General features: G+C 41.4%; 7 protein-coding genes across 14 annotated transcripts; 4 read left to right on the top strand and 3 right to left on the bottom strand.

Moving 5' to 3' along the window:
- Positions 1-5321: 5321 nt before the first annotated feature.
- dlx4b (distal-less homeobox 4b) lies at positions 5322-9401 on the bottom strand. Of its 2 annotated transcripts, none has more exons than XM_063892599.1 (3): positions 8799-9401; positions 7864-8057; positions 5322-5871 (listed from the first exon to the last, which is right to left on the bottom strand). In XM_063892599.1, exons 1-3 carry the CDS (start codon positions 9121-9123, stop codon positions 5611-5613), a joined length of 780 nt encoding a protein of 259 aa, XP_063748669.1. In that variant the 5' UTR covers positions 9124-9401; the 3' UTR covers positions 5322-5610. The 2 variants fall into 2 exon arrangements, with proteins under 2 accessions (XP_063748669.1, XP_063748668.1); XM_063892598.1 differs by having other exon boundaries at positions 7864-8060; positions 8799-9399.
- A 62157-nt stretch (positions 9402-71558) lies between these two features.
- On the top strand, positions 71559-73013 carry si:ch211-131k2.2 (uncharacterized). Its single transcript, XM_063893688.1, has 6 exons — positions 71559-71740; positions 71904-71988; positions 72452-72481; positions 72569-72622; positions 72783-72851; positions 72979-73013. The coding sequence occupies exons 1-6, from the start codon at positions 71627-71629 to the stop codon at positions 73011-73013; spliced, it is 387 nt and encodes a 128-aa protein (XP_063749758.1). The 5' UTR covers positions 71559-71626.
- On the bottom strand, positions 72658-78551 carry kat7b (K(lysine) acetyltransferase 7b). Its single transcript, XM_063894069.1, has 14 exons — positions 78361-78551; positions 76948-77098; positions 76601-76849; positions 76413-76495; positions 76012-76095; positions 75761-75859; positions 75539-75649; positions 75224-75415; positions 74932-75021; positions 74670-74810; positions 74475-74568; positions 74202-74348; positions 73968-74074; positions 72658-73623 (listed from the first exon to the last, which is right to left on the bottom strand). Exons 1-14 carry the CDS (start codon positions 78376-78378, stop codon positions 73522-73524), a joined length of 1668 nt encoding a protein of 555 aa, XP_063750139.1. The 5' UTR covers positions 78379-78551; the 3' UTR covers positions 72658-73521.
- An 815-nt stretch (positions 78552-79366) lies between these two features.
- LOC134870580 (alanyl-tRNA editing protein Aarsd1-like) lies at positions 79367-85524 on the top strand. Of its 2 annotated transcripts, XM_063892809.1 has the most exons (17): positions 79367-79558; positions 79662-79775; positions 79964-80030; positions 80137-80235; positions 80795-80884; positions 81031-81093; positions 82514-82642; positions 82800-82959; positions 83319-83376; positions 83456-83612; positions 83764-83880; positions 83977-84107; positions 84190-84256; positions 84369-84460; positions 84988-85042; positions 85121-85215; positions 85302-85524. In XM_063892809.1, the coding sequence occupies exons 1-17, from the start codon at positions 79524-79526 to the stop codon at positions 85426-85428; spliced, it is 1656 nt and encodes a 551-aa protein (XP_063748879.1). In that variant the 5' UTR covers positions 79367-79523; the 3' UTR covers positions 85429-85524. The 2 variants fall into 2 exon arrangements, with proteins under 2 accessions (XP_063748879.1, XP_063748878.1); XM_063892808.1 differs by lacking the exons at positions 82514-82642; positions 82800-82959; positions 83319-83376; ... (6 more) ...; positions 85121-85215; positions 85302-85524 and adding an exon at positions 81196-81392.
- Positions 85525-85592: 68 nt separating this feature from the next.
- On the bottom strand, positions 85593-111502 carry LOC134870579 (myoferlin-like). Its single transcript, XM_063892807.1, is given in 55 exon segments — positions 85593-86203; positions 86287-86434; positions 86643-86752; positions 86984-87177; positions 87272-87371; positions 87455-87596; positions 87796-87891; positions 87985-88073; positions 88156-88295; positions 88708-88731; positions 88734-88855; positions 88937-89107; positions 89197-89288; positions 89381-89536; positions 89850-89978; positions 90085-90183; positions 90286-90297; positions 91454-91527; positions 91604-91769; positions 91852-92013; positions 92102-92203; positions 92453-92611; positions 92869-93050; positions 93151-93228; positions 93319-93406; positions 93580-93750; positions 93942-94084; positions 94342-94444; positions 94909-95023; positions 95814-95977; positions 96059-96190; positions 96470-96625; positions 96716-96908; positions 97329-97438; positions 97594-97718; positions 97816-97993; positions 98104-98217; positions 98506-98630; positions 98929-98967; positions 99100-99182; positions 99649-99692; positions 99788-99856; positions 99945-100048; positions 100329-100455; positions 100588-100703; positions 101454-101484; positions 101585-101635; positions 101717-101779; positions 101911-102039; positions 102388-102557; positions 102636-102729; positions 102824-102932; positions 109973-110064; positions 110431-110486; positions 111294-111502. Coding segments are annotated over 55 exon segments (6168 nt in total). The 5' UTR covers positions 111382-111502; the 3' UTR covers positions 85593-86164.
- Positions 111503-113429: 1927 nt separating this feature from the next.
- On the top strand, positions 113430-127011 carry LOC134870368 (WD repeat-containing protein 49). 6 transcript variants are annotated; one of them, XM_063892512.1, is made up of 18 exons: positions 113435-113652; positions 113741-113850; positions 115162-115408; positions 115496-115759; positions 116430-116552; positions 116633-116804; positions 116883-116929; positions 117011-117148; positions 117579-117767; positions 118504-118695; positions 119070-119537; positions 120174-120323; positions 122114-122298; positions 122789-122928; positions 123811-123965; positions 124042-124253; positions 125779-125906; positions 126499-127009. In XM_063892512.1, exons 2-18 carry the CDS (start codon positions 113780-113782, stop codon positions 126582-126584), a joined length of 2967 nt encoding a protein of 988 aa, XP_063748582.1. In that variant the 5' UTR covers positions 113435-113652; positions 113741-113779; the 3' UTR covers positions 126585-127009. The 6 variants fall into 6 exon arrangements, with proteins under 6 accessions (XP_063748585.1, XP_063748583.1, XP_063748582.1 ...); XM_063892511.1 differs by having other exon boundaries at positions 113738-113850; XM_063892513.1 differs by having other exon boundaries at positions 113434-113850; positions 122189-122298; positions 126499-127011.
- Positions 127012-130935: 3924 nt separating this feature from the next.
- Positions 130936-141350, top strand: fam20a (FAM20A golgi associated secretory pathway pseudokinase). Its single transcript, XM_063893842.1, has 11 exons — positions 130936-131503; positions 133919-134112; positions 134348-134398; positions 135840-135918; positions 136454-136546; positions 138123-138238; positions 138962-139142; positions 139675-139784; positions 139865-139946; positions 140028-140087; positions 140285-141350. The coding sequence occupies exons 1-11, from the start codon at positions 131142-131144 to the stop codon at positions 140553-140555; spliced, it is 1599 nt and encodes a 532-aa protein (XP_063749912.1). The 5' UTR covers positions 130936-131141; the 3' UTR covers positions 140556-141350.
- The last annotated feature ends 1813 nt before the right edge of the window (positions 141351-143163 follow it).

Here is a 143163-nt window from a genome sequence, read left to right as displayed (position 1 = left end):
CACACGAAGAGGGGGGTGTGGTATGGGCGGGGGTTAAGCAAGACCGTTGCCGAAGGGGATCTCGCTCACACGCACGCAAACAGCAGGATGGATAGAAACTCTGCCAAATATCGACGCTGTAAGAAAATACCAGAACCCTCTTTCCTTTCGAGTGCTTTACCTCAGACATTGGGTTTCACTTTTTGCTGGATTTGGCAAAGCAGAGTAGTTAAAAGCGATCTGCTGTTAAACAGGTTTTTTTTTTTTTATACACTTGGGGTCAAGGGTCATTCCCAATATTTAAAGTGTTTTTACAGTAATAAGGAACTGACAAGAAGAGAGGATCAATCTAAAAGGTGCTTCAGGATGATCAAAAGCCTAATTAGAGTGTGTGACACCTTGTGACACCTTGGAATACACTGATATTAATTAGGTGAGGTGTTGGTTAAACAGGACAAGTACACTTTGACAATGAGACAGTCATAGTCTCTTTCAAAAATCACATGCTTCCTTTCCGCACCTCACAACTGTAATGACAGTAGACAATAACCACACATCGGCCCATCAAAGCATGCATTATTAAATATGCTGCACAAACAGTTACATGATGGAGAAAACCGCTAATGGCGATCTTATCCACATGGACCACCAAGGCGCCATTACGCACCGAGAGAAAATGTACCCACGGTTTACTGGCCAACCTTTTCTACTGCTTTTAGTAACTACAAAGGTATGTGGCTGGAGGTGATACTGTGCTGCAGCATTGTGTCACTGCAATAACTGGAGAGTAATAAAAAAACAGGATTTAGATATGTTCATTTATAGCCATCAAAGTTTATAGCATGACCTGCGTTTTATTTTCCACAAATTGGATATTTGTGGGTGTTCTTTTTAAGAAAGACATATGGAGTAATAACCCATACTGATCTACCTATTAACTTGATTTAATACATTTCTTAATAACAATTTGTTCACATTAAAATGAAGTCTTCATGAGTATTCCAAGTTTTTGGTAGACTTGCATGATAAATTAAATTAAAGGAGAAAGATTAAGACAGATATTTAATTGGTTAAATAATTTATGAAGGCAAAACGTTTTTCCCCCTGTGCCTGCCTTGTGCCATTTTATTTTATATGAGCACAGACGACTGAAAAATTCCACCTTTAACCAAGCCAACACACAGTTTAGGAGTTAATGGAAATTATAATACTATAATCCATATCAATTATGTTAATACTTTCTATTGATAAGTTTAATTCAGTTGGACTTAAACTTGTAGCTGCCAAATTTAATTAATGACTAACCTTAAGCTTTATTAAACTGTCATATAAGCTTCCAATAACTAGAGATTCATTTTGGAAAGGACCTTAAGAAACAAATCTTATGTTCTTTTCTGATTTAATATTTTACACCTTTGTTTCTTTGACATATTTATTGTAAGAAGCACTGTACACATTTTCTACTAAACTTCACACACATTCTTTCAACATTTACCAGGAAAAAAATCCCATTTCCCTAACGTCCCTGCTTCACTTTGTTCCCCTGAACTCAACACCAGTTGTCTACAGCATCACTCACCATCTCAGTGCACTGTGCTGATTTGACAAAAGCACCATGAGTACTATTGCCTTTTAATATCAATGAAATCTCATCAAGGGTACATGTGACCTCCCCTCGGAGCCCCCTCAGCGTGTGTGGCCCCTGAGCCGATGTTGTCAGGGGAAACATTTGTGCCGAAGACAAACGTGTGTTCAGGCTGTGCTTGTGTGTGTGTGTGTGTGTGTGGGCTTGTCAGGCGTGTCCATATATGTCATCTCTAAACATTAACAAGTGTAAGTAGCCATCGAGGTGGTGCTGAACTGTTGAACTTGAATGCGATCCTGCATGGCACAACATCACAGCACCCTAAATAGAGCCGGGGCATGGGCCCTCTGTCCTTCTCCCCTGCAACAGTCAACAGAGTGGTGTCGGCACTTGTCTCTGGGGGTGCAGCGATATGGGTTGAGATGGAGGTCGGGAGCTGAAATGCGTCCACAGAAAGACTTGCAGCAGCTGTCCAACACTTAGTCCGTGCCCGAGTCGTGCCTCGGCTGCATTAGGATCACTCACTCTCACCATTTCGATGTAAACTGGAATGAAATGACAGGAGAATGGCATCCTTGACAGCTGTGGACTCGTGAACCTTTGCTGACCTAAGGCCAGGGGCCGTGCTGTGCTGATGCTCCAGGGCCAGTCATCACCTCTTGATAAAACCATCCCTAAAGTTAGGGGTCAGTCACCTTGACCTACAAGGTAAAAATGTTGCATCCAGACATGAGTTTCACCAAGAAAACTGACTTTTGAAACCGTTAACCAGAAACAGAAGGGCGCTCAGGAAGCACAGAGCTCAACCAAGAGTTCCTGGAGGGTAAAAGGGATCCATGAATGACTCAGAGTTCACATTTGTATGGGTTCTAAATGGGATCATGATACAGGGCTCTTGACAAACAGGCAAACAAACACAACTGAAAACAGTACCTCCATGGAGGAGATAATACATAAAAAGAAGGGGACTCCAGAAGCACAGACCTCAACCATTAGATCCATGAGTGAAAAATGATAGTGGGTTCTTCCTTGGACCATAACACCCTTCCACCAACCTATATAAAAATCAGGCCAGTATTTTGTGCTTTCCTCCAAATTCCTGTGTGCCTGATCATCTTAAATCCATTCTCAGTGTTTGTGTGCATGCCTATCTGCTTGCCAAACTGCATCCCATCTTTAATCCCCCCCAGGCTGTGTATGCATCATGCCTCAAACTAAGTCAAGCCTTCCTTCAGATAAAACCAAATCATGCATTCACCCTCTCTAACAGGGAAGCTGCTCACAATTACCCGAGATGTCAGATCACTCGAGTTAATAACAATAATCACCCCAGAGACCTGCTCCGCCATTGGCCAATTCAAGGCAACTGGGATTTAATTACCAGCTATTTTCCCTCTTATTGCTATCCTGGAATTAAACCCCATCAGACACCTCGTATCTGATAACCCTGCCCGACCGCAGCATTGATACAGTCACACTCGCCTTTATCATTACCCCTCACCCATCCCGCAGCCTTGTCTATTACACCAGGAGCCTTTTCACTTTCCCTTCAATCCGCCTGCGTGATAATTGGCCTCCGTTTGAAAGGTCCTACTCTGTCTGTCCAACTCCACAAGCCATTATTCTAATCTGGAGATGTGAAATTGCCTATAATTTTCCCTGATGTCCCGTCACTTGCCTCTTCTTCCCCGAGCCCGCATGTTTAACAAGGCACATAATGATCAGGAATGGGGAAAAAGGGCACGAGGGTGTATGTGTATATAAAGAAGGAGATGTTAATGTAACACAATGCTTGTCGTTATGTGAGAAAACCAGCTCGGAGGAGTGAAAACACACGGCTCTGATATGGCTTTTGTTCTTCAGAGAAACACACAGATGGTGTTGGAGCTCCTGAACAAGGCTGCATCTCTCTGACTAAGGTAAGGCAGAACTGTGTGTGTGTGTGTGTGTGATGCTGTGTGACACATGGGGGTCAAAGCAGATTGCATGTAGTTAGACTTGGGTATGGCATGTTCATTTTGAATGTGAGAATCCAGTGGCTACGTTTTTATCTTAATCAGAACACAATTCCCTGTCTATTTGACTGTCCCTCCTACAAGGATATAAATCCAGCACTTTTTCAGTAAAATGACCTCAATTTATGTGGATTTGTTTTGGCTGGATAGCTACGAAAAAGTTGACTTCAGTAAGTTATCCTTTTTGCAGGTTTTATCTTCAGAGGTTGGGAGAGAAGGCAAACTAGGTTATTTAATACCCTGTGATAAAAAATAAAATAAAAAACCCGGTGTGATTCGGTAATTAAATTACAGGTTTGACCACTGAAAACTGTTTTTCTATGTCTTGTTATCCCGCAAAGGCTGGGTACAAGACACAGAAATAGACATAATTGATTGAAGTTCAAAGTTAAAGTTTGATTATTTTATTTCCATTAAGTTAAAACTGTTTAAGCGTGAGGAGTGAATCACACTCATAGGTTGGATTTCCTCTTAAAATGACATCACACATGTAGAGCTTTACCTGTCATAAAAGTAAACTGTATTTTAATAGATTCTCAGTATTTTAGGTGATTTAATGAGAACATGTCTCCCTAAAAACAGCATGTATGATTGGTTAGTTGTTTTTTTTAATCCCTGTGAGGGTGACATCAGACAGATTGTACCTAATGTCTGCCAGACAGCTAACAGAGCAGAGTGATGAATGAGAAAGACAAAAAGAAGTCACTGGTTGTTTCTTTATCCACTATCCAGCTTCATTAATCACAGCTCTACTCCTCATTCAATCAGTGGTATCAGCCGTGCTACGCGCAGTGTTAGCAGAACTATAAACAGAAAACTCTCCGTGTTTAAACAATGCAAACGCGATAATAGGCAAATCAGCGCAAACGCGGGTAAATCAGGCGCCGTTTATTGGAGGTATAGCGTTCATCATTTGTCATTTAATTATGGCAAAGGGGGATTTTCTCTTTGAGATCACTTGAAAGAAGAGTGGAGGGAAAGTTCGCTAAAATACTGGTTGCACGTATTTTCTCATCTCGCTGCATGTGGTTTTTTTTTTCGGTAAATAGGCTATACGGAAACAAATCAAACTTTAGATATAAAAAATGTTTGTTTGAGATAGAACATGTAATTTAGATATTTAAATATGTTGAAATATCAAACTGTTTTGTTGTTGCACTGACTTTAACATGTCAAAATATAGAAACCACGTGTGGTCATCTGTCCGTCCGTTATACAGCGAACCACTGTGCGTAAAGGTGGCACCCCACATCCCCTTTGGTTCACCATTTTTTCCCCCGCCAATGATAGGCTAGAAATTTCAAGTAATTAAACTAAAACTTGACCATTATGATTGACACTCGATAGGATATAAGCAAAACGTCTTGTTTTTACTTCAAAGGGAAGCATTCAGCCGGTGTTTTGACTAAACGTGACGAAATCCAAGCATTCTTAAAGTTTTCGTCCATCGCGTCAGGAGTGTTAATGGACGAAAGACAGCTGATGTCACAGCTATGAATTATAGCACGAGCCAAGCTGTGGGTGGTTTTAAAAAAACGTTGCTCATTACAGTGAGCCAGTCTCGATGCACTGTATTTATACGGGTTTAAGTCTTGTAGATAAATATTGCTATTAATCTGGATTTTTTTCCCCCACAGTTTGATTAATAAAATCACATCTACTCGTCTTTAGAAGTATTTGATACCACTTTCTTGTTTGGCCATACAGCTGAAAGCCAAAAAAGTAGAACCATGCACACAATATATTTTTTAAAGTCTTTATCCAGAGTCCCATGTTAAACTGCACACACTTAATCCACATGTTAGAGAGTTGTGCAGCAGAAGTTGCAAACCTATAAAATATATATATTTGAATCCTGGTCGAATTTTGCTGTGAATTCCCAAACGCACACGAAATACACAGAATATAAACAAGATCTATTAAAAACACACATTTAAACAAAATCCAGTTCTGATAGGCGTGGGGGGGGGGGCCTCGATATAAAACCAGGAAGTTCATTGTAAGGCCCGCGCGCCACCAAAAACAATCCAATCACATCATCTGAGGCCGGGGCATCGCGTCCTGGTGGGGGTGATGGTGGTGGTTTGGATACCAGTGACCAAAAGTGTTCATGTAGTTGTTGGGGTGCATTTGGGCCCCTTTGTTCGCCATGGAGACCTCCCAGAGCTGGGGGAGGCCAGGGGAGCAGGGGGAGATGGAGCTCGTGCTGTGGAGATGTTCCCCCTCGGATCCACTGCCATGCTTCATGATCTTTTTATACTTGGAGCGTTTATTCTGAAACCATATTTTCACCTAAAAGGAGAGAAAAATGCGCATAATCGTCACTGCGGTGAAGAATCAGAACTTTATATTATATTTATTATACCGCAAATGGCTTTACTAAGATTTTTACCACTCAATTAAACCCATTTGGGCCTTAAGTGGATATTGGGAGGGCTTATTCTGAAACCATATTTTCACCCAGAAGAGGGAAAATGTGCATAATTGTCACTGCGGTAAAACTGCTGCTAAATAACTATAGTCAATAGATATACTCTCGATTATTCACTGTTGATATGAACATCTGTTCTGTTTATTCGTTCATTTGACTCTTTATACATTTGCTTATTAAATGTATTTCTTTTTTAAATTCGCAGTGTTTGTCTATACATGCTGCTGAGGTAAATTAATTTCCCAATAAAACGACATCTTATCTTTATCTCGAGAATCAGCAGTAATGTAAAGGACAAATACCGCACATGTGTTTTTATTAGCCTATTTACCACTCAATTAAACCCTTTTGTGCCTCAAGTGAATATTGGGAACAATAAAAGCCTCATAACTCTCCTCTTCATTGTGCTGTTTTGCCGCAAATCCCAGGCCTGCTCCTGGTGCATTGTTCGCCATTCAGCGTTCATGTTTAAGTGCCATTAAAACTGAGCCCTCTTATTGTTCGCTGCTTTATGACTCCAATGGTGCACGAGCGTGACAGCAACCAGCCGAGACTAAACGGCATTGTGAAATAAAATCGTGCTGTGGTGGGTCGCTAAACATTTCTGCTGATTCCAAAATAAGATGGCTATTTTTACACGAGAACAATGGTGGGAATATTGATATAGTGCGTTAAAAGGGCCAAATAAAAACACCACATAAAGATCTGAGGGGAAAAAAGCATGTGAGATAATTATTGAGTTTGAGAGATTATGGAAAAATATGCAGGAGGCAGTTTAGATGATTGAGCTCATTCGTCGATTATGTCTTATTTTGAAAGTCTAAACAAAGCCAAAAGACATCAAAGGGACTTTTTATGTCCAAGTTTAGAATCAGAAGACAGCGAAACGTGCACCTGTCTCTATAATATGCTCATGCTCCTAAAGTTATTCCTATGATGCCTTTATTAAACATTTTCAGCATTTCCATTTCAAGAAAATGCCGAGTAACGATGCTTTTTTAAAAACAATAACAATTAAAAATAAATAAGTAAAGGTTATGAAGGAGCTGCATTAATTAAAAGGTGACAGCCCGATTTCTGCAGACCTGTAATGGCTGTCGGATTTCTCTTGTAATAATTGTGTAACTGTGGCCTTGCTTCATTCCACGAGAGCATTTCAGGACCAGGGAAATACAGCCACGAAATTAAGCACAGTAAATAAGACCTGCATTAAAGGATCGAGTTACACATCACAACAATTTGGTTTCTCATTTGATCTGCTCAAGCTCCTTGATCCTTAAATAATGCAGCAATAAGAGGTTTCCTTTCCGAGTGTTTCAACATCCACTTTCTCTCAGTCCCATTTGAGTTAAAGTTTGTTTTGAGTTAGATTAGATTAAGTCTAGATATAAAATATTGGCCATTTAGTTCTATTTAATAAGCCACGGAATAGTAAATATTGCAGGCCTGGTACACATGGCAGGATTATAGTGAGAATATTTAACAAACGTATTCATTTTTTATAATAAATATAGGCTAATATTGTTCATATCTTGGACCCCACACACTAGCTGGAACTGCAATACTTAAGGCTGGAAAACTGTACAATATATTATTTTTTTCGGCAATGTATTAATGTCATTAGCTGCTATCTCTTTTGATACGTTCACTTATTTCTGCTATTTTCCGTACCTTTAAATGTCTCCTTTTATTTGTAATTTTTAGGTGAACCTGGCTTTTGATTCATTTCGTTAGCCAACTCCTTTTGATTTTGTAATTGATCTGCATCGTCCTCTCTGCAGGAGCAATGTTAATGTACCCGTGGTGGGACGAATCTAATTTATTCAGGACACCATGGTGAGTTCAAGGCCCACCTGAGTCTGGGTGAGTCCCAGTTTGGCCGCCAGATCCGCACGCTCCGGCAGAGCCAGGTACTGGGTCTGCTGGAAGCGCTGGTGCAGAGCCTGCAGCTGCAGACTGGAGTAGATGGTCCGAGGCTTCCGGATCTTCTTCCCCTTTCCATTCAGACGGATGTCCCTGCCTTCAATCACCGTGGACTTTTCCCGCTCTGCTGAAGGGTCAGTGGAAAAGGGGAGGTTTTATTATTTCTCTTTAGGTCAAAACTGAAGTATGTAACATTTGAGTGAATAATAAGAAAGATAAAAACCTCTGGAACAATATAAGCGCTTCTTTAATTTTACACATTTATTACAAAGAGGGAATATAGTGCCTGACAGGCCCTGCGCTGAATGCTATAAACACATAATTCCGAGGCCTTTAATTCCCCCCCTCCCCCAAAAAATTACTTTGAACTAATTATCATATTAAAGCTTCACAATGCTTTAAATGTAGTTTTATTAAATCACACAGAGATGAAAGGACTGCTGTTTTCTGGAATGCTTTCGACCTTTGCGCCAACAATGAGGCCCAGGATAAATGGAGCCATAATTTAAATTACCCACCAAAAATGATGGTCAATAAAAATTAATGATAGCATGTGGAGCCATTAGATAACATGGAGAGGCAGCACCCTGAGAGGCGGTGGATTGACTGCTAGGCCTTGTTTGGACACTCAATTATGCCTGCCTTGATTTAACTTTTGATACACCGTATTAAATATGACGGGGGGGAATAACTTATTTTGATAATTACAAAAAATCCAAGTGATATTTCTGACAGGGAAAATATTAGGGGGATTTTCACCCTGTGCGTAATTGTGCTTGGTGCCTAAATCAGAGTTGAATAGACAATAATGATACAGTTTAAAACAGAACAGTTTATTTGACTTGCATTTGACTTTCCCACATACCTGTGTGCTCTAATCGGCCGTGGGCCAGGCTGCTGCTGTTGCTGTGGTTGTTGTGCTGGTAGGACATGTACGCAGACGGGGGATGAGAGTTCCCAGCGCCCGGGTAGGCGTATCCCAAAGATCGGCCATAGGACGCGCTGCCAGGAAAAGGACTTTCGTGCTGGGAATGTCCAGTAGCATGAACTCCATGAACGGGGTAAATATGAGAGAGTCCCTGGGAGTGCTGCTGGTGTGCCAGATGTCCGTGGCCAAATTCTAGGAAGGCCGATTTGGAGGGATCTGAGGCATTCAGACTGTCAGGAGGCATGAAACCCATAGACATCATTAGCTAATACGCGAGTCCATAAACCCGTCGCTCTGAAGACTCTCTCATGAGTTCTCTCGGTCAAACTCTGAACAAATACACACTTAAGTCCAACGCTTTGCTGGTGAAAACAGTTTTCCCGCTGTAATAAGTTACAGAGTGCATGTTCACAAGTGTTTTAAGAGGCAAGAATAATCGAATAAAAGCGAAAGCGATCCTTCTTTACATCATTGGAGGAGCTGACATGGTTTTCAAACACCTCCTGCCTGCGGAGCCTCAAACACTCTGCCTCGGTCTCTGATTGGTGCTCAGCAGCCGGCTGTCACTGGAGCTCCTCCATTAACCTCATTATCATGGGACCCTCCTCCTTATACATTAAGAAGATATTTGGCTATAGAAATGTTATTTGGGTTTCTGAAATGTTATCTGGGTTCCATTGTATTAAAAAAAAAAAGTCAGATTTTGTAAAGTCTGTATTTGCTTTAAAACATACCTGCTTCATAAAGATATAAAAATAAAGGCTTATTTTAATTTAATTTCTTACTTGACACGTTTTTTGTTTTTGCATTTGACAAACGGTTTGATAATTTGAGCAATGGTGTTTTATAAATATAATATGAAGGGGGATTAGAGAAGTGAAATGGCTAATATGAGCATCTACAATCTGGATAGAAATGTAACGCAGTAGCCTAATAATAATAATAATAATAATAATAATAATAATAACAACAATAATAATAACAATAATAATAATAACAACAACAACAACAACAACAACAACAACAATAATACTAATAATAATAATAACTGGTGTTAATAACTATTGTTTCGTTTATAACATTCTCCCTCCCTTTGATTCTCGCAGAAAAACACATTTATATTCCCGTTATTTCAATAGTAGTGTTATCTTCGCGATCATTCATTACGTTTTTGGAAACTGGAATTGATTTAAACGAAAACTACAAACAGGTGATTTTTCAGATTTTCAAAATTCGACTTAAAATGATTTTCGGCTGTAAAAGTTTAATGAAAGATTCACGTGGCCTATTATGACGTGATAAAGTCACGGTGACTCTAAAATCTCGCGATCACTGAGAAATCATCTAATAATGTTGTTGTTTTTTTTTGAGCAAGCATTTACGTTTTTCGGGGATTTATGGACATCGCTTGCATACAAAAAAAAATCAAAGGCCCATAAATAAAACGTATTTTACTGCCTATGACACTACATGTCCAGAGACCATTACACATGCTTTGTCAAACACAGGCTTGTTTAACGGGCAATAAATTATACAGCCTATTTTAAACGCTCCTCACTCATGGTCTCGTCATAAATCAGACAACGGTTATGATGCACGGTTACCATCATTAAAAATTACCATTAGTGCTTAAGGGAATAAATGACACAAAAAGTTGGATTTTGTACGCTTTAAAGAGCAGGGAAAGGTTAAAAAGCTCTTCTTCAGTTGATGTACAAGTTAAGATGATCACTGGTTGTTGTTATTCTGTAACTGTGGTTCCCATTGTGGTACCAAAATGTCTTGTCTATGTGCAATGTGTCTTCAACAAACATATATATCTATATATATAGATATATATAAAAATACACAAAAACTGACTGGAAAAAAGCTCTAATGCAAATTGCCTATTTGATTGCTCTAAAAACGAATTAGAGTGAAGATTTGAACTTGAAGGAGACAGAAGAATGACACTCTGAATGCTTGATTTCAGTTTTTAATTAAATAAAAACACTAATTTCAATCTATTTCTTACTAAATGTCAGGCTTCATAAACATAGCAGCAAACATAAGAGAGGACAGTATGTAGCACAGTCAGCAAACACAAGGTGCATGGGAATATACTGCGGGGGAGAAAATGATGACCACAGGCTCAAAGAGCAACCCTGTCTCCATTTTTCACACTGTGTTGACTCACTCTCAAGCAGAGTAAATCCACAACACAGTGGGAGGAGAAAAAGAGTGGACTTCCTGCCTGCAAGGCTATATTTCCAGTGAAGACAGGGACCATGTGTTGCAGTTCGATACAGATTTCTCCCAGCTGAATATGCAAGCTGCAGTGAAATTATAAGAGTGTTTGGGGTTGATGGTGGTGCTTTGCTGCCGTCCAACCCCCTCATTTTGGTCATGTCCTACCCTGCCTGCAACTACTGGGAATCTGAAAAGAAGGCCTTCTGGGGGCTGGACTGCTTCCCGATTCCCCACAGGCCTCAGCCGAAGCAAGCCAGCCAGAACAAAGCCACATATTATTATCATAGTAAAAAATTCAGTCACTGAGAAGAAAGGTTGTGGGGAGGCGAGTTTCATAATGTGGGCGCGAGATTCACACATAGAGCCTCGCAGATGTAGATCATCACTGGGAGATTATATCGTACGGTGGCTATTAGAAAAAGCATTGGCATTATGGTAGCAGTATTTTGCAAACCGTGGCTGACAGCAATAGGAGCCAGTGATGCAGTTAGAGCCTAAAATATATTATTAAGTTGAACTAATACTTATTATTTAAATGTTATCATTGCTTTCAACTAACAAATACAGTGATGTGAAATCTTTTGAAATATTATATTTAATTTAAGTCAATGTTCCAGTTTTTTCAGTGTATGTTACGACAACCTTTAACACAATACCCTACTAGTAATATCTGGTGCTAATAACCAACATAAAGTTACATTTTCTCCTTGGTTCGTTGATAAAAATTGGCACACAAAGCCACATATTCTAGTAAAGATTTCGGCCACAAAGAAGAAAGGTTGCAGTTTCATATTATGGCCGCAAAATACACACACAAAGCCTCGCAGCTGAACATCATCACTGGAAATCGAGGCTATTATAGCAGCATTGGGATTATGGTAGCAGTATTTGGCAAACAGTGACTGACAGCAATAGGAGCAGGTGTTGCATTTAGAGCCTATGTTATGAGTGGGAAAACAACCTTTGTGGGCGTACAGTTCACAGGAGAGTCACACTTTTTGACGGATGAATGGGATCATGGGGGTTCAAATGAAGATAAACACTGAAGCTTTGAACACGCGGAGGCCTATGGGCATTTGTGCACGGCTCCTTGTGAGGCGCTTCAAGCAGCTTAATGCAGAGGGATTTGAATCCTGGATGTGAATATGTGTCGAAACCGAGCAGGGCCAAAGGTGTGGGGACGAGAGGTGGGACGGGGAGAAAGCAAAGTGGGGAGGCTCTTTAAAGGCTTGTAATTATGTCAGTATTGCGGTGGAAGAACAAAGGCGAGCCCTGCAGTCATAGGGCAGGGATGAGTCCTCGCCGTGGCTGTCCTAATACACACGAAGGGATGATGTTTAAAACAGTCATACTCCTGAATGCAGCCCAGACTCACTGGCGTCTACTCTGCTGCACAGTCTCTGCAGAGGTGTGTCTGACAAAGGTGTGTGTTCTGCCTCTCACACACGCAACCCCGTCGAGTTTCTCCATCACGCAATTCTGATGCAGAGTGACAGCATTCTTTGTGTACAAACTGAGAGCACATTCCCAGGCAACTGCTATGCTCTTCTAGACTGACACATCATGTTTTACAAGTAACCCTGTGTCGCATGGACCGTACACTCAGACTGACAGTCCACGACCCCTGCAGGATGCCGGGATTTATCATCACAGCCTCAGCTCGCCACATAATAGATAGGAATGAAGACCCACATGTCATATTTCAGCAGCGCACCACCATAAGGTGTGGTTTTCACACAATTATCCCACCAGAAACGCATCAATGTGTGGCCAAGCTGTAAGAAACATGGAAAAAAATAACCCACAATGAAAACCAGATATAGTTTCAGTCATGTTATATGAATTTCGGATTTGCCTCTATTCCTTTTTCTTGCCTTTCTATCAAAACATCGCATTCTGATTCAAGCTTTTGCCAAATCTGTCATTGCAACACCTTCCTCTGCACACTGTTTCAAATCCTTCTGGTGACATGAAAACAAAAATGATCCAATTTTGCAGATGAGGAAAACCAGATATAGTCATGTATTATGCATTTATGATATGTCCCCAATCCTATTTTTACCTTTTCTATCAAAACATCCCATTCTTATCCAAGCTTGGCCCATCTGTCATTGCAACACCTTCTCCAGCACACTATCTCCCAATCCATCCGCATCAACAAAGCAAACAATACGTTTTCTTTTCTTCCGACTGTTTTCTGCCTCAGGAAAAAGAACACAGCGTAGGAGGAGCCGGAGCAGAGCAGAGGATGAACAGCCTAATCTGTCCTCCAGGCCCCATCACACAGAAACACTAATATCTGCACAGCACGGCCGGCCTCTCATTCCACAAGTGCAGCCATGTTGCTGCCGGTGTGTGTGTGTGTGTGTGTGTGTGTGTGTGTGTGTGTGTGTGTGTGTGTGTGTGTGTGTGTGTGTGTGTGTGTGTGTGTGTGTGCACCCCACAAGGGCCCAGAGAGTTCACCGGTGTTACATGATGAACGTCACTCATGCTTGAAGCTCTTGGCACAGACAGATCAAGTTTGTACACACACTGGATCAGCTGATTAAAAGGGAACACACCTGTTGATTGCGTTCTTTCATGTCGTGTAATTTAGTAATTTAAGTAATGTAATCTCTATTCTATTTCTGAGTTCTGTTTATATGAATGCCATACATTGGATTGACTGGTTTATTGTGTTAAAAGAAAAACAATAATTACCTGCTGTTGATGTGGCCTGATAGCAGTAAGGTAGAGCGGATATATCATCTTAGTTTATTATAAGAGCTCGTTTTAGCCGAGCCTTTTCTTTTTGGATTTCATTTTGAAATACTGGCGATATTACAGTCACAACAAATGCCAAATATAATGAGTGAGTTTCCAATTTCAAGATAAAAATAATGGGAAAATACCTCATTTATTTGAAGTTGTAAGGATTTCATTTTTGGATGAAAATATCCCCATTTCCCAAAGTTTACATTTGATTTAATGAATGAATGTATTAGATGTATGGATTGTATGCTTTGCCATTTATAATAATTCATATTCAGTCCTGTTTGTGTAAATATGTTGTTGTTTTATAATTAAAAACTGTAATATTTCCAATTATCTCGGACCGGTTCAATTCCTTTAAATTGTTTTTTCAACATTTTTCTTCAAACTAAAATTACAAATTGTCAAACGAAAACGAAAAAACGTTCCAAAAGTTTTGTACCTGAAAGCAAACTTAATATATCATTAAAAAAAAAATCTTGCACAATTATTTATTAAATAAACACAGCATTTGTTTGTGCAACTCCAAATAAGGAAATAATAAAAAGTCATGCTTAGTAAATACCTATTTTATTTTTGGCTGATTTAGTTAGTTTGGTTGTATTTAATGAAACGTTGAAACAAGGGGCCCTCTGCAAGCACGTTCACCTTTTTGGGAATATTTTCAAACCGCATTTTATTACTTGTAATTAGAGCCAAAATTACACAAACAAAAACGAGTTAATAAAATTTAAAAAAACAAGGCCTACAAAACAAAATCAATGAGTCCAAAGCACACAGACTATTAACCCTTAAGACTAAAAGTGAAAACCGGTGCGTGGGAAATGGCGGAGTGTGTCTGGTCTTCTGGCTCTGAATTCATCACTGTAGCATAATGGTTCCCAGCCGGCGGGATGACAGCAGCATCGCGCGCTGACTGTTAGACTTAAACTTTTAATTGATTGGTTGAACATCGTCTGGAATCCTTTACCGTAATACGCGTATATAAGCCCCTCTGCTGCAACCCGAGCACCTGATTTAAACGGCTTCATTTGGAGAAAGAGCGCGCTCATATGTCTAAATTATTGTCGATTTTTTTCCCTTTTCTAAGCTTCTTCAGCTGTCTGGTTGAGGCATAAAGGCGCAAGTTGTACCAGTGGGGCGCCGACACACACATACTTTACGCAGTAACATGTCAACATAGATGCAGGGAGAGCCTAGTGATGGACATCTGTATCAGTGGGAGAAGTACTCCCCCCAGATATTTTACTTTAGAAAAAGTGAAATACTTCAGTGTAAAATACTCCATTACAAGTCAAAGTCCTACATTCAAAGTCTTACTCGTACACATTAGCCAAATGTCCTTAGAGTTTAAAAGCAAGTATACTCGTTATGGCTCTTGGAAAACAGTATTATATTATTATTAATATCATTTATACTGTTTTTAACACAAACAAATTCCTGTCATGTGTATTTCAAGAGTGAAAACTGAATTTGCCTAGGGGTAGTTATAAAGTATGTCTTCTGCTCTCGCTTCTCCTAGTATTTAAAACAAGTTAAATGTACCTTAAGTATCAAAAGTAAAGCACTCGTTAAGTATTTTTTTATATTATTAAAGGCAATTTTTGGGGAATTTTATATTATTCTTTTCTGCCTATCACTTATAAATACATTTATGAGCATTTAAGGGATGCGTTTGTCAATATGGAGCCTATTTTGGATACTAAGGAACACCAGATTCCTACAGTGCTATATTACATCAGAATATCATGTATTTTTATTTGTAACAACTCACTATTAAAGTGTTAAACAAGTGTAAAAAATGCAATATTGACCTCTAAAACGTAATGGAGTGGAAGCATTACATGGACATACTTGGGTAAAATGTGCATAAACAGAACCTAAGTACAGGACATTGCACCACTGGACAGTAGTGGCGGTGCGTTGTGCTACAGTACTTGAGTTAGTTGTTCCCCTGCCTGCTCCACATCTGGAACAAAGAAGCAGTCTGGGTCTACCCTTGGTGTTTACAGCTCTGTTGTTTTTTCACACTCCTCGCAAAAATCTTGCCCAAACACACATTCCAGGCTCCCCAGCTCAACATGGGGGGAAAAAATATACTATATTTTTCCACTGTAAATCTTTGCCCCCGGTGCCAGAGGGAAAAGGCGGTTAGAATAAACAAAAGCTGTAAGCTGGCATGGATCAGCGGCGCGACAAGAGGGTGGCACCGGCGGCTGGAGGAGTGGCAGAGAGACAGTTGTCTCCGTGAGAGGATCAAGGGCGTTGGGTTGGCATATGAGATCATCTGGGGTCAAAACCGCTGGGGGAGTGGCAACGAGGGCTGCCATCTGAGGAGGCTTTTGACGTAACATTACTGCAGGATTTTTAAGGGCATGTACTCAGGACATTTGGGAAGAAAATTAGGTTTCAGGCAATACATCTCTTCTAGAAACAATAAAGAAAGATTCTCAACGCCTGCAAAGCCAGTAGAAAGGTCTTTAGGTTCAACAAGCTGGAAAGAAAAGCATTTAAGGATGCACTTTTATAGAGTTCTGCTGTTCTTTTGTTCTCCTGTTAATAGCAGATGAGCTGACATACCGAGGTAGAAATACTGAACATACCGGACAATGATTTGCCCAGGGGAGTCACACACATGCACACCCAATCAAAAACACAATGACACGCAGCCCCAAAGGTTGCCAGGTTTAGACAGTAGGCTGAAGACCGGTTTACCAGGTCCAGGGATTATCCATCTGAAGTTACCTGCCCCTCTGGGTAAATGGAAGCCCCTTTTGTGGTCTGTAGGGCAACAGTGTGCGAGGCAAGCGTCAGTTTGAAATACCAGAAGTTGATGGGGGTTGGTTGGGGGGGGGGACATGCCTCGGAGGATCATGGGACATCTGTCCGGGCTGCAGGTTGGGTCATCCAGGCAGTTCAGTGACAGTAACCACACCATCTTCCACGATTAAATCCAACATGAAAAAGGGATCTGTGAGAATTTAAGGAACGTTGTGACCTACGTGTCAAAACAAGTTTCCAGCACACACCTACAGCAGCTCTCCTTTTATACGTGAATACGCTTTGAAATAATATTTGGCCAGATATAGAGCAGGCACAGCCGTGAGGTCAAAGCCCTTTCTTTATAGCTTTTCAATGGGAACAACTTGACGGGATCAAGTTCAGCCTTGACAACAAGCCCTGGCTCTGTCAAGTGTTAAGTTCCATTGTGACCTACAATAGGACACAATGGCCCTGCAGTACTCAGCCTGCACAACGCTGCCTATCGGATGACAGTGTTTCTCAGAGGAAAACCTGGCAAACTGATATTAAGATATGTTTCTATTGAAGGTATCAGTTGTTTTAGTTTTTTGATGTATCGAAGCATGGGAGAATTCCTCAGTAATTCAATGCAACTGTTTGTAAAAGAAGAATTGCTTGATGGTTTTAGGAGATCTATAATGATCAAGTAACAAGTTTAATGACAGAGTAATCCAAGTGTCTTCATGGGGTTTACACTACCTAATATCAGGTTGTCAGACAATAACTGAAAGTGGATGCTAACAAAACAAACTTAATTAAATCGTATCCCTTTAATCTAAGGTGCTTAACTAATTATACCAGTTTGCCTAGGTTTTTTTTTCCTCATCACTATCCAGACAAACTTGTTTTAGGGAAGTTGGGGAACACATTTAAGAAGTCTGCTTGTGAGTAAGATAACAAAGTTGGCTATTAATCCAGCAGTTATGGAGCAACACAAGCATTATATCCACTTTCTTTTAGCTCCATTTTTCGGCTCCACCATCTCCTAAAATAAAAAATCTGGATCGTTAGCCCAATTCTCTACAATGTTCATTAGTTATTTACTAAATACTGCCATTTGCTGCTGGGAAGATAGCAGACAAGATGTGTTTTAGAGCTTTTACTCTGAAATGAGCTTCCTGTGTGCGTCTCAAAACAGTGCAGACAGAATAAAAAAGGTCAGTGTCGGCCCGAAAACCAAAACAAAAGCGTCAGTAAAGCTGAAGATTCAGAGCATAATGACCTTCAAGCTTTTCACTACAAGCAACAGCATTCACATGGAAGTTCAGCGATACATTTCTGACATATAAATATTGATTATAGCAGCTTTAACTACACCAACATGTTCCTCCCCAAGAATAGGCTAAGTTTAGGAACAAAGTGAAGAGCTGTTATGTAAAACAAGCATGAATAAGTGAGCGGTCGTAGTAAACTACTCAGCCGCGGGGCGTTTAAAGTTTGCTCCCCTGACCCCGGCTTCGTCATGACCATTTTGCTGCATTGCTTCAGGTGTTTAACCTTGTCATATTAAAGCGTTTGTCACTGGAGGGCTAGACGACTGGGGCCAGACTGGGATGGGGATTTTTTTTTCTTCTAAAAAGGCCCAGATCATCAGATTGTCAGTTGCTGTCTGAAGCCTGCCAAGAAACATCAAAGCCTCGGAGAATTGCTCATTTCATCTTTGAACCTCACTAAAACACGCCTTCTTTGTCTCTCTCTCTGATGCATTCTTGCTCTAAATCGCCGGTCCTTTGGTTCATTTAAAAATGTTTAAATGAAAACTGAATCGACAAAATCAAACCGGCTGGAACATTTTTTTGGGGGATTTGTTGTGTAGCTTCCTTGCAGTTGTGTAAAGTAATGAAGTACATCTACTCAAGTACTGGAGTTAAGTACAATTTTGAGAGTTTTACCTTCTAGGTAAATAGCGTACTCTATCATTCTGGAATCGGAAAATCTGCATTAAAAAGTACTTTTACTTTTGGTACTTCAAGTATGTTTTGATGCTGACACTTTTGTACTTGTAGTTGAGTAACATTTTGAATGCAGGACCTTTAATTGTAACAGAGTATTCCTACACTCTGGTACTTTACTTTTTATTGAGTACAAGATCTGAGTACTTCTCCCACCTCTGCTTCTCAGCCTGGTTGTCTGACATGTCATGCCAGTGTTCTGTCAAGACGAGGAGACGGTCTCAGTCTGAGCAAGCCCGGAGTGACGGAGCAGCCTCCCATCAGCTCCTGGCCAAGATTGGTTGCAATGAAAGAGCTACCTGAGGCAGAGATCAAAGTCAGACGGGATACATACGCCTCAGCGTTTTAACCCTTTCATCTCCTGCCTTGTCGTCATGAATCATGACCCTTCACCTGCCTATCTGTTTGACCTCTGGCTGGAAAATAGTATGGGCATTTCTTTAGTGGAGAAAAAAAACAGGTAATTTAAAAACCTCTCCAGAAAATGGTTGAAAAACAGGTGATTTTTTTTTTCTTTTTTTCGACTCTTCCTGACAATAAACAAGACCTTGGTTTCTCAAAGTGGGGCGCTCCTCACGGTGGAGGCCAGTGGTGGAGGGCTATTTGCATTCCAGAAGTGAGAGTGAGGACAATTAAGCCATTTCCCCTCCAATCTATCTCCCTCCAGCCAACCATCCAGGCAGCGCAGTAGATCAATGGAGACTGCAGCTGCACGGCCCATGTGTGCCAGGCTGTGAGACGAGGGGAGAGAAGATTGGGGTTAAAACCCTCGTGGCCCTCAGATTGGCTCCATACCTGAGTCAAAGCACAGACCAACCGACAGCTGTTGCCGGGCAGAACAGAAGAGGGAGAGTTCTCACCCCATCTGTGAAAGCATTACATGGCTTCTGGCTTCAGGTCACTGTTTATTTTCTTAGCAATTTGATGTCTGTATATTGTATTCAGCATCGTTTTGCACCTGAAAGGAGAGTGCTCTACTAGCAGCAGGTTCATTTCATGCATATAGGAAGCACCCCTTCCATCACAGTCCATCCCTGTGCTTTTCTTTCCCCAGGCACTCTAGACTGGCCACTCCAAAATCAATTAGCCAAATCACATCTCACAAAAGTAGCTGAGACCTGCTTTCAGCGGCCAGGCCCCTCAGGTGTCACAGAGTCGGTTTAAAAGGTGTGGGCAGTGAGCCTTGGTTGTGTGGGATTAGGCCAAACAAAGAGCCATAGATATGTAGCCGCACCTGGGCAACTGGCTCCTCAACACCCGCTAATAGGGAGAGTCTTTGGTCCAAATGGCGGGCGCTCAGAACTTAATCTCCAGGCTCTTCGGGCCATAGCAGGTATCTGTTTCCACTGTTCCCGGCAGGAGAAACTGTCCTGAACTTGGACATAATCGCGGAGCCATCATGTAACAAGGACTCCCATCTCCCCTGCCACTGCCAAGTGCAGGTGATCAATCATTTACATGTGTAATTAGGAGCGGGTGTCAAAACAGAAACTGTACACTCACTCTGGGACCCCGGGTGCAGCGGGCTGACATCAGACTTGGCAAGTAGTGGGTAAACAGGACCAGAGAGACAGAGACTGAGAGGGAGGAAGAAAAATTAGATCCTCTGATGTGCAGGTTTTCATCTTCATACCACCCAAGGGGGGAAATGCTCTTCAGTATATCAAGTTATGTAAGAGCATATCATTGGTGACTTCCACAATGGTTTGTGGTACTTACTACATCAACGCTTTCTCCTATAGAATTACGTTCCTGTACCACACAAACTGCCTTCTCCATTTCTTTTTGAGGGCGTTTTTTTTCCCCAGATTGCAGTAGCAGTTTTATATACGTAGTTAAAGGGGTCCTATTGTGCTAATGCTCTGGTTTCATAACTGTATTTAGTATCTCTACTGGGACATGTCTCCATGCTTTAATGTTCAGAAAGCTCTTTATTTTTCTCATCCTGCCTGTGCTGCAGCACCTCTTTTCACCCTCTGTCTGAAACCAGAGCCCAGCCTGCTCTGATAGGTTAGCTGGCTGGCTCTGTTGTGACTGGTCAACCACCTAGATATGTCCCACCCCCTTAGCCTATCACTTACAATGTGTTATATAGTGATGTCATTATGTTCTGGAAGAAAACAAAGGAGTCCCATGGAGGAGTTTTAGGCAACAAAAATACCTCGTCCATCATTATTTGACTTAATATGTTTTTGATGTAATTGAATTTACAGATGTTAATAAAAAATGACTGTGTTTTTTGACCAATCCATTTACTTTGAACTTCTCCATTGATGCATACTTTGATATGGAAAATAAAAATTGTTTGATGTGACAAAACAATTGGAATCCAGAAGAAAATATGCTTCTCGAGACATTATTAACGTTTCTGTTCTGTTGTATGGAAACTTAATTTTGACTGTAATTTTGTTTTGAACTAAAATATGAAAACATGTTTAACCTGATTCTCTATGACAATACCAAAACAAAAATCATGGGGCAGTTTAATCTTGTTTTGTATCAGCAGATCGTCTATCCTGAACAAGTCAAACTACTTGTGCGTGAGTCAAGTGGTTCAATGGTCTCCTGAGTGCCGAGCCAGCCATTCAGCCCATTTGAGCTCATAACAAGGGATTACACTGCAACAACAAACATGTCCCCGTGTAAAGTGATGATTTTACACGTGATAAGAGGACACGGGATGCTATGGAGGTACATAGATCTTTAGCTACGCGATGTATCATAAAAGTTGGCCTCCGCTCAACGTCTGACATATGACAACAACCCAAAAATAACTTCAAGGTAACAATTCCAAATCCGCAAGACAGTGATGTTTTCCCACGGTCTACGGGCGTGCTTGCATCTGGGCAGGAGAATGCACAAATACCAATGCCCAATAATCCACCTGTCACCTGAGGGGGATAGGTGTGGTGCTGCGGGGCTAAGGAGGGGATATGTGCAGGCCGCCGTGACTTATGTGGACCCATCCAGCCACCACCTCAGGGCCCAGGGGGGGAGAGTGGGTGTTTAAAAAGAGCCTGTCTGGGGCCTAAGTTTAGAGTTTCCCGGCCGAGAGTGGCTGAGCTTTGAAGAGGCAGGTCCAGCAATGAATTAGAGTATTGTCTGCTCCGAGGGAGAAGCCTCTGGGTGGGACATCAGATCAAAGGACTTTATTACCGTCGGTTCAGGTATGCAACCGGACAGAGCAGAGGGCAGACACACTGACCCTTAAAGAAGGTCCTCGAGTGACTGTCCTGACAAACATTTTCTTAACGAATGATTTAGCATGCACAGTTCAACTTGGGTTGTATTTGTTGGAATTATCGAGAAAGCAAACATTTTTATATTCAGTATGGCCAAACCTTCTACCCGATTGATTAAAACATCAATAACTGGGTCCCTCTATTTAATGATAAACACCATCAAGAAGTGGTGTGAAGGTTTCTGGAAGCAGCAACAGAAGACTGCAAACAAAAGATGAATCCAAGTGTAACATTTGCTGTTGCTGAGTTGATTAAAAAACTATAAAACAGAAAGTCCAGGCAGCAAGAAGTCACTGTAACCACGTTGTTACTAAATGGCAAGCAGTACACACAGCCTTGTGTACTACAAATGATGTGCTCATGCAAATAGCATCAGTTATGTTCTGAGAGAAACAAATATACTCCTGATGGATGATTTACGACAACATTATCTTCTTTTAACCCAACCCTAACTCTTGATCTTTATCTAAACCAAGTAGTTTTGTGGCGTAAACGTAACAAGGTTCTATTGTTGCCTTATTGCGTGGTTGAGTTTCAATCTACAACTTCCTCCAAATGTAATTGAGAATGCTTTGTTGTAGGGAAGTAACTTTTCAGTATGGTTGAGTACACCATAACAGCCAGAACACTAAGGAAGTTACACACATTTTAGGAAACATTTGACTCTTGCCAAATTTTTGAAAAGAGCATTTATATAATTCTTCAATCATATGGTGGTGACGATCACACAGGTATCCCACATTTTGTAACCCTAACTTTTCACTCATCAATTATTATTTTATGCCTCGGGAACAAGACAACAATTTTGGTCTCATGACATGGCAACAGCTGCTTACTCCCGTGCGACACACACGGCTATAACGCAGACAGGAAACAAGTTCTCGCTCATGTTATTGTCCGAGCATGCGGACGCTCAGCCTCTACAGTGCAGAGACAGGAATGCACTGACCGCTCCTCTCAGGTGGCTCCACATCGTCCTGAGGGCCCGTCCAGCCTCTCGCAGGTCATTCTCCCATGACATGCTCCTCGGTGTGGAGAGGGAACAAACACATCTCCACTTTGATGTCCAAGCGGCCGGGAGGATGAGGCCATGACGCGAGAGACACAAACACCTGGCCGGAGGGGAACTAAACAGGAATGCTGCTTGGATGGTGGAGAAGCAGATGGCATATCTGAAAATGAAATATCAAACATTTTAACACTGTACATTAAATCTGATGCTGGGCGATAGGGAGAAGATCAAATCCAACAATAATCTTTGACAAATGACATCAATATCGATTTTGGGGTGAAATTACAGGCTTGACTATTGGTGCCTTCGAAAAATTCCTTTATCAACGACAATGTTGATTAGTAATCAGCAGTAATGTGGATAAAATAAGTGGGTAAAGGCAAATAAGAGTAACAAATAACAGTCTGGAAGGTTGATAAAATGGCGTCACTTTACTGTAATGCTTCTTTTAAAACCAGATGAAGACCATTATGCTATTAAGTAATATTCAAAACACGATATCTGGCCTCATATCAGAATGTACACGGCCCGGCCAAAAAAACGGTCACAAGCCTGTGGGGGGCAGTGCTATGATCTGGGGTTGCTGCAGTTGCTCTGGTCTAGCAATGTGCCCAAACAATGAGGTCAGCTGACTCCCTGAATATACTGAAGGACCAGGTTATTCCATCAATGGACTTTTTCTTCCCTGATGGCACGGGCATGTTCCAAGGTGACAATGCCAGGATCCATCGGGCTCAAGTTGTGAAAGAGTGGTTCAGGGAGCATGAGACATCATTTTTACACATGGATTGGCCCCCACAGAGTCCAGACCTGAACCCGATTGAGAGTCTTTGGGACGTACTGGAGAAGACTTTGCGCAGTGGTCCGAATCTCCCGTCATCAGTACAAGATCTTGGTGAAAAGTTAATGCAAGACAGAAATAAATGTTGTGACGTTGCAGAAGCTTGTGGAAACGATGCCACAGCGAATGCGTGCCGTAATCAAAGCTAAAGGCGGTCTACGGATATTAGAGTGTGGGACCTTTTTTTTGGCCAGGCAGTGTATATATCAATATATTGCCCGGCACCATCCTAAAGTTGGGTTGGATTATTAGGAATTATTAAGAATGAGCGATTGCCTCAAACACACAAACAAACACGACTGATCTCTGAGCACGGCTACTTATAAATTGGTTTATTCGTGTTACTCTTTAATTCACACAATATATTAACACACATTGTATGAATTACCTCAAAACATGAATGTTCCTCAGAAGATGAATCCCACTAGCTTTGGGGATTTTCAGATTTTTCCTCTAGTATTGTGGTTTGGGGGAAAGTATCTCAAACAAATGGATGAGTTAATTAATGAATTTGGAGCATGCATATTTCAGTGCCATTGTTTTTTTTATCTGGCGCCATCATAAGGTCTCCATTGTCTAATAATTTGTTTTATAACCTACAAAACTAATGATCCCATTCAACCTAAGCTGTACTTGGCATTTAGTGCTCTGTTAAAATGAACAGTTTGACAAGAGAAGTTTGAGAAGTTTGAAGAGTTTGACTGTGGGGGGCAGTGCTATGATCTGGGGTTGCTGCAGTTGGTCTGGTCTAGGTTCAGCAATGTGCCCAAAGAATGAGGTCAGCTGACTCCCTGAACATACTGAAGGACCAGGTTATTCCATCAATGGACTTTTTCTTCCCTGATGGCACGGGCATGTTCCAAGAGGACAATGCCAGGATCCATCGGGCTCAAGTTGTGAAAGAGTGGTTCAGGGAGCATGAGACATCATTTTTACACATGGATTGGCCCCCACAGAGTCCAGACCTGAACCCGATTGAGAGTCTTTGGGACGTACTGGAGAAGACTTTGCGCAGTGGTCCGAATCTCCCGTCATCAATACAAGATCTTGGTGAAAAGTTCATGCAAGACAGAAATAAATGTTGTGACGTTGCAGAAGCTTGTGGAAACGATGCCACAGCGAATGCGTGCCGTAATCAAAGCTAAAGGCGGTCTACGGATATTAGAGTGTGTGACCTTTTTTTTGGCCAGGCAGTGTATATATCAATATATTGCCCGGCACTATCCTAAAGTTGGGTTGGATTATTAGGAATTATTAAGAATGAGCGATTGCCTCAAACAGACAAACAAACACGACTGATCTCTGAGCACGGCTACTTATAAATTGGTTTATTCGTGTTACTCTTTGATTCACACAATATATTAACACACATTGTATGAATTACCTCAAAACATGAATGTTCCTCAGAAGATGAATCCAACTAGCTTTGGGGATTTTCAGATTTTCCCTCTAGTATTGTGGTTTGGGGGAAAGTATCTCAAACAAATGGATGAGTTAATCAATGAATTTGGAGCATGCATATTTCAGTGCCATTGTTTTTTTTATCTGGCGCCATCATAAGGTCTCCATTGTCTAATAATTTGTTTTATAACCTACAAAACTAATGATCCCATTCAACCTAAGCTGTACTTGGCATTTAGTGCTCCGTTAAAATGAAAAGTTTGGATGAATTATTACAAAAATCTGTCAAAGTCATAGTACAGTGTTTATTTTCAAGTGCTACCAGAGACTGCACACAGCCAGGCAGGACAATCCACCCTTAAACATGTGTTTATATTTGTCCTGTCCCTCACTTGTTTCCCCTGATAGAAGTCGAACCTATCAGCTAAATTTACACTTCTCCACATTAAACAAGCTCTGATTGGCTCACACGTCAGGAGGAATAACTTGCCTGCTACTCTAGGGAAGCATTTTCTATGGAGCTATTACCTGCCAGAGTTGGATTTTTCCTGAGGTTGACAACTTAGTCATTTCACAAGTCCTCAACTTTGAGTAACAACCTCTTTAAAAAAAAATCAGTGTTTTAAAAAAAAATAAAGACCCGTACGTTTTGCATGCAGCAAATAGTTTCCGTTGATACACGCAAATGACATTTTCTTTGGGGTAATTATTTCCAACCAGTTACCTAACATAAGTTCTTTAAGTTGGAACTTCCTTAAATACTTTCAGGTTGGACCAAGCAAATTGAATCTGGGGAATTTAGGATCAATGATATTGATTAGTGGCCCATTTTTTTTTTTTTAATAACATACCTTCAAAACTTCGGTCTTGGGGAAGTGGAAATTCAAGTATTCTTTGGTTTCATCTAAAGTCGTTTTCCTCAAGTCCAAAATTCGGCTATTGAGGTAGGAGAACTATTCTATTAAAAATGCACCCTCCCAACACAGATTCAATGTGCTTGGTACAACCTAAGGGCAATTTCATACCATAAGATCCCAATGTTATGTATTCACAAATGGGATAGTTAGATCTTCAATTTATGGGCCTGAATTGGCAGAAAGTGAAACTGTGATACCGTACATCTGGGAATTGAATCTAATGACAGTTTGATTAAATCATTACATCCCCTCCTCCCAACATCCTCTGAAGCAGACTGTATGTCAACATGGCCTCTCTATGTGGTGGATTGCTTTCCTGTGGGAACTGTGGCTCTCTGGTTGCCCAGTCCTGCCCCCTGAGTATCACCAGCTGGGACCGCTGCTCAGCCAGCCAGCCATAATGTCATAATTGTTTTGTTCCTCTGCTCCTCTTCAGCCACCGGGACACAATGGATGGCAGATTAGGGCAGAGTGTGAATAGGGCCCACCAGCTAATTGGGCGGATTTCAGATTATTCCCACACCTGCTGCTCACCTTGGCACCGTCAATGACTGTCCTGGGCCACGGGGAGGGAACCAGGTAACTGTTCTTTAGTTGTGAATCAAATCGGGTAAAAAATAGTCTCAAAACTTTAGGACTTTTTTTGATTGATATCCCCTAAAATCACAGAATTGAAAATGCATGAATTAAAATGATCTTCCTCACCGATAAAGCATCCAATAGGATCAGTGCTGCTCCACAATGCATTTCAAAACCAACGTCAACCTCCCCAGGTCTCAATTGGCCCTGATGACTTGCCAATGGGGAGCTTGTGTTTAAATCAACAACGGAAAGTATTGCTGGGGAGTTATAATAATTGATTCGTGGGGCCCCAAAACCACAACACAATTAGTGATTACTTATTTCTGTTTGTCAGCTTTTGACAACAGGGGTTTCAATAAAGCAGCATGAGGGGAAAACAAAACTGCTCACATGGGACCAGAAATCACACTTGAATAATCAAAATGTCAATCAACTTCTCTATACGTGACATAAAAGGACATTTACAACAATGATTAAGGTATATACAATAAAAAGAAGTGCAGGTTTTTTTTTTTCGTGAAGCATGATCACTTATTAATCATCCCTTGTGAATAATGCAGATTCTTGTAAAAACATGCACCAAAACAAACGTGGGGGCGCGGGGGACTTGAACAGGTGTTGTGCTTATACTGTGTAACCCTATCAGTTGAGGTAGATAAAACCATAACACCATCTGTCATAATCACTGTCTTATAGTTGTAGACAAACTGAGAGAAAAACATTGATTTAAAGTGTGATTTAATTGGACATGTCTTTCAAATAAGCCAGTTGTTAACCGTCTTCTCAAAGATCTCCTTATAAGTCGCTGTAGCTCATTTGTGGCAGACGTGACCGGGGTCGGTCAGCAATGCACTTCCTGTGGGTTTGTCCCTCAGTCTGGCTCAAGGAGAAAGATCTCACGATAAAGGTTTAGACCGGGGCCTGTTTTCTCGCCAGCTGCCTCCTCTTGGTCACGTTAACTCGGACCTCATTAGTCATAATCTGCTCCCTTGGGCCAATCTTGAAAAAAAAAAAAAACTTCGGTCTGGCAACTGCGTAGAAATGCTCCAAGCAAAAACGTTCCTCTGATGTGCCTGACCCCGGAAAAAAATACAACGGTTATCTGATGGGTGTAGCTTTGGCAGTTCTCCTGTTCGAATGAGGCGGAAAGAAAAAAGACTCAGTGTGGAACTTAAGATAACAAACATGGCTGCTTCTTAAAAATCTGCATGTGTGGACAAATATTCCTTGTGGTGGGCGGGCGGCTGAGTAAGTGCACTGTTTACCTAATTCATAACCTCACAACCAGCCAAAACCAAGCATCTAAAACCCATAGGTCCTCGCCAGCATATTTCTGGCCACACTGCGTAGGGAGCTTTTGGAGAGAAGTCAGAGAGAGAAACTGAGAAGCAAGCAATGACCTGAGGATAGTAATCTTGGGCTGAGGAATTTAGCCGAGCTTTAGCAAACATGACGAACTGGTAGTGATAACGGCAGCAGAATGACTGATCCTGCTCATACCTAAACATGTAACCTCTTCGTTGGCTGTGTTGGGGCCCAGCACTTCAAACGCATCCATTTTTCAGTGACAGGAGGCTCCGGGGCAAAACCACCCATTTACCTGTAATCTGTTTTAAGAGCAACGTAGGAGGAGTGAGGCGGGCCTGCAACCATGGGATAGCTGTCTGAGATCACCTGAGACTGCGTAAAAAAAAGAGCTGGAAGACAGAAAGACGGTGAAACTCCAGTTGACCAAAGCTTGACCCCATTTGCTGTGGCTAAGTCACCTCAGGCAGACGAATACATTTTAGTTTGATGTTAAAGGTTTTTGACAAACCAAGCCTTTAAGATGAGCAGATAAACCTTTAAACTAAAGGAAGTGTGCATTCAAGATAAGCAGGGAAATTCATTATGGGAAGTGTGGCACTGAGCTGTCCATCCCAATAAAAATGAGACTTACAATCCAAGGAACACAATACTCTTTCTTCTCTCAGGTGACCTACACCAGGTTGCTTACGTTTCTCTGCCTATTTAGTGTCATTGTAATGCAGTTTTCTGCTCGAGGCCCCAAAGGCCACGAAGGACGAAAATGGCTCAGGGGGGGTCACCTTCTATTGTTTCCTGTAAGATAAAAAAAAACAACCAGTCTGTCGTCTTTCCACCTTACTGCTGCCTTTCTCCAGTGCGCACTCACTGCAGAGCCAGGAGGAATGCTGTATTAAGTCTGCCCAACAATGACAACAAAAAACATCAACAAAAGCCGAAGGGCCAAACCCGACTAAGTTTCCTCCCCTGGACATACAATGCCCCTTCTTACCCTCCATTTCAACCCAACCCGTGCCCCCCTGCGAAGCCAGGAATGCTGGGGGACAGTGACCTTTTCACCCAAAAGTCCCACCTTGGTTTCTCAGGAAGATTAGGAGGTGCTAGAGGAACTGGGGGTGTCCCATGAAGCTAGCTGTTGATCCCAGTTGGAGGTGATCCCAGTTTTCTGGAGGAGGACCAGGCACTGGGTGCGGAACACAGGTCTTGAATTTCATGCCGTGTTGCAACAACCTTGTAGGTTTTTATGCCTCGCTGGTTTGGCTATTATTCAAAAATGTGAAACCAATGCACAGCAGTTTTCTATTACTGAGCCGTCTATTATGAATAACGGAGCGCAGCCTCATTAAAGGGGCTCCTCCTCAGTGGCAGCAGACTGTTAGCAAACATAAAAGTGTGATTGGTGATTTTACAAGCTCCGCTTTTTCTAACTTGGTTTCCGTTGGCTTCCGTGTTGTTGTTGGAGCGTTGCCCGAAACCGACGTTCCAGCCGTCTGTGGGGCTCCGGAGAGAACAGAGCCACAGGGAGTGCCATCAGGTGTGTTCATCATGCTGAGTCGCTCATCAGGTGGCCTACTGGTCTGCAGGCAGCTGTCTGGGTGGCAACAGTGGCCCAGGAACTCCCACTGGTTACACAGGAAGCCTCCCAGCACACTCTGCACTCTGTTTGCTGCATCTTGTGAATATGGTAAAAGTAATACCTGCAACAGATAAGCATGTTGGTTAAATGAGCATTTCCCAAGGGATAGACTCCTAGAATTACCAGGACGCACTGGTGGAAGAACTCATAACTTTTATTTAAGTAACATTAGTACTGCAAACGATCACGGGGTGACGGAGCTCCGTAAAAACAAAGCTGTCTCTGCTGCCTGACGCTCTTTTTGACACGATTTTCAAATTTTTGGAGTCATTATACAGTTTTTGACGAACAGGAATATTGTTTACTTGCATCCCTTTCATATTTACAGGGAAAATCTGCATTTTGTTTGAGGGCGCACGCCTACAGTAAGAGGGTGCAGCGCCCCTGTTACCAGGTTTAGACAAAACCCTGATCTGCCTTTCAAATCGTGTGGAGTGGAAGTAAAAAGTACAAGTATTTGAAAATTGTGCATTAAGAGTAAATGTACTAAGTTACTCTAATCCAGCACGGCTTCATTTCATTGCTTCTCCTTTTTGAGAAACACTGTTATGAATGCATTAAATTCTGCTAAATGCTGTTGCCAAGACTATTGTCCGTTCAAACAATAGATTGCGAAACAGTACTGCGTGTCTACGACCAAATAAATCAAAAACATATTGTCAAAATGAATAAATTAATGGCCAAAGCAGGGATGCATGCCAGAACAAAAATATGTTGGTGAAATGAAATCTACATCTGCACGGCACATTTAAGGATTACCTCAACTATAAAAAGTCACCCCCTGTTATACAGAGGGAGGGAAAGACAAACAACAGCGATAGTGGCAGAGGAAAGCTCCTGACGCACTCCAGATATTAACATCCATGCAACAGCTGCCTCCGCAGTGCGAACCAGAAAGAAAAACCCAGAGTTTTCCACAATTAAGGCGCTCAAAAAAGCAGAAACTTTGAGATTCAGGCGATAAAGGCGCTGATAACCCCGGGTTAGCGGCCATTATTAGAAAGTGTTACCAGATGCTGCCACAAAACAATCATGGGTCTCAGAACTATCAAACCTCTGCTCTTTAGATTATTTATATCACATTTTACTTGCGTACCCATCAGCTTGGTCTAATTGTAAGGCATTGTGACAAACAAATGCAACATGTACTAATTGATGATTACTTTACAGCAACATGGAAACAGGTTTTATTCTGCCTGGGTGTGAGGTGGTGGCAGAGCCCAGGTATTAAAAGAGGTGTTAAAAGGTAATCACTAGCCTCAAGCTTCCTATCAAGCAGCCATCTTGAACTGTCAGGAAACAGGTAATCATAAACAACGCTTGTCAACTAAATGCTTGAATATGCAACCACAGATATTCAGCGCTCTTCCTGTTTGGCACGTCAAAGCTATTGGCAAAGACACAAGCTGGAAACCACTTCAGATGGCTCAAATGACATTTACCAACTGTATACATAGGCAGGGTTTATTGGGATCACTCCACACATGCAGTATGCATATGTGCTAATCATTATTTAGGCAAATGATTTATGCATTTACTATTTTCAAACCTTCTTAGTTACAACTGATACTTGAAGTGACTAACACAACAATTGCTATGTAAGGGAATACGTTTGTTTACTGCACATGTTTGCATGTTTTTATATTCATTCATTTTTGTTTAACTCATAATTCACACAACACATGTTCATCTAAAGTAGTGTATAACCAATGTTTGAAAGGAGCAGGTTGAATAAAACTCTTATTTTACTCAAAATGACATCTTCATACCTTTTTATTGTCATTTTTTAAATAGATTTTCCTAAACTAAACACGTTTGTACAGCTCTTTAAAATCACTTGGCAACAACTCCCAGGATTTAACCCCAACGACAGAGACACACATACCTTCTAATTTGTCTTTATTTTTATTCTAGTAAAACTACTGCGTGCTTTTATTCTCTATATTTAATAAGTTAGCTTGTTCTTTATTACTGCATGTCTTTTAATACCGGCTCTTTCCCCGCTGTGGGACTAAGAAAGGATTTCTGATTCTGATTTTAAAGTAGTTTTGCAAACTGATACCTAAAAGTAACTGTCCATTTATGTAGCTTTTCCACATGCTTTGTACACAATTAAGAGTCTGTAATTCAATTAAATGTTGAAGTATGAACATCCCTGAACCAATAGACAGTGTGCGTGTGCTCGTGGATGTGCATTATGAATAATTATCACTCCCTTTTTCTCTGGTACAACATTTGCATTGACCTGTAGTCCAGCACACACTCAACACTCATGAATGATGAATCAAATATCAGAGTAAATCCAAGTATTCACATCAAATATGCTACAAAACCCCAACAGCCTAAAATACATTTGAAACAATAATTAAATACACTATAATAACTACCAATATAACTTCCACAGGGAAAATAATTAACAGTCACAATCAATGTTTTTATTCTTGCCAGATCCAACTTTTCCTCGTGTTAAGCCTTTTCTCTCGGATACTAACCATGCCCAGGTCTGTCTTTGGGTTGGCTTTGACATTTCAGAGGGTAATTTATTTGCTCAGGAAACCCATGCATCACATCATAGCATGCCTAACAGGTCTAAGTCGTATAATGCATTGCTCTCCTGCGAATATCTATTCCCCCCCCCCCCCCCAATGCAGTGATTCATTTCTGCAGGAAGTTGCAGGTTTGTGTGCATCTAGGTGCGGCGGAAACCCAATCCATCAGGGCAGAGCGAGACGGGTGGGCCTGCGCTCTCTGACATTATCCAGACACCTTCATGACAGCGCCGGCTTCACCGCTGACACACGTGTTGCCGGCAACATAAGCTGGCATTGAGGGACGAGAGAGCGGCGGGGAAACGAGTAGCTGCAAATCAGAAAATGTTGAAATGAAAGAGCTGGCTTGTTAGGATTTCTAGGAAGTTAAAAAGGCCCTTTATCGACACATAAATCCGGGACAAATAACAAATAATGTCATGAATTTATCATCCAACATCCCACACAAACATTCCTGGTTTTGAATCAGAAAATTGAGGTTGTTTTCAAAATAAGATCTAACCGTTTCCCCCCCAATAACAGATCTCTAACGGTCATATCAAATGTCTGCAGCAGCTCTAAGACTGAACAGAAGCTGGTACTCTCTTTGTCCAGACCCATCTGCTAACTCAACAGCAATCAGACCTTTGTAAACTTCACAACTCCAGCAACATGGTCGCCTCTGCTGCTTTATTTCAACCTCCCTTTGACCACAAATAGGTTTAAATCGACCCAATTACTTACTGCTTCCTTAAATGCACGAACCAGATTCACTGATACTTGCCAGCGATGGCTCTATGACAATTATCTGTTGATTGTTTTGTGCATCCTGTGGAAGGAACAAGTGAAATATCCAAATTGCAGAAAGCACAATATTTGGTACAGTAAATGCAAAATATATAAAAATATCTGAAATATCTGAATTAAATGATTCAGGTGCTGCAGAGAAGACCCGGCCGACAAACTGTCATCTACAGACTTAATGAAGAATCCTTGTTTGGTTCAGATTGTCTTAAAAAATAAGTAAAATCATGATGATGGGGAGTTTGCTTTTGTGTAAAGTGGTGCAAAACATAAACACAAGAAATAAAATTTAAAAAGGAAATCATTTGTAAAAGAAAGAGAAAAAAGAAAAGATAATAAAAAGAAAATAGATATATATTTAAAAAATACAGAGAAATATTTCCTAATATACAAAGTTAAATTTATTCTTCAATTCAAAAGTGAATAATGTTTCTAAAACGATCATTCCCTTTTATTTTACAAACCATATTGCATTTGTCCAAAATAATCCCCAAATGTTGTTTTTTCCCCAATGTGACTTAGAAATTATAGAACAGTTTGACACATGAACTGAAAGGCAGTGATTGAAATCAGATTCATTTAAATAGCAGACAGATCCATCCTGCAGATAGTGAAATTCATGCTTATATAACCTAAATATCTGTCAGGACATGGGTCTGTGAATCAACTGTTATCCCCAATTTTTCTACTTCTAATAACACACACACACACACACACACACACACACTTGCAGCAGTGCCATCCTGCAGTGCTACACAAACAGCAGAGCCACAGAGAGACAGTGAAGGTGACAGATGAGCCTCTCCTCTCTGAGTGGGCTGGCATATGGAAGCAATTGGGGGGGGAAAGTGAGGGTCTGCTGGCCCTACAGTAATTAGCACACGGCCTCATGTTCGTGTTTCTTTTAATAGCCCAACACGGCCCAGCGTGGACTAAAAATAAACAGGGCAATTATGGGCGGCAAGGAAGGGCATCATTTGAGGGTTCTGACCTTTGACCCCGGGTCAGAGCCCGTACAGAGGTGTCCATGTGGACCACCTGCACCCCTCTGGGCCACGGGGGAAAGGAGCATGTTGTGTTTACGTTAGGGGTCAGGCGCAGAGGTAGGCCATTGTAGAGTAAACTAGATGTGAGTAAATTCTGTCTATTTATATCAAGAGGAGGCTAAATGCTTCCAGTGTTTCAGACCCAGGATGCAACACTTGCACCAGGGCTTTGTTTGTGCAATCTTAGCCTAGTAATAACGCACATGTTTACAAAGTGGAACCAGTTATCACAAACATGTGTCCTTACTGAATATTTCCCTTTATCTGCCAGAGGGTTGTACTGAAGCAATATGAAGAGAGTTATGTTGTGTCGATTAATTTCACCTCGATAGATTTCTGGATTTAAATATGCGCTAAATTAACCTCTGGGTAATAAACTCCTTTGAAAATTGAGTCAGAATAAATGCAATATGATGTGGACCCAAGTGACAGACCTGTAAAAGGTTATCTGGAGAAAGATATGTTGGCTTTTCCTGACATGTCTATTAGCGATATAAGTCAATTCTCAGCAGAGGGAACAATAATGCAACCCAACAAAGCTGTGCATTGTGTTGCATTTTCTTGCCACAGGAACCTGCATTGGTAGCATTTAGTTGGTGGTGAAGAAAATATGAGCAAACTGCCGGGGATGTAATAGAACCCATATTGGAATATTATTCAATCAATTAAATTAATTTCCCTTTGATTATCCAAAACTACATTGGATCAAAAAGTGGTTGATGAATAGAGATTAGAAAGATTTCAAATAATATATAGAAAGCACACACAGTACACCTCCAACTACGAATCACTGTGCTAGCAACATTAGCATTAGACCAAATGCCAAATATAAAGTCAGTTAGGTTTGTGTAATCTCACACGTTCCAGAACTTCCTAAAAGTGCATGAATAGTATTTACTGCAACACATACCTTCATTTACAATCATGACAGCTTGTGTGTTTAATATATCACTTGGGCTTTTATAGATAGTTATAGCAGCAGATTTGCACCTTGCTAAAGACGTGTACAACAAAGGTCAGTATTAGAATTGATGCAGCACACTACTGTCTTATTTTAAATCAAAGTATTCTTCTTCCTTTTCAAAAATTGTAAACTACATTACCCACAATGCAATATTACCGCTGACAGCCAAACGCTGCCAAGCAAACTTAGCATTACATTCATGTTTAGGTGTGCAACCCAATCATTGGTCAAACGCTCAACAAATTGCTCCTAAAAGATGTCTTTCCACATTTTAGATGTGCACTGTAAAAGGAGGATTGTGTCAGAAATATTTTAAAACAGTATGAATAAAAACATTGATGTGTACTGAAACCCAAAAGTTTGCTTCCCATTCCCCTTCTCCAAGCCATGAGTTTGTCTTCCTCTAAATGACTCCCCCAGCTTCAGAATGGATCTGTTTCCCTGCACTGGCTCTCGGTCCGGCACAGATGTTCATCAGTACAAGAACAACAAGGAAAGCTTTTCACACCTGGCAACTCTCAAACACGACTTGGCACCAAAGAACCTGCAAGGTTATCCCAGACTGACCTCTGACCCTTTGTGATGTCAATGATCCTCTCGACCAATTAGATGAAGGGAAGCTGCCCTTGGACTTGCACAGCCTCAGACGCAAAGACAAATGATTCTATCACATTAAATGTTTTTTAATGGCAGGCAGAGAGGCCAAATGTGGGTCTTGCTCTAGAAACACATGTGCATTTCTCTGGTTATCGCTCCAAATGAGGCTCATTTGTAACCAATATGTGGATAAAAAGCTAAGATTTGGCAACGATGTAGAGGGAAAGGTTTTGTTGGTTCCATCACGGACAGCAGCTTCACAATTTATATCCCCATGTCAATATCGCTCCACTCTGAAGAACTGGCAGGCTTCAACAGGACATGGAACCGTGTCATGTAGCTTCACATATGAAGGGGATTACGGCCAATATGTTTAAACCTCAATCTGCCAAGAGAAACAGCAAGAGCAAGCCACACATCCAGAGGCCTCGCTATTTTTAAACCCACATTTGGACTCTGCGCTCGGGGCCCTTACCACAGCAAAGGCTGCTGGAGCCATCATCCAACCCAACACAAAGACATTGTCCCTGAGACTCCGGCTTCAAAGGAACAAGAAGGTCAAACGCTGTATTTTTAGTCCTGGGCCACACTGCAGAAGAGCAGAATGAACCTCATGAAAGAGAGGGTTTTCCACATCCAGAGACCTATGATCACTCAGCCATCGTCCTGTAATTCAGATTCGGGTTGTGGGGTCCTTCACCTGGCTACGAAGTTGACCTGGTCATTCCTTCGGCCCCCTGTCAGTGGATTAATCCCCCCCACCCACAGAAGAAGAAAGACCCCTGCTCCACTTATGAAGCGTTTGTTCTTCCTGTCAGCCTTCAATTGAGGATAATTGTCTCTTTTTGATCTCAAGGGCCTGTGATCTGCCATCCAGTGAGCCCGAGAGGAGGTTATATTTCACCTCAGGTTGGCGGGGGCGGGGGGCAGAGAAAGACCCCGATTCAACAAGGAATGCCTTCATATTGATGTAAACACAGATTTAACATCAAAAGGTTAAAACTGGATTCATAAGAGAAGCTGTCAGATGATGCTGTGTGTTAATCATCGCCCAATACCGAGTAACAAAATCCAGGATTAATGCATTAGTAATAAAATCATTTATGCAGGTATTCAGGTCAGGGTCACTGCTGTGTAATAGATGATATGTAAATGTATGAGGTGCAGGGTAAGTTCATGTTCAACCCTTGTTAAACTTTGCTCTGATGTCTTTGGGGGACTTTTGTTTTATTTGTTGAATCATTGACAAACACCGGTCCTGTAAATAACTACCAAATATCAATGCATTTTTTACACTTTAATTGCCAGATATATAAATAATAATTCTGACGTATTTCTGTTTACTCATCGTCATAGAGGATTACATTTTTCCACAGCAGGAACACTTGATGAGAGGAAACAGCATGCATTTTCTTCATATGGCAAACAAAATTGGGTCAATCTGCTGGAAAGTAGCTGATGCTGAAGAAGAAAGAACTCAGAACCTATACGCATTAAAATAGCCGAAATTATTTAGGAAAAATGAAAACCCAAACCTGTGTGCTGTGAAGGACAACGGTAAAGTTTAGGGTTTCTTTATTTGTTTTGTCACATGTGTCTGACACAGATACACACAGACACACACACTTCATCCCCTCTGGTCCTTCCTCCCCACACACATGCAGCAGCGCTCTGCATAGCAACAGGTTTGGTTCAAATTTGCATTACTTATCCGGCTCTGCTGACATCAGAGAGGGTTTCCTTCCCTTCCTGCCTCTCCTCTCCTCTGCAGCTGCTCGGGTCACATAATCAACTCCCAATGGCAGTCCTTTAGCACAACAGCTGTGCGCCAGTGAGAGCATCATGTGGGGAAATTAGCATAAACTGAGCCAAACAACTGATCTGAACAACATAATCATTTTCCAACTCTAAGTGCAGCTTGCATGTTGCCTCAGCTCTCGAGAGTCCTACACGCTTCCCCCAAAACACAAACACATCGCCTCCCTCCTTGTCTCCTTCTTTATCTCTCTATCTCTTTCTCTCTCTGCCTGTCACACACACACACACACACTGTATTGTGGGTCAGTGCATCATGTGGTGACAATGTGTGCGCTGTGCTGCGGCAGTGGAGGCAGCAGTCAGTCTGTAAAAAGAGGAAGTGGTGCTGTATACCCCGGAGGAGTAGGGTCCCGGGGAAGAATGTTTATCCTGTCCACCGCCTTTGATCTTTTACTGTTAATCACTTCCTGCACACTGTATATGAACTAAGCAGCTCTGCGTTGCAGTCTGCAGACATTTTGGATTTTCTAAAGAGAGAAAAGCACGCTTTCAAATGAATCAATGTTCTGACTACTGAGAAGAAATGTGTTAAAGTTCAGAACTGCCTAATTGGTTTCTGACATGGAATAGCATTGGACACTTTGAGGTGGACTTCCAGGAACAGCGGGCACAAAGACTTACCATAAACCCATTTTCAAGACTTATGAGGCCCTAATGTGCATCCACCACATCGTGCGGTTTGAGTGGCGGTGACATTCTGTGGCCCTTATAATTCAAAATCCATGCCGTTGCTGCAAAAGTCTCCATCCCTTATGCCACTGATCACACGAGGAGACTCAGAAGTTGTGTCACGTACACACCAGTTGTCTGCCTTTTGCAGATGCACACCACCCCAGGTTGCAGGACCCAATGCAACACACCTCACCCCCACACATTTTAACCCCCCCAAGCATCTGAGAGCATTTACACTGCTCTGGAATTCAGAGGGTCTAAACCCCACACCTGGCAGGCGAAATTAAGATCTGCAAACCAAGGACATTTGGACTTAAAATAAGACAGTGCCTGACCTCCACCCAAACCCTAACTCCATGTCTGGCTTTAGCACCGTGCATGCAGAACACACACACACACACACACACACACACACACACACACACACACACACACACACACACACACACACACACACACACACACACACACACACACACACACACACACACACACACACACACACACACACACACACACACACACACACACACACACACACACACACACACACACACACACACACACACACACACACACACACACACACACACACACACACACACACACACACACACACACACACACACACACACACATACAAACAAAGACATAAGTCCATGACAGGTTGAACAGCACCCTCCGCCCGCTGTGGCAGTTTGGCCTGGTTCGTGGGTGGATGCTCCGATGAAAGACAAAGCCGGAGAGCTTTTGTCTGCGCGCGATCGGCTTGACTTGAAGTTGCTACAGTGGATTGCGTGTGTCATGAAATGCTTTGAAAAAAATAAATGTCATCACGAGATGAAGAGATGGGCAGGGAAAGGATTTGGCGAGATTCCTCTCCTATTCATTTTGGATTGTGAGTATGTGTGTGTTCTTTGCACACGTGTGTGTGTTTCAGGAGCTTTTTTTTTTTAAAGGTCTCTCCTTTCAGTTATTCAGCGATGCCCTGCAGCCTGTTCTGAAGCATGCATCCTGCGTCAATAGGCTCATGCTTTATATTTCTCACACTCTCACTAAAAGTATGCAGCGTTATCATACACACTCCATTAGTCCGAAGGTTTGTTGTTACTATGCGGTTGTTTTCCAGCATCCGTGCTCACTGGCTAACGTGCCAATATTTAATTCTGCATTGCAAATACAGACTTCCCCATTCATGCCACAACGTTTCACAGGTTATAGGAACGTGCAAAATAACATGTAACGCAAATACAAACAAAACAGAGCCACAAAGGATGCATAAATAACCACATTAACCACAAACATATAGCCTGACATAATATGTGAATTAACCCTCCTGTGTGGCTCCTCTGACTCATTTTTTTTTGTTGGTTTCGTCTGGTTGTTTTCCTATGACTGTGTGTGTATGCATGCACCTTCTATCTGACGGGGCTTGCGTGACTAGTGTGCAGCGTGAGCAAAGAGTGGAAAGGTTCCTCTCCCGCCTAAGGGAAATAGCAGTGTGTTGTGTGTGTCTGTGCCTAACCTCTTTCTAATCCCACAGAAACCTTTAAAAGGCCGTGTAAAACAGCAAGCCCCTCAGGTAGCTGCACAGGCATTATATTAACATGCGTGAACACTGAAGTTCCCTTTAAGCTTTTGAGCCACTAAAACACCAAATAAAGACGAAGATATTATTATTCTTAAATGTTTTGAATCGAGAACTCAGATCAGATTCTGTAAACTACTCTTGTAAGGTGAGCTTAAACACGGCTGGGGACTCTGAAATGCATTTCATTTGAACCATTATCTTCTTTGTCATAAATCTGCTTGTTATATCTTTCCTGTTTTAACTAAATGAATGTTTTGGGTTCATTTATGGTTGGGTTTGGTTAGTTTTAGGTGTTGTGTAGTTAACAAATGTTTCAGTTTAATGCACAAAATCTCTCCAATTCTAGATGTTATAGTAATTCATATTTAAAATACTTTCTTTTTAGTGTCTGGGCCCCTCTATTATGACACTTCGGACATTTCACATACCTCCATGATGTCTTACGATGCACCATTACACAGTTTATGAGTAAAATAACCTGTATTCAGTGTTTACAGCGAGGAGTTTGCGTGCAGTTGGCCGCCTACTCATCACAACAGGTTTCAGCAGCTGTGTGCGGCGCGGAGCAGTCGAGTTGAGTCAGACCGTGCTGAACAGGATGACTCATCCGCTGCCCATCATATATAGACCAAACATTATTTATTATCACAACCAGTATTTATTTAGTGAAACTCAACCAAGCATGTTTGCCATTTCCTATAGCTGCTGCACGCTGGCAGGTTTAAAACAAATTCACACCAAGGCTTCCCAGTATAACCACAGTCGACTCCTGTGTGCAGCGGATGGGGGTTGAGTGTTAACTGGAAGGCACCAGGAAGACATGAAAAAGGGGGACGCCACTTTATTTTAGCTTGGCTGGAAATGTAAAACCAGCATGACTTTCTAATACTCAATATGCTGTTCACACTGCTGTTTAATGCACGGTTGATAGTTACTGTGAATTCAAAGAAGGTATTAGCTTTATTTCCAAATCAAAACGCTCAGGATTTAACAAGAACAGTCCCATCGCTGACTCAAGTTTGATCAGCTTCTGTGCAAATACAACTAATCCGCTTGTTAGCAAAGTAAACCTTCAAACAGATGGTTATTTATTAAAGAAAGTGATTAAAATTGGATATGGTAGTTTATGGCTGCAGTGATGCATTAAATGTTGATGGAAAAGGATTTAGAAGATTTTGGAGTCTGAGGGGTTCTGGTTTGTGTTTATAGTATGATAATTATTGAACAAACACATTTGAGCAGGCGCTGGTTGCATGCAGGTAAACAGTGGAGAGGAAAAGAGGCGGGACACATGGGCAGAAATGCATCCCAGAAACAAACGGCCAAAAGTATTAGGCTTTTATTGGGTCAAAAATAAAACTGTTAACTGAGTGTAAACTGGCTACTGGTTAAACAACGCAAATACAACTTTGACTATTATTGCAAAAAGTATTCAATAATAAATGATGCCACATTTCAGTCCCATGTTTGGAGCTTAGCAGTTGCGGTGTTTCTGCGCCACCCAATTCCCCAGAGCTCACTGGTTAAAGAAAGAGTGTGGGCAAAACTGTGGTGTTGGTTTTTTGTTTTTCAGTTCTTATTTTCTGTTAATGTTGTTTTTGTTTCTTTTATTTGTCTTAAAAAGAGGCAGATGTGGCTGCTAATGCTAACTGAGCAATTCTCCTATTTGCTACAAACCACTCTTGCTGCAAAAGCAGGATGCAAAACGTACTGAGGATGCAACTTTTGTCCCGCAAATGCAGAAAATGTCATTAGCCAGCATTTAGTTTACCTTCTTATACCTTAAAATAAATATCAACTGATAGAAAAGGTGTCAAAATAACCAGCTGTTCTCCTGAAAAAGTGATCAAGAGTACTAACTGACTACACCTTAAAAACAGGCGCCAGCTTAATGAAGAGAAGTTAAATGGGGGCGGGTGTGTGTGTGTGTGTGTGTGTGTGTGTGTGTGTGTGTGTGTGTGTGTGTGTGTGTGTGTGTGTGTGTGTGTGTGTGTGTGTGTGTGTGGAGGGGGGTGGGAAGAGGTACAGTACCAGTAGCCCCGGGGTAATGGGACTGGATGGAAAAAGGGGGTGTAACGGAGATGGAGTCGGAGAAAGAGGGTGGGATGGATTGAGGGAGGCACCCTGCTGGTTCCCATTCCGAGTGACAGGTGGAGGGGGTTGGCCCTTGTGTGTGTGTGTGTGTGTGTGTGTGTGTGTGGAAGCAAGGGGGAGCAGGTCCTTGGGGACGGGGGTTCACCTGTTCTGCTCATGTCCTGACAGGTAGAAACTTTAACAACCCCTCCCCCCATCCCAAACACCACCCAGTCCTCCAACTGTTTCTTTCATTCAGTCTCAGGGTCCAATCTGGTCAGCGCAGACGCCTTATGCTCCGTCTGAGGGCGGATGTGTGGCAGCTTAAAGATTCCCATCTGCCGTCCTTGACTCGGTGCCAGACGAGCTGTGAACGGCCGTCCTTCCTGTTAGATTTCCCTGCTCGGGGTTAGAGAGCAGTACATGATATTTGTGTTGGACACAGAGCGAAGTATTGATACTAACCAACCCCGTCGTAGAAACGTGTCCTTTGTCTATCAATTGCAGATGTTAATTAGATTGTTTTGCGATCATCTCACAGACGTGTTTATGCTCGGCGTAGCATGTTTACAAGAAAAATGGTGAAAACATTGTTGTAAAAGAATTGAAATGCCACCCCACATTTTAACGCTTTGATTTAGATGTATTGGGTTGAAGTTGGATTAGATTTGGTTTGGGTGGTTGAGGTTATGGTGAGGTTTTGGACATGGCTTTTGTTTTCTCTACTGAAACATACCACCCTGGTTGAGCCCACACAGTCCGCTTCTTTTTTGTTTATATCCGATGAAAAAGTAGACTTTTATTTTCATACAAGAAATAGCAAACTTGCTGGGAGATCAGGCTGCGATTTTTAACATGGAAACAATTCAAGCTCAAATATTTGCTTATTCTTGGTGTTTTTCATCCCATAAACCAATTTAAAATCCAAGAGAACTGACCTGCTATAATTATAAAGTACTAAAACACAGCTATAAATCATTTCATTATGTCATTTTTGCACAAATGCATTGACATTTGGACACAAATACAGTTAAAAACTTCTCCACATTATCTTGCTGTAGCCTCTCTATCTTGTTGACCCCCCCCCCCCCCCCCCTGCAGGAGACAGGGAAGTGGTGGCCTGGTGCCAGTAGACACAGAGCTTTTGTTTGTGGGAATCGGCCTCAGGTGCAGTTGACCCCTGACCTGTGGGCCTGCAGGTTGAACAAAGGGCCATTAAGGAGCACTGGGCATGTCTCCTCTCCAGAACGACGGAGACGGAGAGGTTTACAAAAGTGTGCAAAGGGTCAGGACTTGAGGAGGTGAAGACGTGGACATGTGGAACATAATATTGTGAACATAAAGGAAAACACTGCACTCTCACAACCATGGTTGGGGAGTAGGGGACGGCAAGAAATAACATAATACAGGAAATAAAATACCATAAAAAGCCTGGATTACATTTAAAAAATGCAGTTAGATCAAAATTAATTTGTCGAGGAATATGTAATTACATTTTCAATTACGTCTTGAAAATATGGCTTAAAATTAAAGTCTATAAAGTCTTAAAATGTGGAAACTCTTTTTCTAAAATAACCTAAAATAAAATAACATAGTAGATGAACCCACAGGCTGCAGGTTTCTTAATTGTTACTTTTCTCATATTCCTTTTTTTTGTAATGATGATTTATGGACGATAGAGTTTTTATGTTCATTTCTAGATAGACATTGCATTACAAAAACAAAAAGTCCTTCAGTGATTTATTGTAATTGAATGGATTATTTTACTGAAATTGCCATGTAATTTGTCTTTAGTAACTCTACATTTCAAAGTTATTTGCCATGCTCACTACATATGAATTTATGGTTTATCCCAATTAAATTAAACACACATTTTCCAGAATAATCCCCAAAAAGTAGACACACAGGAAGGGTTTCTTGTGTCTTTAATTTCTAACAATCAATTTACCGGTGCTTTTGAGGGACAGCCACCCATCAAACAAGCGCTGACAGCCGCCATCGACACTTGTGAATCCAGACCGGCTCACTTCATCATCATCTGATCGCCCAAACAAGGTTCCCTTGGAAGTCTCTCCTTGTCGCCCTGTCACTGATGTAACAAAGTAGAGACAGAGGCTTGTCCTTTGGGCTATAGCTGGTGACAGGTAGGACCCTTGCATTCAGAGGCAACGCACAATGCTCACAGTCACTCACAGGGTCTACAGGGGAACAATGGGGTCACTCAGTGAGAAGAGGTCTGGGTGTTTGGTGGAGCCTTGTATACTGACCGTCTTTACAGCTCAAAATTACAGGTGGTCAACCAAATCTGCACTGAACCTCCCTGTAGCGTGTTTAAATTCTACATGTTAATCCACACACACGGTACTGTATGTGCATTAAGAGAAAATTCAGTACTCCTCCTTCCATCTTTCTGGCTCAACACTGCCACCCAGTGATGGCACCCAGGGAAATATAAAGTCTGTCATCAGGCTTCAGGCCTGTGGTGAGGTAGACTACATGACCTCACTGCCAGGGAAACACATAGGACAGGATGGGTTTTTCCATTGCACCCTGGAGCGAATATACCCGAACTATCCCCTTCTTTACACCATGAGCTAACAAAGACAAAGTGCTTCTCGTGGTCAGAAAGGTCTTCATTGACACTTCAGAGTGAATAAAAATGTAATATGTGGTTTGGGGTACCTTCTATCTATTGAAGCTGCTTTGATTTTCCTTTCCTGGTCATCAGGCGGTGCGTTTCTTTGATCATGAGAGCAAAACGCACAGAAAGGAATTTAAGTCATGGTAAATGTACCATCACTGGCGCTGATATTAATGAGGTGTCCTTGCGTGACGCACGTTCCTACGTGTTCTAAGTGTTCCAGCCAAGTATCTAAATACTTTTCTCTTCAAAGAAAAACAATAATTAAATCAGAATGCGACAATTAAAAAGTTATAACACTTAAGGTGTTAAAAAGGTAGATAGATAGAAGTCACATACATGGCAATTAGTTAATAACAAAGCGTTATGTTCCCAATGTCTTTCAGGTCATCGTCACCTGCTATTATCCTAACAAAGAGCGCTTCTTTAGCTGTTTCTGAGAAGACGGGCATAGCCGTCAAAATGTAGATGTAATTAGTGATGGGGCGGTAACAGGAGCTTATGAGGCCCATCGCACCTCCTGGAGATCGGAGACACTGTAAGTAAACATGGTTCAATAATTCAGGGTGGACGACGCTAAATCTGCTGCCTTCACCCCTTTTACCCAAGAATGGTGAGTCACGTGTTTGATTATACAATAAAGCACTTTGCAATATATCATATATGTTGCCTAAACCAAAGTTCCTTGGTCACTGAAGCTGCTTTAATGAACTTTGACAACGTATATGGTATCAAGGGAGCTAATGCCAGTGTATAAAGTAAAATAGTAGGGCTGGGCAACTCACAATATTGTAAAAAGACTATAAATATGTCTATAAAATATATATTTTGAATGTCCTTCGTATCGCAATTTCCATAAACCAGCGACTGAATGCAAATTGTTGTTTTTTTTCAAATGTGTTTTGTTTACTTTGGATCGTTTATTGGTTAGCTAGGCTAATACCCATCTACTGACAACTTTGTTTTGCCTCTAAACATTTGTCTTTCTCCTAACAACATATACGTGAATGTGTTTTGTGTTTGCTTATAGTTTAAATGTTCATATCGTAGGCGAGGCCCATGCTTATCCATGCATGTGTTAAGTATTTGTTCAAACAAAACAGGTTGTGGTTATTTAATATGGATTATTTTTTATTGAATTACCATAAAACATGCTATATCCTGACATAAAAAATGATTTCATTTCCTGGGAAAAAGCCCATAATATGTCATTGTTGTGTTTGCATCTTTGTAATGCTGGTGGCTGAAAAATCCTTTACCGCAAATGTATGTTCATTATTTAAACTCAGCTTGAATAAAAACACAGCTTTTCAAAGGAGATGCAAAGAAAAGGTCAAGTTTCTTTTCCAAAACAAATAAGACAAGAATGCACTTCCATCACGGCACAGTTCTCCAGAGATATTATATTTTAAGTCGGGATGACCTTATAAAACATGGTATGTAATGTCGTCAACTTGTACCCAGTGTTAACAGGAGAATAAATACTGTTTATGGCTCCACGGGGTCTATAAAAGGAGATTCCTTCGAGGAAAAATGCCTTCCGCTAGTCAGACTTGCCAGAGGTTTGAACGAACGCTTTATAAATCACCATTCAAAAGACTGAACACCTCTCTGTCATTAATCAATTAACTAAATCTACCTATGGGTACAAATAAACAACCTGACCTGAATTATTATGGATGATTAACTTATTCACACGTCCGCGCTCAACTGTCACTGCTGCTGTACTGAATGTTCTGCTGCTTGTTTACAACGACAACATGTCAATACTGCAGTACACGACGGTTTCCTCTTTTCAATAAAACTGCCATCTCATGTTTTCAGGAAGCCTTTTAAAGCCCCTCTACCAGGGCATACAAATTCTGCCATTTTTCCCCTGTGTGTTTATTCATTTGCATTGTACCGTCTCTCAAATACACTTCGCTCATAAAGAGCCTCTTCAGTTATGAGAAGAAATCTCATTCCCTATGCATTACCATAAAAAAGAGCTGTAAAAATAATGTGTGATCATCTATAAGCTACAGAGACCCTACCAACTATACTGTACACGCATGTCTTTGCACGTGTGGGAACAACACATCCAAAAACACACTCGGGTCTCAGCAGTTTGATCCTCCGCTCTTCTACACCTTGTAGGGATTAAAGGTGTTGGTTTTCTTTCCAGCATGCAAGAGGAACCACCAGAGTCCTGCTCCCATGCGCCCGAGCGTTTGTGTACGAGAAGAGGACGGGAAACTTGATCGTGTTTAATAATTCAGGACGACTCTGAAACCCCTCAACTCCGGCCATTAGTTCCTCTAAGACCTCTGGCCTAACACTGCTTTGTAACTTCTTCAACGTAAGAGAGCGTGTCACCCCACGGCCTCCACTGTCGCCCGCTACGTGGACAGTGACTAATATCTGGTTTCAACTGTGCTGTGATCACCCGTAGCTTCATGTAGTGCATATTCACAATCATTATTTTAAGTTTATTGGCATAGGAGAGGCAGGGCAGCGGTAGGAAATAGGTGTCAATGCGGTATGGACACGCTTTGTCTCGATTTCCTTAATGTGTGCTGCCAGCTACACTAGAGCCATAAATTCTACCTTAAGTGACAAAGGAGCCAGGTGATGAATAATGCAGCTGCTACACCTCACAGGGTGACATGATATGGCCGAGGCTAAGCCACGACATTAGCCTTGACACTTCCCGTGCTGCGACACCTCTTGAACTTGTAGGTGCATGCGGAATGACTATTGTTTGTGTACCTGGCAAGAAATAACTGTTTGTTTGTATGAGCATGGCTTTGAGCGCTATGTGAACTTAATGAGATAGGGTTCATCTAATGTGAGAGTTTGATTGTGTTGGTTGAGATCCAGCGAGACACACTGTTCTCTGCCAGTGGTGTCGTTGGAAGGAGAACAAATAAATATATCACCCCACCCTAAACACTGCCTCCTGACGTTTAAGGAGCCGCTATCCTTGTTTAACGAAGGTTGTAACGCATCCAAATGTTACCCATTCAAAATAAACAAATGTATTATTCATCGCAATGCAAATGTCTTCGATGCATGCGTCAGCAGGGCTGCCATAAACTATCTACGAAGTATTATGTCAAAGTCAGAAGTGAGGCACTGCATGACCTTGCACTGGTTATATGTGTGACCTCTTTGATCCTTATTTAACTTTGCAACAACTCCAGTCCCAAAGTTTCTGTCTTTTATTCTATTCCACACTCAAAATGCAAATTTCTTTACTGTTTTAAGTCGTTTTTTAATAAACATAACACCTGTCATTTGTTTTTGTTATTCTTGGTTGATCTCTCACTGTCCTGTGTCTTAATTTTGTACTTAACACATCTATATTTTTAGTGTGCATGTGTGGGTAAAGCACAAGAAGTGCTATATAAATGAAGCTTTACTGGCTTACCTCCTTTTTTTAGTCATGCAAAGGTCGGGGTGAAATTGAGCTCCACTTATTTGTAGTGTTGTAATCTAATGAGCAGCTAATAGCATGGTTACTGTCATAACACTCAGAGGATGGCTGCTCACTCTACCACCTGCAGGAATGCAGGTTTCCCTTGATAATTGGGGCAATTAGAGATTCCCCTGCTCCACAATCCCTGTTCGTGGAGGAACCCTGCTATTACTATTACACAACTCGACCATGAAGTCTCACCTCAGGGTCTGCAGTCAGCTTATCTTAATGATTATATCAGCTTGCCTTAGCTAGGCTGTTCCCTGAGCCAATATGCAAGGACTGTGCAGATGCTAATGTAAATTAATGACTAGAGAAAGTGGGCTGTATACATAATGACTGCTATCATGAAGCAAATCTAATTATGTGAGGGTGTTACCATATGCTAACTGAACAGATATAGCAGTCAATCCTTTAGTATTTCCCGGATAGACCAATTTAAAGTACACAGGGGTGCTTATTTGATTAAAAAATATGGCATTAAAGCACAGTAAATTGTTTGCAAGATTATAGAGGTTTTGTATCTTAAAGTTATATATTTAAAATATGTGATCTGAACTCAAAGGCAGGCAAAATTTAGAAAAATGTAAAAGGTAAAATCATTGTTGTTATGAATTGTTTTAAAATGTAAGATGATAAGATAGCACTAAGATGCATACATTTCCTCCCATTCCTGAACACACATGTAGATGAAGCATTTACACCTACAATACACAAACATGTATGCATGCTAGCACAGGCACACAATGAAAAACAGAGAAAATGTGCTAACGCCTCTCTGTTGTCGTCGAAGCTGACAAAGACATGAGTGTCAACCGGGATCAAACGGAGAGTCTTTAGGTGTGGCAGCACTACAAGGGCAACAGTAAGATTTACTCTCTTCACTGGTCTTGAGAAAGTGTTTCATCTTCTTCTTCATGACAGCTGATGGCAATCACTTGCTTTGTTTGTCATGCAATGCCAGCTGTCACTCAAATACCCCCGGACACTCACACGCGAGAACATTCTTTTATCACGAGGCCCTTCTTTTATCTAAAAGATTAATGCCCCCTCTCGCACACTTTTTCCTCACATTTGTTGCTGCTTGGTGTTGGGAACCACTTCAGAGAAAAGACTGTCAGGTGACATGGGAGGGGAGAAAACATAAGAATATTGTGAGTGATGCAGTGTCGTTTCAACATGAGCAAAACCGAAAACAAACACGAGATATGTAACAAAAAGCCCGGGCCTAGGTATCATCCCAGGGGTACCCCTCACATCCACTGTCTCCACCAAAGCTCTTGTTTTCCAGTACACAGTGACGGAGACAGCAGACACAGTAGGTAAGTGTTTGTGTCGGGCCGGGCCTAAGCCTTTAGACCCTGTTAGTCCCATAACGTCTACTCAGGTTCCTCAGGTTCTCAGGGTTGGACCTGTGTTCTGTTGCCTGAGCGCTGCCGTGACACTGGCCCTCAGTGGCCACAAACACAAACAGTAATTGTGATAGACTCACACAAACAGGCATGTAAGCGTGCACACACACACACTTAGTGTAACACCCCTCCCTTTTCATAAAGAGCATCCCAATGGAATGCGGTGGTGTGTGTGTCTGACGCCATGCTAAGCCACCTCAGTCCTGCTGAGGAGTCTACTTTTGCAAGCCCTGTCGTCTGCGTCTGGCCATCACAATCATGAGAAAATCACTAGGTGCCTGAAGGGCACATCTCCCAGGTTACAGGTATGCCTGTTGACACATGCCAAATCCACCTCTTTCTCCCTGGTTGGTGGTGAACACGCTGGAACGCCCTGTCTAAACCACAGACATCACATAGGCCGCCGAGCAGGGCAGGACATGTCGGGTCAAGTGATGAACCACTAGCTGCGTCCATGACTCGTAAACATGCGTGAGTGCAATCCTGCCCGCTGATCTGCACAGCAAACACACATGCATGTGAACATACACTTCCCCAACAGATCTACCAGCTAAGGTGCTGCTTCCCTGGGGGCCTTTTTGGAGCCTACAGCGAGCCACAGTTATGCCTGTTTGAGAGGAGCTGCTGATGGATGTGAGTGCTGGCACATTCCTCTGACAGGTGACAGGAGCAGTTTCTATTTGATCTGCCTCTGAGAGAAGATGAAGAACTGGAGAAAATAAAATCCCCTGTTTACGTGTCCGGTGACAAACCTAGGAGGTTGTTTCTGCTGATGAAGATATTGATATGAGCTCTGAAATAGCTCTACTACATGCGAGTGATCGGCCTAAAAAATAAACCTCATGCTGATCAATGTTGTCTCAAATACCGTACTTAAGTACCATTTTGGTGGTGTTAAAGTGCATTTCACACAGAGAACCACTTCTGTTTATTTTACTAATATAACATTTACTGTATTTGATATTGAGTTGCAAAGGAAATACAATTTGCATTAAAACCCCCTACAATAGAAGCAAAGGAAATGTCGATACACTTCTGTATTGTAAATAAAACCCTAACCCATTATTAAATATGTATAATGATTTGTTGCAGGCAGTGGCTTTGATGCAACGGTTCCCTTTCACCAACTAATGCATATGATAGTGTTCTTCATACTATGACTGTTTTCCAATATACCACAATAGTATTGCAATATATTTAATTATACCCCCGAGTTATAATACAGATCACAACACCAGAGTGTTGACAACACCCAGCCCTTCCCTACAACACAAAAACGACCCGTACTGCATCAAAATGTCACATTGAAATCAGGAGTAATGATCCTTACAATCTAAAGGCGTCAATTAACATACCTGGTTCAAATGATGTTTCTAATGAAATTCTGTTATGCTCGACTTGTGTTTATGTAGTTGTACTGTCATTATAATAACAAGGCTGTATTTAAAATGTAAGTGGGCATATCAATGTTTAACTCTATTGTGAATGAGCTATTGTAATGGCTGTTGGATAATGATATTGAAACAATGCAATGCTATTGTAAGGGCGAAAACTGCTCCAACAATAATATTCCTTGAGTTAACCAGACGTGTGGGTATGGTTACAGTCGACTCACATTACTGTTAGTCATTCACAGGCATATTAACTTTTCACCGTACCTGTGACATCACTAAATTCTCCCATTTATTCTCCGTTATGCTGTGAAACCGCACTGTGTACATCACAAGAGACTCTAAGACTACCAACCACAAATGCAAACAAACCCACAATGCCTTCCATACACCTTTAATGCCCCGTTGTCTCCACTCACAAACCATGATATCCTTTAATGTGGGTGGAAAATGCAGGTTTTGTGATTGATGTGATACATTTGATGCGGAGGATTTGTTTTGCCGCCATGGTGACTAAATCCAGGCGTAGGTAGAAACAAGAGCAAGCCTTGGAAACAAGAATAAGGAGATCGGGATGATCAGGTTGGCATGATTATCAGGAGCAAATAAAAGGGATGAAAGTGTCTATCATCAAGTAGCTGACACATGTAATGCCCGCTGTGCCAAGCCATGAAATGTATGTCAGTGCATTGAGGATACTGATCCATCAGCACCTCTTGTTGTTTGTTTTCCATTTGCAGGTATCCGTCATTGTAGCGGAGAGACACAACAAGCCTGTTGTTGAGAGCATTCACACACCCGGTGGTGATGTATTACATTTCAAAGTCAGGCCTGACATTCAGACAGGCTGGAGCAAGTCTGAAGCGATGTAAAGTTCAGTAGTGAGGAAACAAAAATGAAAATAAAAGTCATCTAGAGAGTTTGAAGACTCGAGGTGTTTCATTAATCCTACTCTCATGTGGCGGCAGTCTCTAGCTGTTGCATCACGTGCTCTTCTTGCAAACAAGGCAGTCTTGTCTTTCCTGTTGTCCGCCTGGCACGATATCTCCCTGGGTTTACTGTCCAGAGAAGCTTGAGTATATAAAAGAGGAAAAGGTGGGAGAAGCACTCAGATCTTGTACTTAAGTAGAAGATAAAGTAAAACAATGTAACTTAAGTACAAAAGTATCAAAAGAAAAAGAAAAAAAAGAGGAACAAAAGTTAAAGTACTATTACCAGAATATACTACAAAAGTAAAAGTACTCGTTATGCCGATTGGCCCATTTCAGAATAACATATACGACATGTTTTGATTACGAAATACTTAAGTAAAGTCCCTTAGAGTTGTACTTAAGTACGGTGCTCGAGTAAATGTACTTAGTTACTTTGCACCACAGAAAAGAGGAGAGGATTCCTGTGTGGTTGATATGACTTAAATGTGCTTTAGTGAGAATGTGCGTTCACATGTGCGCTTGGGGAGTGGGGTGGATGTCGGCTTGTGGAGGGAAGGTGGTTCAGCCACCGCCCTAACTGACTTCCAGGCTCCCCGGCAGAAACCGCAAACCCTCCCCCCGCCCCTCCTCTCCTCTCCTCTCTGCTCACCCCTGCAGAGGCTGACGCCAGATTCAACACAGCATCCACGAAACAAACACAAACTCCCACTGTCCTCCTCTACGTGGCTCGCAGCGGTTGCGCAAGACGTTTGGTAGAAGATCCCTTGTTTATATCGCAACCATAATACAGTGGATCTACAAAGAGAGGCTCCAGCCCACGCCAGAACCACTCAAAACATTACTGACCACCTTCTAAACACTGAAATTGAGCCTCATTGCAATGTAAAGGTTTAGGGCTGCGGAGGTTTGGCTCGGCCTGGAAAGATTCTGTTCATACTTTAAAAACGCTGGAAATAAAGTCACATTTTCGCTGGTGACTGTGCAGTGTATTTGTTTGTCTCTTGTGCTCGACTGTACAAGTATGGAGTCCTTTTTAAATGTGAGGCCTTTCGAGTCTATACGTCAGATAGTGAGACACTGAGGAGGGCTGGTCCCCTCATGTCCCCCTCCATAAACCTCCAGCACGCCTCCCAGTCTAAGCACTGCCACTCTGTAATTGTGGAGAAACCACAGCACACAGCCCCATATATAAATACCCTATTCTCCCAGCCTTGTCAAAATAAAGGTTGTGTGGGGAAAGAAATGGGGCTTTTTTGGTGGCCCTCTCCCCCACTTTGGAGCTATTTCTGACCAAACTAACTCTTTACCTTTGGGTGAAGCTGCGGAGATTTGACTAAGATACATGAAGACAAAATTTGAGGAGTTTCCTTCCTTTACAGCCGAACATCAAGAGGGCTAAAAATAAGGCCCTCAGTTGTGAAACTTCCTCAACTGCCATGAGAAACTACATGCCAGTATGTTGACACTGTAGCACATTTGACACCTTTATTACGACACACAGGTGAGCCAACGTGGCTGGGTTGAAAGAAAAACCTCCTTTGACGCGACGGTAGAGAAAGAGATAGAGGGATCTGTGAAGAAGTGCCTGAGCTATGTACACACAGCGGCCTGTTGACGTGCAGCCTGCTTTGATCTGTGTTTTCAGAGCGTGGAGACTTCCCTGTTGTCTCTGCGGCCCACTCACCTGTCTGTGTCTACAGCAGGTCTCGCTTCCTCTAAACACAAACAAAAGTGCTTTATAAATGCTTTAGTCACCTGCAGAGAGAAGCCTCTGACCAGGCAGGGCTCAACCTCAACTGTCACATCTAACATGAATATAAGAACGGTTTTGTCTAAAAGGGAAGTACAAGAAGTGAGTCATTCCCACAATTAACTGCAGTCATAAGTTAACAACATATTAGGCAGTTATTTCAAGACCTTTCCTAGAAGGAGCTATGTGGTTGTTTATGGTATAAAGGAAAAAGGATTCAATTGTTAGAGTGGCAGTCAATCCAGTTCACCAGTATTGCGCAACATATCAGCTGATCATGCAGAAAATCAAATAATGTTTATAGCCAAGCATGGATGGAAACTGATGAATGTTAAGTACATTTTTCAGTCTTTTTAAATTAAGTAGAAATTTGCTCAGCTTTTTCTGGAGGTAACAAGGTGAAGCAGCTGCTGTAGGATGCAAATACACAGTGTTATATCAATTAACTTGGACGCCAATCGGTTTTGTCATATTAAAGTAAACCTCAATTAGAGGAACATTTTGAATTCATGTTGATTGAGAAACTACACGAAGGCGAGCTCCGAGACATGCTTCACTGTCCGTTCATTGAGCAAAGTTCAAAGCATTCTTACTCTTTTTATTCGGTATAATGAGAGTAAATCAAATATATTTTAGATACAATTTGTGGTTTCAGCTTCCTGGACAGAGCCGTTTCCTAACTTCGAAAACACATGAAACTGAGCCCCTCTGTTTTAAACAAGTCTCTAAGATATTAGACGGGTTCTGCATGTCAAAAATCATTTAAGAGCTGCTTGTATAAATGTGCCAAAGAAATCGGTCAATTCAATGACAGCAATATCATCACGGACTCAGCTGTCCTCCTCGCTCACAGCTCAGATATCAGGACTCTTGAAAGGTCCATGCTGCCTTGTTTTTGAGCGAGGATGCACCATCTGTACAGCCCGGATGTAAAACATCTGTACATGCCTTTATGAACATGCACATATATATTGCATCTTCCACACATTTCCTTCCCTAGCACTCTGCCTCACACACACACCCGGGCAGGCAGCCATGGGAGGAGGGAATGCGAGGAATGCTCCAAACCCCTGGCTGGTGTTCTGACTCGTCCCAGACTTCATGCCGTCACCGCCGGGGTCTGTGGCCAGACCTCCCTGTGCCAGACCCACTGGCTCCAACACCCGCCCAGGCCAGCCGAGCTGCAGCTCGCGACCCATAATTAACCAGCAAGCCGCACTGCAGCGCACATCCCCCCCCCCCCCTGCACACCACTGCAGGGGCCTCTTGGAAACTCGAAAAGGAAGGATATACAACCTCGTGGTGCAGCACGTAGATGAGGATGCTCCTATGGATGTTTGATTATGTATATGTGTGTTTTAGCAGCAATATGTGTCGGCGCTCTTGCTTTCAAGTGTCATGAATTCCCTGGTTGTAATTTAGCATGAGATGTGTAGCGCATAATTATAGTCAGTAAGGCAGTCTTGGCAAAGATCAAAGTCTCAAAGCTAAATGGTTTTCTGAAGAGTTTACGAACTTGAGGCATGAGAAAACAAGAGTAGAGTACCTTATGATAAATGAGAAGTAAGTATGTGTGTGTGTGCATTAGAAGTAATGCCAGGGTACCTGCGAGTCTCTCAGACTGGCATAATTATGGTTGAGACGTCTAGAGGTACACTTGAGGAGTAAAGCAGTGATCATTCTCATTCTTCTGAGGGCTGATCTCTTGTTCAGACAGGCAATACCATTATTCAGGGTGAGGTTTCTTTAGATCAGCCAGAGGGTCTTATGCAGGAATCTTAAACCAACCAAGTTTGCTGTGCATGAGCATCAACACTTGACAGAGCATTGACAGAAGAGCCCAAGGTGAAAGATTTACTGTGCCAACTTCTTTTGAGCTGAACTCAAAGAACTTCTGATTACGTGCTCTAAACAAACAGACGGCCGATATTGAACGCAGCCATGAAGCTTTATGAAGTGCTAGAAATAAAGCCATAAAGCTGCATACAATACTTCTTGTCTTCCACCCGCTGATGTGGGGTCATGGCTTGTAAATTTAACAAGGCTTCCTCGAGGAATACCTCATGCTTTGAAAGAGAAACAGGAAAATTACATGGTGGACAACCCACTTGGTTTTTCACCCCCTTTCTTGCACTGTAATTTGCTTCTGGAGCGGGTCGGCCTAAAATAACCTTAACCTAATATTCACAGCGTAGGAAGACTTTGAGAAATGCAGGAGGTCTCCCCTTGGGTGGCGGTGGACCGTTGTCGGCCTGTAGGCGTTTAAGAGGTTGTTTACTTGCTTACCTCTCTCAGATACGCGTAGGCAAGGTACTCATTTCAGCTCCTGCACATGAAACCACAGCTGGTGATATGGCTATAAGCTTCCTCATAAGGTCAACTGATTCTCAATACAATCGGAGGTGGAAGAAGTATTCAGATCTTATACCTAAGTCTAAGGAAGAGTTACTCCAGGTATAAATAAAGTCTTATTCAACTGTTGATCATTATTGTTTATCATGAATGTGTATCTGCAAAGTAAATAAAGGTACTACATACATTTAGCGGAGTCAAAGTACACTATTTACCTCTGAATTGTAGTAGAGTAGAAGTAAAAAGTCACATAAAATGGAAATATTGAAGTACAAGTCTCTGAAAATTGCACTTAAATACTTGAGTTACGTAACACCACTGGTCATGTTCGTATTCAGCAGGCGCGATGTGGTTCATCACTAAAATACTGTGAATATAAAACAGATCCTCTGCGTATTGGCGAATGAATCCGCAGGCCTGCTTCAGCATTATTCCACACGTCTACAGGGCTCAACCAGAAAACCACTAAACCCAATTGATGGGCATCGAAGGAGAAATGCCCATGATCTCACTTGAACCAAAGTTTCCTACAGGCAGGTTTCTCATTAATCTGAGGCTCCGCTCTTCTCCGTATCCTCATCGTATTTCCATGATCGGCAACCATGACGCCCAGATGTTTATACGGGCAAGGTTAGAAAGGATCTCGGCTCTGGTATGCACTCTTTAGATTCAATATCTGACAGTGATGTATTTGTCATGCATTGTCGGTGATGTGTTCTTATTATGTAGGACGTGTTTCATCTATGGTGTTTGACAAGTGAGTCAATGCAGGTAAAGGTGTTTTGGTGATAATTACTCTATTGGCTCAAGGGCATAATCAAAGCGCATCACTGTTAATAGGCTGTAATGAGTTTTAATAAAGCACTCAATAAACATGCACTTCAATGCCAGCACACACAGATTAATGCCTGCAGACATAAAAAAATAAAAGCCTACATTTCCTCATTAAAGCACTCATCACATACACACACTTACCCCTCAACCCCCAACACTCACACACACACACCACACCACAGGCACCACACACACACTGGTTCTCATATGGAATATCGTGGGTGGCGCTGGACCGGTAGAGGGCTCTGTAAATAGCTCGGGAGCAACCCCTCCATTTGAGCGACCCAAATTTCCTTTTCTGAGGTCGGCTACCCGGGCTGGAAGTGCTGTGCAGCAAGCCTCCAGTCGCCACGGGACACCACAACGGTCACGCTGACAGCACTTCACAGGGACAATGGCATGGCAGGGGTGACCAGATGGCCCTACACACACATCACGTTTGCACACCGAGCCCTCACACACACCTCATTCGTGCATATATCGCATGCCCCAGTGCTTTTAGCCATGCATTCGTGCACCTCTGTGCGTGTGCATTGAGAGGGACTCTTGATTTGTTTTTATGTTTACAAGGAGATAAATGCAGTTCTCAAAATGTATACTCTGTCGCACATTCACCGAGACAGTGGTGTGGGAATATCAAAGGATGTGTGTGTGTGTGTGTGTGTTTGGTTTGTATGTGTGTGTAGGAGGCCACTAGTTTGCTTTACTGTTTGACTTTAAGTCTTTGTGACATTGGTTTGTATTATATATCTGTGTTTGTGTGTTTGTCAGGAGGGTAAAAAATCCACAGTCGAGCGATGGAAAAACATTGAAATGGAAGAAGTCCCGAACCACTGCCACCACATATCAGTTCAATTTCACGGCTAAGGGTTTACACGGCAGGTACACTGTACATTGGTTAGGTTGTAACTCAGTCATTTGCAGTTATGGACCCAAATTAAGGGGTTCAGATTACTGACACTTAAAAACTAAACTGGCTTCCAACAGTTCGAAATGTTTGGTTTTTAGTCGGGGGATTCGGCCTGTGCTGAGGGTTTACAATGTTGGTAATGCGGTGCTGAAATAAAGTTCTAACAAAGTTCACAACCATTACAGGAATATTAAAGTAGTAGTTTTACTTCTGATTTAAAGATCGATACCACTCATGGTTGTATAGAAAATACGATGCTACAGCCAGAATCTGGTCAGTTTAGCTTAGCTTAGCATAAACCTGGAAACAGGGGTAGGCTAAACAGCTAGCCGGGCTCAAAGGAAGCAAAAGCGCCTTAGAGCATTTCTAAAGCTCAGGTATTTCATTTGGTAAATCCATACAACAGACAGAGAACAACTTAATGAAGCCTGGCATCAGAAAGACACAACCACCATATACAAATGAAATGTTGTCAATCATTTTGAAGATGACATAAAACCCTCTTTTTCTTCTTCCACAAGACTAAGCTCAGCATAAATGTTGTCCAGCAATGCCCACATATTTAATAGACTTGATGCGACTGAGCAGCTTTACTGGAGGGGTTTGGATGACTTGCCCTAAAGCACATCAGCAACATTAAATGCATTTACTTTTCCATAGCTTTGTGGATTTGAACCAGGAAAGTTCCAGCTCAACTTGACATATATCATTTAAACTGTAAATGAGTAATTTATACAACCATATTTACAGACTTAGCAGTTTGCTACGTACATTTCCAAGAGCTTTTAGGAATATGCTGCATCTGCAGTGATAGCACTTATAAACTTTGTATTAGATGGGTTTTCGAGGTAATTTGAAGCCATAACTGTGCTCTAGCAGAGCCAATAAACAGTTAAAGTGCTGTTCTCAGAGGTTATTACACCATATCATGCACTATATCTTTGCCAGGAAACACAAAGCACTTACTAGAAACTCAAATGGACTATGAGAACCAGTAAAACACGAGGGTTTGGGCAAAGAAAAGGTAGCAAAAACAACAGCGACTACCCCAAGTTTTCTTCTTCAAAGGCCCTTTGTTTGTAGTGGAAAGACTGAATGTTGCCATTCACATTGGCCATTTTTACTCCGAGACAATATTTTATAGGCCCTTCAGAGAGGACCTTTTCGCTTCCTTTTCCTGTGGTTTGGCCCGGGCTGAGCTGTCGGGAGAGGGGAACAGCCAAACCCAAATGTAGATGCTCAACTTGGCAGACTCTGCACGGAGTGTCCTGACCAGACAAAAGCACAGAGAGAAATACAGCCATTTATTTATATTCGCTGTGGTTTTGCGTGTTGCGTCCTAGACTTCCAGACCCCGGGTGGATATTCCGTCTGAGGACGAAGACAGATGGATGGCTTTCCATTGACATGCTCAGAGGAACCGTCGGGATTAATGTCAGATCCATATGTGTTAATCGAGTGTGAGGATGTGATGTGTGGTCCGACCCATCCCCCAACACCCTTTTTTCACTTTAAATGCTCTAGGTCTTTCAGAACAGGTTAGGGTTGAAGACAGACTATCCTGTAAAGACATTTCATATGATTGTCTGTAATGACAGAAGCAGGGAAAGTATGAAATGTGATCCTTGTCAAAATCACCATCTTAGACTCATTTTCTGTTTGGGATGACCTCACTTCTGTCAGACAAGGTATGGTAGCAATTTAAAAAGGAGCTTCCCTGAATTACTTATGTGTTCATATTTGTAAAACATCCCTTAATCTAACCTCCACTTCAGTTTCAGGCAGATGTTACTACACTGAAAAAACTGAAATGTTAACTAAATATATTACGTCAACACATTTCACATGAGGTTATCTGAAAGCAATAATATTAAGTTGAACCTACTCTACTTTTTGCTTTCAAGTATCTTAATTCGTCATGTGAAATCTGTGGACATAATACATTTAATTAAAGTCAAGGTTCCAGTTTTTTCCGTGTACTTTGGGAACTTCACGGTATGAGGATATTAAGGATTGGGGTTTTATAACAAAAACTGAAAATCCTCCAACAGAAACTGTTCTCTCTGACTCACACCTAGGTAGTGTTTCTATGTGGGAGAGCCCATAAATGAGTCAACCGTAGCTATTTCTATATAGGCTTAGAAGTTAGGAGGGGGGAGGGCTATATATGTTCACACACATACACACACAGTGGCTGTGGCTAGCTAGACCTCTCTGGTCAGGAGCCGGTGCCAAGAGCAAGCCGAACTGTGGAACAGTGGGAGTCTTGTGCCTGGTTTTGGAGGCTCTGGCGCTCTCCCGACCTTGCTTCAAAATACACTGCGGCTTCGAGGAACAGCACTCTCAGCAGTAGGGAGGCCAGGCATGGAAAATTTAGACGCAACTAGAAAGACGGAAAAAAAAGAGGCAGTCAAAATTTATGTGCTCATCCACATTTGCGGCCGTGAGCTTTTTCTTAATGCTTCTAACACACTTACTGTGAAAAAAAAAAAAGGTTCCCGGAGAAAATTGTCTCAAATCTGAAAGTGAAAGAAAGAAACTGCACTGTAACTGTTGTCGTCTCCAAACAATAAGAGGATTGTATTTTGCAATGTGATGACAAGTTGCACCACCAGATGTTTGGAAAATGTCACACTGTATCAACTTCCATGTGTTTTTTGTAAAGAATTATTTAAACCATGAACTTGTTCAGCAAAGCCAGGGATTAAGTAAATACAAAGCAGAGAAATAATTCACACTGCTGCCTCTTAGTTAATGTGTTTGCATTACTCACGTGTTACCGTGTAAGCCTGCTGATCCAGCGATTGTAAGCATGACACAGACTAGCTGCTCTGACATCTCACCTGACAACAGAGGCATAATAACACCTTGTCGGGCTAACAGTGTGTGTTATTGCCGCAGTACCCTGTAATCTCTTCCCTTTCTGACGCTGGTAATGACTTGAAATATCAAACTGGCCTGCAGTGATACAATCCATGCAGACACAAATAGTATGTCATACTGTGACACAAACACAAAGCTCAACGGAGCCTGAAAAGGGAAACCGCTCCTTGGTTTTTATTTTCAGGTTATTTTATCTGCAACTGATCTTGTGTTTTTGATCCAAAATAGACATAGGTTATGCAAGATGGTGCCATGCTAAGTGGCAGCCTGTTTATTGCATTTGTTAACCCTTTTTTTTCTGGTTTTAACCTATTTTTTAGACTAAATATTTTTAATTTATTTAATATTATCGTCTTTTGTTGCAGTAATTGGCTCTTCAAAGTGTATACTTGTTAATTTAATGTACAGATTTGTATCTTTCATTGTCAACATGTATATATTTTACTTTTTAGTTCCATTTTACCTTCTATTTTGAGAAGTTGGTTTTCTTTTTGTTTATTTTCTACTACTTTTTTTGTTTTTTGTGTAATTTAGTAATAGTAGTAGTCTAAGTCTTAGTCTTAGTCTTAGAAGTAGTAGTAGTAGTAGTAGTAATAGTAATAGTAGTAGTAGTATTAGTAGTAGTAGTAGAAGAAGTAGTAGTAGTATTAGTAGTAGTACTAGAAGTAGTAGTAGTATTAGTAGTAGTACTAGAAGTAGTAGTAGTAGTATTAGTAGTAGTAGTAGAAGTAGTAGTAGTAGTAGTAGAAGAAGTAGTAGTAGAAGAAGTGGTAGTAGTAGTCTTAGTCTTAGTAGTAGTAGAAGAAGTAGTAGTAGTAGTAGTAGTAGTAGTAGTAGTAGTAGTAGTAGTCTTAGTAGTAGTAGTAGTAGTAGTTGTAGTAGTAGAAGAAGAAGTAGTAGTAGAAGAAGTAGTAGTAGTAGTCTTAGTATTAGTAGTAGTAGTCTTAGTCTTAGTAGTAGTAGTAGTCTTAGTATTAGTAGTAGTAGTAGTAGTAGTAGTAGTAGTCGTAGTATTAGTAGTAGTAGTAGTCTTAGTATTAGTAGTAGTAGTCGTAGTAGTAGTCGTAGTAGAATAAGTAGTAGTAGTAGTCGTAGTCATAGTAGTCTAGTAAGGGTTTAATTACCTTGAAGATTTCTACATGACACCAAAGAATACTATTTTCTGTTTTCCTTTTCACATTGTGTGCAATGCCTTGTTTATATGCTGCTGTGAGGAAAATACTTCCCAAATTGGCATCAATAAAGTAAATCTAATCTAAAAACAGACAAATAAGACTCAACCAACCCACTTAGTGATTGAGGATAACATAAAAAGTGTCTTTGGGTACTGAACGATATATCTTCTGTCTTATCTTTGAAAAGTACCCACCTTAAAAAGTCCCGTCAGTGTTAAATATGTCTTATGTTTGCTTTGAAAGTGCACAAGTGAGACGGCGGCCACATGAGAACAGGCAGGTACGGTTGAAGTATACCACCAGAGGCTCATATCAAAGTCAGTGGAAAAAGGTTTTATGTCTCAGTGGAGGCTTTTAATTCCCTTTCATCATTTTATTTGCTCGACGGCGAGAAATCACAGTGTTTTCTCTGTCAGTCAAACTGAGCCGAGACTATGGTCCATACGTTCAACGGAGCATATCAGAGAGGATGTTTGATCAGTTCTGTGTGGGCCTCATCCTGTCTGTCTTTGCGCTAATCTCTCTGCACTGATACAGAAATAAGCACACAAACACAGCAAATACAGGCAGCAGCGGGGGAGAAACACTCGATTTGCATCACTTAACAGCCAAGAAACGATGGTAATCCAGTGAGTCGAAGTCATTTTTTCAATGTTTGCTAGATATTTTGCTGGTGGATAAAATAAATCATTGTCTTTAACAATTACATACTGCAATTAGAGTTTTTGTTGACCACTGCATAGTTTTTCACGCACACTAAATCGTCTTTGGTATATTTATTTCCAACGTTTGGTTAGTTCAGTCACTTTAAGTTATTAATAGTACTCTCTGCAACTTGATGGATTGTCATTGGATTGGTTCAAAGTAATAGGATCGCCTTGGATCATTAAAGTGACAAATTGGTTTAGGATGATGATTCAGGACAATAGGAGCATTTAAAAAAAAAAAGCCTACCTTTTAATTTCAGGTCTTAGTGAAAGCTATTTTCTAAGGAGCTATGAGTCATTGGTTTTGAACTATGAGTCGATTTGCAACTATTTTTATTTTGAAGTTCACACCTTTGCAAACATAAACATTAAATAGCCCAGCCCACACTCTCAGGTATTTCTCTGGTCCATTTCTGGTTCTACCACGAGGCCTTTGTGGTTTAACCCACTCAATCAAAAAGTGATTCAGTTGGTATGCGCTTGATTGCCATTATACATAAAAATAGCCTGATTAAGTTGGTTAATGGAACTGCATTTTTGGAAAAGTACTGCTACTCTCCTTTCTGAAGCCTGTGTGATGAGCAGAGGAATTAAGCCTGAGGATCTGAAATCAAACATGTTTTGTCTGCTACTCACTGGCAGTTTACACCTCAACACACCTCAGCACACCTCAACACCGGGGGAGTTATGATGCACGGGCACGCCTGTGAGTGAGGGAGGGAGACAAACGGACGAGGAAAAAAAACAAAAAAAAACTCACACAACAGAAACTGCGCCCAGAGAAGAAGTATGAGCTGAAGGTGGGATGGGGAAGTGAAAAGGGAGTGGGTGAGGGGGGGGAGGGGGAACATGTAGAGTGAGTGACTGAGTGAGTGAAGAGCTGAAGGAGAGGATGAAGGGAGGAAGGGAGGAGGAAGGGGGGGGTTGCTTCCTGTCGCCATTCCTGCCTGCCCACATAGACAGCCCGAGAAAGAAAGAGAAGATCTGGGCGGACTGCAGGCCACATGACATTTTCTCTCTCTGGGTCCCTTGCTTTTTGCCTCCCTCGCCGAGTGATGTGCTCCTTCCCTCCCCCTTCCCGTTCCCTCCCGCTATCCCTCCCTTCCCCTGCCCTTCAAAGCTTCGACATGTCATCTCCCACCACAAAAACAGAGGTGGGAAGACTCGCTGGCGCTACCGCTGCCTCAGGGTGTCTGGCACTAAAGCTGCCTGCAAATACAGCAGAGGAGGAGGAGACAGAGGGAGAGAAAGACAGGAGGAGGGAGGGAAGGAAGGAGGAAGAGACAGAAAACTCACAAGAGAGAGACACAGGGAGAAGCAGGACGGTGCATTAGACAGGACTCGTAAAGCATCAAAGTGTGTGTGTGTGTGTGTGTGTGTGTGTGTGTGTGTGTGTGTGTGTGTGTGTGTGTGTGTGTAGAGGAGCTGTTATTAAGGTGCAGATTAGTCCTGTCTATTTTCTTTAAAGTGACACTGCTGCAGCACTGTCTCCCTCTAATGTCTCTCTGTCTCACACAGCTGACCGAAGTGAATGGAGAGCGATTGAGGGAAACATTTCTTAAAAGTATGGAGGAGAGGGGGTGGGGGGGAGTTGCACAGATGCAGAACCGGAACGCAGATCTAGCTGTGTGGCCACGTCCCACCATCCGAACCACAAAAACACAATGATACCCCTTAAAGGTTGAACTGGATTGGAGCTTAATGTGAAATGTATGGAAACCACAAGCCCATAATTGAACGCATCTTCTGATTCAATTGTCATTTTCTCTACTGTAAAATACATTTCGTGGAGAGCAGTTCCTCGTGAAACCATCCCAGGCCAAATGTTTGCCTGCTCGGATACCACTAAAATTTGCAGATTGATTTAAGGAGCAATTATGCACTTGGCTTTTGAACCTCTGAGGCTTTGGGAATGAATTGGCGATTGGCTCCCGGACAAAGTAAGCACATCTGACCGAACGAGGCCTCACCATAGGCGGAGAGTGTCGAGGAAGCCACAAGAGCCCGGCAAACAAGAGCCCAGCTAAACGGGGCCAAGTGTGCGCCTCTGGGGACCCGTGGGTTCTGACTATAGGAGCCGACAGATGAGCACTGCAATGAGGCTGAGAAAAGACAACAAACAATCACACTGAGACAGAGCGATTACACATGTTGGGGACTAAAACTGAAAAGGAAAAGTTTGACATTTACTTTGTTTGCTTTGTCATTTAGGTTGATACCACTCTCATATGAAGCTACAACCAGCTTAGCCAACCTGGTTAGCTTAGCATAAACAGCTAGCCCAAGAGTACCCATGGTGATAAACCATTACTTGATGCCAATTCAAGAAAAACTAGTACCGGTAATAAACTCGTTTGAAAACAGGCTTAAAGTTCCACATGAAGTCAACATGTGAAGGTCAGTTGTTGCAATACGAAAGTTATATGCCATTAAAATAAATACCTCAAGTGATGATCCTGCAGAACCAGCCAGGAGTGACTAATTAACGATCGCGTGACCCGCTAAGACAACCTGAAAGGCTCCTTTTTTATGCCGTGGAACCAATATCTAAATCAGGTTAAACGTCAACACACAAACAGTGAGAGACTTCTTATTGATAATGATGCCAGAACAGTACCAGCAGGGATGTTGTTTCACTAAACACAGCAGAGATTAGAAATACCTTCCAAGTCATAAATCAGCTGCTCATGCAGAGGCCTCTCAAGGAGAATCCTTGTAGTCGCTACCTGACATCACCTCCAAAGAAGCGTGACAACCGTGATAAGACATCCACACAGCCTGCCGACAAGTGTGCAGGCAGGGGAAGGGGGGGGGGGCTTTATTATCTAATGGTGTTGACATCCTCCTTACAGTGTGCCTTTCAACTCTACAAATCAGAATCCCTTTCTTCATCCAACAAAAGGCGACAGCAAAAGAAACAGAAACAGCTTAATATGAATTAAGGAGCATGCATAAAATATAAAAGATAAAGTTACACAAATAACTAAATACACATCCAGTACCAGTGAGAGGATTGTAACAATAGCATGGATAAAATATTGTGACAGCAGCCAGGTGACAGTATTAGAAGTGGAAGTATTGCAAGCTCATTTACAGATTTAATACAGAAGTTGATTGTATTGTATCTAAGGGACAGCAGCCAGTAATAACAATGATAATTATGAAGCGGTATATCTATTACACATAGTAATATTGCACAACAGGGGTTGAAAAAAGCGCTGCATTTTGAATATGCTACTCGTGTATATGTTTCTGCTCCTGTAGTATATTTCTGTTACTGCAGTATTTTAGTCTTTTGTAGAACATTTGAATTCATCCTGAATACTGTGTATTATTTGTGATGGATCATTTCTACGGATATTTGTTTTCTTTTTATGTTTACACTTTATTCCACCTTTTAAAAACCTTAATGCCTGAACACACTGCTGCCGGGATCAATAAAGGATCCATCTATCTAGTGTTGCATCTGCTGGCGAGATGCAAACACACACATCTCATGCTCTTTTCTGGTCAGCCTGGTGCAGCCTATCCCATGGTAGCAGTCTGTCTCACACTCTCAGAGACGGAATCACCACAGTGGCAGCCTGAAGCCCCCAGTCTGAGCATGCACAGGCAGACAGTAATATTTCATTCTCAGAGAGAGGCTTGAAGAGCCAAAATGTAGAGAAACCACAGCAAAGTGCCACAGGGCACCAAACGGGGAAAACAACTCAGGGAACAAGGGAGTTAGGCGGCATTCAGGCAACAGTGAAAACTCCTAGGATAATTTATGGTTGCATATGTACGCTAGGTTTGTACCGCCTGCCATTGTATGGATGAGTCTGTGTCCTACAACGCCTGAAATATTTAAGTGTTTATTCTAACATGAAAACAGTGTGTCATCTTACTGAAGAAGTTAGGGACAAATAAGGATCAGTATTGAGATTTATGAATGTGATATATCTCGAAAAGCAAGGTATCATCATTTCTACTTTTAGTTTCTTGCCAAGGATTGTGAAGAAACTGGGTTTTGGATCTAAAATATAGCAGAGTAGCATCGTTTCATTGTGTTCTCATGGCAATTTGGAGACTTTTCCTCCTAACCAAAGTGTTTGTTGTGGTCATCTACATAATGGTTTGAGCAGATGTCATCACATGTTCTTGATTTATGCAAAACTAGCATAGTACAGCGACAAGATTTTCCTCTTCCATTAATTTAACACAGTAAAAATGTCACTTTTGTGCAGCAACAAATATATTTTTTGCAGCACAAACAAGTTCATTTCTGTTTGTGGTGGTTAGAAAACTGTTAGCTTGCTGACACTTCAATGATTCAAGTTTTAAAACCAAAACAGGACACAAATGAACCATAAATATCAAAGACGAATCATACTATGAGTCACATTGCTCCTGACCAAAGCAGAACTTGGTCATTCTTTCATTTTTGTTTTTTAGGGGGGTAATACAGACAACAAATCCATCATGAAGACTTTAAAGTCCTCTTAAATATATCCAGTGGGGGGGAGGACAGCATTTCGGTTGCACTGCAGGTTTTGGTGCTTTGATTTTATCTGTTAGACAACACTGCCACCTGCTGGAGGAGAGGTGTATTAAAGGGAAAGAATAAAGGCACTAGTTAAAAGTAATTCACAAATACTTTTATATTTTAGGATTTACTAGAGCATTTAAATGTCATACATTGTTTTTGTGTTGAAAAATATATACACATTTTGTTTCGGTGATAGTATTTTCCAAAGAAGAAAAAGGACTTCATGTAATTACAGAAACTTTTAACAACATTACACAAAAAAGGTTTCATAAACTATTTCTTTATTGTGTTATTTGTTGTATACATCTGTGACTGAGGATTGTAAAACCCTACGTTCAATATTTCAACATTTTAATTTCGTCCAAAAATATGATTAAGAAACGTTTAGTCTAGTTTTTTTATTGTTTTTTTTAAGAAGGAAATCCAGTCAAAAAATGTAAGTTCAGGATTATTATTATTATTATTATTATTATTATTATTATTATTATTATTATTATTATTATTATTATTAATAATAATATTATTAATATTGTTAATTGTTAATTTTGTTTATGGGAAAATGTCACTTTGACAAAAAAAAAGCTGGACTGCCACAAACTACATTTTGTTAATTTCTACAAAGTATTTGTATGTCTTTTTTCTCTACAGGACTGACCACCTCCATTGAACCCCACTTTGTCTCTGTGAATGGACTCATTTGTCAGTGTTAAGATGGGTCCGGATGATGTGGCGATAGCAGGTCGGTCTTTAAAGTCGCTCTGTCAGACTAAGAGGTGATGATATCAAGCCTCCACTCTAAATCTCACCACCATCCAGCATCCTGCTAACACTGAACTCTGTCAACTGGAGATTATAGCTCACCTCCAACAATGAGAAGCCCTACACTGCCATCTTGTGTCATGTATCTGAATGTGCTTGTTTGCACTTGTTTATAATTGAACAAAAATATACAATTGAGATCAATTTAGACCATTTCAAGACTCATTTATGTAAACGCTCTATAATAAAAGCAGTGATGCTCCGGTGAATTGAAAGTATGGTGGCATTTACTATTGGAAAGCAGTACTGTTACTTCAAAGACAACAAAGATATGATGCACATATACTGTGTACTTCAAAAGCCATGTACTACAGTAGGCTACATCCCTGCACGGTGATCGATGAAATACAGTTGCAATTTCAGCAGAGGTGGAAAGATTACCAGTCATATACGTTACAGTGTTACATTTTTAAAAAGGGATGGAGGTCTGATGATATATGATACTACTATTAAACAAAAACACATCTTTAGGCACAAAATAATCTGCTATATATAGATCAACATCAGCAACAAGATCCATACTCTCCTAAGCAACTCAGTTTCTATAAATGCAATTGGCCTGACTGTACAAAACAGTATTTATTGTAGATATAACGACCTTCCTCTGAGGCCTCACTCTAGAATCCAGAAGACAAAACCCAGCAAATAAGCAAGAATGACATAATAAATTAAAACAGCAATGGACACCACAGAGGGTGCAACAAGAAGCAAGCTCATAGCGCATTTAGCAAGCCCCTTCTTATACACCCAACAGCAGAATAAAACCCCAAACAAGGCAGAGACTGTGCAGCTTTTGACCTTTGTTTGCAGATTGTTGTAACTGTTTAAATGTAATGAGGTAGTTGTACTCACCAGTTTGAATGTCATTCAGTCTTCTTCCTCACATGATTATATAACCAGTCCACAGTGTATCTCTGTCCCAGTATAACCTCTCCACTGGGCCTCAGTCCACTAGGCCTCCATGTCCCAGTATTTACCCGTCCACAGGGCCTCTCTTTCCCAGTATTTAGTTCACCGGGCTTCTGTGTAGGCCTCTCATTCCCAGTATTATTATCTGTTCAACAGGTTTCATCACTGGTGCTTAGTTCACTGTGTCTCTCATTCCCAGTATAACAAGTGCACTGGGCCTTTCTGTCCCATTTCATTCCTCAAACATTTGTTGAACGTATTAAACTGAACGAGGCTCTGCAGTTGCATCGGGGATTATAGTCACAACCCGTTTACTTTACAGTTTACAGAGGGGAAGAGTTCTTCCATCAACACAGAATCACTGCTCCACCATGGGCATTAGCATTAGCATTAGCCACACCCAGGATGCACCTGTCGGTGACGCAGCGTGGGAGTGGTCGAAGGTGTGTTTGATTTGTGTCCCTTAGCGTGCTCTGCGGGTGGGGCATTAAACAAGTTTCATTATTCCAGGCAAACTTCATCTTCCGTTTTTAGTTTTGTTTTGGTTGCTATGAACATAACCCATCAGCATGTGGTACTTAATTTGATTGAGTTCGTGTTGTTTCCTTTGAGCTTTAACCGGAAGCGCCGTTTATGACGCAGTGAGCATTTTTTGTTAATTGTTTTAATTAAGGAAACAAGATGCACCACATCGATAAGGTACATAAACCTGATGTAGCCACAAAACTATTTATACCAGAGTTAATTAGCAACAATAAAATGAATCTGAAAGAAAAGGAAAAGCGTTTCATGGAAAAATTGTCAAACATGTTTGTTTTTAATATTATTACATTCTTATTCTTACGTTTTGTTATTGTGATGCTATGCTCATGTCATTCAATACATTAAGTCAGTCAGTCCCTTCTTATGAACGTGCTTTATTCCCATGAACAAAATTAACAATACAAAAAAAGTAGTGCTTTATTGATTGTAAAAGTCTGTAAATCCATGACAGATGTTTTGACACTAAAATAGATGAGATGAGATGAATTAGACAGAGGGGATTAAAACATCCCCCTATCAATTTATTTCATGACAATATTTAGTTATTCCATTGGCATATTTATTTATATATGTATTTATTTAATTATTAAAACGGCATTCCATACCCCCCTTACATCATTATTTTTCCTTTGTACTATCAGCTACCCAACAAAATAATAATAACAATAATAATAATAATAATAATAATAATAATAATAATAATAGTAATAATAGTAATAATAATAATAATAATAATAATAATAATAATAATAATAATAATAGTAATAATAATAATAATAATAATAATAATAATAATAATAATAATAATAATAATGCACAAAGACTATAAAAGAAAACTTGATGAGCTTACCCATTCAGGTCTAGGTTGTTAAATGTTTTCATTTGAGTCAACATCTAAATAATTCATAGCATAATTAAACTTGTTGTGCATCACTATAAATGTAATTCAAGAGTCATACATTTGAAGGGGAATTTCAGACTGCAGTGAGCATTGCAAACCCCAAACTGTCCTGCAGAACAGCTTCCCTGCGTCTGATGGAAACACCGTGTTCTGTCATTACAGGAGCTCTTTGTGACTCAACCATTTCACATGCAAATGTCCTGCCTCGGATTTCTTTGATTCAGCTCTCCATGTTAGCTGTGGGCTACACCATGTGAACACGAGGAGCTTTTCAGGTGTAATTGCCTTTCAGGGCTAATTGTCCCGGGCTTTTTGTTGCTCTTCGAAGCACCTGTGCGTGGATCAAAGCATCTGCTGTGTGTGTCAGCTTTGTTTCAAGTGGGTGTCCTTACAGCACATTGTCAAGTAATTGCCTCTCCAGAAATTTCTATGGCCAGTGTTGGAGAAAGAGCTCACCTTTCATTAGGAAAGAGCATTCATATGCTAAGTTAGTAAAGATCACGAAACGAAGGTTTGGTAACAGCGTAATCATCGCAGGAGATGGAAGATGAATGACCCTACTGATAGACTGCATGATTAAAAACTACAAGTATTGACTTATTTCAGGCTATGATTTGCAGAACATCTCACACTGCTTTTTCTTGCATTTGAAAGGTCAACCATGTATTTATACATAAGGGGCCCTTTTCAATCCTCTACTTGACTCCTGACCTTTAGTGCTACATACAACCTTCTATGAAAGAGTATAAGGCATAAGGGAGAGAAGACAAGAGGGTGGTTATTTGTTAAATTTAGCATTTCAAAAAGAAACAGTCAAGATTAAAGTTAAAATGTTGAGAATAAAGTTTAACTTATGCAGCACAGGCACTATGAAATAAATGAAGCACTTTTTGAATCAAAAGCATGGGAACACGTCATATTGGAGGCACAAAATACAAATACGAACCTTAAAATAAGTAGAATAGGGCCCTTTTAAAAGTTGAAGGTTTATTTTCGGCATTTCAAATGTGTTATTGAAAAGTATTCAGACTTTTCACTCCATTTGAGCTTTATTCTCAATTCATTCTCACCCTTGCACTAATTACCTACTGACAGTCAAACCTTTTATTTGTCATTTTAACTTAATTGTTGAAATACTAAACCAAATAACTGTTTCCTCTTGTGCATGGCCCTAATATTCTTCTGTATCCATCCGCATTTTCTTCCTAAATCTTTATAAATGAACACACATCTCAGGTCAGAGGTCACGTCTGCGTTGTTGTGTAATTGATACTTCCAGAACCTGCTGCCAAGTCAATTTGCCAACCAATAAAGCTCTCCTTTCAAAGCAAACGGTTATATTTGCAGAGCGTCGGTCAAAGTGCTGCATGTCCTGCCCTCATCACGGATATCAAAGAAGCATGTGCACATCACAGGGATACATTTAGACCAACAGCAGGACAGATGCCCAATAAAAATGGAAATGAAAGGTAACCATCCCAAAAGTAAATATGAACTCCAAGATTATTGTGGGGTTTTCTTAGAGTTTTACAAAGCTTGTAAATCCTTGGAAGACATCTTAATCCAACTGTGGAGAAAATGAGCAAAAACATTTGAAAATAACCTTTAATTAACCAGATATTGAAGTTAAATGGCTGCAAAATACTTAACATTTGATGTGTAAAGACACCTTAAACAAACCCAGAAATGTCTACATTCACTATGCATACACATGGTTGGAGGGGAGGGGTCTAACAGCATGGGGTAGAGGTATAAATGCACCCTGAATTCAGTTAGGGCGACCAGAATGACACTGTCCTCTGTTGCTGCTTTGACTGAAGATTTTACGGAGACAAGACACTTTTTACTTGACTGAGAAATGGAGAACTGGAAGCTCCAGCTGGTTGTTGTGACTATTTGTGCTCTGCTGCAGACCTACCAGGCGCTGTGTTCCAGTGTGGGAGAGGAGAGAGGATTATCTCAAGACTGGCAGGTGAGCATCTGTTATCATAGGTTTTGGGCAAATAAAGAGAGTCTGATTAAAAGCTCTGTGGTTTGTAAGGATTTGGGATTTTTTTGCAACTAAAAAAACAAGTACATTTAGTTTGCTATTTATTTATTTTTCTACAATAATGAATAACTTGTCTCTGGTCTAGGATGAGCCTCTGCAGGAAAGTCTGATCAGTCTGATGAAGAGATCCAAAGCTCTGCGCTTCTACGGACTCATGGGGAAGCGCTCAGGTGGTTTCTCAACTCGTCTCCGCTAAAAAACATTCAATTATCATAAACATATTTTATTTTCAAAGGCTCAGACTGTATATGTCTCTAGGGATTAAACTAGATATACTTTATTGATCCCACATTGGGAAAGTGTTTAGTCACTGCAGCATGTTAAAAAGAGGTCGAAATAAAATAGAAATCAAAAAATATATTAACATTAAATCTAAACACATGAACAGTATATTGATATCTAAAGAAAGCATTATATGAAATATACATATATAATACACAAAATAAGTTAGTGCTCTATAATCGAACACTCTATTACTAACAAATATATATATAAAGTTTCTCAAATTAAAATGTACAGTGATTTTGAGCACAATGTGTACATTGTTAATGCTTTTATGAAGATAAAACACAGATGAAAAGGTTGAGAAATTATTATAAATACATTGATAACCTGTCTTTTTTAATTCCTCAGACCCAAAGAAGCCTTTTAAAGTAAATAGACGTAAGTACATTGATTATTATAATTATTATTTCTCTACAATCATGACACGGGTACTTTGTAAAGTGAGCCTCTCCCTCACATTTACAGGAAACAAAGGAGAGACGTTTGTGGGTCTGATGGGAAGAAGCGTTTCCAGCGGCGGTGAGCAGAAAAACACCAACAGATCCAAGTCTAGCTCGTTTCAAAATATCAAAGCAGCTTTATTGATATTCAAAATATCAAATGGCTAATACATGTAACAGCTATGATTCAAAGTACAAGGCAAATACTGTCTCACTGAAATGAAGATGTTTTATTACAGAGTCTTTAAGAAGAATATTTCCAGCCACAACCACGGCCATCCATGTCTCAGAGGAGCCACACAAGCAAGGTAGGATCTGATGCGTATAAAAACCTGAGGTCGTTTTATTTCTATGTGCATTCTTACAGTGGCGTCATTTCATTTTCTATATTCTCATCAAATTTAAAAACAAGTCATCTTCTCCATTATTTGGCAGGTTCATCAGAAGAATGGGTCCACATGTTGTATTGATGGAGCTTCAGAAAGAAATACGTTATAATGATCTATACAATTTTACACCAACCAAAGAAGAGTCACCGTACATCACACACTCCTCGATACACACTCCGCTGACATTTTCAAATCCATGCCGACACTTATTATATTAATCCCAAACAAAAGCGATATTTTAATGCACATTTCTTGAATGAAATAAAAAAAATAACAGCCTGTAAACACTGGTCAATATTTATTTTCTGCATGAGAAAACATTCACGTTACACCGGACCGTTTATCTTTAACATTCAAAGGCTGGATGTTTGCTGTTTTTGAAAGAAACAGGAAAAGACATTCTCTATTGTGACCTGTTTGAAGATTGAATTTGGAACGTCGGGTGTTTAAAATCTAAAGTAAAAAAGTTTTTAAAAAAGGTAACATGAAAAGGAAAGGATGGTCTGCATTGACAGTTTGGAGGTCTAGGCTACTTGTGGCTGGTGAGGCTAGAGGTGAGTCTATTCTGTAGCCTGAGGCGCTTTAGTGCTTATGTCCCTTTGGGGGGGGTCCACTTCAGTGAGCTGGGGTCGATGGTTTTGTTGCTGTTGCCTCGCTTGATCTCCTTCGATCTCCACTCATCAATCAGGTCCTGGGAGGGAGAGGAAAGACACAAACTGGGCTGTCAAATATATAGCGATGACATTTAAATCAAGCTGCATTAAATAGGAGGAAAACATTAGACATATGGGTTTGTGAAAACATTTTCATAGCATTGTTTTGTATTTTAGGGTACAATATATATTGAATATTTCAAAACCACATCAGACAAAGGTTGGACTCCGGTCTTTCCTACAATAGTTAACTATTTGTCTGACTGGAAGAACATTTTACAGCTAGAGATGAGAGCAATCCCAACATGAGCTATTATAAGTCGCAAAAAGCATTATAAGTCGCCTTAACGAGAAATAATTACCCAAAATATTAACATCTCACCTGTCGCTTCAACACCAAGTGCTTTCCTTTCCAATACTTCAGCATCTGCAGAGACTGCAGCGTGCTCACAATGTCCACCGGATTCACAGCCGTCTCCTGGCTGATCTCTGCAACAATAAATATTACAACAGTTAAAATGACTTGTGCGTTCATAAACATTTTAAAACCGTGTTGTATTTTATCCTGATGGCGGGATAGGAAGTGATATTGTTTGACTTCTGTGTTTTCACCCACCTTTGATGGAGATCTCTTTGCCCTGGAAGTTGTACATGTATCTGAGCAACACTTCCTTCCAGTAACTACGGTAACTGATGAGGCCCAGGTCGGACAGAGGTCTCTCAGGTGAGCCCACCCTCTCCTCCACTTTGGACAGCAGGTAGCCTGAACAAAGCACAGAAGAGAGTCAGAACGAGCTGCCGTTTACATTCATGTAAAGAAGACTAGCAGTCTGCAAACAGACCATAATAATAGGGCTGTAATTATTGAATCAAATCAGTGGATACTTACTGAAGTCAATGAGCATCTTGCCAAAGCCCTGCCTCATGTACTGAGGCATCGTCAGGATACAGGAGACGTTGTAGTTGAGGAACGAGTTCTTCTCCTTGAAGTGATACAAAAAAGATATCAGTTAGAAATGTGTACAAGAATATATAAAACATTTTGTAGAAATAGAATAAACCTAAACCTCTTTTTTCCACTTACTTTGGAAAAGTATCCCACCAAATGGCAGCCGGTGTTGTCGGCCTCCGTCATGACGTAGAAGAGAAACGGCTCCACGTCGTAGTACAGCGTTTTGTGGTCCAAGAACAGTTTGGCGAGTAAACACAGGTTCTGGCAGTAGATCTGGGGAGGAAAAGCCACTAATGAGTATTAAATCACTGTCTGCATAGTTGCTTTCCAGGTGTGTGTAACCAGTCCCCAAGTATCGACTTATCTAGAGGGAATGAAGGTTTTAAAGTCCTACCTTGTTCTTTTTGCCATCGACTTCAAACACAGATATTCCTCCCTTTCTGTACACCTCGTCTCCTGGAGGATGCTTCCACACACACTTAGCCTGAAAACACAAATATTTACATAATAAATCCCACATTAGTATCATTTCCTAATATTAGAGATTATAAAACACAGATATTATATACAAAAGCCATGATCCAGCATTAATAGAGCATGACATTAAATACAAATTCGATATGCTAGACCATCCAATCCATTTAAAGCGTTTTAACCATTGCAACGAAACATTAATTGACCCCCACCATGTGTCTCCTGAGAATGGTCTGGCTCTTCATGTACTTGAGGCAGAATTCGCAGACGTAGAGGCGGCCCAGGCGTGCGTACTCCTCGGGATAGGGGGAGTGGTACCAGGTGTCCAGCTCGTAGCGGCCGAACAGGATGGTCTTTATCATGTTGCTGCCCTCGGTGATCTGACCCTGGATACGCAGCTTCTCCTGCAGGAAGGAAGGTCAGTGTTACTGAAAATGACTAAGAACGAAGTCCTTAGTTTTCCACACCAAGTAGGAAAACTTGGATACAGTTATTTATAATAATTGAGATGTAAAACAGCCCATTACCAGATCTTCTGATGCACGGGCCTGGGCTTTTCTGAAGAGCTCCAGGTCATATTCACTGGTGATGTTCTCCAGCAGAGGCTCTCTGGTGTTGCTGTGTGTCTGCCGGTGCTCCTGTGGACCAGACAAATAATAGATATGAGACCATATCCATCCAACACACAAATAGACCAGCAGCAACATGGAGTGAGAGTCTGAATGCATGTCAGAGAGCCAGCGCTGTACCATGTGTTTTTCTTTCTGCTCCTTCTGAAGGCCAGAGTTTCGGCCCTTCCTCATCTCAGCCACCTGCTCTTTGTATTTGCTCTGTTTGGATGTTGGTGTCTGAAAATCAAGATAGAAAGACATTAATGTTCATTGTAAAACAAGACCTTGACAATAGATGTATTTGCACACAATCAAAGAGAACATTCATATGCTACATGTAGAACCAAAACGTGATGATGGTAATGCTAATCATAGCAAAAAGAGGCTACCTGGTGGCGAGTCGCATGGCGCGAGTTGTTTTCTTCCTGCCCCTTCAGCTCCTCCTCTTGTTTCTCACGACTGATGGCTTTCACCTGTAATTTAGAGCAATATTTTTCTCCTGTGTCAAATATTTTCTTGTGTTTTGCAAGGCCTTATCAAGTTAATGCTCTGCTAACTGTTTGTTATGAAGCATAAGAATAACTACCATAAAAATATAATATAAAACACTGCTTTTTTTATCGTGAGAGTAAAAAAACATATAAAAAACTGAAATATTGGCCAGTAAAGGACGCCATAGCTAACAGAAACACAACTTACACTTACAAATTATAACAAAATAAGTGTTGGCCATGTTCATCTTAGCTTATGATAGTAAAAAAGGAACAGCAATAACCTATAATCATCTCACCTTGCATTCATCTGCAGAGAGATTGTGGTAAAGAGGACAACCTGACACAGCAAAATGACGTTCATGTTTCCCTGTGAGGTGACCTGGATTGAGAAAAGGAAATGTAATTTAAATTAAAATGACATTATTATAGTACATGATGTCACGCAATAACTTTGTTAACATTTTTCAAAGGGCAGGGATTTTACCGAGTGAATTGCATCCGGGCGTGGGGCATTTCATGTTGAAGTTGTATGTCTCGTGACAGCGGCGGCGCTTGGGTCTGTGGGAAAGATCTTTATCCGAGTCTCGGCTGGCTTGATCTTTGGCCTGGCTCTCATCATGCGAGGCGTTGGGGCTGGAGATGTCCAGCTCAGATTCAGAAGAAGGGGCATTTCCTGTGGGCGTCAGCGGTGGGGATTCATCATGGTCCGCAGCTCGCTTCAAGTCTGGAGTGTCTAAAGCCAAAGGGGTCAAACCAAGACGTAAAGAAAAACAGCTATGATGAAGTAGAAAGTAATAACTTTACGTTGTATAAAAAAGGATGTTGACCAACCTTGAGAGCTTTGGCTAAGGCGAGTAGAGGCTCTGGTGAGGCGCTGTCTCTTAGTCATGTTTCCATCACTTTCTGAACTATTGGTCTGTTCTCTTTCAGCGGAGGAGTCAGAGTCTTCAGTTCCATCTGAACCACTTGCAACCATATGTCTCTATCAGGGGGGAAAAATAAAATGAGGCATCCTTTACATTGTATAATATCATGCCCCAAAAGATGCAGAAGCTGACCTGTCATGGCAACTGTCAGTGATGTGACACATTTACTATTTATTCTGGATTCAAACAATTATTATTTTTATAGGACAACGCGATACGTGTGTGGAAATAGTCGATTCTGATTCTGGTTATTGGAGAAAAGGGCCACAAACAGGTGCTAGCTCGCTGCTAGCTGGGCTTCTTTTAAGCTAAACAGCTGTTACTAACGTCTGCTAATTGTAATATTCTATAGTTAGAATATGACACGTTTCTAATAGCAATCAGTCAAATAACGTACCAGTTGCTAGTAATACTAGTGGCTACACGACACAGTATAGCCTGGTTAGCACACCAGAAACCTAGCGTTGTTGTTAGCTTTACGTGTCATGTTAGCTTAGTTTTCTCACACGGCTAATAGACTGTGGCACCAAAACGCATTAGCAAATCGAGCGTTTTTTCAATGTAGTGCTCACTGGAGCTTCCCCTTCTCAGACTATTCACATATTATTTATAATACAAGAGTTATCGTTGTTTTATGGTAAATTCGGCCGACATATAACTAAGAAAACCACCGTTTTATTAAGAAAATACCAAAAGTAAAGTTTTAGCTTTGGTTTAGGTGTTTGTTGCCGCCCATCAAAGTGTAGCTTTAGTTACTTTCCTTTGAAGTTAAATAAAGATGTTGACAAAAGAAATTTTTACATCTAATACAGTTATTGCAATGAGTTTGATGAAAGCTGTTTAATGAGTTGAATGTGTTCATAACATTTGTTGTTCTGGCATTTTAAAGTGTCGAATAACTCAATGGAATATGGTGGAGCATCCGGACTAAAGCATACATATCTCAAAATTAGAAAATAAAAGATAACTAAAAAGTCAAACATATACAAGTTGGCCATGAATGATACAACATGTGTAGACTATCTGACAAATGAACTCTATGAAGGACCAAATTACACCCAACACAGTATAAGTAGGATATTATTTACATGTATCTTCCTTTGAAGTGAACTTAACATGTAGACAAAAGAAAAGTACGACAAATAATATGGTAGTAAATAAACGAATTGGTTAAAAGCTGTTTGATTAACTTAATGTATACATAACGTGTGTTGTTCTTGCATCTTAACTGGTCGAATAATTGAATGCAGTATGGTGGAGAGCTAGCTAAGCTAATGCTAATAATGCTAATATCCCTCTTGTGCGATTTTTTTCTTACCTGTCGTCTACGTGGCATTTTCACCTTAATCAGTAGTATTTCCCGTGAGTTTGTCGTGTCAAATTACAAAATATCCCAAACTTAAGATATAAAGATGAAAGGAAACTCTTTATTGATTTGTTTCCAGGCAGAAGTTTATATGTACACAGCGTTAGGTCTATCGCGCCACAGACAGAACGGAGGATTGCCTTTCCGGTGTGGCGGTTGATCCGCCGCACCGCCAGGGGGCGACATGTTTGAGTAGTTTCCATGGTAATAGTAAATTCATCATAAACAGCACTTTTGCGTTTACATTTTCCACTCAATCAAAACTATGAATATCCACAAATGTCATTTTTCAAAGCATTGAACCTTATTGATATCACTATTAACCAAATCATCTAGGAATATACATTTCAATTTGCATTATTTTCTAGTTAATCTCATTCAAAACTACCACTAATGATCAAGATTACGAATCATTATTTTTACTTATTCTTTAATAATAAATAAGCTTTCAACCAAGCTACATCAACAACCAAGTTATGTAGTTACAGCATGTTAGTAAGTAGTTATATAGTTAACTGTAGGTAACAATTTGTCACACCTTTACATCAGATTTCATTTAAAGGTGCTTTATTTTCTAGTTAAAAAACTACCACTTAATCAAAAAATATCAAGAAAAACAAATATTTGTTGTTCCTTATTCTATTATAAAGCATATAGGTAATATATACTTCATTGTTGTGTAGTTTAGTCTCCTCCTTAGTTTTAAAAAGACAAAAAAAAGAATGATACAACAAGAAATAGCCATAAGTGTTTATTTACCATGGTCCCTGAAGCTTTTAAGGTGCCCCATTTGTTGTCTCTGTTTTGTGTCTCCCTGCCCCGGCCTAACACTCTCACCCCCCAGTTGTCAGTGGGGGACAGAAGTATTGGAGAACCAAGAAAATGCATCTGTTTTCCGGAAAGTTCCACGGGCCAATAAGGGCAGGGGAAGGGTCTGTGTCTGGCATCTCCCCCAGCAGCTGATACCAACTGCTCTATATATAGATATATAGCCTGCTGGGCCTGGACACTGCTAGACCACATAGCCAGGACAAACCAGCCACATGCTTTTAACTTTCAGGCTATCAAAGGGTTTAAAAAAGTAGTTTCTGTTTTAGAACTGTGCTAGAATAAGAATGAGCAAGAGTAAAATTGTCAGACCAGAGGAGAGGTAAGTGCTGCCAGTGTGTCTTTGACTATTCATAGTGACAACACTTTTTTGTTTTACTAATCTTTAATTGAAAAGTATTACGTTTTCTCTGTGGTCTTTACAGCCAGCCAGCACGTGCGCTGTGGTACGACAGAAAGAAATATGTCACCGTCAACTTCATGGTTCATAAACCAAAAGATGTCCAGGTGGATATCCAGCCAGACAAAATGATTTTATAGTAAGTTTGAAAAAAGTAGGTGTTTTGTTTCTCTGTTAATGATATTAATTGCTTTTTTTCTGTGTCTTTCTTGTGTACATGTTTCTTTCATGGAGGGGATTGATATTCGGACTAATTGTCTTTATAAAAATGTGTCTGATTGTGATTTCTTTGTCCTGATTTGTTCCCCTGTCCTCTCTTCACAACAGCTGCAAAAACGACACAGATGATGTTTTCTACAACGAGCTGCCCTTTTATGAAAAAGTTCAAATTTGTGTAAGCCGTCAATTTTTTTTGGCCATGATTTATGTTCTCTGTCGAACGATGCAATCTGTGCGATGTTAAATATAGATGTGTTGTTATCTTTCCGACACTTTAACAGGACTCCAGAGAAAAAGTCTATGACCGCAGCATCAATATCTTGCTCAGGAAGCTGAAGCCTGATTACTCATGGCCTCATCTCCAGAAGGATCCTGCTAAGGTAAGTGTGTGTGTGTGTGTGTGTGTGTGTGTGTGTGTGTGTGTGTGTGTGTGTGTGTGTGTGTGTGTGTGTGTGTGTGTGTGTGTGTGTGTGTGTGTGTGTGTGTGTGCATTGCCCATCATTTAGGTCTAAACGTCCTCTCCTTGAGTCCTCAGAAATGTTTTCATCTGAAGTGAATGAGAAAGATTATTCTATTTTATTTTCTGTTTTTAGCATGGATTGTAAAGAATTGGTAAGACATTTAAAAAATATGTATTATAAAGTTATTTCTATTCTATTTTTCCATTGCTCTTCATATTAACATAATCAACTCTATAAGTCAATGGAGAAAAAATAACTTTTACACTGTGAAAGGAAAAGGGGGGAGAAATATTAGGAGAAATGGGATTGGTCCAGGATCATAACAATGTCTTATGTTTCATTTAACCTCTTTTTCCAACTTTAAATGACATTTTCACTTTACATGAAATACAATTAACCCCCAAAACTGTATGAAACAAGCTGCTACTACGTTACCTGCAACATTTTAAAGCGTGTTGTTTCTCTATCTTTGTTGCAGCCCAGCTGGATTTCTGTAGACTTTGATAACTGGAGAGACTGGGAGAATGAAGAAGAAGATGGAAAGGAAGAATACGAAAGATATGTGGATGTGAGTAAATATAAGATCAAATCAATTTTGATATCCAAGAGTTTATTAAACCTGTTATTTGCTATATTATCATTCTCAGAGGTTCGTTAGGTGTGTGTGTGTGTGTATGTGTGTGAGGACTTTAGGTTTTTCTTTTTTTCCCCTAGATGATCCAAGAAATGGCTTCCGGTAATAAAGGAGAAGCACCAGATATGGGCGATCTTAGTGATGTAAGTGAAGTAGTTTCAGAAGTTATTCCTAAAGATGAATGTAAATGATTTACTCTTTTTAAAATCACTTTAATGCTGACTTTCTTCCCTCTTCTCCTACAGTCTGACTGAGGCACGTGCACTAGCTGTCAAAGCTCTATGCTGTAGTTTGTTATGTTTTATTCGTGGATGATTCGATATTATTGTCCAACATACTGTGTTTTATGTATTTGTTGTTTTCTATGGGATTATTTATTTGAATATTATTGTCCACTGTATGCTGACATGTTGATAATGTTAATAAAAACAAGTGAATCAACCATGGTTTGAACATTCATTATGATGTGGTGCATGGGGTGATAGCACTACAATGTTATACCTTTAACAGTAAAAGCTGTTGCTGGTTTCAGTTGCTCCAGAGGATGACAGTAATGCAGCTTCATTATTGAATTCTTCTTTCTTGGTTAAGGATGACACAAAAGTGCCTTGATAAAATAAGTTGTTACTATCAAGATTTTACTTTATTTTCTGTTTAGCTGCATTTCATTTCAACAAACATGTTTGAAATGCTTATTATCACATCTCAGTCTTCTATATTACTGTTGGAAAAGGGCCTTGTACAGATGACATCATTTATATATATTGTGTTTTTATTAAGGCTATTTTATATTTAATGTACCCATATTGACAAGTCTGTTGGGTCAGTGTTTCGCCAATAAAACCTACTGAATTAAGAGGTGAGAGTACTGTAAATTAATATGTCTTTGTTCCTGACATTTGTCTTGTGTTTCTTTAATCTATTTTGATGAATACATTTAAGATTGTGGCACTAAAGAAGGTAAGAAGTCGAAACCAGTGAAAGGCGGTTTATGGAGTTTGGACCTTGCTGCTACCCGTACTAAGCTGACAGCTGTATCCGACTGAACTTACTCGTGTTTCAAGTGGATTTTTTCCTCCAAAACACTCCAGCATGGCTTTTCAGTGTCAACGAGACTGCTATATGAAAGAGGTATGAAACTATTTAAAGACAATCTATCAGAGCTAAAGTGATTAACAGCGTGCAAAACACCACGTTTTACATTCATGCTCTGCAGAAGTGATTAGCATGTGGTGGCTAGCTGACGTTACACAGGCTGCTGGAGCTAGCACTGGAACAAAACAAACTAAAATAATACATTTGGTGTGATATTTGATAAGTTATATAATGTTGTCACAACGCAATAGCAGAATTGCATTATGTGTATTTCTAACTAGCAGCTGACATTCCTGTTATTAACCAAAACACATGGTTTCTAACACATTTCATTGATGTTTACCTAAGATAATACCAAGTATCTCATACTTAACATGCACACAGGTGCTTTAAGTCTTCATTTAGTTTGATATAAGACTATACAATATTCAATACAGGAAATTATATACGTTTTCTCTCTCCTTTTAGTTTGTTACCTCTGTAGTGTCCTGCTGCCCTGCTGAGCTCAAACATGAAGTGAATGGAAAGAAAGAAACTCTAAAAGGCTTCAATGTCAAACTCCAAGACACCATCTTGTTTCCTGAAGGAGGAGGCCAGGTAAGCCTTGAAATCATACCAATTAAATGTCTACATCAAGGTAGTTCTATCAGTGTGTACTGCAAAATCATAAATGTTCAATAAAAGTCACTAAAAACAAGCCATTTCACATGATGTTACTGAGATAATTGACATGTTCTGAGTTGTCCCCCTGCAGCCGGATGACCACGGGCTGATAGGAGATGTCCCGGTGGTGAGGGTGACGAGGCAGGGGGCCGAGGCCGTGCACTTTGTGAGCTCTCCTCTTGAGGAGGGTCAGGAGGTGCAGGTGAAGGTGGACTGGGAGAGGAGGTTCGACCACATGCAGCAACACTCAGGTGAGTAACACCAAAGTTATAATGGTGGGTAATAATGTAAGGCTGCCCACTTTTGGTCGACTAACCAGTCTTTTTGTTCATTTTATATTTCTTTTTTTTAATGCTTTTTCACGCTGAATTACTTATTTCCAAGACATGGTGCTTTTGTATTATTCTTTGTGGAGAAACTCACAAATTGATTGGTCTACAAAATCATGTGAGCATTAGTTGTCTAAGAGTTTCTTTGTCAAGTACAGCACTACACTTTTTTACAAGTTTGGTATGGTTGATCCTTTGAAAGACTGAAATAAAAATGCATTACTGATTTTTTTTTTTATTGCATACTTGCTCTAAGTTACTGTTTTCTTCCTTACTCTCAGGTCAACATGTGATCACAGCTTTGGCCGATAACATGTTTGGATACAAGACCACCTCCTGGTACATAACCTCTGCACAGATTACTTCCTTGTTACATTAAAGTATGTCATTTGACTTCTTTTCTCTGTTGTTTTTACAGGGAACTGGGACGTCAGAGAAGCACCATAGAGCTGGACACTCCCTCGGTGAAGCCTGCCCAGCTGCAGGCCCTGGAGGAAGCCGTAAACGAAAAGATCAGAGTCCACGTCCCGGTCACTGTTCAGCTTCTCTCTATAGATGATCCTGCTGTGGAAAAGGTACAAGTTACTGAGGTTAAGTAGTGCTAAAATACAGTCTGAATACTGTGCAATTAACCCACATTTTAGACATGTTTTCAACTCATTTTATCTGTTTTATTTACAGCATGGTTTAGAAAAATAAATGTTACATGAGTTGTGTGTTAACTAGGTGAGGAGTCGGGGGCTGCCAGACGATCATGCTGGGCCGATTCGGATCATTGATATCGAAGGCGTCGATGCTAACATGTGCTGTGGAACCCATGTGTCCAACCTCAGTCACTTACAGGTTACATTTTAGACACACTTGGACTAACATGTGCATCATCTGACTTGTACATAACATTATTCCTATTTCTAACATTTCTCTTTATCTAAATTTTAGGTAATAAAGCTGCTGGGAACTGAGAAAGGAAAGAAAAACAAAACCAACCTGATCTTCCTGACAGGAAACAGGGTGTTGAAGTATGCAGAGAAAAGCTACGGCACAGAGCGATCGCTGGTTTCTCTCCTGAAGTGAGTCTGAATTATCAAAATATAATGTCTTTTATGTTGAATTTATTCACTAAGTTTGAAAAACGAAATGCTTGTTCAACAGGACCGGACCTGATGAGCACGTAGAGGCCGTTGACAAGTTGCAGAAGTCTGTTAAGATGCTACAGAAAGTAAGAGACCTATTTTTCATGAGGATTTTGCCATTTTTCTGTATCATACGTATGCTGCAATACAAAACGTTGAACACACACTCCCTAACAGTCATCAAAATGTTTTGGTCAGACTAACCTGAGCTTGCTTCGAGACATGGCGGTGCTCATCACTCAGAACTTTAAGAACGACCCCCAGAGAGGAAACTTCTTCAGCTTGCACAAGTAAGAGGCGATCGAACCTGTTCAAGTTGATTGGCTTGGTAAAGGAAGTGAGGGGAGAAATCCATACATACATTTCTTGACAGGTTCCCAGTTATCAGGGTCCTTTTTATTAAGTGGTTTCTGTAATACTTATTTTGGCCACAAGAGGCTGAGGTGCACCAGTACCCCGTGTTCTGCATGGGAATAAAAGCAGCAGATTAGCTATTTAAATACATTTGTAGCCAAAAGAAAGACATTCATTATTTACATTAACGCTGCATAACTCAAATTAACTTAGAAAAAACAAATGTTTTGTCCAATTTATTACATGAGTTTGAGATGCACCTGCCAAAATCAAAGACCTACAACAAAGAAATGTTCAAATGTTTGGAACTTTTAGAGTTTATTGTTTTGCTTAGTTAATTTTGAATAATAGATAAGCTTTTTTTTCCGTTGCCTCTCAGGGCCAGCTTGTTTGTAGGTCAGCATTTAAAGCACATGCGGATATTTGCATTTCAGAAAAAAACGACTTCTCTCTCTATCCACAGAAAAGAGGGTGACAATGAATTCATGAACATCATTGCCAATGAATTAACCACTGAGGTATGTAACCTGTGACCTGCTTACGGCATGGTTTTATCCGTTATATATTTTTGTTAAGCATGAATCGTCTGCTCTCAGGGAACTTTGGTTTTCCTGACCGTTGGAGAGGAGAAGGGCCCGGGTCTGTTTCTACTGGCTGGACCCAGTGAACGAGTGGCTGAGATGGGACCACGGTAAGAGACACTGCACATATTATGTAGCCGCTGCTTTAGATAATTAATCGTAGGTGGGTAAGATATGAATTTCCTGTGCTCTTCAGGGTGCTAGAGATGCTCCAAGGGAAGGGAGCAGGAAAAAATGGACGTTTCCAAGGAAAAGCTAACAGCCTGGCGCGCAGAGGGGAGGTGGAGGCGTTCCTGCAGCAGCAATGCAAACGGGAAGAATAAACCCAGCCATGACTTAATACACATTTCTTTTGCTGTACATATTTGAATGTTAAATGTCATGTACATTTTTACCCGTTTAAAACCCGTTAAACCTTATCTGTTTTGTGTTGAGTCTTTTATTTCATAAACCGTGTTTACTGCTGATAAAACAAAAACCAACACCGTTTGAAGAACATTTTTAATATATTTAATTAAAAAGACCTGTGACAATTTAATATACAAAAAGACAGACACTTATGGCTGTTGGTGACTTAAGTCTTACATTGTTTTTGACATTTCAGAAGGCAGAAAATAGAAACCCTTGTACAGAGTAATGCAATAAAGAACAGCAGTCCTAATAAAGACTATCTTTTTGTAATAGTTATTTATTTATCCCCTCATTAACACACCATCAGTGACACCCTACAACACAACCACTCTATCTAAAATCCAATAAGTGAATCTCTTAACATTTGAAGTGGAATTAGGACGGTTGTATTGCACTAAAGCGTACAGGGGCTTCTGTTTTCCCAGTGTCTGATAAAAGCAGCTTGTATTGCTCACAAGTCTGTCACAGTTGAGCGGTGTACACGTGTTCATGATAAGATAACGTAAGTGCAAAAGTGCAAGCACCCCTTCCCCATTTAGACCTTTATAAAATACTATAGGCAATAAAAAGATATCGACAGGGTTTGGCAGCGATGTGATCCTCCTGTAGACCATTTTCCAGTTCCATTTCTCCGCCTCCATTGTCGGGTTATTGCTGCGGTTTCACTAACTTCATTGCGATGTAGTTCTGGAAAAAGGAAAATAATTTAGTCCCAGTTTCTCTCTAGAATAAATCATAAAGGCTATCCGCACGCTCTCGTGGATTCTTACCGGTAACGAGTACAACAGGATGCCGATGAAGAGCAGCACTATGACGAGGATGAGGAGTCCGATGAAGAGGCACCTGAACCGCCGCCACACGATGAACTTCATGGTCTTGCATGGGTTTGTGAACCAAAAGAAGGAGGTTTCCGGGCGCCTGATGAGATAAAATAATCCCTTGTGATATCAACAACGGGGGGAATTTACAGAGAGCCTCAAACAACACGAGGAAACAGAGAAAAGCAAGATAATGCATCTGTTTATCTTACCTGCAAAACTACGTACACTTTTCCTTGTGCTAAGTTTTTATAGAGTTAATATGCAGATTGTAAAATGGGGTATTGCTTCACAGGGTGGGTTCTTACTTGGGAGGGTCCAGTTTTGGGTTCATGTTGGGGTCGTCCCGGCCTTTTCCTGCAGGTTTTTCATCTACTTCTGTTTCCCCTACGATCTCCAGAGTCATCTCCACTTTGCCCTGTAAGCACAACACAAGATGATGACAATGAGGATCTCTGAGTATTAAAATCTATTTGTCAAACTTCTAAAGGAAACATATAAACAGCTTTCTTTTTATTATATATGAAACGCAAAATGTGGGGCTAAAACTAAAGCATGCAAGCCAACAGTGTCCTTAATGTGAATTTCTAAAATTCCAGCAGGAAGCTTTCTACATCTACCTCTAGGTGTACTTTTAAATCACACTTACACCCAGGACCTTCTGTCCATCCTGTTCGATGGAGCATGGCCACCAGCCTCTGACGGACTGCTGGGAAAACAGACACTTGGCGTTCTCCTTCTTGACTGGAGCTCCCATTTCCTGATCCTCCATCATCTTCAGAGAGCATTTCTCTGGAGTCTTCCCGGGAGGCACCAGATTACGCAGATCCAGCTCCAGCGTGCCTGAGATCACAGAGTATTACGCTATGGTCAGGTTGTGTAAAGGTGGTGTGTAGGTAAATCAAACACTCTTTGTCTAAGTTCAAATGTGTCTCACCCAGGTAATCGTCCAATGAGAATTTGTCGTTATCCCATATCTGAACGATCAGCTTGGGGGGAGTCCTGAACTCTGTTTTGTCGAGACTCCAGAAGCGCTCCTGTTGTACAATATAAAGGATATTTTACCATCTACCTTTTGAAAAACCTTCATCAATAGATTGTCAGTCCAGATCAGCCTCACCTTCTTGGACACGAGGCAGAGTTGTTCAGCCGGCAGATACTCAAACTCAAACACGAACCTCCAGTTGAAGTTTCCGTCTCCGTCCAGAGACCGGTAGTGGACGTCTGTCTTCTGCTTGTCATCCTCCATGCCTGGCATCCATCTGCAAAAGGGAACAAACGTAGTGAGCATTCACTGTTCAACAGCTCCCGGGTAACTCCCTGAAAATGTGAACACAGTGAAAGAATGAAAGCAGCATTAGATCCATAGTTTCAGAGTAAAAATGTCACAAATGCAATAAACAAAGCCAAATGTAATATATTACTGCCAGGAAGTTCATTTGAAGGATTTATCAGCCATACCCTTTGACATAGATGTCACTCATGTGCTCTCCTGTGATGCTGGCCTCATCTAAAGTCACGTCTGTGGTGTTCCAGATGACGGCGCGCAGGAAATACCTGATCATCCAAACACAGTGAACTTTAATAACTCGGTGGCTTTTCAATGAGACCAGTGATAAAGCACCAAAGAGGTTAAAGAGAAGAGCTTACTTCTTAGGTTTGCGTGGTGTGATGTCAAAGGGAGGTCCAGGGGGTCCGATGCTTTTGGGGAAAACATCCACCCACATCTGCAGCTTTCCCTGAATGAACACATAAACAGATTTACAAAATAGCTGCATCAGGGTGGATGTGGACACGTAGACCTTAGCTGGGAAATCTAACCTGGGAGATGTTGGGCTGGAAGGTGCTGTAGAGGGTCCGGGTCTCCACGTGTTCGGGGACGAGTCCCTGTTTTCTGAGCACGTGCAGACAGAGGCGCTCTCGGGACGGACCCAAGTGTTCGTGGATTTCCTTTGTGTTCTCTGGATGTCAAAAAGAAATGCAACAGCTTGATTAGGCTTATGTTTAATTATGCCTAGTCAAATTAGATGCAGGAAAAAGGAAACAGTCTAGCAACCTATGGACGCCCCAAGAAATAAACATGGGGCTTAAATCCTTTTGTATTTTTCCAGGCAAGTTTAATTTTCTCCATGTATTTTAAACACAAGGAACATATTTCGTAAAATGCATGCACCTTTTGATTAGATTTAAATCTGTTTTTAGGTCAAAAACACAGGAGAGAATACATGGAAAATTGTTTAACTGCACCCTCTTGTGGTGGAAATAAGAATTACAAAAAGGTCAGGGTTAGAGAATGTGTGCCTACCGGGTCTAATGCTGGGTCAAAAGTAATTTAGCATAAATATATCTTTATTGAGAGAGCATTGAACTTACCAAACTCAGCCAGAGTGTATTCTTTCCATTGAAGACGAGTGATGTGCCGTTGTCTTCGGTCCTGGGTTTGGACAGGCCCTTCATTCGAGCCAGGTTCTCCAGAATCAATGACGGCTTCATCTGGTCCCGCCACTTGTTGATACCAGAACTGAGACGCAAACAGTAGAAAGTAAGGATACTGATTGTAGGTTTTTAAGATGTTATTCTAAACTGTGAGGCGTTTCCTTACATGCAGTATGTTTGTGGCAGGCCGCAGTAGGAGTTATATCGGGACAGGAAGCGGTTCTCCAGGTCAATCACGGACTCGCCGACCTTCTCGTCGCGGGTCAGGAGATCGTAGTCATAGACGGAGATTTTCAGGTCTTTATCCTGGGGCAGGAAACACGTCATCTCAAACATCCTGAACAAAACAAAGGGATTGTTTGAGAGCGTACGCTGAATTTACTCTTATCGGTAGTCTTTGTTTAAAATGTGTCCAATAGCCTTTACCTTCCAAACACAGGGGTGGTGGTGTTGGGTAGGTAATGGTCTCTGTCGTCAATCGTGTTCTTTCCCAGAGAGATCTTTATGTACGGGTCACACTAAGCAAGAGACACAAGTTCAAGCAGAAGTTTCCAACTGGGCCACGTAATATATGCAGATTTTATTTCTTGAAATATAAATGTATTCCCACTCTGCCATTATTGTCTTTGGGCTGCAGGTCGATGGCCCGGACCACGTAAATCCGGACCAGACACTCCTGAGGTCCGCTCTCTGGCAGCTCTCTGAACTGACGCGGAGGGGGGGCAACACCAGGGTCATCTGACAGAGGGTACACCTTGAATGAACCCTGCAGGTACAAGAACACGCACATTTAAAAAGGGATGGACAAGATGTTTAGAGGGAAGTTTTATGAGGTCTTTTTTTGGGTTGCTCCTTACTCCTTATGCATACTAGGGACCTATAAACTGACGTCTACTGTAGGTATTACAAACTATGGACAAGCGACTCATTCAAGCCCATTTAAAAATCAATCAAACTACATCTTCCGGAACTGGGTTTGGTCCTGTGCGGAGGAGATTCAGCTCATTTTATAAGTTGACTTTCTTATTTCTCTCCAATAGTAAAGCTAAACATTGGATTGATTTTATGAAGTGAACTACCTTAAACTCTCCAACCACAGAGGGGTCATCATCCCCATTTTCATTTTTGCCCCTCAGCAGTTTGAAGGTGCAGCAAAAGTCAGTCAGCCCTTTGAACTCTGGGACGTCCTCCAGCTCGCAGTCATACACCTGAGGACACAAAGACACACTTAAGTAATCTTTAATACTTAAAGTTGTGTTTTTGCCTGAGTAAGAAATAATCATCTAGTGTGGGAAGCAAAAAAATCGGACTTACTTTGAGCATGTCGTATCCTTTTTTGAGGTACGGGCCGCATTTCTGCTGGTCTCCAGTGGAAGCGTAGAATTTACTCCACCAATCTACGGTCTCCTTTTCCTGAACATTGAAATGCCGAACGAAACTTGAAATATATAGTTATATGCATTTGGTATAAGAATTTGAAATCTCAGATATCTTCTTTTTTTTTTTTACTCTCACCTTCTCTACAAGCTTTGGAGAAAGAGGACGCGAGGTGACACAAAACAGAGGACAAGTCACAAAAACATACAACAGTGACATAAATACAAAAACACATACAAATAGCACGCACAATACGCTACAATTATTGACAAGACGAACAGTGAAGGAAAGGTTGATAAGGAGATCCCCTTTGCAATTTCACAATTGAAAGAAAATCTGAAAACAAGGGCGTAACAAAGAGAGGGGCAGAACGTGCAACTCCAATATGTCTCCAACTGTCTCTATTCTTGCAAAGAGGCACCGTGGGTAGTATATTTGTTTTGCTTATTTCCTTTTTATCCAGGAGGAGATTGATATTACTTTCATGACGGACTAAAATGGAAACTGCCAACAGCTAGTTAGCTTGTCTTAGCATAAAGAGCTAGCTTGTCCCTGTGGAGCTCATTCATTTACACAATAAATAAGTATAAAAACAAAACAAAAATGTTCCCCATCCATGGTGCTCATACCCGATAATTGCCAGTGGGAATAATTATGCTTTCAATTATTCTTTGCTTAATAAACTGGCTACTGGCAGTATTGATATTTCATTAGAGACTTTAGAGTGTGATATTAGTAACTCAAAAACTAAATACGCAAATTTTGCAACATTTTCCAGTGTTTGCTTGAAGTATAATATTGGAAACTGTACTTGTACTGTTATGGTTTGATGATCAAAGTCACTTCTATGCGACGCCTGTTGATGTAATTTGCTTCATGACCCATTTGGAGTACGTTACGCCCTTGCAGGGAAAAAAGGATTAAATGTGCTCATTAAATTAGTGACAAATTAAGTGCAATTCCAGCATTTGTGACAATTCACAGGCAGATTAATGGCACTGTGATATTATATTGAGGCAATTTTCGTGCAGATTAAGTGATCTCAGCCTTACGGTATCATTGGTGCCCAGCCTTGTGAATTTAGAAAGCTCTAATAAGTAACAATACATACAAAATGGGATGTAGGGGAAGCCATTTTGTTCACAGCAGCTGACATGCTGTACATGAACTGTAAGCCAGAGCAATCAAGTTTGTCAAATTTGACCAAAGTCAAATTTTGCACTTTTTAGTGACAAAAAGGAAAGAAATTACAGAAACGACTTACAGACAACATGAGAATATGTTGCTGTACAGTGTTTGAGTTTACCTGAGTTTCCAGCAGTGGTCTGCTCTCCTCCATGTTAATAGCGAGATGACCGGAAGGAGAAGCCATCAGAGCCACTGGAAACAGTGAGAGGACAACAATAGATCAAGTCTTTCTGCCTGAATTGTATTTGTGTGTTGGATACCTCCTTACTTTTGGAAGACATGGCTCCCTCTGCAGTGATGACGTACGGGTCACATCTGAACTGCTCCAAACTGGTGATGGTGCACTGCCCCACCACCGGCGTCCTGCCAAACGGACGGTGGTCGATCACCTTCAGCACGATGGGCGGGGTGTACATCTCCTCCTTTGGTAGGAGCTGGATGGAAATTATGTTTTGTGAAAACGCACGATGTGAGCATTTCTTCACACCATTAAAACAAATAACACCATGCCATTACCACTTTCATGAAGAGGACAGATCCCGGGAAGTTTGGGCTCCTCTTCATGTTCTTGATCACGACAGACTGCACCCTCTCCCCCCCACATTCCACCACCAGGCTGGGGGAGGAAATGGAGGCCAGCTGGTATGGCTTCATGTTCCTCAGGCCCCATGCCAGGATCTAAACACAGAGAGACAAACATAGGTAATGTAAGATCTTAGTATAATTATGTACGTCAGAGTGACAGAGTGTAAAGGTTGTGTATTACCTCTACAGCCGTGAGCTGCACCACAGGCCGGATGCCCTGAGGAACCATGTAGAGGTTCTCCGCCCTTTTTGAGGGAAGCAGAGGAAGGTTGGACTCGCCCGACTAAAAACAGGAGAGGGAGGATAGTTTTTTTTTTCTGAATCACATTCAAATATCAAATTCAAATTCTTAACCATTGACATGAAATATCTCTTACCAAGGAGATCTGGCCAATAATAGAGAAGGCTGAGCTTCAACTGTTTTTAAAAGTTACTTTAATTCTAAAATGTCTAACAACTTCAATCCTAGAGATTATATGCCGTGTTTAAAATACTGTAAAGTTGCCATATCTCAATTACTTTTTCCACAAACCTTGTCTTTGAGGATGAGCTCTGCAGCCAGCAGGGCCTTTCCTGCCTTTTGACCTTTCTGGATGATGGGGTACCATAGGAGTTTAGGAGTCTGATCGATGGAGGCATTCAGCTTCACCATTGGAGTGCAAACACTGCGGCCCAGCAGCTCATCCTTCCCCTGGAGAGAACAGAACATGTCCGTCGCTCTCAAAACAAAGTGGTTGTTTATTTCAAACATTGTAGTTTCTATGGGGAAATAAGTCTCACTTAGTTTTTCCCTGTAGCTATTATCTGTAATTATCCACAGTAATCATATGCTGCAATGATATAGTGTGTGGACAATAGGAACCAATTGTTCACCACTGTGAAATTTCATTTGAACGTCACCATGTTTTGTACAAAAATCACTAACAATAATATATCTATAAAACGTACAACTTGGTCGTTGTCGTAGAACTCCAGAACCACATCAGGGGGGCGCTGTGCGATGTTCCGAGGGTCTCCGTAAATCTCCACATCACTGAAGATCAGAGTCTGGTCCCAGGTCGGGTTCAGGGTAGCCTTCAGCTTCTCTGTCGTCTTACTGAAGTGCAGGAAGGAGACGTGTGCATACGGATCTGCAGAGGAAAAAACACACATAGTTACAGAGTCATCTTTCACATCATTAGCAGCTATTTTTGCATCAACACTCATCTCAGATTTTAGGTCGGATTCTACCAGAAAAACTGTCTTTGTCCATAGATGTCAAGTTCTGAGCCTGATAGACGTAGACACGGAGATGGTACAAGTGTGGCCCTGCGGGAACAAAATATTCAGTTGAATATATTTATGTCTATTTGTTTGTTTGTGCGATTATTCATATGTCATACTACATGCAAAGCTCACTGTCAAAGGAGCAGGACACAGTGGGCGTGTTGGCACCAAACAGCTTGGCGACGTCTGACTTGGAGTCTTTCTCCTCGGTATCAACGCCCTGCAGAGGAAGCAAAAGTTATTTAACACATAGGTCAATATTTGTTGACTCAGAGCTCAGATCCGGTTCAGGCTTCTATTCAAACTCGTTATCTCTGACTCATGTGTTTCATTCTGATATTAGAGCCATAGATCCTCAAATCAGAATAAAACATTTCTTATCCTTTTGCTCACCAGCGCCCCCTCCAGTTTGAAGATCGCGGACGCTCCTAACAGGTCCTCTGGCCCCATTTTACGCCTCCAGCGCCTTCGCCGGAAGGTATCAGCTGAACGCTCCTTTCTGTGGAACTTCCAGCCAATCAGAGAGGAGAATTCCCAGCCTTCAGGGTCACCTTGGTCCCTCCTCTGTGAGCAAAGAAACAAATGGTGTTTTTCTGACTGCAATCATTAGTAATGCAAGATTAGAAAGTACGGGAAAAAGACACTTGAATATTAGTCTCAATCCATCTTTGTCACATGATCAGAATTTGCACAATTAGCTTCTTTTATTTAATAAATGATGTCACATTAGATACATAGCACTGCCCTATGCTGACCTGTACAGGGCCTCCTGCAGGCTGTGCTGCTCTCTTGCGCGGTCGGAACAGCCTCTTCCTGCGGTGGACGTGGTAAACCTTCTCTGCAGAGACCCATGATTTGGGCTTATCATCTGGGGGAATAGTGACTCCATACTCCCATCCTGTTGAATGCGCAAACGAACAATTCAAAGTTAGTTTCATTATTGTTCGGGAAACAAGAACACATGGTTTGAATTTCCCCATGCGAGTTCAATTTTATGATTATCATTATGAGCTAGCAAGGAGTAAGTCTGAGCCCTAGAAAATCAGGAAACATTTATAAGAAAAATGTTCATGTTCTAATGCAGCCTTTCTGAATGATTAGCTATGACTTCAAACATCTGGAAGAAGACTACTCTCTGAATTTTAGTGCCTGCACCTTCATCATCCACGGCTCTGTTGACATCCACGGACCACTTGTCCTCCCACATCCAACCTGGAGGAAGCTCGAACTCCTCAGTGTTCCGGCTCTTCTCTCCATTCTGTGCAACAAAATTACACAGTAAGCTCATTTTTATTGTTTGGTCATATTCTTCATGTGTTTTGGCCTACTCCTGTGTTTTGGCAGACCAAGAATAGCTAAAAGATTACTCATCTTGGGGGGAGAAAAGTTTATCCAGTACCATATTTATGCTACTTTTTACCTGTTGCTTTAAAAAGGTTCCATTATCTTTATTTTTTAATTTTTTGAGTAAACTTGTTTCTATCCATTTACAGAAGAAAGAAAAAGTAGGGATAAGCTAAACCTTATTTTTTCGACCGCCTCTAAAGTCATTTCACTATGTGGATCAGACTTAGAAAAAAAAAGGTTCATGCAAATGTCGTTTTCCCTCTTGCCTCTACGGGTTTCTGTAGTGTCACAGCGAAGAGGAAACATATGAATTGAGCTTGTGTTATATTTAAACCCTCGCTGCACATTATTTGCATGTCAGCGTGTTGTTCTCACCACATCAGTGAAGGGCTCCGAGGCGTCCTTCCACTGTCCACCGGGGAAGCGACTCTCATTTTTGAACACCTCGTCCATGAACTCAGTGTGTCCAGCATCTGCCTCTGTTAGGAGACTGCAACATAAAAGGCAGACATGCAGTAAGTACCATCGGTGTGTTAAAACATTTTACAAAAAGGACGTGTGTGTGTGTGTGTGTGTGTGTGTGTGTGTGTGTGTGTGTGTGTGTGTGAGAGAGAGAGAACTATGGCACCCTCTAGTGGTCGTACCAGAAAATACACTTATGCTACCAGACAATTTCCAACATGAAGTGCAGTGGGAGAAAGAATGGGTTTACTGACGGTTGGTAGTAACACAACTGTTGGCCATTCATCAAATTCAAGCATTTAAGTGTGTGTTCCTCTTGTTATTTTCCATATATTGTAGTAGTTCACTTATGATAAGCAAATGGCTGCAAAATGTTAGATTGTATAATAAATTAAGTTGTCTTTTAAAGCTTTTTATGCCTTTTTCCTTTGTTTTGTCACATATCTGTACATAGGGGAAATACAGCAGTCAGTGCTAGTGAGGGACTTGCTCACAGAAATGTACGACGTTAGCATGGAAAACTAAACAGGCTGATACTTTAACATTCAATCCTGGTCTAAAGCATGAGAGGAATGTAAACAAAAGCAGAAGTAGCCCACTTCCTCCAGTGAGGTCCACCCAATGTGTGCCTTCAATGGGAAGAGACCACTTTCAACAGTTATAAATCAGCACTGCAACTTCGATCACATTCAGAGAAATTCAAGTTTCTTTCCCCTAATATGTAAGTAGTTTGAATTCTGAAAGAACAAATCATAAGGTCTTCCTTTGGTCAATTTGTATTTTACAGAAAGAAAGATGCTGTCTGCAGTGCGACTCACGCTTTCTCTGGGTCGATGAACCAGTCGTCCTCCCACTCCCATCCTCTCGGGGGCATGAAGTGCTCTTGTTTCAGCTTCAATTTGCCTGTAACGTCTGAAAATTTGTGGCGCCCCACTAGTCCCGTGGTCCCCCACTTCCCAAACACCGCGGCCTGGTTCTCATACTGCAAGGCAAACACTTAGTTTTAGATGCTGACCAGACAGCTGAAATACACAATGCTAGTTTTATTTCTGCAGTGATGTACCAGCTCTGCGAACACGCTGAAGGTTCCCTCAGAGAAGGAGTTGAACTTCTTCTCGTGTGCAGACAGACCGAGCCACATGTTCACTCGGATCTGAACCGGCACCTTCATGCCCTTGTTCTTGTCCATGGGATACTGAAAGAATGAAAAAAATAAATAAACCAATTATAGTTTTAGGATTTCAGAGCAATTCATTTTAGTGCAGAATCCAACTTTTGTGCAATAATTCAACATCATTCAATTTTTTACTGAAGTTAAGTATTTTATTCCAATTTCTTTCCTGGGATCAAAAAAGTACTACCCTTAGGTTTCAAATGATTCATTTAGCTGACAGACAGTCACATTTGTTCAGACACAATCTAACAGAATTGATTGCTACATCAAGATAGACTTGTTTGGGCTGCAGATGTGTACCTGTAAGAAGACAGTCCGAGTTTTGCCACAGTGCTGCCCGCAGGCCTGCTCGCTGTAGGTGGAGTAAAGGACTTCGTTGGCGGGGATGCGACTGTAGGCCACTCTCTTCTCCCCCCGTAACATCCAGATGATCACATCCGGCATGCTGTTCTGGGGCTGGACAAAGACATGAACAAATGCTGAGTTATGCACAGGGTAAATCAAACAATACAATGCTTGGAAATACCACTTTTAGTGCATCTAAACCTCATCAGCCAGCTGTTGGAGTTTCTCCGCCCAAGACTCTAAGTCGGGCAGAGTGTCAGCGATCTCTCTGGCCTCCTCCCTCATGCATCTGGATCCCTCCAGGATTGTTTTCAGAGTGCTGTCGCGAAGCTTCTTGATTTGGAAGTCCAGAGAAGTCAGGTTGGAGCGGCCCTCCAGCTCCGGTGTTGTGAGACTGGATAACAGCAGAGAAACAAATGGGTAAAAATGATGGTCCTTTTAACAGTCATGCCAATAAAGCATAGATAAGTGACAATAACTGGACTTAATTTCAGTTGAATCTACACACAAACTGGGATAACTTTACATGTTATTTATCGACTCATTTAGCAACCTGGAAGAACTTTAGCTTCAAATAATATTGTTTTGTTTCTTGTTTTACTAGCCAAGGTGCCGTCTATATAAAGTTTCTAAGTTGTACAAAGTAATTAACCAGGAAACTGTCGTGTCCTTTATTGTTTCATTTGTTCTTTGGTGTATCTGAACATATTTTACTTCCTTTTTGTCTGTCTCTCTTGGGCTTGTCTGAATTTCCAAACATTAAACTAACCCACAGACAACAGAAATGGTCTTTGGCTTTCAGTCCACTATTTACCTTTCAAGGTCTTCAATCAGCTGATTGAGCAACTTCAGCCACACCTCTGCGAGTTTGTTGTCGTAGACTTTAGCCAGAATGGCGGTTTTAAACAGCTCCAGGTTGGCTTGCTGCAACAACAGCAGAATAGGGGGGGAGGATTACTCTCGCTCTCTGACACATGTTCACACACGTTCAACATTAGTGCACTACAGCATGCTTTAATGGGCTACGATAAATCCTAACTCTAGGTTGTTGTGGATAACAGAGGATAAAGCGGTGTTACCAGGCGGTGAGTGATGTAGAGGATGATGTTGACAGCGTCCAGGCGGTGGCTGACATCCTCCCAGAAAGAGAGAACCACAACCACCGGCTTAGTGTCCGCCCAGGGGAGGTAATAGTAGTGGTTACCTGGGAAACAGTCACACACCAATTAAAGAAATCCTCCTGCCATGACAGCACATTAAAATGCGTTTAGTTTAAATCATCACATGGCTTCCTTACTTACCATCAAACACAGCACAGCTATACTGAGTGGTGGAGGCCAGCGGTTTGCAAGTGGTGTCCAATTTGTTGCCGTAGTTACCGATGCTGACCTCAAACTGGATCGGCTCTCCTGGTTCCTGTATCATGGAGGCACTATGGAAGACTGCACACAGGCTGTACTTCCTCCTCCGCTGGTACTTCTGATGTGGGAAAGACAACAGAAAAAGGGAAGGAGAAGTTGAAAACGCTTCTTTAAAAAATAAACCACACTGCTGCCAGGTATCACGCAGCGGATAAATGCTCTCAGTACCTGCACCACCAGGATGTCGTCGCTGTGGATGCCGTCTACCGTTTTGTCCGCTTTCCCCTCCAGTTTAGTGGACAGCTCCACCAGGACCCTGCCCCTGTATGCCACTCCTTCTCCCTGCAAAGACATTTTCTTCAACTTCTGAAACAATAACTGGAATGGGAACACGGGGATGTCTTCGCCCTTTGATTCGGATCTGCTTCAAAGTTTTATGTTCTTTTCCTTGGCCCTTGCTAAACCTTTCCACTAAGTTCCATGAAAATCAAGCCAGTAGTTTTTTCTGCAAGCCTGCTAACAAACAAGCTAAACTAAAAGACATAGCCTCCTGGATGGAGATCGTAAAAGGGGATGCCTTAAGACTTAAAAAGATTAAAATGGAGTATTGAAAATGTAAATGTTCCCTACCTTTCCATAGTTGAGATCCTCGTAGGGGTCCGGCAGGCCGCTGAACTCTCGCGGGCTGCCGTACAGGTTGACGTAGCACGGCCCGAAGACGGGAAGGAAACCCACCTCAGACTGTCCTGTGTTAGCTGTGGAGACATGCAGATAGACTTACTACCTCTTTATGATTAGAGTTAAGCTCAGCAAAGCTTTAATGTTAGTATGTCGGTGATGCGGCATTTCAGGCAGGTGGTGACGCTTAGTAAGCTGGTTTGCAGACATCACAACAATTAAATCTTTACACAAACGTTAAAAACAGAGCGGGCGCAGCCTCACTAGCGATGTGCACGCACAGACTTGGACTTAAATCAGCAGATTAGCGCACACAACATGCTCTAACGCGCTACGTCTCATGCAACACAGAACAAAAGAAGAGCACAGTTGAACCTTCGTATGACGGGATTTCCCCACTTCCTGCATGTTCCTCTATTCCAGGAGAAAAAGGATAATGCAAGTTCCATTTACATGTTAAAGCAATTACAAGAGTAACAACTGTGAAATGTGTTTTTTACTGGGGGGGGGGGGGGGGTAGTTATATTTCAAAGCCTGATATCATACCTTCTATCTCTCCACCAGAAGAGGCTATCTTGGACAGATTCAGGTACGTGGTGCCAATAGCGTCATTTCCTGTCAAACGATCCCTGCAATCACACACACGGCAAATGTATGTTAAACTGCACTCAATGTTAAAGAACATGCACAAAACTTAATGTAAGGGTCCTGCAATGCTCTTGCTTCTTCTCTACCTCTATAAAGGGAAGTAAAGAAAATCTCTCTTGGCTCTGGGATCCTTTTCAACACCTTCTAGGGCACACACAGTTTTCCTAACATTTCCTCTTGCACTTATTTCCCTTCAGCCTTCCTGGACCCGTGTTATCGGACCATACACTCGCTCACAATAATGAAAATTAGCCAACAAGATCTCAGGGCATGTTACTGAGGGGAAGGGAGGGGCCTGCAGAGTCAGACAGTATTCTCATGTGGTTGGTAATGGTGCATGGAAACACACGTAAACAGTTGACCACACTGCAGAAATATTGTGGTGCACTTTTACGAGAACAAAATCACACAGGCTACAATCTCTGAAACAAAGATGGTTTGACATACCAATCAAAGACTGTCAGCTTGACCCGCTCACACATGGAGGGGAACTACAGAAGACACAATAAGCAGGTTAAAAGAAACCACCGTTTGTTCATAATCTCAGTTACTTCCTTAATTTTGTGCTTGGTCGAGAACATCCTACCTTGACTTGGAGGTTCAGCACTTGGTTCCACTCTGGGTTTGCGTTCTTCTCAATGATCTGAGTGCACAGCTGGAGAGACAGGAAGCACACATCAGCTTCTCTTACGTGACACATCAAGGCTTTATTGATTTAAAAAAGAGACAAAGTGATGGGAAACCTTTTTGCCAGCAAAGCGAGCCTCTAAGAAAGGATCCACCAGGTTCTTCTTGTTTTCATTTCCTCCGAATATCTCCTTCATGCTCTGCACGAATGCATCGTCCACTGAAATGAGAAAACACTTCTAAATTAAATCGTATTTTTTTAACAGTATGGTTCTTCTTGTTTATATCTATGAAGGCATATTAGGGTGATGCAGGTACAAATAAATACATAACAAAACCAGGGAAAACCACGGAGAAACAAACTTGGATATTTTTGACAAGAAAAAGTGTGGAAAGTGAGAAAAAAAAGCATTCGTTTTTTGGTCAGGAACCACAACGCTTCACTTTGAAGCACTTGAGACGGTGGTTGCTTTGTCCCAAATTTAAAATAACTGTCTTACTCTGGGGAACATCTTCAGCTCTGAACACCTTCAGGGACAGGGTGGCCCATCGCAGCGTCACACCAGCCGGCAGCAGCAGATTACTCTCTATGTCGTCCTGATCGTCATTTGAATCCCTCTTCTCCACCTGCAGGGCGTCACATAGGAGGAACAGAAAGGAAGTCATGAAACAGAACAAGGATGCACAGTCACTGTATTTACATGAAGAAAGAGGAAGCGATCAGCGCCAGTGAAAGCCATCTGAGAGCTGTAGTCGTACCGGAGGCTCGTCTCCAGCCCCCACCACGAAGAGGCTGACTTTCAGGTAACCTTTAGACCCCGAGCTCGAGTCGTCAGGGTCATTCAACAGGAGCCACTTCCTCAGGACACAGTGGGCTGCAACAGGTCACACACGCATACATTTATCACATGAAAGACTTACATACAGAAGCATCTATTAGCAATATGACAGGTAGATGAAAAGCACCTTTACTTTACACCTTGTATCTGATCTAAAACATATTCATTTCCACTCTTATCAACAACTCAAATCAAGACGATAAGCTCAAAAGAAGAGTTGAAGCTCACTTGATTGTCCCTCCCAGCTCCCTTACAGTTAAAATGGATTTATTCACAAAAACTGTATTTATTCACCTGTTATCATTCTGACCTTTAGGGGTTTAAAACATATCAAGTCTTGAAACACTATGTGCAGATTCTCTGGTTCAAAATGAGACCAAACTTTTCTATAGATGATGTTTTTGAGCCACGAAAAAGGCCAAAACAGACTACCCAAGGTAACGGCAAGGCCTGTTGCGAACTGAAGCAGTTGTTGATTACTTGAAGCCCCTTTTGGTGAGTAAAGAGGACTGAGGAGTCAATGACGATATGAAACGGTCAATAAAATATGTTTTCAAAAGCAATCACAGGTTCTTGGCCATAAAGCTATAAATGTGCACCAAAGAAATACTAGGCTGATGTGTCCCGTAGTTTGCAAATAAGCTTTGGACTGAGACAGACAGACAGGTAGGTTTACTTTTGAATATGATAATTATCTTTTCACATTCTGGCATCCACAAGCCAAACAACAACATCCTCTGAGCAAATGTAAATGACACACAAATCTGTGGTTGGAGACAAACTCACCTGGTTCATCGTAAACGTAACCAACGTCCAGCTGTGTGTGAGAACAGAACCAGATCAGTCACTCATATTAAAAAAACATTAACCACATTCTTTAATTAACATTCATGGTAAGACGAAACGAGACCAGGTACCTTGAATTCTCCCATGAGACTGTCAGCCCTCAGTGAATATGAGTTATAGACCTGCAGAGGAAAGTATTCATATTTTATATTTGTGTACATATTGAAAGAGCTTAGTGCCTTAAAATCAACACGTTTACTGACCCTGAAGCTGATGTGCTTATCAAACAGATCCGATGGTAGCATGTGGACGTTGTAGAAGAACATCTGCGAAAAATAAGGAGAATTATCTTGAGTTTAAATCAATTTAAAGATAAACATTTAGAACAACCTAGCTTTGAAAGTGATAAAAGTGATAAATGCAAAGCCAAACACTTTTTTATTTCCATTTAAATTACCTCGTCAAAGAAGGGGTTGTTTCCCCTCTTGATCCTGGTCCTGTGGGTCTGATCGCACACGCTAACCTTCACCACCGGTTTGATGTTGTTGCCGGACAGCTGACGGGCCTCGATGATTCTTATGCGAATCTGAAGGAGACAAAATATAACATTATCAGTGTGGATGAATGAGTATACAACTCTTTAGAGCATCTGATTGGGACCAAGAGCATCTCAGTTGAATTAAAGGAATAATCTCAAAGATGTTCAATTAAATAAATAGCTGTAAAGTACTTTTGCAAAGAGAGGTAACAATATTATGAAATGATCTCTGTTTCGACATTCCTGGACAAGCCATGAGATCCATAAAAAAGACACACGTGCAATTACAAGTCTACAGTCTTAAAGATTGTGAATTTACCGTAGAAGTACACTAAATGAGAGAAAAATGAATACATTTCTAGAGAATAAATGTTAAAAATGTTTGTTGAAACTGACCTGGAAGTCCTGCGGTTTATTGACTAGTCGGTGGCGATTCTGTGCTCTGGCAATCTTCTGACGCATGTTAACGGACTGTCCGGGGGACGTGGGACCCCCTGTGGAGCCACTCTGGCCTCCATCAGGTTGAGTCTCATCCCCTCCGTCACCACCACCACCACCACCACCGCCTTATTAGTAGAAAAAACAAGATGTTAAAATACCTGGCATTCCTCAAATCAAATCTGACTCCACTAAGGATAACATACCAGCATCCACCGTGGAGTCTCCTTCCTGAGAGTCATTGGGGTTCGGTGCAGAATTTGCAGGAGGATCGTAGCCAATCACAAGGTCGATCGAAGCCTGGAAGGGAATGATTGGCTCGTCTGTAAATACATTTATTTCTTCAAAACAAAAATAGCTTTCCTGGTTCTTATAATTGTATAAAAGCACTTACACCAATACCCTGTCCACTTTCATTGACCAGAGGAACATTTTTGGATGGAAGTGATCTCATTTGACCCGAGGCAAGATCTTTCAGAGGGATTTTTGTTGACCCAATGAATCTGTTGGGGAAAAAACACAACAGGGGAACATTATAATTTGTGTCCACTGTCAGAATAAAATGTAATGGCCCCGGCCGTGGCGCAACTGGCTGGGGCACCTGCACCGTACACCGGCAACCCGGGTTCGATTCCCGACCCGTGGTCCTTTCAGGATCCCACCCCGACTCTCTCTCCCACCTTCCTGTCACTCTCCACTGTCCTATCTGATTAAAGGCAAAAAGCCCCCAAAAAATATCTTTAAAAAAAACATTAGAATGTAATATGCATAACTTGTGACTTGGAGGAACATTTTGCACTGATTTCCTGATTTATTACGGGAAAACTCACGGCTCCAGTCACCACATGAGATATCAGGTTACATGCTGAACAGAGATGAAACGCTGTACCTTTTCTCAGCGACGTCACACTAACAAAAAGGACATAAAGCAGGTCACCACCCAGAGCTAACAAACCCTGCCTGCTCAGACAAACAAACGCACCCCGTGAGCCAGCGTCAACACTACAGGAGCTACCCGTCAGTCATCTGTGACAAGAATGAACCAATAATCCCAATCACATACGAGCTATAACAGACTGAAAACTGCATCTTTGCAAAAAAATGTACGTAGCAAATATACAGGATCTGGCTTTAAGTGAAGCTCATGCAGCATCACGTGACCTGGTTAGGTTTATAGATAGGAAATGTACCTGAAGGATTCTTGAGATTGTTTCTTCATGGTTGAATGCACTTATAGTACTGCAAGTCGCTTTGGATAGAAGCTAAATTAAATGTAATCGTTAAAAGGTGTTCAAATTATCCCACTTTTTGTAAACCAGTCAAATAACAATATGGTATTGTGAAAAAGATGGCTTAAAATCACAGGGACTTCCTGAAAGGTCACACAATGAGTCATGTTCCTGAGTCAGTTTCCCACTGGAGTGTTCCTTTGCTTATAACAGAAATAATCATTAACATTTCCGTGGAAAATAACAACCTACTGAATCAAAGGGTTGTCAAGAAAAGGGATGTGAATCACTGATACAGACTTTAGGTTTGAAGTGTGATGCATTCCTCTGTTTGCTCCATATTTAAAAAGATAGAATAAAGTGAAACTGAATGTTTAAGTGTCTCTGTGAGAACCGTCCAATATACATAGTACCTGAACTCTTGCTGTACAAACATAGTAGCCGTTCTGCAGAAGTGTCAGATGAAAACTCGTTCTCAGGCTGTGTGTAGTTGCTGTGGTTAATTGCTGTGTCTGTTTTGGTCTGCAGCCAAAAACAGCACAGCCCAACGAGGGTTTCTTTCATGATCCATCTAAATATGAAAACACTTCATTAGATCTGAGAATATTTTTGGTTTTTTTTACAAATCTCAATGGTTGCCAATGGACAATCATAAGTGAAAATATTTAAAACAGATGTTTCTATGGCTTTAGCCAGCAGATGTACACTGCCCGGCCAAAAAAACGGTCCAAGCCTGTGGGGGGGCAGTGCTATGATCTGGGGTTGCTGCAGTTGGTCTGGTCTAGGTTCAGCAACGTGCCCAAAGAATGAGGTCAGCTGACTACCTGAATATACTGAATGACCAGGTTATTCCATCAATGGATTTGTTCTTCCCTGATGGCATGGGCATGTTCCAAGAGGACAATGCCAGGATCCATAGGCTCAAGTTGTGAGAGAGTGGTTCAGGGAGCATGAGACATCATTCTCACACATGGATTGGCCCCCACAGAGTCCAGACCTGAACCCGATTGAGAGTCTTTGGGATGTGCTGGAGAAGACTTTGCGCAGTGGTCTGAATCTCCTGTCATCAATACAAGATCTTGGCGAAAAGTTAATGCAAGACAGAAATAAATGTTGTGACGTTGCAGAAGCTTGTGGAAACGATGCCACAGCGAATGCCGTAATCAAAGCTAAAGGCGGTCCAACGAATATTAGAGTGTGGGACCTTTTTTTGGGCCAGGCAGTGTATTTTAGAGATGATAAATAACAAACAAACCCCTAAATGTATATTGCAATAACGTCAACATCTACTGCACTCTTCCAACAATATCATTAATGATGGTGGGAGATGAAGAAGAAGAAGAGACATATTTTTAATCCCTAAGGGGAGTCAACATTTTTTCACTGTTTTTTTTTTTATACACTACACAATCCAGAACCTATAATCCTTGCTCAAGGGCAGTGACAAGGAGGAGAACTGGCCCCTCTCCAGCTTCCTCCAGCTCCCAAGACAAGTCCTTACTAACTGAGCTACTGCAGAGTCGCACAAATAATCATCCTGCAGCTCCGTTTGTGTGCGGCTGCTTAAGATAACATGCATTGCATAGTGTCCATAGTAACACAATACAGGAATGCAGAGCACGGTGTGAACGGAAATATTCTCCGGGAAGACTGAGTAATATTATTTTGGCAGCATTCCTGACGGGAAGAATTCCCAAGACTCAGTTACTCACTACGAACACAAGATCCAAGGACACCACTGTAGACTCAGAATCATCCAAAACACCCAACTGGATGGATGATGTCATCAGATTAAGAAGTAAACCGCCTTGCTTTTAGAGGCCAACGGATCTTGTAATAAGTCATTTGAATGTGACTTCAATCAGAAAAAGCATTTCTTTTTTAAAGTTGTTTATTGATCAGAAACTTCAAAGAACAGGCAAATACTGTGAGCACACATCGAAGCATTACCGATTGTAATATTTGTGCTGCAAATATGCACATCATACAATTACTCAGACTGCTGCATATCAGGTTACAAACACTGCTTTGGGGCACGACACAAAGAGTCACGTTAGGAGGAGACAGGAAGGAGAGTTATTATTTTGGCAGAACTACATCAGAGGCCTGAACCATGAAGCCAGTTTAAAACACCCTGAATATCTTTGAGTCATCTAGCTTAACCCTAACAAACGGCATCCCTCTAAGAAGTCCTACGACGCAGGTTATCAACTCGATAAATCAAGCCAGGGTTTCTCAGTCCAGCTGAAAGTTTAAACGGTTTATCCTTTATCCTATAATATAACCTTTAAAGCTTTAAACGCCCCACACTGAGCTCTGGTTGGTCAGCAGGCGGTGCTTTCACTGCTCCGGAGCAGGTTAGTTGTTCAGCACAAGTTACCCTGGAGATCTACCCCGGTAAGAAGTGAACAAGCTCAAAGTACCAAAAACCCAGAGTTATCCCTGAATTTCCTCACCAACCCAAATTCCTGCTTTAGTCCAGGCCTCATAAAAGAGGCTGACAGGGAATCCTGGGGGAGTTAGTGACTATATAAACCTGGTATGTAGCTTCGATTATCAGGGTGGACCAACAATATGTAGTTTTCCAATGGCTATCAGCCATAATGTTTGGAGGATTTGGACTTAAAGAGGACCTGTTGTATTTTGGGGGTTTTCTCTTTCCTGTAGTGTGTAGGGTCGTGTGCATTCAAATGGTCTGCAAATGCTAAACATGAAATAGAATGAAAAAGTGAGGTCACTATGTAATTCTCACACTTCTATTGGCTAGCGCTCCAACACATTGTTCGTGAAAGGTTAAGGGGCTGGACATCTCTAAGCGGATGACCAATCACAATAGAGCCGGCCAGCTAACCAATCAGAGCAGGCTGGGCTCTGGTTTCAGACAGAGGGTGGAAAGAGGTGGAAAAATAAAGAGCTTTTTAAACATTAAAGCATGGAACATGTCACAGTAGAGCCCTGATACAAATATGAACCTGAGCATAACAGGGCCCCTTTAAAGGAGGAGTGGTTTCAGGTAGGATGTGACTCATCCACTTCAAACAGTTGGCTTAGGTGACCTTAATAAGGAGTCCCATCTCAGATATTTTCCATTTGTAACTTCCTTTTCAACCGAATATCAAAACTACGCTAGCCTGAACGTCTTGCAAAAGTAAAATGGTACAATCATAACCGTCCTGTACTGTATTGTGAACACATGATGGACGAAGTGCCAAGGCTGATCACTTAAGACATTGTTTTTGTTGTAAACACAAAGTGCAATGACCATAACGGACGGTGTGACTGTCACCAAGCCCTGGTGAGTCACAGAGGAACATCCCACCGCAGCTGAAAAAGATCCTGCGTCCAAACAATCGCAATTCCCCGCAGACAGAAATGATTTGTGTGGAGTTATTATTGGATGTAGATACAGTTCCCCCCCCCCCCATTCTCAGCAGAAAAATCAGAGAGCAGTGCTCCATGCCACCAGACAGAAAGTTCCAACTTTAAGTCCTTCTACTTTTCCTGGTATTGGGAATCCTCACTTCAAACCAAACTAGGATAGACTATCCGAGAAGGAAAAAGGAAAGCTTTTAAACAAAATCAGCTTCATAGAGCGAGAGTTTCCTCGACTGGGTTTTAGCTGATAATGTTAACATCCTCCCCCTTTCATTATTCATTTTCTTTTCTCACAAATCTGTTAGGATGTACGAGTGATGATACAGCTCATCTGAGATTTGTGAAAATGGTGTGAACATGAGCAGGAACAGTTCCCCGTGATTGCTGTGTCAGCATATAAAGAGGTCTCAGCAGTGCACGGCTATACAAATCCAGAAATGTTTGTCAGGAACAAGGTCGACAAAATATTTAATAGACCCCCTGTCTGTTTTTTAACACAGGAAATGAAGCAGTACTCAGCATTTTCCCTACCATATCCTGTGAAGAGTTTTACCCAGTGCAAAAAGAAATGCTCTGTATTGGTAATGATAATAACTAAGAGGTCATTTACTTTCATTTGAGTTTGATCGAAGCTAACCACGCAAAGACTTCTTAAAGTCTGCAGGCCTTTAAACCTGTACCGTGCATTCCTATTCCAGTTCCAATAATGGTTTGTTAGAATACTTGTCTGTTAAATGGCTTTACTCCTTCAAGTACTCTCTAAAAAGTGTCATTTCATATCCAAAGAATAGGAAAAGCTAACAAAATGTAAAACTAACAAGTGCGTCTCAAAATTATAAAGGACTGTGCACAGGGGGAACTTTGTCCTCCAATCATCTGACTCCCCTCTAAAATCTAATTAACAAGAAACCGATTGCCTGCCTGACCCCTCCTCCTTTTTGTTACCATGACAACATGGATTACCCACAACAGCAGCCGGAAAACTATTGGACAAAGAGGGAAGTCCTTTTTTCCTACTCCCTCTGTGTGGATCTTTAGGGAGTGTGTCAGACGAGCCTGCCCAGTGGAAAACTTTACTCCATTTAACAAGGACTCGAGTGCTGGAGAGGAACATTAGGAAAAGCTCCTCCCCCTCAGTGATGGCTGTCCCAGACACTGAGGGAACTCGCACTACATAAAGCTAAGGAACACGAGCAGAAATCATACAGCGAATATGATCTGTCAGACTTAAATTATGAAAGCGAGATACTTTTCATGTGTTGTTTTCTTGCGATAGACACGACTTTGATCGCCGTAATTAAAGATGTCGAGGAAACATTCTTTGTGGTCGGTCTAGATTGGTCCCATATGTGATTAGTTTAACAACCTTGAACTGTGTTGGGGAAACTTTTTGCATTACAGCACATTTCCTCACACAGTGTAAAGAGGAATACTTCACCTACAAGACAACCATTTGGTAAATCCATTACTCCCCCTGTGATACTTTAAATTCTTCAAAGAACAGTCATGCCTCCTCCACAGTCAATGATTGATACATAGAAACTGTGGGCTGCAAAACTATCTGAAAACACCTGTTTGCAAACTCTCATACTACTCTAACTGTATAATCCAAGTCTCATTTATCCATGTGTTGGCTCAGTCATCTTAACCATTTTCATTTTAGGTACAACGTAGTCGTACTATTAAAAACATTTGGATGCATAGGTCTGATAGATAGTAAGGTTTAAAGAGGCCCTGTTGTGCTTTTTGGGGATTGCCCTTCCTGTAGTGTGTTTTATATGTTTGTGCATGTAAATGGTCTGGAAATTTAAAAATCCCAAATCTCCCACCACACACATTTCCCCCAGCCTCAAACACCTCCATCTGACTCCTTTGTTTACATTCGTAACAGAGTGACATCACTACGCAACACTTGCGTTTCTATTGGCTAGCGCTCCAACACATTGTAGGCTAAGGGGCGGGACATCTCTAAGCGTTTGACCGATCACAACAGCTAACCAATCAGAGCACACTGGGCTCTGGTTTCAGTCAGAGGGTGAAAAGAGGTGTTGCAGCACAGGCAGTATGAGAAAAATAAAGAGCTTTTTGAACATTAAAGCATGGAGACATGTCACAGGAGAGACACAAAATACAAATATGAACCTGAAATGCATGCATCATACTGCATGCATCATACTGCATGCATCATACTGCATGCATTGCAAATTCAACTTAGATCCACATTAACATCTTTTCCCTTCAACATTTTCCCTGTCCTCACTTGACAGAGTACTACACAAATCCAAGACACACAGAAGACAAACAGCAATTCATCCATCCATTGTTGCCCAATCAGCATCAGCCCACACAAGCCAGCAAGTCTCAGCACGGCAGGCTGGGTGTGAGGGGGCAGCGAGATCCAGCATAACTCAGACACACAGAGCGACTGTGATAACATCACTCTGCTTGTGTGTTTCTGTGCCAGTGTTAATAATAATGTGTATCCTAAACACAGGGGTGGGAATGTGTCATGCACAAATACTTATTTTGAATGCTGGTTCTGTATCTGCCAAGAAAAAGCTGGTATCCATACAACACTACCTTGTTATATTGCATGAAATCATATGCATCATGTAAACATGCTGCATGTGTGCCAACAGGTTAGAAGTTTAACAGGAACATCTTATATTGTGTGCAATATTGGTGAAACACTTTGCACTGCATCCTAATTTCTGTGTATAACGAGTGCTATACAAATAAAGCTTTATTAGTAATAACAGAAATAAGCTATGTTTAGCTATCCTGTCAGCATAGACAGACTAATTCCTTAGTCTTCGTTCAGACACGAAGACGTTTGCGCTGCGATTCAATTAAAGGTGAGGCACACACCCCCTCTTTCATCACTGTGATCCATCTGTTGCACAAAACCCAAGGAGCTGCGGAGTTTGTGTTACACTTACTTATTGCTCCCAATAGTTTCATAGTCTTTCACAATCACGTCTATGAAGGCGTGATAGTCCAACGCAATGCCCTTCAGATCAAACTCAAGCACCTGCAAGACAAGATGAGGGGACACAGAACATCCAATTTAAAGAATTACCATTACATCTCAGAGTAGGACCTTTAGTTGATTTATTTAAGCCAGCATGATACGAAAAACAACAAGACTTGACTCATACACCGGATAATCAGTCATCTACGGACATGGTCCATACAGTCATATGATGATTGTTGTGGAATACGTTTACCATGTGATGTCTAGTGATGCATTTAAAAGGGGGATTTCTTGTAATATATAAATGATTCCTGCTATTCTTATTAGCCGAATCTAACTCCCTGTAAAATCTAAAAGGTGTGAAGCATAGATAACTTCATGTATGAACAAGTGTGTGTTTGTTTCTGTGTTTTGGAGATTTACCTCGTTCCAGACAGGGTTCAGCTCACTGTCAATCGATTTGGTTTTCTTCTTCTCATCTGAAAGCAATATGCAATTTTGTGCACAATAATCAATACACTCAACAAACTCATTGGTTCATCATTTCTCAGGATTAGGAGACATAGGTCCACATCAGAAATCATTTCACCCACTTGATGCCCTGGCCAGGTTAAGTAATTGCTTTGACAAAAGTGGGTTAGCTTTGCACGCTTTACGGCAATGGTTTGTTTCAGCTGCAGTTAAAGGGGAAGAAGGAAGAGAGGAAAGCTGCCACACCTGGGGCTGATGATGAACAGGGCATGGGTGTAAACAAAACAGCTGAGAGCAACTAGGGGCTGATTGTCAGGAATTGAGTTTCCTCATTTGGGAGGCCATACCATTCTCTGTCTGAAATTAATTCAGCAGCTCATTTCTCAACAATTTCTAACATGTCTATATCACAGCACAACTTGTCCTGTCACGTATATACGGCAGGTCCAAACTTGGCACGGGCTTCATGTGGATAAAAATGCTGTAACATGTTGGGGAAAAGTCTTTAATGATGCAAGACAACTTTTATGTTATTATTATTTTTTTTAAATATACTGCATTAAGAAATCAATATGACACTTAAATCCTTAAGTTAAAATTCTAATTGGCTTCCAGTTAGTGTACAATTAGTGTACTGGATTATGAAAGAAAAAGTGACGTCATACTAAAGTAAAGTATAATCAATTGAGTGACTATAAACTTCATCTTTACACACATTACATCATTTATTAAGACTAGAATGTTAGTGAACAAGTGTGTTTTGCCCGTACACTACACAAATGTAACACGTCAAAACTTTTCAGATTGAGCCTTACCTTTAAAAATCACAGTGACGATTGGATCAGGGAGTCCCAATTTCTTTTTGGGCAGACCTTTCGCCGACTCCACCACAACCCGCAACATGGCAGCAGACGGGATGAGAAGGACTAAATGTGAATGAAAACAAAAGAAAAAGTTACAGGAGTGTCGTGCATCCTCACTGGCCCATCACTGAGCAGACAGGGCAGGGCGGAGGACGTTTATTTCCCAGTCGGGACTGAGAGCGAAGGGGAAATAAGGGCGGATCACGGGGGTGTAATTATACCGAGGGAGGCTGGAGAGCTGCTGCTGCCACCGTGCAGCTGACCGGAGATGGCACAAACTAAACCAATCGACAGAATAATAGTGTACTAGATATATGCTTGCTTTATTAGATAACAGATTGATTAAATTACGATGTAAATATTACAGTTGTTCTGTTCGCCTTTGATTTATATAGGCTGCTAGAAAAGGCATTCAGAGGCCTACAAAAAACATGGCAGCACCAAAATGTATTACAGTGGTGTTGAAGTTGTGTAAAAGTCGTCAGATGTTGTCTGTATATTAATTGCAGACAAGAAAATACAGCACTTTCGCCCAAGTTTGACAACTGATTCAATATGTTGGCTGTGGCTCCATCTAGTGGCTGTCCTGCGTAATTGCATGTCTGACAATAACCAGCATAGACCAACTTAACTTTTCGCTAGGGAACAAAAAATAATCAATAAACAAGTTGTGAGTGGCCTTGCATTATCAGTGATGTATTTCTACCCACCCACAGACGCACCGTATCCTGGCATAAGAGCTAATATTACCCTGCATTGCTTTATATCATTGGTTCTTCTTAAGCCTGAAGCTGCTGTTTGTTTTTCTCTGGACAGGAAATGAAGATCCGGACTAAAATTAACTAAATGGTAGCTTAGAAATCTTGCAGGGATGTGTGTATTTCTACTGTTTAATACATGTTGGGGATTATGGTGGTGGTCTGGTATTCTGCTTTTATCAATCTTGAAATGAAAACATACTGAATTGTGTATTTTTGATTAAAAAGAAAAGTAAAAAGAAAAGCTCTAAACGTCTCTTTTTGATAACCCAAAACAAGCTGTGTACAGGTATATCTTTTCTGCTGTCCATTACTGGTCATTGCATCATACACCGATTATATAAATATTTGAGGCAGTAACAGTGCATGCTACTGCTGGTGTGTGTGGGTCTAATATTAGAGCCGGTACAAAGACTTGCCCAGCAGCGCTCAGAGACTCCGCTGGGACTTTGGTCTCTTCATTAAAGTTAGTGGGAGGCCACTGCAGCTCCTGCTCATTGAAGTGGTTAGAAGAAGTGCAGTGGGTTGCCTGGCAATAAATAAAACACATTAGTTATAGAAAGTCTGTGAGGCTCAAACAACATGACAGACTATCATTGATCGCTGCTTTTAATGAAACACTACAGGCAAATAGGCACTGGTTCATTTTGAGTTTGGTCTATTGTGCCTTTAGAACATGATTTTTATCAGACTTATGGATAGAGTACATCAATAGTACACAATAAGCTGTGTATGTTACTATGCTTTGTCTATTTGCATCTATAGGTTCTTTTGTTTTTCCAGCCAAAGTTATAATTTGTTGACTTAATTTCTTTTTTGTTTTTGTTCATAAATCATTTTTGGCCTGATTTATAAGTCATATATTGCTTTAAAAAGGGTGAAAATTAACTTTTATGTGGCTGTTTAAAGTATTCAATCTGTAGAAAACATGTTAACAAAATACAACAGGATTTTTGAACCTTGCCTGGCCAGATTTCTGTTTTGAAAATGCAAGCGAACGTATTCAGTCAGAAAAGACCCCATTGCATATTCAAACATTCATGCTCTTGTTTTATTATTGAACTATAGAGGTTTAAAGGGATATCCATGTGTTGAATCTTTAACCCTATCCATCGGTTGTTTCTTCCCTACCCTTAATATATTCACACAGAATATTCAGTGGATCATTTATAGGATTTGTGCAAAGAGGTTATTATTTTAGAACAGCTTCAGTGTCCTTGCTTCAAATATAACCCCTCCTGGGTACTGACTAACTTTGCTTCTCTAAATGATTAATCCACTGAGGGCTCGTCTTGCGGCTCTGTTACCCCCAGCGGACCCTTTCAGTTATTTTGGAAACTCTCATCTCCCCTCGGTCCTCTCACAAGCGACGTGTTGACTCTCCCCTCTCGCAGCGGTCAGCCACTTGTGACGGACGGCTTATTGATCCGAGGATCTGGACATTCCTTGCCTGTCTGTGGAACAAGAAGCTTTGTTTGAGCAAATCAGGTTTTCCTGAGAAGACAAGAGGCAGGGAAACAAAGATCCTGCGAGTTTAGACGACCCGAAGAATGGTGAGAAGCTCAGATTGGCATCAGGTCTTCTGGGTGCTGCAGGATCTGACTCCTCCTTGAGATTACATTTTGATCTTAAATTCAGCAGGAAAAGATGGAGCAGGATTTGGAGTTTTGAAGAGGAAGTATGAACACCGTAAGGAAAAACAAAAATCCATGGAAGCTTTATGAGACAGAAGTGGCACACAGCAGGATTTGGTGAGTTTTTTCTTTGGCTTATTTTTATTGAAATGATGTTAGAAAATATATCTAATCACGGTTTATTTGATGTCTATAACCTGTAACCGCACACACACGCCTGTTTGACTTATTTGTATTTGAAATGTAGGCTGTACATGATTATATTCCACAATAATATCATACAATTTATGTCCTTAATCGTAATCGGACACCAGTCTAAACTTTCTCACATTTTATCATTTGAAAACGATCAGTGAAATGCTAGCTTCAATTTTCCACCCTTTATCCATCCACCCACATCTCCATCCTTTCATAACATTAAAATACGTTACGTGAAGTCTTCTATAAAGTTGGACATTTCCATTTTTCTGTTGCAGATTCTCTTATCTTCTCCACTCAGACACAGATTTATCTCCCCTCTTCACCAACTCTTTCAGCCTTTAACACTGCTTTCAGCAAACTTAATTCACTTTTATTACTTAATTGTTTTGCGGCCCCATTAGCATTAGTGAGAAAGAAGTGTGTATGGTGGAAAGGACCACTCATGCATGTCCTGATAGACGTGCAAAAAAGCCTCACAATGCTTAAAGTCGTCTCCCGAGCAACCGGCCCACACAGGATCTGCTGGGGAAGAACACTTTGATCTTTTGCATTTGAAACACATCTCCCCAAAGCTGATTACTCCAGATTTGGCAACATTAACCAAGTGCACTCACCCAATATTTAATTCACACATGTCTTTACTCATTGCAGGGTTCAGTTTAATGTGGTTTATATAAGACTTTAGAATGTGATGAGAAATTGTTTTTTGATTAGCAGTGTGTTGTTCCAGTGCTGCCACATGGGAGTGCAGCATTCATTTGAGAGCTAGCCTCAGACCAGATGTCAGTGAATGCATTTAGTTACAGTAACAAGCAGTCAAACGTACTCACAAGAACTCTCTAAGATGACAAATTGTCCAAGATGATCAAGCTTTGGATTCAGTCCTACAGCTACAACGTCTTTACTTTGACTAATTCTTACATCCTGCACGTGTTTTACCAACTTTTACACCCGCACACACATGAAGGTAAAAGAAGTGTTCAGATTTAACTGAAGTAGAAAAGAAAATGTCCTTCATTTTGTTGAAAAATACTTATTTCCTGTATACTTATGTCCTGTCTTAAAGTAAATGTACTCAGCATGAGATATGTGTCCCATCTAAAAATAATGTATATTATATTAGTGAACTATAATTGAGTAAATGTAATCAGTTACTTTCCATCACTGATAAGAAAAAAATATCCAGACAAATAATATTGTACCTTCAAATGATCCATTTTGCCGCAGTGATCCAGCCTGTGGAGTGAGTCCAGCAGAGAAACTGACCCCCGAGCACCTGCAGCTGCTGAGAAATGCATTTACCCGTCAACAAAATGGAGGACAGATACATGAAGACAGGCCGAAAGTACAGAGTGTGAGGAACAGAGGAGGAAATGAAAAGAGGGGAATGAAGTTAGAAGAGTTTCAGGAGGTTATGAGGTCTGTGGTGGGTCCAGATGTTGAGGACACATGGGTCGAGAGGTTCTTCAGCGAGGTATAAAAATCTCTGATTAAAAAAGACATGCAAATCATTTAGGATGACTTCCAGGAGATAATGCAGGTCTAACTGTTTCATACCCAGGTAGATATCAGCTGTACGGGGCAGGTGAGGTGGCAGCAGCTCTGTTCCTACCTGCTGCTGGAGTTCACTGAGAGGGAGCGAGCCTCCATCCCCAGAGCCGCTCTGCTGGACTCCCAGTCGCTGATCAGACACTGCTCCCACAACAAGGTACAAATCCCCCGGCTGCTGATACCTGGTGAAAAGAGGAGAGAAGGTGCACATTTGTACCGCGCTTCAGTATTTAACAATTACACCGGATGGCCAGATGGGGGCGCCACAATTCAGGTCACGTTAGTTTTAAAAGACAAACAGATATAGAGAAAATGTTGATGCAAAGTTTTAAAAAAATCTCCTTTTACTTTTATGAAATGATCTAGCTGTAGTTCTTGGTTCCTGACATAACGCTCAATAAAAGTGAAAAGGGTTTCTCAAATAAGGGAAGACAATACCTATAGCTTCAAAATGTGGATGTTTCACATTTTGAAAGGCCCCTACAAAAAACATGCAACTTAACTGTTTACTTTCTAACTGTGTTCTTCTTTAAAAAGGAAAACACTGGACTACTACATATATCTGACGAAGGTGTGTTACTAGATATGTTGCCGATCTTTATAACAAGTAATGCATATCCTTTATTAAACTATCGAGCACTGCATAAGAAATAGTCGGTTGTTAGCAAAAGCATCAGCCAGCCGTTTGTCTGTCAGCTTAAGGAGGTCTTGTGAATTGTTTTATATACTCATTTTGCCAGATGAGATACTTGACTGGCCTATAACAAGTAATTAATATTGGTGTATAAGTACACACACATTGAGTGAGTAAGAGTGCAACGAAGGCAGAAGCATCTTAATTCATAACGCACCAAAAGTTGCAGCATCTGTGTGGGAGTTTAGGAGCTACTTTTCCCTATATTCTTCATTTTTTAAAATAAAAGTAACACTTAATTCCTCTGCAGCGGGAGCCAACAGTGCGCTTAGTTGCCGTCTCCCACCCTCCTCCCCTGCGCTACATTAGTGTCAGTAAAGGAGGTCAGATCAGTGTCTGGAGCAGCAGCCTACACATCCTCAAGACGCTCGGGGTGAGAGACATACTTCAGAACGTTAAAACAACAGCATGCAGATACAACACACTCACACTGCTCCTATATCTTCACTCCAGCTGGCAGGAGACCCTACAGAGGAAGTGGCCAGCACGAGGCGATTCAGAGGCTGGACCTCTGATGCCGTCTATATGGGAAACGTACACAAGGTTGCCATAGCTACTGACTGCAGGGACTTGCACTTTATAAATGTCTCCACTGGAAATGTGTTTCAGGACGCCCACCTTTTTGGTATACTTGATATTTAACAACTCAACTAATCTAAAACAATCTTAATTTGTAAGTGTTAACTCTTTGTCTCATCTTAAGGGTTTCGGAGTGTCCCCACGGCTCTTTGTTACTGGCAGGATGCTCAGGTAGGACCACTCGTTAATGGGATGAATTCCCTCTAAAATCATAAACTCATTACTTGAACCCGTGTTGCTTTCCCCTACCAGTCTCCAGAGCAACCCTCTTTGCTGCTCATGGGGGATGAAAAAGGAGGCGTCCACCTCCTGTGGTTCCTGAATCCATCCAAAGGTCTCTTCAAGAGTCCGTCCAAGGCAGAGAGCGGCCCACAGAGGATCTTCTTCCCAGTAAGAAGGGCCCTGTGAACAGTATAGCAGAAAGCAACGACAAACACTTGTTGATTGCACTCCCAATTTTACAAACAACACTGACAAAATGTCCCTTTTGGCGACACTTATGGGGATATGTGATAACTGCAGGTGTGTTTTTCTTTGGATTGCATGTTTCATTGTCTGAAAACATAGATTTAATCTTTGTTTTCCGGCCAAATTAACAGAAAACGTTACGCCTTTGTGCACAATTGCATTAATTCTGCTTAATTTGAGGTACTTACTCACTGCTGGGTGATGGAATACACGTCACTCACTGAACACTGCTTGTCCTTTTGGTACACCAGAGACTTTTCATCAGTGGTCCATAGGGTCAATCACCATTATTTATGCATCCTTTCAGCAAAGACAGAGACTTTAGCATCTATTTTATCCATCTTGACAACAGGACCTCAGTGAGCACAGCAGCATGGTGTCATACCGTCACATCCCCAACGTCCACCAGGAGCCGATCACCAGAGTGATGTTTGAGCCCGGCACCAACGTCATCATGACATCATCAGAGAGTGACAACACCTCTGTGGTTTTTATAAACGTGACACTGACGCAGGAGCCTTACATCTGGAAAGTTAAGCAGGTAACTGCCATGTGGTTTTCATGATTCGATGTTGGATAAAAGGTTATTATGTGTCATTTATTCCCATTAGTTAATATCAATACGTATCATACCTCATGTCCTTCCTATAAATGCTCACAAATTAACATTTAAATGGTAATTAAAAACAAAAATCCCTAAATATTGTACTTAGAGCTTATTATTGTGCTCTTTTGATACATAGAAGTAGGTTTTTTTTGCATCTGAAGTTCATTTCTAGAGTAGTAAGAGGAAATAATGTGAAGAGCCAAAAGGGAGTGTAATGATTTTTGTTGTTATCCACTTTTGAGGTCGTTTGGAGGTCACAGTACTCCGGTGTGGGTGACCCTGACCTCACTGTGGGGGTTGAGTATGACTTTCACTCCATTAAAACTGTTCATAAATCAATGAATGTCCTCAAAGTATTATTTAGTTCTTGCTTGGGTTGAGTCCTGCCCGGCACACAGAGGCAGTGACTGTGGAAGAAAGAAGTAACGCTGGCGCACACAACGTTATTAAACTGGGTGGGGAAGCTTCCTGTTATTCACAATGGTTTTTTTTATAAGCACACTTATGTTATTCTCCAATTAAGTGTCTGGACATTTTAACAATGAAATCTCCTCAGTTTTATTTTGTATTCAACCCCCAGTATTATAAGTAATGGGAATAGTTTAGCCTACTGTCTAAATTGCATCTGAACAAAGCAACACATCATCTCTGTCTTTCTGTCTCGTTTCAGGGCGCTAAATGCTTCGACTACGATGCGTCTCTGCAGCTGATGGTGACCGGAGGTTGCGATCGAGCGGTCAGACTGTGGACTCGTTTCATCACCTCGCGTCCTGTAGCCGCGCTGTTCGGTCACCGCACCGCTGTGCTGGATGTCGCAATCTACCAACCTGTTGGGCAGATCCTCAGCTACTCCAGAGATGCTGTGAGTTCTGCTAGATGTCAGATTTTCCCGGCCAAGTTAATTGACAATAATATTAGTCACATTTAAATGTCACTTTTTTTACTACGAATTTTGGCAAATTCCATGGAGGTGGGGAAAGAATCTGAGAGTAAGAATGTGAAGAAAAGTGTATTATTCAAGAGTCATTGTATTATTTACACTCTATTATCGTATTGGTGCAATTAAAATGATACATATATGGTAGTTTCTGTCTGTAAAACCGGTCATTTGCATACATTTGTCATTAAACATTCATTTAAAATAGAAAACTGGCCTTAAAAGTATTTTAAAAAACACTTATTTAGCTTTTTTTAAAGATCTTTTCACTTAATTTTCTAGATTTGTTCCTTTCTCAGGAGCTGAGGGTTTGGGACATTTCCAGCCATCACTGTCTGAAGAGCGTCGTCCTGCAGTTCCCCTGCCAGCAGCCGGGTCGAATCCCCGAACACGGGAACTTCCCCTTCCTGTTGCTGAGCCCCCCTCTCACTGAGCAGCCTCTTTTACTGGTGGCATGCAAAGATAACCTAGCTGTGCTCAGTCTGTCTAACACAAGGAGAGGAGGGGGCGGGTGGTTGACAGATGAAGGAAGGGAACCTGGACTAAACTTTAGTAGTGGTCCCGCCCTCTCCTGTGCTGTGTACAACCCCGCTTTGAGACAGGTGGCGACGGGACATGAAGACTCATCCGTGTCTCTGTGGGACGTGGAGACGGGGAGGAGGCGGCTTCAGATCCTAAACGCTCACGGAGAAGAGGAGATCACCTGCATGGCACTAGACTCCTCCCACAGAAGACTGATCACTGGGGCGCGCAATGGCACTATTAAGGTCATCAATCAACACCGCTTTTGACTATTAGTTTGTGCACCAATACTCTGAATTTGGAACAATAAATCGGTAAAGTGATGACTAAAAGAAATGGGATTTTTAAAATAGTTAAGAAAATACGAGTTGGGTAAAAACAAGTGATGTTACACTGTCATCTTTATACTAACGTCACCTTTATAGTAGCAGAAAGCTTACGTTAGGCTACAAACCAATAACAGGACGATCTGTAAAGCCCACTGAGACAAGAATTTGAGATATATTGGGATATATAAATATAATTTGATTGGATTTTCGGATTTGATGACGATCACATGACTTCCTGTCACCTGTGCTAAGCTAAAGGCGGCTAATGTGCAGCATGATGACGATTATTAGTCTCATTTAGCCACCTGAGGGCGACCGACAACTTTAAGAGGCGTAGGAGCTTTACTCATTACTGACGGGTAGGTCTCATAAGCTTATGTTCACAACCCAACAAATGTTGTGACGAGGGAACAGGAAGTGCGAACGCTAAATGATTTCCAGGTTCAGGAGTCATTCTTGTCGGTGCACCAAGAGTATCCGTACATATTTTATTCCATGTTTATAAGAGCATAAAAGGAGTTTGATAATGTTTGATAATCACTTCCCCTGCAGGTGTGGAACTTACTTAACGGCCTCAACCTGCACAAATTGGAGCCCGTCGACACCTCCGAAGTCACCGGGTTGACCTGTCTCCATGACAACCAGCTGCTGGCAGTGGGATGGAGCCGGCGGGTCGCTCAGTACGACATCGCAGCTGCAAAGGTAAAAAACAAAACAAAAAACAAGATGATTTGAATTCGATAATCAACCACATTTTTAACCAGAGTGATTTTCCGCCACGGTGTTCCCCTGCAGTGTCTGATTGACATTAATGAAAGACAATATGGAAAGAATACTCAATATATCTAGAGATATTACAGGAGTCTGGGAATATCATACTGTTTCCTAGCACTCTTCTTCCTTCTGTTTTTTTTTGGCCCATTGCTGAAAGGTGGCTTGGATTTCAAAAGTATAGTAAGTGGGTTTTGGACTTAATACTAGACACAAACTAAATAAAATGTAGACATTCTTACATTTCTATCATGCATATCTGCCGGGTTTCTTCAGGGGATTTTGCTCTTCTTTGCACCGCCTAGTGAAGCAGTGGATCCCACTGCTTAAAATCCATTAGAAAAGCAGCACATATTACCTAATAACCGAAACGCTTGACTAAATCAGGATGTCTTATCCCTCACACTTACGCTCCACCACAAGCTCTTCCCCAGATGTTGGAGGATGAATCCCACACAAACAGCTGTCACCATAGGGACTAATCTGGTGGAGTCTTAAAACACTGTTTGGGCTTAAGTTGTTTAAATCAGCACAAGAGTAGAAGTAGTGTTTTGGATAAACAGACCTCTTGTATCCTTTTTTGGATGTACAAATGTCTGAAACACCACATGCTGATCCCCTGGATTCAAGAATTAAAGTATAAGCATTGCCAGTGCCAGTATAAACACACACGTATGGACTGAAATGTTTTTAAGAAAGTCTGAATGTGCGTACTTTAGCACCTCAAATTCTTGTGTTACATTTCACCTCTAAACCTTTCATCAACATCTGCTCTGTCTGCGGTTAGATCCATCCCTTAAAAACAGTAGTAACATTCATTGCTTGTGCTTTTCCAGCAAATTCTCCGTGCTGTTTTTTCCCCACTCCCTCATAATGTTTCGCTTTGCACAGCTCCATGTTTCAGCGAATGAAGTAAATTACCCTGCATGCACCTGGGGAGATTAAAGACATGTGTGCCATGCGAGACTTCTGCAGCTGCGTTCCTCTGAAGCCCACAACGCTGAGCCTCCAGATTCACTTTTGAAGAGCTGACCTCACTGTAGCCAAGAGGTGTAAACAAAATCAGTAAACCAGAGAGCGAAATGGAGCCGCTTTCCACGAGGCAACACAAACAATTAGATGTTGTTTCAGACCGTTTGTGAACTGTCACACAGTGGGAAGCCATGTGCAAAGAGTTTCACAATCAAGGCAACAAGTTCAAGCACACAGTGAAAGCCTGAAGACAACGTTGTTCTTTTCTGGGAAACTTTTATATTTTAGCAAAAAAACAAACTCAAACTGAAAACTGCACACAAATGAAACAGCAGTGCATCCATGACCACATTATATTCAAATCTGGGGTTGGCAGGTGTTTTGTGGGCATCATTGGGCAAAAGATCCATCATACTTCAGCCTATAATTCAATTCAACTGAGAGAACATTGGATTTTTGCTCTTAATCTTGCCTCAGTTAAATCTTTTGATTGAAAACCAATCAAATCAATCAAGAAAAAGGCTCTTCTACACATGCATGTCCCTTCAGATTAGGAATAGGCTGATAGAACATGAAGATCCTGCAGTAAAATGAGCTATTCCACCATAGGAAAACATCTGCCTACATTGCATAGCAAACCAAAAAGGGATGACAGACTTATCAAACAGAGAGTCTGTTTAGCCATATGCTAACCGTAGCTGCTTAGCTGGTGTGTAATATGAACCTGTCTATGTTTACCTCACATATAGGATTTGTATGTGAAAGCAGACATGTCTTGGAAGTCCAGCGGTGTCCACAAATCTGACATCCTGGCTGTGTGTCAGTGCTCTGCTCTGGGGGTCATCGCCACAGGAAGCTATGATGGAGACGTCATTATCTGGAGGCTGGAGACACAGGGACCAGTGCTTCACCTGCAGAGAACCACACAGGCAGGGTGAGAAAACACAACTGTGATGTAAAGATAGCAAAAGAGTAGTCACTGGTGGAACGTAACAGGTTACAATCACCTAAGGACTGCCTGTAAACACATGTTTGAGGTGCTTCTACTTTGCATTGTATGTCACCGTATACTCCCTTCTTCCCTGCAGGTCAGAGGGAATGATTGTGCTGCTTATAGTACGCTTATGATATAAAATGCATTGGAAATGATTAAACCAGTGGCTTCAAACATCTGTGACCCCTTACATAGAGGTCTAGTTGGGGCTCTTATCACATTCAAGACGTAGTATTTTGCAATATCCACCATATAAATGAAAGATCAGGAGAAAAAGCCAAACTGAGAAAACAAATCATGCAGCAGACTTTTGTTTTTCTGCTTCTTTCCTAACAGATTAATCTCACTGCTTTTTGTAAAAAGCTCTTTGTCATCAGTGGTCGACCTCCATTGTTGTGGCCTTTTTGTTTATTCCTCCACTTATATCTAGAGCGGGGCCCCCTGTGGACGGCCTGCTGTTCCTGCAGCACCGAGCTGGCAACAGAAAATTGAGAAACAGAGGCGTCCTGGTGTCATCGCAGGCCGGCTGTCTCTGCTTCTGGAGCATCACCGGACAGACACACACCTATGGTGAGTGGGGAAGACTGAGGTATGATGAAACTAGATGCAAAAGGTTTGACTGAAATTCACACAGCAGGACGAAGGTTGATGCACCAAAGCAATTGACAAGCAGCTGTCAGTTTGAATGCTCCTCCAGGAAGATGGATTTACAAACAGACAGAGCAGTGACAGTCAGGCTGAACTGTGGCCGGCCGCCTCTACCATTCCTTTCCAGCCCACAACTATTTCTCTTTCCAGGTCCCATCTGTGTTTAGTGGCCGGGGATTCATGCACTGTGAGCGCTGCATGTGTGTACGAGCTGGCATGGGTGTGAGCCAGTGTGTGTGTGTATGTGTGTGTGGGTCTCCAGAGAGGATTTTGAGAGCGTGACATAATTGGGAGATGTGTGACATAACATTCAAGGGTAGTAATTTGTCTCAGAAGTATATTTGTCATTGAAGTCAAGACAGTATTATTGTCCAAACTGAAAACCCCTGAGTGTTTGCAGTCCACATATTGGTATATGTTCACAATAAGCATTGTTTTATTCTACTGTACCGTATTTCGTTTTACATTTTAGACATAAATAATGAAACTTTTCCTGCATTTTTACCTGCACCATTGGGCAACTTTATTTCACTTTTACGTCTTAAATGTTTTGCTTGTTGCTCTGCTGAAGAATCCAGGGACTTCTCATGGCCAACATCTACGCTGTAACCATTGTTCACATGACAAAAAAGCCTTTGAAGCTTGAATCTTGTATTTCTAAAACTGGCACAAATCTGAGCAGCTAGATTTACTTGCATGCAACGTCCTCCCTGTAGACGTTCAAGAACAAAAACAACAGCAGACTGTAGTCAGAACCATTTAGACTAACATTGTGCAATTCATTTTGTTACCTTCTGATTTCAGGCCAGTTTTACGCTCCAGAGCAGCCTGGTGAGCGTGTGCTGAGCCTGAGCTCGGATCAGCCTCAAAACACCATCCTGGTCTCTGGAGATACAACGGGCTGGCTTCAGATCTGGGACATCAGTGACTATGGACTGGACATCCAACATGATGTGAATGTAAGCTGGAGTCAATCAAATAAAAAGTGTGTGTGTGGTGTATCCTCTTTACCCGAGGTGTTCTCTTTCTACGCAGCCAGTGTGTGAGCGGCCTCCTCTGCTGCAGCGCTGGAGAGCTCATGAGAGAGCGTTAGTGAGCATGGATGTCCTCGAGGTGACCGGCAGGTTGTTCGTCCTCACAGCCTCAGCTGACGGCTCTGCTGGACTGTGGACAAAGGAGGGAGATCATGTGGGTTTCTTCGGACAGGAAGTGATTTGGAATATCTCTGACCCAGAGACTTATCAAAGGTGAGGCTAATGAACTTGTTATAGCTCAAGAGTACATGTGGAATAATGCGATAATTACCAAATCATGTTTAAATCTGTTATTGGCAGGTGTTTTTTGGATATCATTGGGGAAAGGTTCCATAATAATATTTGAGCATAAAATACATGGGGTCTGAGAGGAGACTGGATTTCTGCAGCTCATCTTGCCTCTGTTTACAGCTTTTGAAAATCTAGCCTGTGATGGAAAACCAATCACACTTAAGAGACCAAGCTTTCCATTGGCTCTTCTTCACATGCAGATGCAAGTGCACATCATTCCAAATAAGGAAAAGCATACAAGAAAATCCTGCAGCAAAAACAACTTCGATATTGGCGATTGTTGCTAATAGTTTAGCCATCTGCTAACCGTAGCGGCTGAGCTTCAGTCTTAACGCTTCCATGTTTGAGGAAATGAATGCTAAAAATACAAGGATAAAATGACTCGGCATGTTGCCTGTGAAGCATATTGAATCATACAGTCCACATTTTGAAGCTTGTAAACATGGCAGCCTTTATTGGATTGTATTATAACATTTCCCCAAGTGGAGTCTACAGGAGAGTCCAAAAAAGTAATGATGTAAACACTGAATGGTTAGTTTAAAATCTAATATAGACGGGATATGTCATGGGTGAGTGCTTCCTCCAAAAGTAAGTTGCCTTGTAGTTTCCACAGAAGTCTTTAATAGGAACTCCACTTTGGTTAAAGGTCATAAACTCTGGTTTGGCCCCGGCCCTCTGCTGTGTGCTTGAATGTATTTCTGTCACATCTTGGGTAAAATGAAGTATAAAGAAAAGAACTGTCTGGAATAACTTGAATAAAGAAGATGAAAGCAATGCACCAAAGTGAAAGGCTGAGTCAGCACATTATATAGCGCACTTATATACATTTTGTGGTTTGGGGTCTAAAAAGGCAATTATGTCGTCTGCATTAGCGTCCCTGCACTACACTCTTCTTACTCTGCCTCGGTGGCTTCTTATTGGTTCACCACCCAAAGAGCACTAGAAAACATTTCAATGCCTCGGCTGCAGCTCTTCCACAAATGTTTTATAACTCTACCACCTATTTTTATAACGCATCAAATAAATCCACATTTGCATAATTGCACGAGAGGTTTTCTCCAACCGAGAGGCTGCAGGACTTGTTTTGCCACAAAAGTCTCAAACCTTCAGAGGTTTTTTTTAAACTGCTAATCAGAGTAATCTGTTGAAATTACCATCAAGTCGGGTTCTATTTACACGGAAAAGAAGTCCTACAATGCACACACACAGAAGGAGTTACAGAGTAACCAAGTGCAGGCCAGTTTAAACACAGAGATGGAAAACAGCAACAGTTCTGGTTTAAATCAGATCACTTCAACACTCATCCAGGTATCACAGAAAAATATTATCCAGCACTGATCCAGTGTAGTTCAGTGACATGAACTAAATTGGGAAACCTGTGCAATCTAAAGTAAACAGCTGTCTGTTTACAAGTCAAAAAGTGCTACCTTTTTATTGACATTCATAGAAAGGCTCAAAGGAAACTGACAGAAGACACAGAGGACAGTACTGAGAGGGACGAAATGGGGATCAAAGGTGAAGTACCTGGACACGCCTTCAGGGATCAAGCATCACAGGAGGAATGCTGCTCTCAAGGTAATCTATTGGTGCTAACAGATGTTTAGAAATGCTGCACAGACACACACACACACACGTCCTTTCCCTGACCCAAGCAACATCCAGTCCCATTTGGCACTGCACTGGAAATACACCTTCCCAGTAATTACCACTATTGCTAGAATCCCTCTACAAGTAAAGCATTTTAAATACACAGGTCGGGATGGCCTCCCAAGCTAATTAAACCTGATACTGTGATTATTTCATGACAAATTTCTCCACGTTATGGAGAGAAAAGTCAGAGCATTCCTCACATTCTCCTCCTCTGAAGTCTGGAGCTCAGTTCGGGAACATGTGGGCAATGTTCGGCTCCAGAGACCCAAGCCAGATCATTTTAAAAAATAATGACGTGCATGCATGCTCAAGGTTCATATGTGTGTGTTTGTGCAAAACATTTCCTACATTTTCCCTTCACTGTCTCTCCATTACTCAGAAGTTGCCAAAATAAGCGATTAGCTGTGCTTTCTGTGCAACCACACCCAGGCAAAAACGGTTACGCACACACAGGAGGACACACTAATACACACACACACACACATTTACTAATGTTGTCTCCTGTAATCCACTTTAGCTTCACTGACCAGCCTGGCAGAGAATGACCGCAAGCCACCTCAGCAACCCATGGTAACCTGCAAACACACAATCAGCAGCCGATGAGTGTAAACACTTGTCCTTCCCATCTCAACGGCCCTCTTTCCTTCGACCCACCAATGCATCCAACCATCAAATGTGTGTGTCAGTATCTGTGCAATGACTTCTGACACGTGGTAGCTTCGTGTCACAAGAGGAAACGAGACAGATCACTGCTAATTGGCTGTTTTCGTCCCCAAGTGACGGATTCACAGACACAGGGTCATTGTTCTTCCCTACTCAATACATGTTCTAATGGACTGCAAAAAGAAATCATCTATAATTAAGATTGTATTGCACTGCTCTTGTCTGAATTCATCCAAATCAATTAAACAGTTTGACATTTTGCAAAAAGTGATATCTGCTTTCTTGCTTCTTCAATCAGACGATTTATTCCTTGCTTATGTTTGTACGTTAAATATGAAGCTAGTCTGCAGCCAAATAGCTTAGCTTATAGCAAAAGGACCAGAAACAGCTTAGAAAAAGTTAAAGCATTCTCAAAGTCCACTCATTAACACATTAAATGTTGTTTGTTTAATCCATTAAATAAAACAAAGTGTTTAAACTGCAATTTATGGTTTTAAGAGGGGTTAAGTGCCAGACTACTGTATGCAGACGACTGTATTTATTGTCTAGTCATCACTACAAAATTGCTAGGCTAACAGCCCTTGAGGTGATGGTTAGTAGATGTTGATACCTTAGGATAGAGCCAGGCTGGCTGTTTCGCTTAGATTCCAGTTTTTATGCAAAGATAAGCATACTTTCTAGCTTCAAAATGAACAGTAAGACCATTTTATTGGGACTTGAAGTGCTTGCTCTCAGTCTCCATAGTCTCTCTTTGAGTTTCAAAACGCCCTTCTCCTCATGACTGTTCTAGTACTGTATACGTAAATACTCTAAAATTGGAGTCATAATTGTATAGGTTTGTGGACATTCAGTACCAGCCAGGATAAAAAATACTGGTCCGCCCAGTATAATATATAGCGACTATAAACGTCTCGATCAATTCTGGAGGAATGTGAGGGCGCAGCTCCACCTCCTCTCGTCCCAGCTGTGGCTGAAGCGCTCCATGCTCAGGCTAAAGTTGTCCAGAACATTTTGATTTGAGAGGATAATAAAAGAAGAAATGGAGGAATACTGCCATTCTGTTTTAGATTCATCTGATGGGAAAAACCTGAGTCTGCATCTTCTTTGTATCCTCTCTTCTCGTTGCTGCGACCTCATCCCTTTATATGGTGTGTTATGTACCAACACTGTGCATTTCTGCAGCTGCCAATTCATGAAAGATAGAGTCAGCAGTCGGTTAGATTAGCATAGGGACTGGAAATGGCTAGAGAAATATAAAAAGGAAAGAATCTGCATGCCATTCAGCATTAACTTTTTTACCTTTCCCCCTAGCGTTTCAAGTGGTGTTATTGTTGGCGGCAGGTTGCAAACACAACCAGATCATATCTTCCGTTTCCCTGCTAGCAACAATCAACAACACATGACAGGAGAGCATTTTGTTACTGAGGTTGTTCCACTGCCCGCCCATTCCACCACTGGGGATATTATTGCAAAGAACTTACTGTTCATTGATACTCTTTGGTAACTGGGGATGGCTCCCAATACTGAAACATAACCCTACCTTCGTTCTGCTTTGATGGAACAATGGTTGACACAGTTCCTTTGTGCCCAGAATCGATCCTTCATTTTCCCAAGAGATCAGGCCTGAAGGCGGACAGAATAGCATAGTGAAAACTATTGTCATTTTAGTGCTATTAACTTTTCATTTATTGTAATAAATTTAAGTAAAAGGCATGTCTATTGCAAATTTTGCACTGGGTTATTAAACCTTTTTTGTTCATTTCTTACAAAAACATGTAGTACAATAGAGGGTTCCTTTCTATAGGCTGATAACTCTCCTTACGTCAAGCTAAGCTAGGCTAAGCTAAGCTACCTAGGAGCTAACTAGCAGTACCGTTTAGCCTTCATTCTTTGTGCTCTATGTTATTTGTTGTCATTGTGAGGTTAGCAGTCGTATCAGGCCGCATTATTTCCCCCAAAAATGAAATATTCTGGCACAATGTTTTGTTACCCTCTTAGATCAAAGCTTGCCATTGTTATGCTAGGCTAAGGGTAAGTCAATTCCCAAATTGGTGAACTACTACTTTAAACGTCTTTATCTCCACATGTTTCCCTTGTATTTGTGAGAGACAGAGCAGCTTCACAATACTCTCATTGTTGTTGTGTTTTATCAGCAGGGTTTCATTTCTTGATATTTGAGACTTCTGGGTCGTCCAGACAAACAAAACATGAGCCATCTCAACCAAACCCTGTGCTCGTCACCAAAGCTCTACTGAATTGCGCAAATAGTCTGCAGAAGACTCAATGCTCTATTCACGCTTGCTTTCTTCTCATATTCGCAACTTCTATGCATGTGTTTGCCCGCTCATCCCTGAAATCTGGGTTATTTTAAGCACCGGTCTGGATGTTTTGCGGGGTTGGAAGTAAGCTTTCTTTGGGATAAACACAAACCGACACAGCTGGGACAAACAAGGCAAGTCATCTAGACTGCAAATGTTTCTGTAAGACAACAAAGCACTACTGGAATGTGTTGCATTGTGAGAGATATATTCTGTTTTTTGCCGATTAGCGCTTATTCAGTGATCATGTATATAATCCAAAAACTAAATGACACATTCATACATTTCTCAGTGTTTTGCTTGTGCCAGTGGGAACTTCTGAGCTAAAAGTCAGTTCAAAAATACCTTTTCAAAAGACCATGTACCATCAAGAGAAACCTAAATTGGAAAACATATTCAGCTGTGAAAAATCTGGCTTCTGCCGGTTAAAAAGCAAATATTTGATCATACATTTGGGTCAGGAGAACAACAAAAGCAATCATGTTTTGTTTGTGGAGGTTGATTCTTCAAATTCCTTTCAGGGGGCAATCACCCACCCAGCGTGTGTGTGTGTGTGTGTGTGTGTGTGTGTGTGTGTGTGTGTGTGTGTAGGCAGAAGAGAGCTCTTTTACAATCTTGCTAAGTGGCAGGTTAAAGATTCCTTTCACTAATTTCCAACATCAGCAAAGACTTTTCTTCGCCTTTATCTCTCTTCATAGAAGGTACAACACCCTGGAGACTCCCAGACACTGATGCATAATTGTGCCACACACACACACACACACACACACACACACACACACACACACACACACACACACACACACACACACACACACACACACACACACACACACACACACACACACACACACACACACACACACACACACACACACACACACACACACACACACACACAACAGATGTTCCAAAATACCACATTAAAAACAGCACAGATGCAGGCTGGGAAATGCCCTGAAAGGTCTTCATCGCTGCAATACAAAGCTGCTTAGGGCTTTTAGAGTCGAAATGGACAACAAGCAGCGAACGTAATTTACACACTGTATGTTTTCACAGGAGTCAGAGAGGGGGGGAGAGCAAAGAGAAGGTCGCCTGTGAACGAGGGGAGGTGTTATTTCTCCCTGCGTGTTCTCTCATTTTGAAGTTGTGCAAGAGCTTGTATTTTTTCTCTCAGTACTGCCTTTTCTGAACTTGCGTCTCTCTGTGGAGCCGCGAGGGATTTATGTTGTGGGAACTGCAGCAGGAAGGAAAGTGCAGCTGGGAATTTCTGCCCGGAGCAAAACAGGCTACAGGTCTGTGGCGAGAAAGGCACGAAAAAGAGCGGAGAGGATGAAAGTTTGGAAGCAGGGATCTGATGAAAGCATGGGATAGGAGGAGAGAAGATTTGTCGCGATGAAGGAGGAGTGAAAGTAGACTTTGGATGAGACTGGGAGATGACAAGGGGACGGGAATCTGTCTCCACGCCTTCTTGGGCTGTCAAGGCAAGTCCCACGCACTCTTACACCTTTGAATCTACACATGCTCACTCACATTTCCCCTGCCAGAAAAACCGGGTCAGCCTGACACACAAACACACACTTGAATGAAAACTGGACTTGGACCCACACACACACACATTGCATCAGATACGCCAGCTGGACTTGGTTTCATTCAGATCGGCTGTGACAAGGAGAAGTGCAGTCTCCACCTCTTCCTGCTGCCAAAGGCTTCGGAGTGTGTGTTTCATACAACCTCATTTCACTCTCAATCTACTAACCTGTCATTGGATGTTTGTGTACACACCTGCACCTACACACCCATAGAGTGCTCACTGACACACGCGCTCCCTCTCTTCTCTAACACACACACTCATCCTCAGAGCAGCAGGTCGCTGGAAACAGCCGAACTGTCAGCTGCAAACACACACTCACTCTCGGCTTCTTCAGTTGCTGCCAAGGGAGGAGGAGGAGGAGGAGGAGGAGGAGGGGGAGGAGGAGGAAATAAGAAGTGAAGCTGGAAGCAACAGAGAGAAACACACAGATAGAAAAGAGACAGAGTTGGACCAACCTCTAAGTGCTTCCATCTCGCCTCTGCCTGGCTGACTGTGTGGGAGAGTACAAGTGATGCCTTGCACTCTGAGGAGCACCACATAATCAGGACTTTCTTTAGCTTCCTATATTTTAAACTCTCTGCTTCAATGATGAGGAGGGACCGTCTCTTGTTAGCCGCGACCCTCACTGCCATCTTCTCCGCTGACCTCTACTTTGTCCTCCTGCCAAAGCTGAGAAACGTGGGGTTGGGGTCCGGGGACTTTTGCCTGTGTAGTTCGGACAACCTCACCCTTCCCAGGCACGGAGGTCTCGCCACTCCACAGCTCTCAAACTGGACTCTGGATGAAAGCACATCCGAACCCGCTGATGATGGTGGCTCCAAGCTGGAGAGGCTGTTCGCTCACCCTCTGTACAACATCGAGACTCCGGCGCTGGGTGCAGAGCAGAGGCTGCTGCAGGCGGAGCAGCTGATGGAGTACTACAGGAGGAAGGTGGCACGCTGGGAAAGGTCAGTCTCTGGTGTCATTTACTTGATTTTAAAACACATTTCGTACATACATTTTTTATTTTGTTCACAGCGCATGATGTGCGATGGCTGGCAGTTACTGGAACATGGCTTGTGTGTTACTCAACTGTATTGTGAAAGAGGAGTTCATCCAGGCTGACAGATCACTCTGGAGGAACGCGTTGGGGCTTGACTGTGGTCACGGGGCCGGGTCACCGACATCACGGGCAAACCCACTACAGATATACAGAGTCACTAGAGTGCCATAAAAAAGAATAAGTCTGACAAGTATAGGCAAATACATTTTGAAATATAAAGCCAAGTACAATAGTAAAGTAAATATTTTTGGGGAAGAAATAACTAGGTCAAAAATTAAGTAATAAAAAATGTAGATATAATTATAAATAAAATAATAATTAAATGTGGAAACATAAAAACTACACAATCATAGTAAATAAATGTGAACATATAAATACAAATATATAAAATACAATGATCTGTTTATTGAACATTTTAGAGATGTTCCATTAAATACTTCAATTTGATTTTCTTCGGTATTTTTTTATTTCAATCATTTTTAGCCCATTATTTCTTCTGCTTTTCCCCCTGCTGCTTTTGCTCTTTATGAAGCTCCAAGCTGTCAACCAACTAGCTCTACCCATTAAATTATTCCTCTTTAAATTGTCACATAAACACACTGATAACAGCTGTACACCCACAGATAGACATCAGGATGTGTAGACAACTCCGCACCTCATATAAGTCCAATGTCTAGTGGGCTGGCGGCAGAAAACGCTCGCAAACATGTCATCCTGAAGGCTAGTGTCTGGCACGCTCTCTTTTAAGGTAAACAAGGATTTAAAAACGGCTAAATCCCATCTTAATCTGTGGGAGCCGGCGCTGTCTTTGGCTTGTGAGGCTGTCTCTCTACCAAGACACAGCGCACTCCCTCTGAGAGATACAGAGTTTGGGCTCCGAAGATGGAAAATGAGAAGAAATATGAGCAATGATCGTCTCTCTCGGCTGCTTTATTTTTTACAAATGTGCAAAAACAACGCCAAAAGGCTTGTTTTAAGATTTGCAATACCTTGCAACAGCATCTAATCACTGCAACAAACACACCCAGGAGATTACTCAAATGAACCGGTTTTAATGGCCTGCAAAAACAGGAAACCGGTTAAAAATACATTTCCTGGTAAACCTGTGTATGAGTGGCTGGCACATTTACAAAAAGCTACCCATTTAACACTTTCCACTTCCTCTTCAATATCTTGTGAGTGACTATTATCTCCGCACTTCATGCAGCATGCGATTGGAGTTTGTTTTGGTTCGATGCTGACTGTCCCACTCACTGTGGTCAGCTCTGGCAAAGTGGTGCTGCTCTCGCCACAAACGTATTTGTTTTGGTCTTGGATTATTGTTGCTCAGGATTTAAGTATAGCAGAGAGAAGAGGAGGCTTTCTAAATGTTTACAGCTGCTGTTCAAACAAAAATGTAGAGCCCATAAGAGAACTAATAAACTGTGATGTGTGAATGCAGTATTTAGCTAAAGGGATACATAAAAGTTATATAGTGCATAATAACTTCGCCCTGTTTTCATATTCTCTTTCATTTCAAACACACTCTTGTAAGAGCTGCTGCTAAGAAAACCTGTTGGATGCACTTTGCCGTGGATTTCTGGCACCCATACTGCTCAGAATTGGTGGTCCGTCCAAACTGTTGTAAGAAGTGATTCCCAAGCGGTGGGGTTTTGTTTTTTTTTCAAAGCTTGGCAATCCAGGTTAAGCAAGAGCACAGCAAGAGCCCTCTTTTAGTCAGCTACCTCATTGATGCTTATGTAAAAACATGGCATTCGCAATCCCCTGCAGCAAGAAAATAGATGAAAACACACATCTCTAACTGATGTGTTAAAGGGACAGTTCACCCAAAAAAGATTTCAACTATTTTTCAGTCTATATGGTTTTGGTGGGAGTTTTCGAGTGTTGGAAAGATGTCTGCCCTTTCTCCTATGTAATTGAAATACGTGGCACACAAACTGCAACACATCTTCAAAACTCAACAGCAAGAGAGCTTGGTGCCTACTTGATGGTCTAGTTTGGTAGAAAGTAAAATAGTTCCTTCATGAAACTGCTCCAAACAAGGTCTGTGGGTTATCTTCTAGAGATTTGACTCTTTAAAATGTATGTTTGGCACTTAAAACACAACAAATCAAGCAAATGTAGTTCCAGTATATTGACAATTCAGGCATATTTCTCTAAGATCAGTTCAACTCACACCAAAACAATCTAAAAAAGATAAACAGCACTAAGACAAAATAACATGTATTTTAGATTTTGTGGTAAACTGCCCATTTAAGGTTGAAATATCACAGGAGTTATTATCCCACAGTTAACCTCCGTCCCTTCTCTGACTCCTCAGACACATGCATCTCTACAGCGAGGCAGCGGCTTTGTCAAACATCTCTCTGACTGAACATGAAGTGACCTTTGACCCTGAAGCCAGCTGGCTAAAGTTCCACCAGGGAATAAGCAGCTACGCTCTGTACTCCCGCAATGACCCCGCCGTCCCCAAACTCCTCAAGGACATGCAGAGGATGACGGTCGTTAGCGCAGGTGAGCGACGGAGAGACGGATGAATTAGTATAAAACATCTGGATATCAGTGGGAAATGAATGGTGATTGCGCGATGTTATTGGGAGACACCATTTGGTTTTGCGCCAAGTAAAATAGCAATTTTCTGACTTAGTGGAAGCTAGATTAAAGAAGCTGTTGGAAGTGCTAATATTCTGTGATAAAGTATTGTTTTAAAGTGCTTCATAAAAAACTGACAGACTTCTACTTCTTACAGATTACACTCAAGATGAGAAGGCCCTAAAAGGAGCGTGTGATTGTACCCAAGGTATGTTTGATATCTCTTTGTGTTTGATTTTCTGACTAGCCTCTTTGTTTCCCCTCTTTGTGTTTCTCTCTCTGTGCTTGGCGGTACCGTCAGACACAAACACACTGCGCTTTTGTGATAGCGAGGATTCGTTTGGCATCGAAATCCACATTTGTCTGTTCCGTGTAAGACACTCGCTCCGGGGCGAAAAAGCAGGCGTTCGCTTGTGTTCAAAGGCAATGCTCTTAATTACAGCAAATGTTTGATGTCGGTGCGCTCTGAGGGAAGCCAATGCTTTCAGGCTTCAACCTACACACCAGCCGCCACCTACGCTTTCTTCTTCTACTGTAGCTCTCAGCAGCAAGCGAGCCAAAGCAGCAGATATAATAATGGGTGGTTAATGGATAAGGTTAACTTACAAATCCACTTTGAATAGACGTTATTGAAAAGAAACACTGGCACATATGGTGGATGAAGAGGTACTGCTGGCTAAAGCTGTTGGCTAAGTATAAGTGATAATTAATGCTTTCGTATAACAGGTACAAATGGATGTTTAATGGATGACTGATGAGGGGGCTCCTGGGCATGGGCCTTGGATCTAAAAAGCACCTACTGTACAAACATTACTCAAAGAAAAAAAGAGACACATACCAACCAAGAAGAGGTGTAAAATAACCATAAAGAGACACAAATGAGTGAAACTAATTACAAAAACACATACAAAGGACCTTGAAATCACACAAAGGTAGGCAGTTTCTTTGCTCCTATGAAGGAGTGGAGGATCTATCCATACTTTCCTTTTTATGTAAAAAATGTCAAAATTCTGCTCCGTTTTTTGATATTTTCAGCAGTTACATATTTGATGTATATGCTGCTTTCTGCCTTGTCTGTGTCTCGCCAACAGGGAAGCGGCTGACCACAGAAACATTGTTTACTGCCAAGAAACAATCTGTCTGCTTGAATTTAGCTTGAAAAAGACTTTCTCATTATTTCAGAAACCAAAAAGCAACAGCGTCCATCGGCAGAAAACGCTGTTTACGCCAGTTTGGTCCCGTTTGATTCAATCCAGAAATACGATTGTTAATATAGTCATTTACAGACAGAGCGCAGCATGGGAAAGTGTGTGTGTGTGTGTGTGTGTGTGTGTGTGTGTGTGTGTGTGTGTGTGTGTGTGTGTGTGTGTGTGTGTGTGTGTGTGTGTGTGTGTGTGTGTGTGTGTGTGTGTGTGTGTGTGGTAGGTCTGGCCTACTGCTGTGACATAATATACAGCCATACATAGCGAGAGAGCACAAGCTGTGTGACCAACCCCCAATTACTCTATCACAGGGAACTGGCAGATCTTGAACGTGCCTCTGGGGCATTCAGTTCAGAACCAAACCCTGACGACGCTCACTGTTTACTTTTGACACGCTAACGTTCAAGTTTCTACATAGAGTAAATGTTGCCTGTCTTTCCACTGTAGTTGTGAAGCCCAGCGGACATCACCTAAAGCTGGCTCTGAAGATGCAAAACTTTGCTAAAGCCATGTTCAAACCAATGAGGTGAGTCCCTGACACACCGCTCAATATACACACACGAGCACCAACCAAAGGCATAAAAACACCAAATACATCAGAAATGAAAAGGCAGAGAATTAAGTCAGAAAAGTTGTGAAGATCCAACATTTTAAACATGAAAGAGCATGTTAATAATACACCTTTGATAATATGGTGTAAATCAACCAACGCCTCTTCATTAATTGAGTTGCTGTCCTTTCTAACTCTGTCCCTGAAGGCCATACACATAAATGAGAGTAGTTAATATGCCAACAAAGAGAAAAAAGCCCAATAAACAGAGGTTATCTTTTTGCACCTTCTACACATCGCATTTTTAAAACATACACATTCTCATGTCGAGTCCTGTTGATTTACGTTGGGCTAAATCATCTCCTATCTGGTTTAATTATATACTAACTGACGTGTGTGTGTGTGTGTGTGTGTGTGTGTGTGTGTGTGTGTGTGTGTGTGTGTGTGTGTGTGTGTGTGTGTGTGTGTGTGTGTGTGTGTGTGTGTGTGTGTGTGTGTGTGTGTGTGTCAGGCAGAAGAGGGACGAGGAGACTCCAGAAGACTTCTTCTACTTTGTTGATTTACAGAGGCACAACGCAGAGATCGCTGCCTTTCACCTGGACAGGTGCAGTGACGTCACTCCTAACACTCATTTATCACTGAACTGTTTTTCCTGTTTTATCTCCGTTACACTCTGTGTATTTTAATTGGTCTCTCAGTGTATTCATGTGGCATCGGTGCCTGGGGGTAATTTTAGTTTGTGTTGCACATCTGTCATTTTATTGGCCCCCGGTTCTGGCTCTGGTTCCCGTTGAAGTGCAGCAAATGTTTTTGTTTGGGCCTTTTCGTTTTATTGTAGGGCACGATCCGTGACGTAAATGTAAAAACCAAATAACAGGCAGTTAACAAGCAAGTAAAAATTAGTTATTAATGGCTTCCAGCAGTGTGACACACCGAAGTTTTAAGACTAGGGTTACGGAGAAACACATAAAATGCCATTCATACATCAACACGTGAATCCATACTAGCAGCACAGCTCTAAGGAGAGCAATGCCTAGTGAGATATTTCATAAAGTATTGGATGGATTGCTATGAAATCTGGCCATCATAAGGTCACTGCTACATTTATTCGGTGGCCAACAACTACTACGCTAATGACATTCACATCAACCCCAGCTTTACTTTGTGTTGAGTGCCAATTAGCTAATATCAGCGTGCCGATACACTGATAGGGAAGATGGTCACCATTGTACCAGTCACGCATACACATGATAGCACTGCCATTACTAGCATGTTAGCAGGCTGACACTGTGTCTATTGTCCGTAGTGCTCACAGGGCTTGGAGCTATATCTATAACTCACTGTAATTACCCTGAGTATTTTTAGAGGAATGCCAATAACATTAGTAACCCTAAACAAGTGGTCCTTTACGGTCTTATATATCAAAATAACATCAAATAAACCACCCCCTTTAAGTAAAGATTGCCCAACCCAGCGTTTCCAAATGATCTGATCAGTTTAAACCACACACCGTGGGCAAACTGCAGAAAACACACGCATCGTCGTTGTGTAATTGCACATTAGCTGAGGTGAGGTGATTCACTCTGAACACAGTCATCTGAGCCAGACAGTATCATTAAGGAGCCACACACAATGATAACTCATCGCTCCAACCAGGACGACAGTAAACAACAGGAGTGCCACGTCAACACTTTCATAATTACTCAGTATTAGTCTTTAAATATTAGATTTTTAGTTTCTGACATCAAACGCTACAGATTTCTTTGCTCTCTCTTATCTACGGCGGTGTGTTTTAAATCCATGGCAGTGCGTGGTCTCTCTCTGTTCTGTCTGCATTTGCTGCCAAACCTTTAAAATCGTCGCCAGAAACCAGCAGCAGGGGAATGCTGAGGACCAGGGGAGACAGCCGTAGAGCTGCTCACACTGATTGTTGTTGGATTACCGTTTGCGCGACATGACTGAAATAGGGCCCTCGGGGGAGGTATAAGCTCTTGATAGTGTGTATGAACACAGCCAGCTACATTATGGAGACCGACAGTGGAGTTCATTCATTGATAAGAATCAGTGAAATTAAACCGTGGGCCCCTGTGAGACGAGGTGACGAGACAGAGACAAGGGTATCCTGACATGACTGTATGAACTGTAAACTTTCCCTCACACTTCATTAAATCATTTCTTAGGGTCCTGGACTTCCGGAGGGTACCGCCGGTGGCTGGCAGGCTGGTGAACATCTCAGGAGAAGTTCTGCTAGTTACCCGCAACGAAGACCTGCGAGCTGTGTTCTTCACTTCACCCGGTAAAAGAACAAGCAGGTCGTTTTAAAGGAAAAGTTGGATGTTTGTGCATTATGGTACAACTCTTAGCTTAGCAGAAAACTGGAGCAAGATGTAGTTCCTGCAGGGCATTCAAAATGTAACTTAACATTAATAAGCACACTATTTTGTGTTAGTTATTTAGCTAATGTTTATTAGTGAGACTTAGAGGTGATGGTAGGCAGATGTTTGAACCTTTAGATGGACCCAGGCAAGCCGTGTCCCACTGCTTCTTGTTTTGTTGCTAAGCCAGGCTTTGAATTTGGGTTGCTACGGCTGCTACTAAAGGTCAATCTCCCTACCAACCTCTTTAATAATAATAATAATAATAGATCTTTGTGTGTATGCAAAGGTATTTATATTCGTCCTCCCGTGTCCTTTTAAGGCTCCATGGGATAATGAAGTTGCTCTTACGATATTTTATGACGTTTCTTTTGGTTCCTGTTTCGTTTGAAATGTGTGTGGCAAGCAATTATAAACAGTTTTTAATCCCAGAAAAACAAGCCTGATTTGTTTTTTAGCAACACCTTCGTTTCTACAGTGTCCCTAGAAGGTTGCACACAACTCACTGCATCAAAAGAAACCGAAGACTGTGTCTTTGTTCTGGTTAAATGTTCTTTAGTTAGAGGGAGAGACAAGCAGACCAAACAGCATGTGAACATGAAGCTCATTTTGTATTCCACCCTTTCATTCTGCTTTCCAAACAGCCAACAACACGTGTTTCTTTGCCAAGTGCCTGTACGTCTGTAAGACAGAGTACGCAGTGTGTGGAGGCCCCGACCTGCTGGAGGGATCCATGTCGGCGTACCTGCCCAGCCTCAGCATCGCCCCCCGCATCTCCATCCCCAACCCCTGGACGCGCTCATACACCTTTGCTGGACGAGAAGAGTAAGACCTGAAACTCTGTATACCGGAGATTTGACTTGCTATGAATACATGAAGCAAGGATATTGTTTTAGTGAAGGTACAGCATGATGCAATTTACAGTCTTTTGTTTACAACTATTCTCAGTTGGTGGCCTCCAGTTCAGATTGTGAATTATAGTATTTTCGGAATAAAACAGAATTCCCATAAACGTTGTTGATGCTGAAAAACAATCCCGGGGTGTTTATCTCTTTGGTTAAAGACTTTCGCAATTAGGGTTAGAGGTTAAAGAGTGCTTTGTGTAATTTGATCCTTCCTTGCTTTTCTACCCCATCCTCTATTTTACTAACCTACAGACAGCTGACTCATCCTGATGTGTGCTATAAATCCCATCATTATAATAATGTCTCAAAACTATAAACATAACTGAGGGAGAACTTCAGACACTGCTTTATGACATTTTTCCAAACATCTAGATAAAATACTGAAATGGAGAAAACAGATCGTGAAGTTCCCTTCCTGAAAAAAACAAATTCATGTCTGTTTTTTTTTTTAGGTGGGAAGTGAATCCTTTCTACTGTGACACTGTTAAACAGCAGTATCCCTATAACTCAGGAAACAGGCTCCTCAACATCATCGACATGTCCATCTTCGACTTCCTCACAAGTATTTAATCCACTTTATCATCTACTTTTCACTTCAGCACCTTAACTGTCTCTTACTTTAAGATGCTTACTTGGTTACAGGCAACATGGACAGACACCATTATGAGATTTTCACCAAATTTGGAGACGAGGGATTCCTTCTCCACTTGGACAACGCCAGAGGGTGAGACAAACGTTTGACAGATCATTAAATGATTGTAAAATCATCCGTCATGGCTTCATTTTCTGATCTTATTGTGCTCAGGTTTGGGAAACACTCTCAAGATGAGATGTCCATCCTGGCTCCATTATCCCAGTGCTGCATGTAAGTGTAATGATGTGAGTGATGGTTATTAATGGAACCAGTGTCCGTTAAATGAAGTGCAATCCTGTTGGGCTGCGAGCACGGGCCTTGGCTCAAGAAATCTGAGAACAGGATGTCCATTGGGGACATACATTCCTGACAATTCAAAGGCACAAAGAAGTGCTAGAAGGAAAATCAATTCATTTTTCTCTCCTCAGGATAAAGCGCTCCACACTGGTGCGTCTGCAGCTCCTGGCCCGACCAGAGTTCAGACTGAGCGATGTGATGAGGGAGTCTCTGAAGAGAGACTCTTTACAACCCATCCTGACGGAGCCCCACCTCTTAGCGCTGGACCGCCGGTTACAGAAGGTCCTCCGAGCGGTCCAGCGCTGCATCAGGAGGCTGGGCGAGGAGGAAGTGATCACCAAGGACTTTGCCAAATCCACAGCGACACCTCAGATCGCCACAGACATGAAGAAGGACAGGTAGCACAGGATGAAAGGCTCCTTCATAGCTGCTCTTTGTGCAGAAGACTTCATGATGAAGCTCTGTAAGCAAACAAGGCTTGGATGGTTTCGATTTAAGGAACAAGCCATAAATGGAAGACGGGTTGAAATCTTCTGAGCTTGTCGGAAAAGTAAGGAATCTCATGGAAGAGTTTCAGAGTGTGAATCACTGCAGGACTCACAGAGGGAGTTCCACATTTGATTTCCTTTAATGGTCATAAATTCCCCCAAGGGTGCATTTTATGACTCTCTCTTCTTTATGTCCACGAACACAACACCAGGTACATCAAGATTGAAAGCCTGATGGCTGTGGGATCAAACATTGTGGTTTTAAATGGGTTGAAATGAAGATATGTTTTGCTCTAAGCATCTGAGTTTCTGTACTTTGGCTACACCGTTTATTTAACACGTATTATAAAGAGCTTAAGTTGATCTTACAGAACTTGCACCCTTGCCAAAATGTATGTGCATTGACACAGCCAACATGATGGAAAATGAAACCATTAAAAAGCCAAAAAATGCCCCTTAAAAACCAATGTTAGTAACCAAAAATGAGTAGAAGTATCAGGGAGTATATTTATTTTTAAATGAAGCTATAGTATGGGAGTTCTCTCACGCATCAAATTCAGCAATGGAGTTACTATTAATAAAAGAGAGCTACGATGCACTGGATCAGTTGTTTGCCAAATTAATGCTGGTGAATATTGTGGTTATAGAGAGCAGAATGTGTGTTTGTTTTGTTCTTATTTTAAAATAAAGTTATTTTGAAGAGAAATTATCACCTGTAAGCTACAGAGGTTTGTGTGTGTCTGTAGATGTGTGTGAGAAAAATGCTATACAGCCATTTGGTTTCCTCCACCCCGTTTTCCAGACTTGTAATCCTTCTGTCTCATCAGAGGGTTTAAACAGCTTTAACACATCACTGTCAACTAAAACAGGCTGAGACACAGACATAGTTAACCTTAAGAAAATGTCAAATATGTGTCACGTCATATCACCAAAGAAAATCCTGAACTAAGCCAACATTTTCTTATCATAAATATGTGACTGTGTTATCATCTGTAACCAATTTTGAGCTTTGGCCTTCATTATTTTCTCTGTTCCCATCCGACAGACTTTATAGGTTCCAGGTCTCTGTGTGATGTAAAGCAAGACGAATAACCACAACTATTTTTAAGAGATTTTAAAGTTTGGAAAGATGCCAAGTAAAGTTAGACTTCAGACTAAAAAAGCAGGCAGTCAGGCTGATAGGATGAGATCATAAAAAGCACTCTCTACCACAGATAAATACCTTTATACTTCAGTGTATATTCACTGAAATCTAGCAACAGGAATAAACATTTCGAACCGCAGTTGAAATTGTAGAATGACAGATTAACAGCGGAAGGAAAAAACTTTTCCAGCTCCAAAAACTAATGGCAATGAGGCAAATGTTGGAAGTCTCCCCAGAGCCAGGGACAATTGGTAATAATTAGCTTTGCTCATTATTTGAAAATATGTGGATAAGTGGAAAAATATTCTAAATTGTCTAAAGTGATAAAAATCATCTTTAAGGGAAAACGGTTTATTAACGAGTCAAACCATGTTGAAAAATAATGAGGAAATTGAGGAAAGGTTGACATTAAACATTTGGGTATGACTCATAGACTGTATATATAAAAATGTGGATTATATTGACCATTTATTTTATGTTTTGGTGCAGGGATGAATTCAAACTGTCACGCTGTTTTCTGAACATTAAGCTATGTCTCCCTCTGGTGGACAGACGTCGCGTTGCATCTATCTTAAGAGCCGCCTAACCAATATACCCAGTATTATTAAGATGTACTTTAAAACACACCCTTCATCATTTAGACAGGATAAGTTAAAACCCATTTCGTTTGAATGACTTTACTGGAGGCATCCTTAACTCCAACCATATTAACAAGTGGCCAACTGCAGTGGTTTAAAGTGAGTCAACTTGTCCGAGCACGAGTTAGCAATAGCATAGGTAAAGTTTTGACCATAAACATGATGAAGTGTGCAATTTTAGGCTAACTATTGAAAGCAAACAAGGTAAAGTGTGCAATTGTTCGACGTAAACCAGACCCTCGTGCTTCCTTACATATTTACCCAAAAAATGAAAACATATTACTGTATGTTACACAACCTGTTACACTAAATCAGCACCTGCCAGTTACAAGCTAACAAACAGCTAAAAGATGCTAGCTACACTTACCTTTGTAGTACGTCTGGGAGTCGGCTATACTGTTGGTGCAGAACAGACTTCCCATCTGAGTAAAACTTGTATTGTTGAATCTCTTCTACGGAAATAAACCAAATAACAGAACTCTACGGATCTCTGTGCAGCCATAACATGAACTGCTCACCTGTGGGCGGGAGAGGACAGGTGCAGAGGGGACACAACAGATCTGCTTCCAGGCTCTTTTCAGGGTTGTATTGCTGTTTTGGAAAACCGTGTAAAAAAACATTATTAATGGAATAATATACTTTAAAATCTTGAAGTCTGAAGCATTGCCTGTACTTAAGCATTATTATCAGGTGGAAGAATTACGTTTTTTTCATGTACTTGAAGGCCTCCTAACTGACTT

This window comes from Eleginops maclovinus, chromosome 10 (genome assembly GCF_036324505.1).
Source record: "Eleginops maclovinus isolate JMC-PN-2008 ecotype Puerto Natales chromosome 10, JC_Emac_rtc_rv5, whole genome shotgun sequence".
Classification (NCBI taxonomy): Eukaryota; Metazoa; Chordata; class Actinopteri; order Perciformes; family Eleginopidae; genus Eleginops; species Eleginops maclovinus.
This window is presented reverse-complemented; position numbering and strand designations above follow the sequence as displayed.

Excerpts from the sequence above, each read along its gene's own strand:
- dlx4b (XM_063892598.1), bottom strand. The coding sequence starts at position 9,123 with ATGATGTCTATGGGTTTCATGCCTCCTGACAGTCTGAATGCCTCAGAT. Across the intron at positions 8,061-8,798 it reads CGGCCGATTAGAGCACACAG|CAGAGCGGGAAAAGTCCACG; the intron begins GTATGTGGGAAA and ends CTGACCCTTCAG. Across the intron at positions 5,872-7,863 it reads TGGGACTCACCCAGACTCAG|GTGAAAATATGGTTTCAGAA; the intron begins GTGGGCCTTGAA and ends CTCTCCTTTTAG.
- si:ch211-131k2.2 (XM_063893688.1), top strand. The coding sequence starts at position 71,627 with ATGGAGAACTGGAAGCTCCAGCTGGTTGTTGTGACTATTTGTGCTCTG. Across the intron at positions 72,623-72,782 it reads AAGAAGCGTTTCCAGCGGCG|AGTCTTTAAGAAGAATATTT; the intron begins GTGAGCAGAAAA and ends GTTTTATTACAG. Across the intron at positions 72,852-72,978 it reads AGAGGAGCCACACAAGCAAG|GTTCATCAGAAGAATGGGTC; the intron begins GTAGGATCTGAT and ends ATTATTTGGCAG.
- kat7b (XM_063894069.1), bottom strand. Across the intron at positions 75,860-76,011 it reads GCCATGCGACTCGCCACCAG|ACACCAACATCCAAACAGAG; the intron begins GTAGCCTCTTTT and ends CTTGATTTTCAG. Across the intron at positions 75,650-75,760 it reads AGCAGAAAGAAAAACACATG|GAGCACCGGCAGACACACAG; the intron begins GTACAGCGCTGG and ends TCTGGTCCACAG.
- LOC134870580 (XM_063892809.1), top strand. The coding sequence starts at position 79,524 with ATGAGCAAGAGTAAAATTGTCAGACCAGAGGAGAG. Across the intron at positions 81,094-82,513 it reads ATATGGGCGATCTTAGTGAT|TTTGTTACCTCTGTAGTGTC; the intron begins GTAAGTGAAGTA and ends CTCTCCTTTTAG. Across the intron at positions 85,043-85,120 it reads CCAATGAATTAACCACTGAG|GGAACTTTGGTTTTCCTGAC; the intron begins GTATGTAACCTG and ends GTCTGCTCTCAG.
- LOC134870368 (XM_063892512.1), top strand. The coding sequence starts at position 113,780 with ATGAACACCGTAAGGAAAAACAAAAATCCATGGAAGCTTTATGAGACA. Across the intron at positions 115,409-115,495 it reads TCGAGAGGTTCTTCAGCGAG|GTAGATATCAGCTGTACGGG; the intron begins GTATAAAAATCT and ends TTTCATACCCAG. Across the intron at positions 116,930-117,010 it reads GTTACTGGCAGGATGCTCAG|TCTCCAGAGCAACCCTCTTT; the intron begins GTAGGACCACTC and ends TTCCCCTACCAG.
- fam20a (XM_063893842.1), top strand. The coding sequence starts at position 131,142 with ATGATGAGGAGGGACCGTCTCTTGTTAGCCGCGACCCTCACTGCCATC. Across the intron at positions 131,504-133,918 it reads AAGGTGGCACGCTGGGAAAG|ACACATGCATCTCTACAGCG; the intron begins GTCAGTCTCTGG and ends CTGACTCCTCAG. Across the intron at positions 138,239-138,961 it reads TGTGTTCTTCACTTCACCCG|CCAACAACACGTGTTTCTTT; the intron begins GTAAAAGAACAA and ends CTTTCCAAACAG.